The sequence below is a fragment of the Loxodonta africana genome, chromosome 7 (genome assembly GCF_030014295.1).
Source record: "Loxodonta africana isolate mLoxAfr1 chromosome 7, mLoxAfr1.hap2, whole genome shotgun sequence".
Classification (NCBI taxonomy): Eukaryota; Metazoa; Chordata; class Mammalia; order Proboscidea; family Elephantidae; genus Loxodonta; species Loxodonta africana.
Genome location: NC_087348.1, coordinates 74,807,055 through 74,951,233, shown reverse-complemented (window position 1 = coordinate 74,951,233; position 144,179 = coordinate 74,807,055). Strand labels below are relative to the sequence as shown.

General features: G+C 40.6%; 1 protein-coding gene across 1 annotated transcript; it reads right to left on the bottom strand.

Moving 5' to 3' along the window:
- Positions 1 to 44,070: 44,070 nt before the first annotated feature.
- STK33 (serine/threonine kinase 33) lies at positions 44,071 to 119,696 on the bottom strand. Its single transcript, XM_023550872.2, has 12 exons — positions 119,262 to 119,696; positions 118,018 to 118,131; positions 114,287 to 114,400; positions 111,927 to 112,031; positions 104,032 to 104,170; positions 102,240 to 102,328; positions 100,312 to 100,396; positions 93,983 to 94,058; positions 88,850 to 88,962; positions 88,324 to 88,409; positions 77,260 to 77,460; positions 44,071 to 45,091 (listed from the first exon to the last, which is right to left on the bottom strand). The coding sequence occupies exons 1-12, from the start codon at positions 119,487 to 119,489 to the stop codon at positions 44,879 to 44,881; spliced, it is 1,563 nt and encodes a 520-aa protein (XP_023406640.1). The 5' UTR covers positions 119,490 to 119,696; the 3' UTR covers positions 44,071 to 44,878.
- Between the last annotated feature and the right edge of the window lie 24,483 nt (positions 119,697 to 144,179).

Below are 144,179 nucleotides of genomic sequence, written 5' to 3'. Positions count from 1 at the left end.
AAATTGATCAAACATGCAATCAAGATGCAGCGATAATTATTGGTGATTGGAATGTGAAGGCTGGAAACAAAGAAGAAGGCTTGGTAAATAGAAACGACACTGAAGATTGCATGATAGGATTTTGCAAGACCAACGACTTATTCATTGGATATACCTTTTTTCAACAACATAAATGGTGACTATACACATGGACCTTGTTGGATGGAATACACAGGAATCAAATCGACTACAGCTGTGGAAAGAGACGATGGAGAAGCTCAATGTCATCAATCAGTGGCCAACTGCAGAACAGACCATCAAGTGCTCATAGCCCAGATTAAGTTGAAGCTGAGGAAAACTAAAACAAGTCTATGACTGTCAAAATATGAACTTGAGTATATCCCACCTGAATTTTGAGGCCACCTCAAGAATAGATTTGATGCATTGAACACAAATGACCAAAGACAAGACGAGTTATAGAATGACATCAAACATGAAGAAAGCAAAAGATCATTAAAAGACAGGAAAGAAAGAAAAGACCAAAATGGATGTCAGAAGGGACTCCGAAACTTGCTCTTGAACATAGAGCAGCTAAAGTGAATGGAAGAAATGATAAAGTAACAGCTGACCAGAAGATTTCAAAGGGCAGCTCAAGAAGACAAAGTATTATAACGAAAAGTACAAAGACCTGGACTTTGAAAACCAAAAGGGAAGAACACGCTTGGCATTTCTTAAGCTGAAGGAACTGAAGAAAAAATTCAAGCCTCGAGTTGCAATATTGAAGGATTTTATAGGCAAAATATTGAATGACACAAGAAGCATCAAAAGAAGACGGAAGGAATACACAGAGTCACTGTTCCAAAAAGATCTGGTTGACATTCAATCCTTCAGGAGGTAGTATATGATCAAGAACTGATGGTATTGAAGGAAGAAGTCCAAGCTGCACTGAAGGCATAGTTGAAAAACAAGTCTCCAGGAATTGATGGAATATCAGTTTAGATGTTTCAACAAACAGATTTAGCACTCCCTCAACCACGCCAAGAAAATTTGGAAGACAGTTACCTGGCCAATCAACGCGAAGAGATCCTTATTTGTGCCTAAGAAAGGTGATTCAAAAGAATGCAGAAATTATCAAACAATATCATTAAAATCACATGCAAGTAAAATTTGCTGAAGATCATTCAAAAGTGGTTGTGGCAGTAGATCAATAGGGAATTGCCAGAAATTTAAGCTGGATTCAGAAGAGGACATGGATTAAGGGATATCATTGCTGGTGTCAGATGGATCTTGGCTGAAAGCAGAGAATACCAGAAAGATGTTTGTGTTTTATGGACCATGCAAAGGCATTCAACTGTGTGGACCATAACAAAGTATGGATAACATTGCGAAGAATGGGAATTCCAGAACTCTTGTGTTCATGAGGAACCTGTATATTCAGCAAGAGGCAGTTGCTCAAACAGGATAAAGGGATACTGAGTGGTTTAAGGAAACCCTGGTGGTGTAGTGGTTAAGTGCTACGGCTGCTAACCAAAAGGTCGGCAGTTCAAATCCACCAGGTGCTCCTTGGAAACTCTATGCGGCAGTTCTATTCTGTCCTATAGGGTTTCTATGAGTCGGAACTGATTCGACAGCAATGGGTTTGGGTTTTTTGTGTGTGTGTGGTTTAAAATCAGGAAAGGTAGGCATCAGGGTTGTATCCTTTCACTGTACTTATTCAATCTGTATGCTGAGCAAATAATCCAAGAAACCAGACTATATGAAGAAGAACGTGGCTTCAGTACTGGAGGAAGATTCACTAACAACCTATGATATGCAGATGACACAACTTTGCTTGCTGAAAGTGAAGAAGACTTGAAGCACTTACTGATGAAGATCAAAGGCTACAGCCTTCAGTATGAATTATACCTCAACATAAGGAAAACAGAAATTCTCACAACTGGACCAATAAGCAACATCATGAAAAATGGAGAAAATATTAAAGTTGTCAAGGATTTCATTTTACTTGGATCCACAATCAATGCCCACGGAAGCAGCAGTCAAGAAATCAAACATCATTGGGCAATTGCATTGGGCAAATCTGCTGCAAAAGAAATCTTTAAAGTGTTAAAGAACAAAGATGTCACTTTGAGGATTAAGATGCACCTGATCCAAGGCATGGTATTTTCAATTGTTTCATATGTATGCAAAATCTGGACAATGAATAAGGAAGACCAAAGAATTGATGGCTTTAAATTATGGCATTGGCAAAGAATATTGATTGTACCATGCATTGCCAGAAGAAGGAACACACCTGTCTTGGAAGAAGCACAGCCAGAATGCTCCTTGGAAGCAAGGATGGTGAGACTTCATCTTACATACTTTAGACATGCTGCCATGCTTGGTAAAATTGAGCATCAGTAAAAGAGAGGAAGACCCTCAACCAGATGGACTGACACAGTGACTGCAAAAATGGCCTCAAGCATGGCAATGATTGTGAGGATCCGGCAGTGTTTTGTTCTGTTGTACACAGGGTCACTATGAATCAGAACCGACTCGATAGCACCTAACAACAACAAGGCCAAGACCATGGCCCAGTCAGTGTCTTGGGTTATCACCAAGTAGGTTAGCAAAGGCCCCCTTAGGAAGGAGCTTGGACAACTGTGCTCAGGGGAAGGTCTGGCACGGGAGAGGGGAGCAAAGAATCTCCCTCTCTACAATTACCCAGTTTTTTTTCTCTCCTGACTTTCTGGTAGGTCTCACAGGGGCGGGCTGTCTCCTTTGAGGGACAATCAGTGGTACAGCAATGCAGTTCTGTTGCTAGATACGTAAGACCTCACCATTAATACCTACTGCTGTTCTTCTGGAACCAGTGACATGAGCAGAGCAGCTGCTATCCCAGAAGGGTTAGAATAGGACATTCACTAAGTCCAAGACCATCCTATGCACTTAGGCCAAAAATTCACATCACTCCTCTACACCCCCAAAGTCTCTGGGTGGCATAGTTTATCCTCAGCTAAAGGTTGTTGGTTCAAACACACCCAGCGGCACTGAGGAAGAAAGGCCTGGTAATCTGTTTCTGTAAAGATTACAGTCAAGAAAACACTACGGAGCAGTTGTACTCTGTAAACATGGGATCTCCGTGAGCTGGAATCGTCTTGATTGCAATAGATTTGGTTTTCTTGGTTTGGTCTACTTCTCCACCTTAAATTATGACCAGCCACAGTTCACCCAGTTCAGAGGAGTGCACAGTGAACACCCCAGACAACATACACCAGAGAAGACAAAGGAGCAACAGAAAAAATTCACCAAATTTGAACTCACATCCTTCTCCCACCATTGAACTCCTATGGAGAAATTAAAGCCCCAAGTGAAATCCCCTTCCACAGTTAATCCCTGTCCACAATTCTGCCCTCCCTGATCATGTTCTGACTGTCTCAGATACAGGGGGTCTTCCCTGGGGGCCTGAAAGGAGTCTAGGATGCCTCTTAGCCCTGCTGTTGTTGTTGCCGTCAAGTTGATTCCGACTCCTGGCGACCCCAGTGTGTGCAGAATAGAACTGCTCCATAGGGGTTTCAAGGCTGTGACCTTTCAGAAGCAGGCCTTGCTTCTGAGGCTCCTCCGGGTAGGTTCGAACTGTCGAACTTTCAGCTAACAGTCGAGCGCTTAACCATTTGCACCTGGACCAAATTCTTCAGGAGTAGTTTTCAAAGTTGCATTGAACTAACTTGAACTCTCTCATCTGAGTCATTTTTCCAAAAATCACAAATAAAACATCAGCCACAGCCCCAAATCAGATCATCTGGAACCAAATGTGACCATTACAGCAATCAAATTCTTCATTCTCCTTTGCTCCAGGTGGGTTGAGACCATTTCTGTTGTTGGTCATGGGCCACAGCCTTGTGATCAAGCCCTGGGCTGAAAAGCAGGAGGACAAGGGTTGGGTTCCAACTCCACCTCTGACCCTGTGTGCCTTGGGCAAATCAGTCTCCACTGTGGGCCTCAGTTTCCCCTTCTGCAGAATGGGAATTACAGTCCTGCCCTGCTCACCTCACAAAACTGTGGAGAGGAAGCACTTTGCAAACCATAGAGGTGCCACATCATTGCGTCCTATAACTGTGTCCCTTCCTTGCCTGTCCTCCATTATGGATCAGCTCCCTAGGACAAGGTGGCAATTGGGAGGAAACACCCCTGCCAGGCCTCTTGGAATCCTCTCACCCCTGCCTCCATCTCTACTGTCACCCTTAGGGCTCATCTCCCCTCTTCGCTCCCCTCATTCTTGCTTCCCCAGCAAAAATACCCTAAAGCACGGGCCTAATACGTGTCCAGGTATGAACTCATGTGCTCACGCCCAGAGCTTGAATTCTAATTTCTTAGCTGACCAACACCCCAAAACATGAGTCTGCAGACCCTTGTGCATGAACACAACCCCTCAGAACCCTGCACCCCACTCACAGCCCCACCCAGGCTCAGGCATGTGTCTGAGCCTTTGGGATCCCTTTCCCAGTGGCCAGAGGGAGAATCAGAGGGAGCACTGAGGAAGTGTTTTGAGTCTTCTCTTTCAGCATTCTGCTCAGGGGCATGGAGAAAGTCCAGAATGCTGTGAACAGAGGGCTGCCACCTTCTGTCCAGATGGTTGCAAACTTGCTGGGACAAAGGCTGAGTCCCTCCCACAGAGCAGCAGCTGGGGCCCACAGAAGCAAGGGGACCACTGCTGAGCGAGCCACAGCATCAATTAGGCCCTGATTAGCGGGGAGGGGGCCAGGTGGGCTGCTGGCTGGGCACCGGCCCCTCTGTGGCTGAGGCATTGCTTTCCTAATTGGAAGCTGAGCCTGGCAGGGCCTGGCATAGACTTTGCACCAAAAGAGGAGAGCGCCAGGAGCAGCCTGAATGCATCTACTTCTGATCTCTTCTTGCAGGAAAAGGAGTAAAGCTGCTTCCAGCTGCCTGGCCTCCAGAAGGAGGGGGAAGGCTGCCAGCCAATTAATTGCAGCTTCTGATGCTTGAATGAGGGACACCGAGGCAGATGTGAGGATGGGGCTCTCCCTAGCTTTCCCACTTAGCCCTGAAGGGGGCAGGGGAGATGATTCCAATGTTTTTGACTCCAAGTTCTACCTGGGCTGGGAATGCCACTGGTGTTCAGCATGGAGTGTTGTCAATGGCAGAAGTTAATGCCCCACATGTGACTGTGGATTATGGAAATGCAACTGGGGTGACCTAGAAACCGAATTTGTAATCTTAACTCATTTTAATTGATTTAAATAGCCACATGTGGCCAGTGCCTGGGGTAGTGGACGGCATAGACCTAGACAGAAGGTGAGAAAAATGCTGCCTGGATTTCCCCCTGGGGCTTGAGGAATGCTCTGACTGTCCTCTGGCCCCATCCTCCCTCCACCAAAATAGAGCTTTTCTTCCTCTCCATGTCTCGTCTGGGTCTCTGCCCCAGGATCCCCAAGCCCTGCTTGCCTGGCCTTTCAGGAGCAGCCAAGGATTGATATTAGCAGCAAAGCCTCTGGAGCCAGAAGGACTTGAGTTCAAATCTCTGCTCTGCCAGTTACCAACAAACTACCAAGATTTCCTGAACCTCCATTTCCCCATCTGTAAAATGGGAATAATAATAATGTCCAGGATGCACTCTGCTCTCGGAGCTGCTTTCTTGATGCTATGAGGTCCCCATGTCTCTCTCTGCTCACTTCTCTCTTTTATATCTCAAAAGAGATTGGCTTAAGACACTATCTAATCTTGCAGATCTCATCAGTATGACTGCCACTAATCCATCTCATTACATCATAGTGATAGGATTTACGACACATAGGAGAATCACATCAGATGACAAAATGGTAGACAGTCATACAACACTGGGAATCATGACCTAGCCAAGTTGACAGATATTTTGGGGGGGTACACAATTCACTCCATGACAATGTCCTTCTCCAGGGACTGGTCCCTCCTGATAACATGTCCAAAGTGTATGCAATGAAGTCTCGCCACCCTCGCTTCCAAGGAGCATTCTGCCTGTACTTCTTCCAAGACAGACATGTTCCTTCTTCTGGCAGTGCATGGTACATTCAATATTCTTCGCTAATACCATAATTCAAAGGCATCAATTCTTCTTTGGTTTTCCTTATTCATTGTCCAGCTTTCACATGCATATAAGGCAACTGAAAATACTACGGCTTGGGTCAGGTGCACCTTAGTCCTCAGAGTGACATCTTTGTTTTTTTTTTTTTAACACTTTAAATGGGTCTCTTGCAGTAGATTTACCCCAAGCAATATGTTGTTTGATTTCTTGACTCTGCTTCCATGGGTGTTGACTGAATTCAAGTAAAATGAAATCCTTGACAACTTTAATCTTTTCTCCGTTTATCATGATGTTGCTTATTGGTCCAGTTGTGAGGATTTCTATTTTCTTTATGTTGAGGTCCAATCCACACGGAAGGCTGTAGTCTTTGATCTTCATCAGTAAGTACTTCAAGTCCTCTTCGCTTTCAGCAAGCAAGGTTGTGTCATCTGCATACCGCAGGTTGGTAGTGAATCCTCCTCCAATCCTGATGCCGAGTTCTTCATGTAGTCCAGCTTCTTGGATTATTTGCTCGGCATACAGATTGAATAAGTACAATGAAGGGATACAACCCTGATGCACACTTTTCCTGATTTTAAACCATACAGTATCCCCTTGTTCTCTTTGAATGACTGCCTCTTGGTCTATGTACAGGTTCCTCATGAGCACAATTAAGTGTTCTGAAATTCCCATTCTTCAAAACGTCATTCCTCCTTTGTTATGATTCACACAGTCAAATGCCTTTGCATAGTCAATAAAACACAAATAAATATCTTTCTGGTATTCTCTGCTTTCAGCCAAGATCCATCTGATGTCAGCAATGATATCTCTCATTCCACGTCCTCTTCTGAATCTGGCTTGAATCTGTAAAGATTACAACCAAGAAAACCCCATGGGGCAATTCTATTCTGTCACGTGGGGTCACTATAAATTGGAATAGACTGGAAAGCACACAACAACAACACCCAAGAAGGTGGGGAGAAGGCAATACACCCGGAAAACTGAGGAAATATATCCTTTCAGAGGATGGATGAGAACTGAGTGTGGAGGCAGGGGGTGGCGTGCATGTGTTTAATGGAATCTGTCCATCAGCAACAGGAAATAATTAGTTACAGACATGAAGATCACCCAGCACACTGGGAACGGAGACAAGAAAATCCACCTAGCAGCCCCCATGTCCACTGCTGATTATGAGCCTGGAGCTCTTCTTGCCCACAGCTGTCCTGAGAGATCTGGGGGGACATAAGGCCTTATGGGGTGGGGGTGGGTAAATAGAAGGGTAGCGAGTGGGAGGCCCCAAGCTGCTCCAAAATCACTGTCCTGTACCTAGGAGTCACCCCCTTTCTATAAAGACCTATGCTTTAGGGGACATGCCTGGGAGATTCTGGAGAAAGATCCCTGGGCAAGAGCTCTAAACATCCCCGTGCATATCATAATTCCCATTAGTCCCAACCCAGGAGTCTGGTGAGCCTGAAAGCCCCCATCTCTGCTGGTTCCAGGAAAGAGGGGCATCAGCTGTCACGCAGTTGGACTGTGACCCAGCATTCTGGGCAGTGGAGACTGTCAATGGAGCTGTAAGACTGTTGGTGGAGCTGGGGGCACCCAGACGTGACCTGTGATGTGAAGGGAGCACCCTGGAACTGACCACCCAAAACAGACAGGAGCCTGACCCCCAGCTTACCACTGAGGTGGAGGAAGCCATCCCTGGATTGCACTGAACAAAATAAAGGTAGGGGCACTGCCCACAGGGAATTGTGGAGGCCTGCAGTCCAGGGTATACAGGGCCCTGATGGTCACCCCCACTTTTCACTGCTGTCCCCCCAACACCCCTCCTCTAAGCAGGGCTGTCATCAGACTCATTGGCTCCCAAGTTCTGAAATGAACCCTGCTTCAAGTAATTATAGCTCTTCAAGTTTCCTGTCCTCTGTTTAAAGAATTCGTCCTCTCGCCCTCAATGCCCCATCAGCTCCCTAATTAGCAGTGCTCAGTGCGATTACACATTCTCCGCAGCTCGCTGGGTACAGCCCCCCTAATGAGTGTTTGTGGACATCTGGGAGCGGGGCGCCCGCCAGGCCTGCCCGCCCAGCACCCCACAGAGCCAGGAGTCAGGGCCCAGGAGTGTGAGCTGTCAGCTCTGTGATGGGGCTGGAGCTGGTCGCAGCCCTGTGGGCCTCTAGGAGGAAAGGCCTTGAAATATAAATGAAGATGAATATTCATATTTGGTTCAATAAGTGCCAACTATTAATACACATGTCTGTCGGGAAGAGGAGGCAGCGCGGATCCAATTGTGCCGGCCATAATTGGGCTCCTAATTCACAATTAGCCTTGAGTTGCAGGCCTCTGCGCAGCCAGAACCTGGGCTCAGGACTCACAGGAGGGGCAGGGGCCGCCCCGCAGGGAAAGCTCTGTGCACCCCAGGGTCCTTCTGCCTGAGGCCCCTCCCCACCAGGGTAAGGCTGGAGGGGAAATGGGGGCTGGTAATCCCCTTCCAGGGAGCCCTGGAGGAGCTAGGGAGAGTTGCATCCTTCAGGTGGGCCCCCAGAGCCAACTTTGAAGCATGCACACTGCTCCTGAAAGTTGGGGGGCTCTATCTGGGGATGCCAGTTCAGAGGAGTTCACCTCCAGTCTGTAACCAGAGCCTCAAACTGGGAAATGTCTGAAGGCCAGTGGGAATCAAAGCCAGAATATTCCAGATTCTCAGCCCAGCCGTAAAACTCTCCTTGGCTTCCCTCCACTCTGAAGTCCGGCTTCTCGGGGGTCCAGCCTGTGCAGCCAGAGACACTCCAGCTCCTCTCCACCCCAGCTCCTGATGTCACTTAGCCTCTCTCCTTACCTCTGGCTCAAAGCAGCCCTCTCTTGACTCCCCAGACTCTACCCAGATGTCCTCTTTTATGACAGGGATACCGCCCAGCTGTCTCCATTCCCCCTTGCTCTGCGGACCATGGGATACATCAACGGGAAAAAGGAGCCAGCTTGAAAGGGCTCCCACTGGCAAAATCTGGGACAATCTGAACATCAAAATAAATAATGATAGTAAGTTTATAACCCATTGAATAAAATAGGAAACAATGAATCCATACCAACATAAAAGAATAAATTGAAATTTTAATGAAGAATGGGATATTTTCATAGTCTTAATCTTCTCACATATTTATTAATTACAAAAGGAAAAAGAATAATTTTACAGTGGAAGAGCCTGCTCGACACCACCTTAATCAAGCGATCGAAGTGAGCATCAGTAATGAAAAAAATCAAAACTGTGTACCACCTGGTAGGATGAAAAGAGAGGCCACTGCATCACTTCTGTCATATCCCTGCCCAAAGTGCACAGCCTAAATTGAGTCTTGAAACATTAAAAACCAGTTGCTAGCGTGTCAATTCTAACTCATGACAGCCCCACATGTGTCAGAGTAGAACTGTGCTCCACAGGGTTTTCAAGGGCTGATTTTTTGGAAGTAGATAGCCAAGCCTTTCTTCCAAGGTGCCTCTGGGTGGACTTAAACCTCCACCTTTTCGGTTAGCAGTTGAAACATTAACTGTTTGCAACCCAAATTGAGAGACATTCTACAAAATACCAAACCCAAACTGAACCCACTGCAGGTGAGTTGATTCTGACTCATGGTAATCCTACAGGACAAAGTAGAACTGCCCCAGAGGGTTTTCAAGGAGCAGCTGGTGGGTTCGAACTGCCAACCTGTTGGTTAGCAGCTGAGCTCTTAACCACTGTGCCACCAGGGCTCCTCTACAAAATAACTGACCTTAATATCAAGGAGATGGACTGACACAATAGCAACAATGGACTCAAAATATACAAACGATCATGAAGGTGACGCTGGATCGGGCATAGTTTCCTTCTGTGATACATAAGGTCACTATGAGTCAGAGCCAACTTGACAGCAACTAGCAACAACATAATCCTCAAAAGTGACAAGGTCGTGAGAGACAAGGTGAGATAGAGGAACTGTTCCATATTGAAGGAACCAAACGAGACACACGATTCCAAACTGGATCCTTTTGTTATAAAGGATATTGCTGGGACAAATGGTAAAACTTGAATGGGGTGTGAAGATTACTCGGCTGTTATATTCATTTAATTTACTGACTTTGGTGCCTGAATCTTGGCTATGCAGAAAATCGTCCTTCTTTGTAGGAAATATATACTAAAGCACGGGAGATGATGATGGGACATTGAGTCAGCAGTTGATTCTCAAATGGTCGTGGCGGGGGGGGTGGGGACTTCCTTGTATACTTGCAGTTTCTTCTGTAAAGTTGAGCCTGTTTCAAATGAAAAAAAAAAATGGGGGTGGGGTGGGGGATGGGGGATAGGTCTGGATTGAGGCTCAAAGCTGGGAAAAACTGGAGTGCAGGCCTCTATCTTCTGAAAGAGCTGGATGTTCCACGCAAGGCTTGTGAAGTGGAGGCCCCAATCGGCCCCATGCCCCTTACCCAGGTAAGAGAAGCCAGATGGAAGAAAGAGATTGGGGAGCAAGGAATTCTCTGGAAAGGTCATGGAGTGCTGCTCTTCCTCCTCCCTTTGTTCAGAGGTGGAAAGGGCAGCTTCATTCCCACCTCAACCTGCCAGGGCTGCCAGGTAATCCAAGGGGTTCTTAAGAGAACGTGGCCTGTGTCCCCTTAGTTTCAGGGGCAGGAGTCTGACACCTTCCTGGGAAGTGTGAAGGCCAGAGGCCAGGTGGAGCTGTCTGTGCTGCACAGGGAAGAGAATCCACCACTCTGGAGGACTCTGTGCTGGCACAGTATGGATGGGCAAAGGTGAGCACGTCTCTAGGAGAAGGGAAAGGTCACAGGGCTCCAGCTTTCTTGGAAGGACCCCATCCAAGAAGACTGCCTGGCAGGGCACAGGGACTTCTGGAGATGACTCCAATAGAAAGGGCAAGTGGAATCCAGGTGGGTGTAAGGATACAATGAGCTGATGCCTAAAGTGCTCTAGGCCCAAAGCCAAAAAACCCAAACCCATTGGCATCAAACAGATTCCAACTCATGGCGACCCCAGGGCTGGGCAAAGTGAGCGCTCACGGAACAATCTCCCAAGACACTCCACCCACTCTGGGATACAGGCTAAGCCCTTTCCTCCATGGCCCCAGGCCCTGGAACATTCAGTCCATCACAGCACACTCCAGCATTTGCTGTCTGCACTGCCCACCCTCCCATCCTTACCCTGCCACCCAATGTACTAGGCTCATGTCAACCTCCAGGCCTTTCATCTCTCTGTTCTGTCCTCTCCTCTGAATTCCAGGGCTCTTCTTCTCTTATCCCTTTATATAAATCTGCCCAAGCCTCAAGGCCTAGTTCATCTACTCCCCTCCCAGAGTACTCTCCCTGGGCCCTGTCATATTTCTGCTCTAGGGCCAGGTGGAACTCCGTCTGGAAGGGGTCAGGTCAGGAATGAAGGGAGCCCTGGCCCACTGCAACACAGTGGTATGTAGGGGGTGTCTCATGACAGAGAGTGAGTGTCCCAAACGCCGTTGTTGCCCCAGGTGACTTCTAAATACCCTGCCCTGTATGAAGGAGGCCAGTAGGGGGAGCTGCCCCCATGCCCACACCCCAGTGGTTCCACGGCACCACCACAGTCCACAGTACCCCACGGTCCCAACAGTATTCCACAGTTTCAAAGCACCTCCACAGTCTCACAGCATCTCATGGTCTACAGCACCCCCATGTTCCCAAGGAACCTCCACAGTCCCATAGCATCTCACAATCCCACAGCACCCCCACAGTCCCCCATCCACCCCCTCACATGCCCACTCAGGCTACTTCGCTGTCTTCTTACACACTCTGGGACTCACACCACTGCCTCTGTTTCCCTTGGTGTGACCTGTGCCTTTTTGGAGCAGGCCTGTGCCTCCCTGTGCCTGGGCTTGGTTGAGCTGAGAGGGTCAGGCTTCCTGAACTCTGGCTTGAGTCATTCTGTCCAGCAGAGGCTCTGGAAGGGAGGGATGGCCAGAATGGCTGAGGAGCTTTGAGAACAAGGTCATATCTCGGCAACTGAATACCAGTAGAGCTCCTTCCATCAAGTTTTTAACTAGAAAAATAGTGTGCCCATTTCTCTGTAATACACCTCTGGGCTTTTTTATTATGACTTCATTTCCCCTTGTAATATTGGAACATCTCTATAATTGTAAAAGTGTAATAGAATCTAATAGAATTTCATTTGGCGCCCGGAATGCTCCGTGCCATGGCCGCTCATTCAGAGTGAAATAATGATGTCTAATGCCCACACATGGCTCCCTGTGACCTTATTCAATCTTGGGGCTGATCGGGAAATATATTGATTCAATTATACACTGATGACAAATGAACTCAAAGAAAGAGGAAAAAAAGGTCAGCATGTATTTGAAAATGTAAATCTTAGCAATGTCTTTGGGGTTCACCCAAAAAAAAAAAAAGTCATTTCAAAATGCCATTTGTGGCTAATAGTGTGGCAATCCAGGCTCCATCAGTAAGGCGCGTCGGAGGGCCAAGAAGAAGGCATTAATGGGGCGTCACTTCTCTTGAGCCAGGATCAGGCCCAGATCCTCCCTGAGCAGCCCCTGCCCCACACGACCTCTCTGCGAAGCTGCCTCTTGCCCACAGCCTGGCTGAGCCCATGCTTTTCCTCCTCCCCTTTCTTGTGGCCCCCAGAGGGTGGGTATTTTTTGAGGCAGAAAGTCATCTCTGTTGGGAACACAGCCTGAACTAGGACTCTGGCACTGCCACCTTCACAGTTGTGGGCGTCCATGCAGCCAAGCAGTGTGGCACCAGCTCACACTTGCTAGAAACTTCACTGCCACCGTGCACCCCTCTGCTCCAGCTACCATCCCCAGAGGAAGGACATGAGGAGGGGGCAAAGGCAATCATAGGCCAAGGGTAGACAGGATGAAGCCCAGGTAGCAGAGGCTGCTCTGCCCACGCCTAAGCCTCCCCTGAGCAGGACAGTGACTGCCGGGGGCCAAGGAGCTAGTGGGGAAAGATAACAGTAGGGACCAAGGAGATTGGCTCACAGTAGTCACTCTCGTGAATTCATTCACTCGCATTTATATCCTCACTCACTTGCTCATGCACTGAGTTCCACACCTGCCATGCAGATCAGGGCTGGGTGGGTCAGGGCCCCCACCCTGTGCCCTCACAGCCAGAGCCCAAAGCTACAGGGACATGGCTTCCTGGAGGCAGGAATTCCTCAGAGAGGTGCAAGCAGAGGGCTCTGGACGCCCAGATGAAGGAGCAAGCCTATCTGGACAAATGAGCTGGGCTGGGAAGGCAAAGAAGGGGATGGGGAGAGAAACATGCAGCACCAGGAGAGCTCAGGGCTTGTTTCTGCAATATCAGGCTGCTCAGGATGATGACTGGAGCATCATGAATGGGAGTGGAGGGGACAAGTATGGGAGGAGCGACCAAGGTCAGTTCATGAAGGACTGGAACAGAGGCCAAGAAACTGGGACTCAGTGCAGGGCCAGCAGGGAGCTAGGAAGGGCTTCAAAGTGCCAAGAGGCAAAGTCAGGTTTCTGTTCTAAGATTATTCACTGATCTATGTGTGGTGGGCAGAACAATGACTCCAAAGATGTCAGTATCCTGATCCTCAGAACCTATGAACACTCTCTATTACATGACAAGTGGGAATTAAGGGTGCAGATGGAATTAAGGTTGCTAATCCGTTGATTTTAAAATAGGAAGGTTATCCTGGATTATCCAGGCAGGCCCAATGTAATCACAAGGGTCTTTAAATGCAGAAGAGGGGGACAGAAGAGGTCAGAGCGATACGATGTGAGAAGGACCCAACTCGCTCTTGCTGGCTTTGAAGATGGAGGAAGAGGGCCATAAGCCAAGGAATGCAGATGTCTTCTAGAGGCTGGAAAAAGCAATAAAATGGATTTTCCCCTCAAGCCTCCAGAAAAGAACACAGCCCTGCCAACACCTTGACTTTAGCGCAGTGAGACCCATTTTGGACTTCCGGTATCCAGAAGTGTAAGATAATACTTTTGTGCTGCTTTTAAGCCACCAAATGCGTGGTAATGTGTTGCAGCAGCAATAGGGAACTGACACGCTATTTATTTACTTAATTTTTATTGTGCTTTAAGTGAAAGTTTTTAAATCAAGTCAGTTTTTCACACAAATTGCTCTCCCCCTAAAGAGACAGCATATTCCTTCCCTCCACTCTCTCTTTTCGTGTCCATTTCGCCAGCTTCCGACCCCCCCGCCATCTCATCTCCCCTCCAGACAGGAGCTGCCCACATAGTCTCATGTGTCTACTTGATCCAAGAAGCGCACTCTTCATCAGTATCATTTTCTATTCCATGTTGTTGTTAGGTGCCGTCGAGTTGGTTCCAACTCATAGCAACCCTATGCACAACAGAACGAAACACTGCCCGGTCCTGAGCCATCCTTACAATCGTTGTTATGCTCGAGCTCATTGTTGCAGCCACTGTGTCAATCCGCCTCAATGAGGGTCTTCCTCTTTTCTGCTGACCCTGTACTCTGCCAAGCATGATGTCCTTCTCCAGGGACTGATCCCTCCTGACAACATGTCCAAAGAATGTAAGACGCAGTCTCGCCATCCTTGCCTCTAAGGAGCATTCTGGCCGCACTTCTTCCAAGACAGATTTGTTTGTTCTTTTGGCAGTCCATGGTATATTCAATATCCTTCGCCAACACCACAACTCAAAGGCGTCAACTCTTCTTCGGTCTTCCTTATTCGTTGTCCAGCTTTCACATGCTATGATGTGATTGAAAATACCATGGCTTGGGTCAGGCGCACCTTAGTCTTCAGGGTGACATCTTTGCTCTTCAACGCTTTGAAGAGGTCTTTTGCAGGAGATTTACCCAATGCAATGTGTCTTTTGATTTCTTGACTGCTGCTTCCATGGCTGTTGATTGTGGATCCAAGTAAAATGAAATCCTTGACAACTTCAATCTTCAAATCTCCATTTATCATGATGCTGCTCATTGGTCCAGTTGTGAGGATTTTTGTTTTCTTTATGTTGAGGTGTAATCCGTACTGAAGGCTGTGGTCTTTGATCTTCATCAGTAAGTGCTTCAAGTCCTCTTCACTTTCAGCAAGCAAGGTTGTGTCATCTGCATAACACAGGTTGTTAACGAGTCTTCCTCCAATCTTGATGCCCCATTCTTCTTCATATAGTCCAGCTTCTCGGATTATTTGTTCAGCATATAGATTAAATAGGTATGGTGAAAGAATACAACTCTGATGCACACCTTTCCTGACTTTAAACCAATCAGTATCCCCTTGTTCTGTCTGAACAACTGCCTCTTGATCTATGTAAAGGTTCCTCATGAGCACAATTAAGTGTTCTGGAATTCCCATTCTTCACAGTGTTATCCATAGTTTGTTATGATCCACACAGTGGAATGCCTTTGCATAGTCAATAAAACACAGGTAAACATCGTTCTGGTATTCTCTGCTTTCAGCCAGGATCCATCTGACAACAGCAATGATATTCCTGGTTCCACGTCCTCTTCTGAAACCGGCCTGAATTTCTGGCAGTTCCCTGTCGATACACTGCTGCAGCCGTTTTTGAATGATCTTCAGCAGAATTTTGCTTGCATGCGATATTAATGATATTATTCTATAATTTCCACATTCAGTTGGATCACCTTTCTTGGGAATAGGCATAAATATGGATCTCTTCCAGTCAGTTGGCCAGGAAGCTGTCTTCCATATTTTTTGGCATAGACGAGTGAGCACCTCCAGTGCTGCATCTGTTTGTTGAAACATCTCAATTGATATTCCATCAATTCCTGGAGCCTTGTTCTTCGCCAATGCCTTCAGAGCAGCTTGGACTTCTTCCTTCAGTACCATCGGTTCCTGATCATATGCCACTTCTTGAAATGGTTGAATATTGACTAATTCTTTTTGGTATAACGACTCTGTGTATTCCTTCCATCTTCTTTTGATGCTTCCTACGTCGTTTAATATTTTCCCCATGGAATCCTTCACTATCGCAACTCGAGGCTTGAATTTTTTCTTCAGTTCTTTCAGCTTGAGAAACACTGAGCGTGTTCTTCCCTTTTGGTTTTCCATCTCCAGCTCTTTGCACATTTCATTATAATACCTTACTTTGTCTTCTCGAGAGGTCCTTTGAAATTTTCTGTTCAGTTCTTTTACTGCATCAATTCTTCCTTTTGCTTTAGCTGCTCGACGCTCAAGAGCAAGTTTCAGAGTCTCCTCTGACATCCACCTTGGTCTTTTCTTTCTTTCCTGTCTTTTTAGTGGCCTCTTGCTTTCTTCATGGATGATGTCCTTGATGTCATTCCACAACTCATCTGGTCTTCGGTCACTAGTGTTCAATGCATCAAACCTATTCTTGAGATGGTCTCTAAATTCAGGTGGGATATACTCAGGGTCATATTTTGGCTCTCGTGGACTTGCTCTGATTTTCTTCAGTTTCAGCTTGAACTTGCATATGAGCAATTGATGGTCTGTTCCATAGTCGGCCCCTGGCCTTGTTCTGACTGATGAGATTGAGCTTTTTCATTGTCTCTTTCCACAGATGTAGTCAATTTGATTTCTGTGTGTTCCATCTGGTGAGCTCCATGTGTATAGTCACCATTTATGTTGGTGAAAGAAGGTATTTGCAATGAAGAAGTCGTTGGTCTTGGACATTCTATCATTTGATCTCCGGCATTGTTTCTATCACCAAGGCCATATTTTCCAACTACCGGTCCTTCTTCTTTGTTTCCAACTTTTGCATTCCAATTGCCAGTAATTATCAATGCATCTTGATTGCATGTTCGATCAATTTCAGACTGCAGCAGCTGATAAAAATCTTCTATTTCTTCATCTTTGGCCCTAGTGGTTGGTGTGTAAATTTGAACAATAGTCGTATTAACTGGTCTTCCTCGAAGGCGTATGGATATTATCCTATCACTGACAGCGTTGTACTTCAGGATAGATCTTGAAACGTTCTTTTTGACAATGAATGCAACACCATCCCTCTTCGAGTTGTCATTCCCAGCATAGTAGACTATATGATTGTCTGATTCAAAATGGCCAGTACCAGTCCATTTCAGTTCACCAATGCCTAGGATATCGATGTTTATGCGTTCCATTTCATTTTTGATGATTTCCAATTTTCCTAGATTCATACTTCGTACATTCCAGGTTCCAATTATTAATGGATGTTTGCAGCTGTTTCTTCTCATTTTGAGTCGTGCCACATCAGCAAATGAAGGTCCCGAAAGCTTTACTTCATCCACGTCATTAAGGTTGACTCTACTTTGAGGAGGCAGCTCTTCCCCAGTGACCTTTTGATTACCTTCCAACCTGGGGGGCTCATGTTTCAGCACTATATCAGACAGTGTTCCACTGCTATTCATAAGGTTTTCACTGGCTAATGTTTTTCAGAAGTAGACTGCCGGGTCCTTCTTCCTAGTCCGTTTTAGTCTGGAAGCTCAGCTGAAACCTGTCCTCCATGGGTGACCCTGCTGGCATCTGAATACTGGTGGCATAGCTTCCAGCATCACAGCAACATACAAGCCCCCACAGTACGACAAACTGACAGACACGTGGGGGTTTCTATCCCATACAAGAGTTGACTTTGGGAATGGTTCCTGTCTTGGGCTAACAGAACGACACAACATTTATTTACACAGCAAACATTTAGACTCTTTTGTGCCAGACAGCAGCACAAAATGCCACCAGCCACACCCTCTAAGAGCTTATTATCTAGTGGTGGAAGCAAATATGGAAGAAGTACTACAAACTTATAAGCTGGTGTAATTGTACTCCTAGAAATATGCCCAGGGCCTTGAATCTGGTCTGGGAGGAGGGATAAATCAGGGAGGAGTAGGTGTATTCCATCGAGTCCATTCCAACTCATAACTGCCCTATAGGATGGAGTAGAACTGCCCCATAGAGTTTCCAAGGAGCACCTGGTGGATTTGAACTGCTGACCTTTGGGTTAGCAGCCATACCTCTTAACCACTACGCCACCAGGGAGTGCAAAAATCTTAAGCGTACAGCTTGGTGACTTTTATCAAATTTATAGACACCCATAATCACCACCCAAATCAAGATATATAATACATAATATGTTTTCAGCACCCCAGGGGGACTCCTCATGGCCCCTCCCTATCAATACCCCCATTTCCCCTCAAGGCTTCTATTCTCATAGATCAGTTTTGTCTGTTTTTGAACTTCACATAAGTAGAATCACAAAGTATGTACTTTTTGTGTCTGGCTTCTTTCCCTCAATACTGTGTCTGTGAGAGTCATCCAGGCTGTTGCACACACTGAAGGTCCTCACTTTGCACCATAGTGTGGGACCAAAACAGTGGCTGTGCAGATTGACATCATGCAAAATAATCTGAATCGGGAAAATTATGAATGTTCTGTGACCTTTAAAATTTTTTTGTCAAAACATTAAAAATTCTTATTGCTGGTTATGAATGTATCATTTATACATTTATAAACACATTTATATGTTATGGATATATAAAAAAATTATTTCTACATTTATAAATTATAAACATATAGTGAAAATTATACATTTTTAATGTATAAATGAAAAAAATACACTGACTCCTCACTTATCGACATAGTTGGGTTCTAAAGACAATACTGTTATGTGGAAATTGGCATCATGTGAAAATTAGGGTGAAAGCCACTCCCTCAAGGAAAGTACTTTTTCAACTGATTGGCTGCTCACATCAGATCACAAAATGGAGGACCACATCAGATTACAAAATGGAGGATGACTACATCATTACATGACTGCCAACTTACATCATCACATAACTGTCAAACCACCAAGAATCATGGCCCAGCCAAGGTGACACACAACCATGATAGCCAGTACTTGCTGCCTTCTTTCTTGTCATATAATTTGCAATACAGAACAAGCATCTTTTCTGTGTTGTGGTGAATTGTCATGCTGCTTTCTAAGTTTGAATCAGCTTCCAACATTTTTTCCTTTGTGTTTTCAAGGCTATGAAATATCCCTGAAAGTTCTTTTAATGTGGAGTTTTTTTGCAGGCATCACTTCCTCTGGAACATCTTCATCCTTTTCATCACAACCACCTTCCTCATTTATATCGATAAATTCACCTTCCCTCAGTTCTTCTGGTTGCATATCCAGAGCCCCTGGAACTGTGTCAGTGTCAACAATCCTGTTACTTCTGTAATTCCATTAATGTGTGATTTGAATTTCTCTTCCAGTTAGCACGTTGTTTCTTTGCTGTATTTTCATATTTGTTGATCAATTCCCTCCGTCAATGATTGATTTTTCAATGATTGATTTAATGTTTATCACTGGGAGACAAGGAGGCAACACAACTACACACTTTGCTGTCTGTGCATGAACTGAATAGCAAGTTGCCCATTGATTAGTCACACAGACTTTAAAAGAAGTGAAGTAATTAGTCACTGATCATGATGCACACCTGTTATTTGTGTAGTGATTTGTGGACTAAAGGGCTAGCAGGGATGTTTGCACTTTATGCAATTACTCACAGTTGAGGTACCATGGCAACTGAAATTTGAACACATTGTTGGGGGACTGGTATTATTTAACTAATTTGCGGTAACTGAGATTCGTGCATATCAGACCCATGTATACAGGACAACTTGTATACATAATTTGTTAGTTTTTCACTGCTGTATAGTATTATGTTGCATGAATATGTCACAATTTACTTATCCCTTCTTCTGTTGATGGACATTTGTTTCCAGCTTGGCACTACTATAAAAAAGCTGCTGTGAACATTCCTCACACCTGTCTTTGTCAACATATGCACTCATTACCACTGGGTAAATATTTCACTACTTGGGTTCACCATTCATTTCATGTGACCTCAGCCAAGCCCCTACACTCTCAGAGCTGAGGGCATCTGAGCCACATCTCTAAAGTGAGGATTCATAGGGTCACAAACAGACTGGGACAGGAGGAAGTTTCCTCCCCCTCCTCCAGGCCCATTTTACAGACAGGTAGGCAGACTCTACACCCAGAGGGCCTTGCCCAAGGTCGAACAGAGAATCAGATCCCTGAGGCCCTTCATACTGCCCTCCTGGAAGTCTGACTGCCCTGCAAGGACAGCCCTCAGGTGTAGCTCCTCCCAGCTGTGGGGCTGGAGCTGTCTTTACTCTGGGGCTCCTGGGGGTTCTTCTCTCTCTTTCCAAGGGCAAACATTCCACCCACCCCACCCAGATGAGGCTGAGGGCTACTCAGGTGGGGGGTGGGGGGGGGTGGTGGTCCACAGGCCAATAGGAGCCTTCACTCCTCCTAATACCCCAGGAGATTTTAGCAAAAGCTCAGGCTAGCCTGGCTGCCCCATTTAATTCTCGTAATTAGCTGACAGCTCATTAGCAGCTCATTATAAGCCCTGGAAATGCAGTGACAGTAACAAATTCAGTGCAGCCAGGCAGTCTGGGGGTGTCCCCAGGGCGCTGACCCAGGCTGGGCTTCCAGGGGCTGGTGGGAATGAGCTCAGTCTCTTTGCCCATGTCAGAAACCTTTGAGTCTGAATCCTATTCCTTGAATCCCATTAAAATGCCCTCTTCCCCACCACCACCTGCCTGCTGCCACCCTCTAGCCCCATCCCTAGCTCAGGGCCCTTGGCTACCCATTCTTGGGCTCCTCTTGTAAGAGGACCAGGGAGAAGGAGGTAGCCTGGCTCCAAGATAGGAGGGAGCCCCCCAAAGCCTCCTGGGGTCCCTAGAGAGCCCAGACTCTGCCAGCGCTGGGCACCAGAGCCAAGCCTGTGGGGTTGATGTCCTTGCCTCCCCTCTACCACTTGTCCTCTGAGCTCACACCCCAACACCCCGCTGTTTGTCTCTCCAGCTGTTGTGTCTGCCTGTCTGTCTTAGTCTGTCTGGGTACTACACTGGAAATCCTGGCAGTGTAGTGGTTAAGTATGACCACTGTTAACCAGAAGGTCGGCAGTTCGAATCTACCAGGCGCTCATTGGAAACTCTATGGGGCAGTTCTACTCTGTCCTGTAGGGTCGCTATGAGTTGGAATTGACTTGATGGCAGTGGGTTTTTTGAGTTGGGCACTACACTTTGCCAGTTCTGGCCCAAGTCTGAAGTAGCTGCAAAGATACAATGGGGAAGGAGATGAATAGACAATTAGAATCTGTGTGATGATGGTTAAGACAGGGTAAAAGCGAAGGGCTGCAGAAGCATCAAAAGAAGGGACCTCAGGTAGGCCTGGGGTGGAGCCTATCAAAGGAGGCTTCCAAGAGGAGGCAGTATCTTGGAGGAGGAACTGGAGGCCCTGTCTGTCTGTCTTCCCTAGGCCCACTTCTGGGCCTGGATCCTTCTCGATGCCCCCTGCTTCTGTCCTCATGGAAGGGCCCAGAGGTCGTAAGCAGAGACCTGGAACAGAACCAGCCATGGGAGACAGCTAGAGCATGGAGGGGCAGAGACAGAGCTGTTCTCTGCCAGAAGGGGATAGGAGAGGCAGAGAGGAACAGGAGACCAGGGGGAGGGGCTAGAGTCCAGCAGGCCAGGGAACCTTGGGCAAGTCATTTATCTCCCCTGATTTCCCTTTCCGTTTTCCCTCTGTGCCCTGTGGGGACTCATGCAGGGTTGGGCCTCACCATGGCCTGGGTGGAGGAATGGGGGCTCCCGGCATAGCCACCAAAGGTCAGCGCTCAGCAAGTGAGGCCTGGACCCTAGTCTCTGTGCTCCCAGCTCCACCTCGGGGTGGCCATTCGTCTGCCACAGGGATCGATGGGAAGTCATTACCATCGCCACATGTTAATGACACCAATTAATTCCCCATCTGTGGGCCCAATGAAACCTTCAGTGCTGAAGGTTAAAGGCAGGGGAACTGGCTCAGGGTGGTTTTCCCCAGGGATGACAGTTATGGGCTATTTGTGTGCCTTGTGAAAGAGTTGGCAGCCTTGCATTTGGGGTTGTATAGTGCGGGCATGTGCATGCACGTGCGTGTGCACTCCCATGCAAGCTTATGTATTCATTATCCTTGTGTTGCTTTGTATATGAAGAATACGTTCATCTTTTACTGGTATACACTGTGTGGGCATTTTATGTATGTGTGCATACCAAGTGTTTAGGTGTACAAAGTATAAGTGTTGTATATGTATGGATACACAGTATGTGTGTCCTGTCTGCATGCCTTACATACGTACAAAGTGTTTATATACATTATGCCTCTATATTATGTTTGTACACAATGTAGGGCTTACATCTGCGTGCACTGTGTGTGCACAAAGTTTTTCTGTGCGAGTCCTATGTCTATGAATGCTGAGGACACAAAGTATTTGTACCTCCTGTATCCACACAGGTTGTGAGTGGGTATGCGGGTGTATGACCTATGTCTATGCATCATTGTACAGATGTGTTCAAAACATGCCGGTGTGGATGTGTGTTCACTTGTACATTTGTGACCTGACTGTAAGGAGCCCAGACAGCTCTATGTGTGTGCATCAGGGCTGTGTGTGAGGAGTGTGCACAGGCTCTTCTCTGACTCTTTGGGGACCGGGGTTCAGCCCTCGAGTCCAGAATCCTAAGGGTAGATTTTCTTGTACTTGAATATGGACTTGCTGCTGCCTGGGTCTTGAAGGATGAGTAGGAGTTCACCAAGCAAACCGAGTAGCAGGTAAGGGAAGGGGATTCCAGGTTAAAAATGCCGCTTTAGCAAGAAAAATAATAGCAAGCACTTGTATCATACTTGTTATGGGCCAGACAATGTGCTAAGTGTATTACATATAGTCGTATAATCTTCGCAGCAACCCTGTGGAGTATGATCTTTATTCCCATTATTGCCATTTTATGGGAATGAGGAAAATGAGTCACAGAGCTGTTTAGTAGCTTGCCCAAATGCACATATCTTGAAAATGGTACAGCCAGGATTTGAACATTCGCTCACATACACACACACAATTATATACACAATGCATATGCAGACAAGGAAATGGACACACACTTATCATCATGTGCATACATTTATACACATATGTGTGTACACATGGCCAAACTCAGGTTGTCTCCAGGTGTCCCCATCTGTCCAGAGTGATCCAGGCCAGAGCTCTAGACTCATGATGTAGGGCTCAGCCCTAGCTTCTTTGGGGGAGAGGCAGTGGGCATGAGATGAAGGCAGTCCAGGGAGGGAGGTGCCGAGGGTGGTCTCCATCTTGTCACCCTACCCCACACAACCCAAGAGGCAGAGGGCAGAATCCTCCCACCCACCAGGCCCAAATACGTAGACCCACTGTGGAAACCTCATTTTCCCCATCAGCTAAAGGGGCAAAATGGTGCCTGCCCTTTTCCTGCCGACATCTAGCCTGAAGCCCCAACCAGGTGTCATGTGTCCCTGGATCCCTTGAGGGCCAGCAGCCACCTAGGTTCAAAACTAAGAAACTTAAAGGTGCTGCCTGCCCCTTGGGCAACGTTGCCTCTTGCCTAAGGAGGCTCCCTGAGGGCCAGGCTGTCCCTGGCCTGCACGCTCAAGGTCACACTGTGCCCTGGCCGCCTCCTCACACCCAGAAGGCCCACGATGGGAAGCCTGCCACACCACCAGTGCCAGAACGCTGTGCCGGTGGCCTCGGCCCTGGACTCCTTCTCTTCTTAATTAACAGAAAGCCATTGTGAATACTAAAGAAGAAATTAGCACATGTCAGTCATGTCTGGGTGTTTATAGATTTCTTAATCCATCTTTAATTAACCCCTCCAATTTCCAAGCCCTGCCTGAGTGGCTGTGTTTCTGCTCCCCGGCAAATGGGAGCCCGTTTCCTGCCCTCAAGGAACCCCAGTCTAGTTGGTCTTATTTCCCTGCTTAAAAACATGCCAGGGGCTTCACATTCATTTTAGGATATGCAAAAACTTACCACAGTCCCCAAGCTGAGTTCCAGCTACCCCGAGATACGGGGCAGTCAGATCAAGACATGAAATATATATGCCCTTTCACCTGCCATTCCACATCTAGGGATTTACAGAAAAGAGCTAATCACACAAACAGGCAACATGTAGATTAGCCATTACAGAGTTGCTTATCACAGCACAAAGTTGCAAACGTCTGTGTCCCTCCCTGTGGGACTGCTTTTGATGGGCAAACAGCACTACAAAGTTAACAGTGTTATAAATCAGTATTTATTGACATAGAAAAATATTTCTCATACACTGTTTTGGCAAAGCTGTAGGTTACTAAAGTATATTTATGACACTTACATAAAACTTACATTCATTGAGAAAGAAAGCACAAGAAACAGATGTTTTGAAGTCACCAAAATATTAGTAGTTATTAACTCTTGGTGGCGATATCTCAGGTGATTTTTTTTTTTTTACTCCCTTTTTTGTACTTCTCTGTGGTGTTTGTGTTTTTTTACAACACACACACATACACACGTGTATTTCATATAAAATCAGAAAATCCAGTTGAGGTATGCTAACTTGCTGGGGGGAACCCAGGCCGTTTCCACAGTGACCGGAGGGAGAGAGGCTGCCATCCAGGGAGCCCCGGGGCAGTGGGAGGGGCTGATCAGATCTTTTGACCTAAAGGCGGACCACAGAGGAGTTTCAGGTGAGAGAGAGAAGCTGAGGAAGTCCTGCTCATAAAACCATTTCTCATTTCTGTGGAAAGCAAGATTATTTGCAGAGAGTAGGGGGTGGATTAAGGGCTTGGGGAGGGAAAAGGGAGCTTGAGGAGAGAGACAGGGAGCTGGCAGCAGCATCTTGCCTCTCTTTTCTCTCTCTTCCTCCCCTCTGAAGGTCCTTTGGTGGTGCAAACGGTTTGACTAAACTACTAACCTAAAGGTTGGTGGTTTGAGTCCATCCAGCAGCTCTGCATAAGGAAGGCCTGGTGATCTGCTTCCATAAAGATTACAACCAAGAAAACCCTATAAAGCGGTTCTACTCTGTAACACACAGAGTTGCTATGAACACGTGAGCAACGGGTTTGTTTTTGGTTTCTTCTCCTCTCTTATTCTACTTCTGAAGAACCCTGGTGGCACAGTGGTTAAGAACTCAGTTGCTAGCCAAAGGTCAGCAGTTCGAATCCACCAGTGGCTCCTTGGAAACCCTATAGGGCAGCTCTGCTCTGTCCTATAGGGTAGCTATGAGTCAGAATTGACTGGATGGCTATGGGTTTAGTTTAGTTTTTGATTCTACTTCTGAGAAGCCCTGGTGGTGCAGGTGTTAAAAGTGCTTGGGCGCTAACCAAAAAGTCAGCAATTTGAACCCACCAGCTGCTCCACGGGAGAAAGATGTGACTGTCTGCTTCCATAAAGATTAACCAAAACCCAAACCAAACCCGTTGCTGTCGAGTCAATTCCGACTCATAGTGACCCCCTAGGACAGGGTAGAACTGCCCCACAGGGTTTCCAAGGAGCAGCTGATGGATTCCAGCTGCCAACCTTTTGGTTAGCAGCCAAGTTCTTAACCAGTGCTCCACCAGGGCCTTGGAAATCCTATGGGGCAGTTCTACTCTGTCCTATAGGGTCGCTATGAATCGAAATTGACTAGATGGCAGTGGGTTTGCTTTTTTTTTTTTTTTTGCTTATTTTACTTTTATAACCAGTGTGAGGCTACAGCTGCCTGTATGTGGAGGGAAAAGCCCCAGGCCTGGAGCTAAGCAGGCCTGGCTTACCATCCTTGTTTGCCTCTGACTCTTTCTACTCACCTCAGTTTCTTCATCTGTAAAATTCTGAACTTGGCGCATGGGGAGCTCCTTAGAAGCTGGGTCCCAGGATGGCCCCAGGGCCTGGCAAATACAAACTGCCCTCTGGACAGCTGGGGGCTCAGGGCCCTGGGGCAGGTGTTCCTGGCTTTCAGGGACTCCTCAGTTAGGGCTGAGAACCTGGGGCTTTAGCCCAAGGGCCCAGCCTGTGGAGTGCCACGGGCAGACTTGCACACCTAGTGCTCAAGTGTGTGTGCCTATTCTTCAAAAAGGACTCAGGACCCTGGACAGGGGAACCTGAATAGAGGTCAAGTGTCCACATTCTCTGAGTTTCTGACTGGGGCCCCTCAGGTTTCAAGAACAGCCTCACTCTGATGCTCCAGCTGCAGCTGCAACCAAAGAAGGCAGGAAGAAACCAGCCTGGGCCTGAGGGGCCGCCCACCTGGCAGGTGGGCCAGGTCTGGAGCTGGAGGTGACTTGGGATGACTGGAGCAGATACTGTGCTTAAAATACCGAGAGAGCAAGAAAAAGGTGATTCAGGCCCAAGGTCTCAAACACTGAGATTTTCTACAGCTCCCTGGTGCTTTCTCCAAGCGGGGTCTTAAGGGAGAAGCATCAGGTAACACTGTTGCCAAGGATTCTCAATTCCCAAGACCAGAAATACTGGGTCTAGACCACCAAGATAGGATCTCATGGGGCAAATGCAACATCCTGAATTCAGGGTCAAAAAATCACCCATCAAAGTTGAAGATGGAAGAGAAGAGGCAGCTCATGTGAAAAACAGAGGCTGGAGAAAGGCTTGTATAGGACCCTGGGCCAAGTGTGTTGTGACCACAGGAATCAAATGCCAGTGCTAGACTAGACTGCTGTTTCAGGAGTCCAGGCCACAAGAGGGGGCAAGGAAGTTTGGTTCCTTCCCACACTGCTCAGCCATGGCTGGAGTCATGGGCTCCGTTTCAAGGTTCATGTTTTATGAGGGGCACTGACAGACTGGGTGGTTCAGAGTGTGATGAACAGGAGAGTGATGTTTGGAAGCCATGAACTGGGATAAGTCATGGAAGGAATGGGGCTGTCTGTTCTGAAATAAAGCTGAGGAGCACGGTGATGTTTTCAGATCTCTGGAGGACTGCTAGGGGCAGGAGAAGCACCTTTGTTCAGTAGGGGACCCGGGGACAGAGGAGAGACAATGGGGAGTGTAGTGGACTGAATGTTGTCCCCCCAATATCCATGTCCACTCAAGACCTCAAGATGTGACCTAATTCGGAAACATTAGGTCTTTGCACATGTAATTAGTTAAGGATCTTGAGATGAAATCACACCAGATTTACGGTTGGCCCTAAACCTAATGACTGGTCACAGAGAAGAAGACCCAGGCGCAGAGAGGACATGTGCAGATGGAGGCAGAGATTGGAGTTATACAGTCACAAGCCAAGAAATACCAGAAGGTGGGAGAGGCAAAGAAAGATCTTCCCCTAGAGCCCTCGGAGGGAGAGTGGCCTGCTGAAACCTGGATTTGGACTTCTGGCTTCCTGAACTGTGACAGAATATATTTTTGTTGTTTTAAGCCACCCAGTTTTGTGGTAATTTGTTAAGGGAATCCTAGGAATCTAATATAGGAAAAAAAGACGGGAGGAAGGTTTTGGCTCAACAAGAAGACAAGTTTTCTAATAGCTGGAACCACACAGAGGAGCAGACCATTCTGTAATAAGCTCCCTGTTGCTGCAAGGGCTCAGGCCAAGCTCTGTGACCACAATTAGGCCATTGTGGGGGTGGGAAAGTCCTGCTTTGGAAAGAAGGGGACTTCAGGTGGCCCATTTGGACCTTTTAGACTAAGATCCTGTGTTTCTAACCTGGGCTAGCCCCAGGCCTGAAGAAGGAGTGGGCAGGAGAGGGGTGGGAAAACTGCTGCATACGTAGGAGCCTTACGCCACCTGGGCTCCATCTGAGCATGAGACACCCCCAGTCTGTCAAGAAAACCCTTGAGACCTCAACTTCCCGACTAGAAACTAGCAGGCACTTAGAAGAAGTGTCCGGGGCCAGCGTGCCTTTGGTGTTTGGGCTTTTGGGTGAGGGGCCTGCTCCTCACACAGCCCACCACGTACCCTGTGGCTGCTGAAGGCCTGTTTGAAGGGCTCTTGATATATCACAGCTACGCCTTCTTCCCAGAGCAGACTCAGACAGGAGCACCACCTCCCTGAGTGCCCCAGCCTGAGGGTTTGCTCATGCAGGCCACCTAGACTGCATCAAGGGCAGTGAGCTCGTTTTCACTTGTACAACTTTCCTCTGGAAAAGGAAGACAGAATGCATGTCTGGATGAGCTTGCTCTGGTAGCTGTAGACCCCATGCCTGCCTGTGAGGCTGAGTACACAGATACCCAGGGGCTCTGGGGACCTCCCACTAGCCGGGCTCTCTGGGGAGCCCTGCTCAGCCCTCAGGAAGGCAAGGCTGTCACGGGGGTAGCTAGACAGGGTTAATCAGGAACCCAAAGGTTATCTAGGAAGAATGGTCCATTGAGCAGTGGGGGAGGGTTAGCACGATAAGTGCTTTTGGCAGCCCAGGGCCCACTGACCCTATGTCCACTTACAGCGGGGTGCCAGCTCCTGCTGCACTCGTCTGGGCTCTGGCACGTCTGGGGCCTCACCTGGGATGGCTGGGCTCCATGCCACTGTTCTCTCATTCTCTGGGAGGTTAATCTGGGCTTGTTCTCATGGCAAAGGCAGAGGCTCAAGAGAGAGCAGAAGCACAGGGGGCCTCCTGAGGCTTAAACTCAGAACCAGCATTGCCTCACTGCCACTGCATTTCATTGTTCAAAGCAAGTCACAAGGCCAGCAGAGGGTGGGGAAGGAGACTCCAGGTCTTGAGGGGAGAAGCTGCAAGGTCACATCGTTCTGGGGTTGTGGAAGCCACAGGGAGAGCACAGTCACACACTTCCTAAGTGATTTCGATACAACACATCACCACCACTACCCCTACTGGGAGCTCCCGGGGTGAAGGTATGGCAGCAGGGCCTGGTCTGGTGAAGAGCAGGGCCTGTCTAGTCTCCTGGGAACCTGAGAGGAAGAAGGCAGGGTGGTTGTGTGAGGGTGGGGCTGGGGGCAGGTGGGGCCGGGAAGACCAAGATGGAAGAGACCTAAGAAATGGGCAGGAGCTGTCCCACATTGGGAGCTCAGGATGGTGTCAGGCCCAGATGGCTCTGCCAGCTCAGCGGCATCCACATTATGCTGGCTCCTCTGCCACAGGACAAACCCAGCCATAAGCAGACCTCTTCACAGATGGGCTTATCCCAGTGAGAGAGGCGGGGCAGCAGAAAAAGAGCCTGGGGCTCCTGGAAGAGTAAGCTGTCAGTGAGCTGGAAAATTCAGAGCTGGTTCCCTCCTGGGGACCCTCCCAGGAACACCTGCCTTTGAACAACAGGGTTTCAAACCTGTTTATTCTGGTTTGAAGCCCTGCTGAGAATTTGCATTTCCACCCCAGATATACTGAATCAGAATCTACATTTTATCAAAATCCCCAGGTGATTCTTATGTATAATAAATTTTGAGAACCACAGCTCTATTGGTGGTTCTCAGAATTGGTTCCTAACCAGCAGCATTAGCATTACCTGGGAACTTGTTAGAAATGCAAATTCTCAGCAGGGTTTTGAACCAGAAAGAACCAGTTCAAAGCCCTGCTTGTGGTTCCCAAAGAGGGGGCGCGGCTGCAGCTCTCAGGGGTCTGGGGGATCCTCTGCCATTGACAATGAGTCTGCGGATGTTTTCTGGGTGCTTAATCTCAAGTTTTAAAAAATAATCAAGTTAAAAAAAAATTTTTTTTTAATCTCAAGTTACATGCAATTCCCTTCATCTCAGACCTCCTTGCCGATAAGCAGCTATGTAAGCATCAAAGGTACTTAGCACTTCATACTTAAGCTGGGGCCCCTGCTTCCTCAAAGTTCAGTTACTCAGCCTGTGGGAGTCCAGCCCTCCAAAAGATGTCTGAGTTCCCGGCTAACTTTCTGATGCTTCTCTCTGTCTCTGAGCTCCCCCCAACTCTCGCAATGCCCTGGGGTCTGCCTCGGGCTACCCAAGGTTCAAGCAGAGCACAGAGTCCAGTCCCTTCCCTGGCTCCCGCCCCCAGGCCCATTGTACCAAGCACAGTGTGAGCTGCAACTTTGCTAAAGAACAGGAGGTAGGAAGGTTGGCAGGGGTAGGTGATGCTCATTAAGAAGCCATGCTGCAGATGGAGGGTCTCAGTGACCTCAAGGCTCCTCCCTCTCTTCCTCTCCCAGAGCAATGGACAGAAACATCCCGGCCTTCCACTCAACAGTTCCACCAGATTCAGGCCTGTGGGCCATCTCATCTTCTGGCCCAAAGGCCCAGCAAGGGATTTTTTGCAAAAAATATAGTTCCCTTCCCAGAAGAATTTTAACAAATACCATCTTCTCTGTCATGGAACAAACTGAATTTATGAATGGGTTTCCAAAGGTTATAGAGAATTCTGACCCACGTCCTCCTGAGAAGCCTGGCTGTCACTGATGCTGCGGAACTCCTGTGGAAATGCACGCTTGAAGCATTTGGAAGAGACGCTATCTTGAGTGGTTGTGGTTTTAATTAGCTACTATTCTTGCCTTTTAACTACAGACTACTATTAGTTGTCAAGGATTTCATTTTACTTGGATCCACAATCAACAGCCATGGAAGCAGCAGTTGAGAAATCAAACGGCGCATTGCATTGGGTAAATCTGCTGCAAAGGACCTCTTTGAAGTGTTGAAAAGCAAAGACGTCACCTTGAAGACTAAGGTGCGCCTGACCCAAGCCATGGTATTTTCACTTGCATCATATGCATGTGAAAGCTGGACAATGAATAAGGAAGACTGAAGAAGAACTGACGCCTTTGAATTGTGGTGTTGGCGATGAATATTGAATAGACCATGGACTGCCAAAAGAGCGAACAAATCTGTCTTGGAAGTACAGCCAGAATGCTCATTAGAAGCAACGATGGTGAGACCGCGTCTTACGCACTTTGGACATGTTGTCAGGAGGGATCAGTCCCTGGAGAAGGACATCATGCTTGGCAAACTACAGGGTCAGTGGAAAAGAGGAAGACCCTCAATGAGGTGGGCTGACACAGTGGCTGCAACAATGAGCTCAAGCGTAACGATTGTAAGGATGGCTCAGGACCGGGCAGTGTTTCGTTCCATTGTGCATAGGGTCGCTATGAGTCGGAACTGACTTGACAACACCTAACAACAACACTATTAATTTAGCTTCACCATTATCGATTTAGTTGATAATGTTTAACCCTACAACGTAGTGACGCATATGTGCAACAACAAGGTTTCAAGTGTATTTTCCAACAACTAGACTTTAAGGGAAGCATTCATGTTGGTTCAAATGTAAAACGTTTCTATTCTATGGCTACCTCTGAGGTATACAACAGGTGCCACCCCTTCCACTACTGCTTGTACAGAAAGTCATTATTGGTGATGTATTCTCAGAATTTTTGTTATTTAAATAACTAGCAACACATCAGCAAGGTAAAAATAATAGAGCTACTGGGTTACTTTAAAGTTCACACGGTATTGTTTTACGTGCTTAAGTTTATATTCTTTTTTAAAATAGTAAATAAGTAGTTCATGCATGTTTACAGCAGTGAGCTCTCTGCCACTTATTTCTTTGCCAATTCTTTTTCCCTAGAAAGGGGAAGCAGATTGGCCAGCTTTGGGGTTCAGGAGAGTTTGGGAAATTTGACTTTGGAGAATATAGCCTTGCCCCCAGGCACTTGGGCTACTTACAGTTTCCAGACTTCCAACAGGACAAGTGATATCACACCTCTCCCAGAATGCTTCCTCTCACCCCCTTCTTTCTTTGAGAGACAGCATTCACGGAGATTGCAATGAGGCCCCCGGGGAACCGGTGGTTCTAACCCAGGCACCACTGAGCAGCACCCAGCAGGGGCAGGCCTCTTGGAAACAGGGGTCTTGGTTGGGTGTTGTGGAACCAAGTGAATACAAATTCTGTGTGTGTCTAAGCATATCACATGGGCAAGATTAAATCTTTCCCCTGCAGTACTGAAGGTTAAAGGTGCACACATGCGTGTTCACCTGTGTTAGCGAGGGGTCCTTGTTTAGAACCTTCCGCCCAAGCCAGGAGAAGGCAGGAAGCTGGAGGCCAGGTTTGGCTCTCTAAGTGCTTCTTCCTCTCATCTCGTCTGTGCTCTTTACTCATCAGCTCTGATCTCTGGAATGGTGCCGCATTTGTAATAAAGCCTCATCCTGGCTTTATTATGTGTTCCTTTTAAATAAGTGAGATCACATCTTCTGGCTGCCACACGTTGGCTCCTGCTGTCCCTGGTGCAGCCTGAAACCAGAAGTTCCCAGCAGTCTGACATGGCAGGAAAGGCTCCTCTGAGTGGCTCCTGCCTCCACTCGGCTTCTAAGACAGAATCTTAAACTGTCTTCCTGGTATAGTTCTCTCCTCCTCAGTGTGCTATCTCCTGCTTCAACTGGTCCATTAACAAAACCAGCAACCTAACTGTGCCTCTTTGCAACTTGTAAAATCTTCCATTTTTCTTCAGCCACTTCACAACAAAAGCAAACACCAGAAGCTTTTGAAATGGTGTCCTCACAAACCAAGAATGACCAACAGACACCCCCACAGTCTGCAGGTTGTCGCTGCTGTCTTGGGTGTCTATGGGGGCACTACGGGCAGCTCAATCTTCACCTGGGTTGAAACACCCCCCAAAACTGTCCACACCACGTTTTAAATCTCTTTGCCCCCAAAGGCAGCCATGGGAACCCCTAAATGGTTGATAGAGGGTATTCCAAGAAATCCAGGCCGAGCGTTTCCTTCTCTGCCCCCTTCCACCCTTCTGCAGAAGCTAAGGGCTAGGGATCTTGTTGCTGCCCGTAGAGAATAGAGGTAGGGACAGCCGCTGGGTGAGGAAATGGGGCAAAGGACACCTGCTGGAGCTGTGGGTAATTAAGCCATAGGAGCCTCTGCCTGCCTTAGACCCCAAGGGGATCCAAAAGGTTCACCCCAGTAGAGTCATCCTAAAAGAAGAGACCCAGAGAGACTACCCAGCTCCCAGCATTCCACTGCCAGCCCAAAACCTGGCCTAACTCCAGTGGGCCACCCACAGGTCAGAACACCCCTGCACCTAGCTTGCTGTACAATGACTAGGTCCTACCCTTTGCACCTCCAAAGACCCCTTTTTATTATTTCTATTATGAGCTCTGTGTTTTGGAAAATTTTGTCTCCCAAAAACTTCAGGTTTGAAGTGTGGCCTGAGCTGTCTCATCATAGGCCGATATGCTCTTAAAATCTTAAAATAGCCTGCAAAGTCCCATTGCTTCCTTTCTCAGATAGGAAGCAAACCTGTTGTATAACATAATTACCTGGGGAGCTTCTGAGACCCAGGAGTGGGGTCAGGGAAGGCCTGGTATATCTCCAAGGCCCTCCTACCCATGTACCCCTGCACACTCCCTCCACTACACACCATGTGTCTCCCACATGACATCTCTTCCCATATATTTCAGCCCAACCCACACCCCACATCCTACATCACATACACCTTAACATTCCCGTCACCCACATCCACTGTACCCCACTACACTGGGGTCTATAGCAGAGGATGGTCCCACAGCAGAGGGTTGAGGGCCTGGGCTGCTTGTCAGGGTCTTGTCTGGGTGGGACACCTGAGAATTGGGCCTGGTTCTCAATGCTTTGGACACCTGGAATCTTTCTGGGCAATGGCTGTCACAGTCCCTGGTTTACCAGAAGGCCTAGAAATAAAAGTGAGAAGCAAGGCCACTGGAAGTCACACTTTGGTTTTGGAAGTCATGGCTGTTTCCAGGTTGAGAGCAGCAGGTGAACAAAGACTTGTGTGAACACTCCTGGGAGTTCTCAGACATACTTGGGGAAGGAATCCCTTGAAGAAGCCTTGACGTGGGGGAAGCCATTTAATTTAGACAGAGATGTTAATGTACCCTCACTCAGGCCCATTGGCAGGAGACTTGGGGGACATTCAGGTCACATAGACACAGACGACACCTCCTGTTCATCCTCACTGGAGGGTTAGGATGGGTCCAGGATGAGGTTGCCATCCTCCTCTGTTTCTTACTGAAACGGCAGCAGTAGCTAAGCCACTAATGCATTCTCTGGCAAGCAGGCCTATAATTCAGTTTGTGCCTTCTTTCCTCTCCATATATCTCAGTGGATAATTAGCAAGACAGACACTTAAGGAAAATGAGTCTGTCTTCCAGGGTAATCTCAGGGCTATGTGACTCAGACCCAACCCAGGCACGTCAACACACTCTCCGTTACTCCCGCAGGCATCGCACTGGGAAAGGGCTCTTTAGTGGTCACTGAGAGTGTGCCACAAGGACATCGATAGGAAAATAAATGTGCTTCAGGGACGCATTGTCATTAAAGCCTGTCCTATTAACTCAAATCAGATTGCTCAAGAATAGCTGCTAACGGGAACACAATGCACTGCTTGGGCAGAGACAGGGTGTCCAGACCAGTGGCATGATGGGCCATGCTTGGAGGCCTGGATTCACTTTGGAAAAGGACTGAGACAAATTAAAACGATGGGGCTGGGAACAAGTCACCTGAGACGAAGTCTGGGAGAACTGGGAGTGTTTAGATTGGAGAAGGCCCAAAGGGCTGTGGGAATTGGCTTGGAATCCTGGAGGGAACATTATGTCACAGAGGAAGATTTTAAATAGTCCCAGAGGGGCCAATGAGGAGCAAATTTCAGCTAATATGATAAACTTCCTAGCACTTCATTGTTCCTAAAAACCCTAGAATATAGTTTATCTGCCTAGGAGGTAGGGCATTCCCCTTCCCAGAGAGTGTGTCATCAGAGGCTGAGGTGGGATTTCACTGGAGGATGCTATGGGTGGGGTCTCTGCATGCGGGGAGGGTTGGGCTGAAAGGACAGTTCAAACAGTTCATGATTCTGCGAATCTGGGTTTCAGGAAAGTGTCCGGTCCACCATTTTCTGATTTACTACTGATGAGAGGCTATGGAGTTATGATTTAGCTATGGAGGGCTTGTTACCTATCACTGTCCAGTTTTGAATAATCAAGTTGTAAGGAGATATGGCCATATCTCCTAGGGCCATTCCTCTAAATAACATTTCACGTCATTCCATTCCATTCTCATTCTTGTTCTTGCCAAGGTACAATCAATCACTGCCCATCCCTTGAATGAAGAAGACAGAGATGTTGCGTGAACCAAGGTGGTACCTTGATGCCTGGGTCTTCTGAGTGTCCAGAAGCCCTTGCACAACATCACTACTAAATCTAGGTCTCTCTTTACATCCTTATCCCCACCCCAGGCTGCTTTTTTCTTGTCTCTATCCACCTTAATCCACCCAGCCTTTAAATCCATCTCAAGTAGCCAACTCCACTTTAGGTCTGACAGGTGTCTCAACTTAATAGGACCAAATGGGAACTCCTCATTCCACTGCCCAACCCCCAACTTCGTCTTCCCCAGGAAGTGAAACCATCATTAGTCTGGTTAATAAAGTTAAAAGTCATTCTTGATCCACCCCCACCACCACTTTTCTTCACTATTCACATTTAGTTTTTCATTGAGTCTTATCATTCTGTCTCTAAAATATATTTCATATCCACCCAATTTCTCTCCATCTTCTCTGCCATCATCTTATTCCAACTTCCTCTAACCAATCTTCCTGTTCCCTTCTTGCCCCACTTGGACTCATTACCTACACAAAAGACAGTGACCCTTTGAACATATAATCAGATGTCATTCTCCAGCTTAAAACCTGTCAATGACTTCCACTACATTTATAATAACATCTGAGTTCCTTCCCCTGGCTCTGAAGGACCTGTAGGTCCTGGCCCCTGCCTCTCTTCCTCTGGCATTATCCTGGCCTTTGGATCAAGTCCTGGAATCTACCAAGATCTTTTTCTGTTCCCTCTGCCTAAAACATTCTTTCCCTTGCTCTTCCCACGGCTGGCTTCACTTTGGCCTTCAAGCTTCCTCCAAAGCCTCTCCCAAGAAGGTTCTTGCACTGTTATATTCTATTGTAGAACTTTATTTCCTTCCTAGCTCTAATCATGACACATTATTTTACGTATTTGTATAGATTGTGATTGTTCCCCCCCTCATGCTACAACCAACAGTCCATTATTCTGCAGATTTAGTTTTCAGAAAATGTCTGGTCCACCATTTCTCCTTAAGGGCAATGACCTTGACTGTCTTTTACACCATTTATCCAGTGCCTAGCACTGTGCCGGATAGTCAATGGTCAATAAAATGTTTACTGAATGAACGACTGAGCCTCTCAATCCAACTCTACCTGGTGAACATTCTTTGTGCATCTGATGCTGGTGTCACAGAGCACGGTCCTGTTCACCCTGGAGGAAGGAGACTTCACCAGTGGGCAGACTTATTGTTCCCCTCTCAAGCAAGTAGAGTGTACTGCAGGAAAGACATTCCTACCAAGATTTAACATGGAGTAGGGTACTTGACAGTATTACGATCAGAGACAGGTACCAAAAAAAAAAAAAAAAATCTGTGAACAGGAAGTAAGTGGCTGAGCTATTGCTTCCTACTGATGGGATAATGGTGTCAAGCCACACCCAGGTAACTGCTTCTGGAGGAAAACGAACTCTTGTAAAAACCATCTGAATGGGCTGTAGGAATTTTCTTACCAGGAGCCTTTTCTTCCAAAGTTCCAAACCAACAATGAGGGTCGTGACTAAAAACTTCCTCTTTTCTCCTGGGACCAAGTAGCAGGCAGATTGAGATGAGGAGCCTGGAGGAGAAGGCACCACCCTGGGCTCCTGGGCTACACGCAAGAACAGTTTTCCCCAACTTGCACCACAGAATAGGTCTGAGCCTACAGAAGCTGTCTGTGCTCCTTAAAGCAGGATACTATCAGTATGATAGAGGAAAAAAAATCACTCCACTAACATTATACTAAAGCACTAAGTGATGGCAAAAGCTAAAGGTATGCAAGAGAGGCAAGGCAGCAAAATGCTCTAGCTGCTGACTTCCGAACTCCGCATCTTCAGCTGCGCAGCTACACATGCTACCCTGATGAAGAAATATGGAAAATCGAAACATTATAGTGATTCTTAACCTCCAACTGCCCTGCGATGGGAATTACAACAGTTTGCTTCTAGTAAGCATCTATCACATCTACACAGAAAGGACTGTCCCTGTGAATACCTGAGGAGGCAACGTGGCCTCTTTTCTCTCTTCAGCTAAAAACATATTCAAAGGCTTCTAAACACTGTTCCTGACAATGACTATTTAAAGCATTTAGAATTGACGTTGTCATGCAAAGTCTTTCAGAATGCAGCCTTCTCTGGTATGGTATGCTTGGATTTTACCCAAATTTGTCAACATACAAAATAATCTCACTCTTGTGAAAACTCAAACTCTGAACTTACCAAAATTACCACTCTAGGCTCTCTCTGGAAGACAGAAGGGGGGTTATGAACCACCTAGTCTTTTGGGATCCTGAGATCAAACTTTGTAGCAGTCTCTGGCCCAAACAATAGGGAAGTAAGACCATGAAAGCCTTGAGAGGCATACAATGCAACAGCGGCCCCCTTGGGCTTGGCAGGTGGGTTCAAATCCTGGTCCTGCTACTTCTTAGCAGCGTGATCTTGGACAAGTTTCTTAATCTCTCTCTGTGCCTCAATTTATTCCCCTGTGGAAATAATGATAGTACCTACTTCATAGGGCTGTTGTAAAAACTAGAGTAACTAATACATGTAAAGTACTTAGAATGGAGTCTGCCATGATGTGTTATGTAAGTGCTGCATCATGACTCCAAAGAAGGGTTTTAATTAAAACACAGTGCTCCCTTCCACTAATAAAGCTCAAAGTCCAACTTACAACAGGACCTTGATTTCTAGGTAATTCCACGTAAAACAATGATTGGACCAGGAAATAGTGGCTGGCACCTCCACACAAGGGCTTCTTCTTCGGGATCTGGGGAGGGTATTAGCTGCCCTCCATCTTCCATTCAACCTGCCTTGTCCCTTGGTCAGATTGGAATGCTGACTCCTGGGACCTTGCAATTGTCCCTGGGGACAGAGAAAACTTTCTGTCCTGATGAGGAAATTCTTCCCTAAACCATAATTTACTTTCAGGGTCTTGTCTGTAGAGCCCTATGAGGGTGAGAAGGTCAAAGATTGGGTCTGGGGTACCCCTAAGGGCAAAGAGGCTTAGGTAATCTCTATACAATACCAAGGATATGTCCTGAAGATGCTTCAGGGTCTGGTTAGGAGAAGGATACTCAGAAGTCTTTACCGGAGGAGTGGGTGCACTGCATCTGTGACCCTGTTCTCTGGCACAAGGCCAGGAACCACTTCATGTGTGGGGAAGAGGTCCCCTGAGGTCTTTACCCAGTATTCACTGGGTCCCACTGAGATTTCTGGGATAGCACAGGTAGGTCTCTGAGACAGCCAGTGGTGACCCTGCAATAGCTCAATCAATCTCCCCAACGTCCCACTGTCAACTGTGTGTTGCCGCTTGAAGTGAGGCAAATGGGGAAGTGGAAGGAACCCCCTCCACTCCTGCTAAAGGGCTGCTCCAGATAATTTAGGGAAATGTAGAGAATTGACACAGAGAGAACAGAGATGATTGTACCAGTGACCAAGGAAGGCGGCCACAAAAAAATTCAAGAACAGACACTGAATATGGCCTTCCTTTGAAGAACAATGGCAAAGAAAATTGGCTCACCAGTGAGAATTAAATGATAACAATGTACTGAGCAGAAATCAGAATCAATTTGAAGCCAGCATATGCAGAAAAATATAGGATCCTGAAGAGTAAAACTGAACTACCTGAGACCTTTTGAATAGTGAAAATTTTACTTTAAAATGCTTTTATAAGTGATTTTTAGTGCTTAGATGAAACATATGCAAAGCGCAGGAAAACATCTTGGCTTCAGGTTGTCTGTGTTTTCTGGATACAATAGGTTCCCCTGGAAGTTTCTGCCATGCCCTGAAGTCCACAACCAGGGAGACAGCAATGCAGCGGCTCCCCTTACATGCCCGTAGGTCCTCTCTGCTTTACAAGTAAGGTGTTGCTTCTTTTCAGCTCCAAAAGGCCACAGTTGGAGTTTAAGAGTTAAGTGCAAACATTCTGGGTCTAGACAATTCCAGATTTCAGTTTGAGTTTGTCAAAGCTAAATTTATATTGCTTAGTCCAGGTTCCAACTTTAGGACCGTCTTCGCTGTCATGCCCTCCTAAGCCCCCAGTGATCGCCCAGATGCATCCTTTCTTTTTTCAGGGACAGCTCATTTAGGCTCTTGGTTCTTCACTTTACTGTTATGTGGTGGGGGCTGGCAAGCAGGAACAAAACTGCCCAGGCCAAGAATGATCAGAACTGACTAGGAAAGAATCTAGATCACTTCGGGCCTCACTAGCTGAAACCCTGGTGGAATAGCGGCTAAGTGCTTGAGGTGCTAACCAAAGGCGCGGTAGTTCAAATCTGCCAGGTGCTCCTTGGAAACTCCATGGGGCAGTTCTACTCTGTCCTATAGGGTTGCTATGAGTTGGAATCAACTTGACGGCAACGGGTTTGATTATTTTTTTTTTTTTGAGGGAACAGATGGTACACTCAAACGGAGTAGTTGAGAGTTTAACGATGGGACTGTTTATAAAGGTATAGGGATGGGAAGGGGTGGATAGGATGTTATGGAAACCCACAAAAGAAGACTTAGCACCTCAGGGCAAGAGCCCTTGGTCTTGGCCTGAAGAAGAAGGGAGGGCTGCCCAGCAGGAGCTGTGGCCTAGAGACAGAGAATGTAGCTAATTCCCAGCAGCCCAGCATCTGTGCCTTGTTCTCCTGCCCTCTGATTTTCTGTTGGTACCTCACATGGACTGAATCCAAACAAATCCAGAGGCAGTCCCTAAAGGTCAGCTCTCCTGGCACAGAGGGCAAAGCAGGACAAAGAGTGGTTCTAAAGGGGCAGGTGAGAAACATCCGGCACAAGGTCATTTTCCAGTGGCCACAGCTTCCTGGACTCCAGCTGAGTGCAGCCATTACAGGGCAGGCACCACTTCCCCAGCCAATTCCAAAGCGCTGCTTACTGCCAGGAATGCTTGTTTGAACAAAGCCTTTATTCTGTATTCCAATAGAAGGGCTGGAATTTGAAAAGCTTCATTTTCAAGACTGGTTGCTTTTGATCTGTCTAACCTGGAACTTAACGTTTTCGAGTCAAATAGAATTATTTAAACAAAACATCTCAATGATAAGGACGAAATGTTTTCATTTTTTTTTTAATCCCCCTCCCTCCCAACACCACACAATATTCCTACTCAAAATGTAAGAACTATTCTGTGCCCAACTCTTAAAATAACAGCCTCTCTCAGCTTCCATTTCCCCAGGCCTTTGTTTCTTCGGCCTGTGTCTTTACTGAGGTTTACTTGTGTACAGGCCACGTGAGGAGCTAATTTTACCTCAGACTGATCTGCAGCAATGGACTATTCCATAAGTGAGGCGTCCCTCCTCTGACTCCTGCTTCCAGGTTTGGCACAACCAATGCTTTGCCATACCATCAGTTTTATTAATTATACTTTATTTTGACTTTGTTCTCCCCATCCCCAACCCGTCTGCCTTTCTCCTAGGATTTAAACCCGTGTCTGACATCATCTTCTATTCTCCTCAGCTGACATTCTGCTCAGCTTCCAACCTGCATTTATCTCTTTTTATCATATTCCTCCTGCCTTGGTTTATCTGTTAATTGAAGTCAGAATGTTGACCCGTATTTGTATTCCTTGGAAATAACACGTCCTCTGTACTCTCCTAGACAGAATGCGTCTCCCTGGATCATACCAAAACCCAGTGCTGCATGCTGTGGAGAGCAGGAAGTGTCAGGCTGATTGTAATTAATGCCTTCGAGTTAGCCTACCAGCCACTGAAAGTCAATCTGAAACTGAAGAGCTACTTTTCACAGCCATGAAAGCAAATGGAGAAAGCAAGACCATATACCCCCAGATATTAAGGAGGCACAACACTTGAAAAATAAAGCTTAGATATGGTCTGGTCCAAGTGTGTTTCATACAATGAAATAACAAATGAAAATAATATGTAAATCTTCTTTAGAAAGACTGAGCTAAATTTCTTACAAAATGATTCTATACAAATAAACAGGTCTAGATTGAGGAGCACTAGGAGAATGCATTTTATGGTAGGAAGGACAGTTGGCCTTGCCTGGTGCTGGTGTGGGAAAGGATACAGGCACACTAAAACATCATAAAATAACTTCATTTTTTAGTTCTGGACCTTTGCTTAAGCTTACTGAGCAGAATCACTAATTCAGAACCGAAGAGAAATAGGGTGTTATCCTAAGAAATTACATCACTGAAAAGTAAGAGGATCCTGAATGTAGGAAATACTCCACTTTCAGGCCCAAGGAACCGGCAGATCAATGCCACCAACTCCGCTGGCTTTTCTGCAAGGAGAGCAGCAGCCAGCTCTCTCCCATACAAGGTCCTGCTCCTCCTGGGCTTTTCCCTGCCAGAGGTGAGAGGACTGCAACTCTCACCTCTGCCTCTGGGTGGACTGTCAGGAAAGGAAGTACTATCATTGGCTTAGCTCATGAGGCCAGAGTTCTCATCAGGCAAACAGAACACACTCCTCAAAGACCAAAAAAACCCACAAGACAGGTTCATTAAATCCTGAAAGAATGCTTAAAGCTCAGGAGATGGTCTGTAGGCTGCCAAGTAACCTGATGGAGCTGGAAACAATAATCAGGAAGAGAGAAAGACTTTGAAAAATTCTTGTCAACTCCAATATTAAAATAAACAATCTAGACTAGATATGCTTTGGCTGGCAGGTTCCCAAGGGAAGCACACTGAAGGCCAAACCATTCAACCAGGGGCAACACATGGCAGTGTTATATTTGACCCATTCAGAACCACAACAGTCTCTCCTAAATTAATTGCAAGTAAAAAAAACACATCTATTACCTTTAGCCACTGAGTGTTTATATGCAACTAGCACACGTCAACTGGCCAAGTGTAGGTCATTTTGGAGGCCTAATTGACAATTCCATGGGGGTTTGGAATGAAATTAAGTTACTACTTTACAAAAGATAAAAAGCTACTGCAAATTGTTTTGTTAGAATTTGTTTGAGAGGCCAAGGGAAGTATCTATTCACCCAGTTTGACCTTGAATGCAAAACTGTTTACACAATCATAGAAGAAAAAATAGGGACAACACTAGGGGCCCTAATACATGGGATAAATACAATACAAACCATAACTAACAATGCACAAACACCAGAAGATAAACCAGATAACTAGCAGCACCAGAAATTAAATACTTATGCTCATCAAAAGACTTCACCAAAAGAATAAGAAGAGAACCTACAGACTGGGAAAAAAAATTTTTTGGCCACGACATATCCAGCAAGGGTCTCGTCTCTAAAATCTAAAAAATACTTCAACAACTCAACAACAAAAAGACAAACAATCCAATTAAAAAATGGGCAAAGGATATGAACAGACACTTCACCAAAGACGACATTCTGGCAGCTAACAGACACATGAGTAAATGTTCTCAATCATTAGCCATTAGAAAAATGTAAACCAAAACTACAATGGGATACCATCTCACCCCAACATTACTGGCACTAATAAAAAAAAAAAAAAACAGAAAATAACAAATGTGGGAGAAGTTGCAGGGAGATTGGGGCTTTTATGCACCGCTAGCAACAACTATAGGGTCGCTATGAGTCGGAATCAACTGGATGGCAGTGAGTTTGGCTTTTTGGTTTTGAGTGAGAATGTAAATGTAAAATGGTGCAATCACTATGGAAAACAATATGGCACCTCCATAAAAAGCTAGGAACAGAAATAGCATATGATCCAGGAATCCCACTCCTAGGGATATATCCTAGAGAAATAAGAGCCATCACATGAATACAGATATGCTCATTCATGTTCACTACAGCATTATTCACAATAGCAAAAAGGATGGAAACAACCTAAATGCCCACCAACAGATGAACGGATAAACTATAGTACATATACACCATGAAATACTACGCAACAATAAAGAACAAAGATGAATCTGTGAAACATCTCACAACATGGATGAATCTAGAGAGCATTATGCTGAGTGAAATAAGTCAATCACAAAAGGACAAATATTACATGAGACTGGTACTATAAAAACTCATGAAAAGATTTACACACAAAAACAATCTTTTTGAACAGGATGGAACAAAAGAAGACTAAAGGGGCATACCAGCCCTGGGGCAGGGACTGGAAGGCAGGAGGGAACAGGAAATCTTGTAATAGGGAACCCACGGTTGAGAAGGGAGAGTGACCTGTCATGGAGCTGTTAACCAATGTCATAGAACAATGTGTGTACTAACTGTTTGATGAGAAACTAGTTTGTTCTGTAAACCTTCATCTAAAATACACACAAAAAAAGAAACTCTTTGATCATTACTAGGGAGGGGAGGGGTGAGGTAGGAAAATCACTAACTAGATAGTAGACAAATGTCAACTTTGATGAAGGGAAAGGCAACACACAATATAGGGGAAGTCAGCACAACTTGACCAAGACAAAGTCATAGAAACTTCCCAGACACATTCAAATGCCTTGTACTGGGATTGAGGGCTGGGGACCATAGTCTTGGGGGACATCTAGGTCAACGGCATAACACAGTTCATAAAGAAAATGTTCTACATCCTACTTTGGTGAGTAGTATCTGGGGTCTTAAAAGCTTGTAATCAGCCACCTAAGATAAATCTATTGGTCCCATCCCATCTGGAGCAAAGGAGAATAAAAAAAATCAAAGACACAAGAAAATATTAGTCCAAAGGATTAATGGACCACATGAATCACAGCCTCCACCAGCCTGAGCCCAGAAGAACTAGATGGTGCTCTGCTACCACCACTGACCACTCTGATGGGGATCACAATAGAGGGTCCCAGATAGAGCATGAGAAAAATGTAGAACAAAATTCAAATTCACAAAAAAAGATCAGAATTATTCGTCTGACAGAGACTGGAGGAACCTCTGAGACTATGACCAACAGACACCCTGCTAACTGAGAACTGAAGCTACTCCTAAAGTCTGGCCACAGATTAGACAGGTGTATGAAACAAACAATAAAAACATGTGAGGAACGTGCTTCTTAGTTAATCAATTATGCGAGACCAAATGGGCAATATCTGCCCAAAAGCAAAGATGAGCAGGCAGGAAAGGCCAGGAAAACTGGACAAATGGACACAGGGAACCCAGGGTAGGAAGGGGGAGCGTGCTGACACATTGTGGGGATTGCAACCCGTGTCACAAAACAATTTGTGTATAAATTTTTGAATAAAACTAATTCGCGCTGTAAACTTTCACCTAAAGCACACGCGTGCTTATAAATTTTTGAATAAAACTAATTCGCACTATAAACTTTCACCTAAAGCACAGGCGTGCACACACACCCAAAAAACTATTTATCAAGATGGAAAGAAGATAACTATGATACTTGGTGTAATGGTGTATATTCCCTTGTATCTATCCTCATGACCTTCCCCAAAGATGTGTGCCTACCTCTGCAGCTGCAGACCAAGTTTATAATTTCCACAAGGCTTTAGAGAACAGTATTGTATTCACCTCTTGCTAACACAAAAATTAACTTGCATGAGCAACATCTGTCTTTTATTGATTCGATCAATACATTGGGAATTTAGCAGCAAGTTAATAGCAAGTAGTTACAAAATCTCCTATTTTTACAGGTTTAAAATAAGTCGTCTAAAGCAATCCATAGCAACCTAAAATCACAAGAACACATGTGAATGACGGAAGCACTTCTGTTACAATGCCTACGGCAAGTTTATTAGCAATTTCCTAACAAAGTCTTCTAGTGCAAAGTGCACATAATTATTTGGAACCTCCATTACCATATTTGGCCTCTCATTTTCCCCTATAAATAACTGTGACTAAACATAAGAACTTGAAGTGAAACTGAGCAAGTATGCCCCAAAGGCTTCCCAACTGGTCCAGCTGCCTTGAGGGCTATCCCATCTAAACAACCCTTGTATACATCTTGAGTTGATTTCAGCCACAGCCCACCATTGAGCCTACTGATGGCTGTCCTTTAACATCACGTGCAGTTTGTGCTGCTTTGAAATAACTAGCTTCAATTTTAAACTGATGTGAACACATGACAAAGCTCAGGGGAGCTAAAAGGCTAAGGGCTTGGCATAGTCCTATCCTTTTCCTCCTCCTATCTTCTCATTTTAGCACTAGAAAGAGCAGTCTTGTTCTTGTACTGTTCTGTGTTGGAGGAAATCTTAGAGTTTCTTTTTGGTTCTAGACAGGCCAATGGATTTAGCAGTGAATTTGCCTGCTATTGCTTGGCTTGAAGTTACAGGGGCTTTCTCTAGTTCCTCCTTGAGTCCAACTGGAAGAAGTTTGCCAGATGTGGTACCTGGAGAGAGCATGTCCAAATTGTCCATATTTGCTTTCTTACTGGTCACAGGAAGTACCTTTTCACAAGCAGTGAGCTAGAAATAAAAGAGAAGAACTGGATGAATTGTCAAACGCAAAGCAATACAGCAATTCAAAGACAAAAGAAACCACAAAGTTGCCCAGAATTTGCAAGTTGGAACCTTTTCCAGTTATAGAACATAAAGTGGTCACATTATAAAATTATTATTAGATGCCAAATAAAGTTCCTTTAGCATACTCAAGAAAATGGAATTATTTAGTGTTTGATGTAGGGCAAACTGTATAGGCTCAATTTCAAATCCTCTGCCATGTAAAAGGAAAGTAAATGCCTGGTAATGATATTTGCGTAGGAAAGTCCACTTGGACTTAATTGTACTCATCTCATTTCATCTTTACAGACTTCTAGACAAGCTCTGACATTTATACAATTACCCTGACAAGTACAGCATGATCATTCTTTCTAAGCTGCATACAAAGTTGTTGCATATGGCCTACATTCTCACTGTTTTCCTGGCATTAATTCCAGGGACTGGTTCTAATCCCAGCCACACCACTTGGGCAGGTCTGTAGACCTCTTGGAGTCTCAGATTCCTCATTGTTAAATGGGGAAAATAGTATTCGCACTGCTTACTCCATGAGCTTATTCCAAGAATGAAGGCAGCAGGCAGGAAAGTACTGCATGAGCTTTAAAGCTCAAAACAAGTTGAAGGGATTTTAATAGGAAATTGTATCTTCTCAGGTCACCTCACCCCACAGCAGAGGAAATGGGCCCTAACCCCTGATGTCATGAGGGAAGCAGAGTCCATTTTGACCTTAGACCCATTTTAAAAGTGATCACTTCTAATTAAATGAAGCTGAGCACAGGGCAGTAAAAGTGCAGAGAACATCTCAGGAGAGCTACACAAGCAGGGCAAGGGCCGGGACACGGAGGTACAGCCTCCGCAAGCCCTCATTTAGGCAGAGCTGCGAACAGCCTCACAAGTTTAATACGCTGGTTACCTAAGAGTCATGAAACATGCGGGTTAACAATTTTCAAAGGACGTGAAAGGATTACGTGTAACACAAAACAAATGCACGAAGTGCTTCTTTGATCATTCAAGCGCTTGTTGATAAAGGTGACCATATTTTATACAAAGTAGAAAGAACTTGGTATGTATTTCTTCAACGAGTAAGTGACCTGCCAGGACTGCAGCAAAACTTCAGGTAATTTAGGGTTTGTGGTACCTGTATTACAAGAGATAATTTACCTGATGTTTGTTTGCTTATTGCAGATAGCCCTTAAATATGTGCCTCTTCAGAACATCGCTTACGTTTGACTTCATAACCAAAAAAAAAAAAAAAACCCCAAGCCCATAGCCATCGAGTTGATTCCAACTCATAGCAATCCTATAGAACAAAGTGTAATTGCCCCACGTGGTTTCCAAGGAGCAGCTGGTGGATGTGAACTGCCAACCTTTTGGTTAGCAGCCATAGCTCTTAACCACTGTGCCACCAGAGATCCTTGACTTTATAAACAGTACATGCTAATTCTTGAGCTGGTAATATTTAAAAATCATTTTGTACATTGAAAACCAATTTGTGTAAAATTTTAAATGTATAAAGGTTCTTTGTAGTTTTTTTTTTTCACAATGCAACTTCTGGGCTGCTTCTCTGTACTCTTTCAAAAAGTAGGAAACATAATTATTTAGCATTTGTTGATATAGTTGTATTCTCTCATTAAAGACTCATGTTCAGCTTGTTTTTGTTAGGTGACGTCAAGTTGGTTCTGACTCATAATGACAGAACAAAACACTGCCAAGTCCTTTTCCACCCTCACAATCGTTGTTATGCTTGAGCCCATTGCTGCAGCCACTGTGTCAATACATCTCGTTGAGGATCTTCCTCTTTTTCGATGACCCTCTACTTTACCAAGCATGATGTCCTTCTCCAGGGGCTGATTCCTCTGAGAACATGTTCAAAGTATGTGAGACATACATCAAGCAAACCATCCTTGCTTCTAAGGAGCATTCTGGTTATGCTTCTTCCGAGACAGATTTGTTCATTCTTTTGTCAGTCCATGGCATATTCAATATTCTTTACCAACACCACAATTCAACTCTGCTTCGGTCGACCTTATTCGTTGTCCAGCTTTCGCATGCATCCAAGGTGACTGAAAACAGTGAGGCGCACCTTAGTCTTCAAGGTGACACCTTTATGTTTTTATACTTTAAAAGAGGTCTTTTGCAGCAGATCTGCCCAATGCAATGTGTCTTTTGATCTCTTGACTGCTGCTTCCATGGCTGTTGATTATGGATCCAAGTAAAATGAAATTCTTGACAACTTCAATCTTTTCTCCGTTTATCATCATGTTGCTTACTGGTCCAGTTATGAGGATTTTTGTTTTCTTTATGTTGAGGTATAATCCATACTGAAGGCTGCAGTCTTTGATCTTCATCAGTGCTTCAAGTCCTCTTCACTTTTAGCAAGCAAGGTTGTGCTATCTGCATAATGCCGGTTGTTAACGAGCCTTCCTCTAATCCTGATGCCGGGGTCTTCTTCATATAGTGCAGCTTCTTGGATTATTTGCTCAGCATACAGACTGAAAAAGTATGGTGAAAGGATACAACTCTAACACACACCTTTCCTGACTTTAAACCATGCAGTATCCCCTCGTTCTGTTTGAACAACTTCTTGATTTATGTACAGGTTCCTTGTGAACACAACTAAGTGTTCTGGAATTAAGTGTTTATCTAAAGGGTGACAATACAACACCCCTGGGTTCTATCTAGTATCTCACTGAGGATAAGTTGCTTTGTGTTTGGTACAGTATTGATCAACAAGATATGAAACTTACCTTTGAAATTTCAATTCACAAAAATTTAGTTCACTTTATGTATATTCAAATCCTATTAAAAGGTGGATGTAAATGTACCCCTCTCTCCTTTGACTTTTCTACCTCTTGAGTTATCATCCAAGTAGTAGGGCAAATGTTTCTCAACATGTCCAATACAACTAATATTCTATAGAATAGGAACATTTATTTTATTTTTAATGCGCTCATGTTCATATCTGGCTTAACATTTCCATTCTTCTTCACTGTTCCATTTTTTAATATACTTGAATCATTAGTAGACTTTGAAGAAAGAAATATTCAGAAGGCAGTATTAAGACTTTTTTTCCTTTTTTCCAAAAACACTAGAGGTTCTGTATTTTCTTCTTCTTGGATATCTTAAGATAGTTCTCAGAATTTTCTGGAAATGTGGAAGGAAAAAAGAAACTAAACCAAAATGGTTGTTTCAATGTAGGAACATGACGTTTCTGTTTCATTCCATAGCAAGAAAAGAAAATTATATTCTTCAACCACATACATTTATCTCTCTATATATAATTTTAGTGATTTATAAGATGTAGCAGTCATGCTTCTGCAAAGATTTAGATTCCTGGAATCCCTATGGGGACAGTCCTACTCTGTCCTATATGGTCACTATGAGTCGGAATCCACTCGGCAGCAGTAGGTTTGGGTTTAATACAGTCTTGTGATTCCTGGACAATGAATAAGGAAGACCAAGGAATTGATACCTCTGAGTTATGATGTAGGTGAAGAATACTGAATATACCATGGACTGCCAGAAGAACAAACAAATCTATCTTGGAGGAAGTACAGCCAGAATGCTCATTAGAAAGCAGGGATGGAGAGACTTCATCTCACATACTTTGGACATGTTTTCAGGAGGGACTATTCCCTGAAGAAGGACATCATGCTTGGTAAAGCAGACAGCCAGTGAAAAAGAGGAAGACCTTCAACGAGATGGACTGACACAGTGGCTGCAGCGATAGGCTCAAGCATAATGATTACGAGAAAGGCACAGGACCGGGCACTGATTCGTTTTCTTGTACATACGGTGGCTTTAAGTCAGCTAACAATGATAACCTGATTTAATATTCACAATGTACAAAATCTCATCCCTGCCCCTTAGCTAACTTAGTTCCATACCCCACAAAAAAACCCCAATATTATCAATTTAAAGTATATACTTCCAGAGATATTTTATGCATCCTTAAGAAATATTGGAGCCCTGGTGGCACAGTGGTTAAGAGCTTGACTGCTAACCAAAAGGCTGGCAGTTCAAACTCATCAGCCACTCCTTGGAAACCCCACAGAGCAGTTACATTCTGTCCTATAGGCTCGTTAATGAGTTGGAATCAACTCAGCGACAATGTGTTTGGCTTGGTTTTAAGCAAATATTAGGTTGAACCAAGTAGAACTGATTGTCATTTTTGTAGGTCAAAAATAGTCTAATGTCAATTTCATATGGTTTGATTTCATCTCTCAATGCACTTTCATCCCCTTTTTTACATAAATAGTAGCCCACCATAAGCACTCTTCACACCTCGATTTTCTTCAACTAACAATTACCTTAAAGATCATTCCATGTCAGTACATAAAAAGATACCTTGTCCTTTTTTCTGGCTGTGCAGCATTCTCATGTTTGGATGCATCGTAACTTATCTAAACAGTCAGATCCTTCACAACAGTCATTCGGGTTGTTTCCAATCCTTTACTAGTGCGCATAACGCCACCATGAATAACTTGTACTTGCATCACTTTTCACATGTATACCTACTAGATATATATTTTAGAAGTCGAACTCCTGGGTCAAAAGGTATATGGATTTATGTTTCACCACATTGCCCTTCATTACAGCTGTACCAATGTATACTTCTACCAAAACCAAAAAAACCAAACCCATTGCTGTCGAGTCGATTCCAACTCATAGCGACCCTATAGGACAGAGTAGGACTGCCCCCATAGAGCTCCAAGGAGAACCTGGTGGATTCAAATTGCCAACTTTATTGTTAGCAGCTATAGCACTTAACCACTATGCCACCAGGGTTTCCATACTTCTACCAGCAACATATAAAAATGCCTGCTTCTTATTTCTTTGTCAATTTGGTGTTTTATGTATGTTAACGCTAAATAGTAAACCATATTTTAACTGAGCCCCACAATTGGCCTAAAACTGGCTGCACTGAAATAAATCACTATATTTGTTTCCTTCATTCCCTGGTAATATCAATACAAATCTACTTACCTTTTACATGAACATTTATTGCAAATGCTTAGGACCTTCCAAGTGTATGTGTGTACCTTGTAAAATACTGTGTGTGTGTGTCTGTATACCTTGTAAAATACCATCTCTCTTTGGTAATTTCCAGTTGTATTCACTTAGTATGCCTTTGTTTGGGAATCAGAATAGTAAGAGCTTTTTAAAAAGACTCTCTGAGTCTCTTCTCACAAATGGTCCATAACTGAAACTCTTCTCTGATGTTAACAAAACAAGGATGCAGGCTGGCCACCGTGGTGCACTTCAGACTAAGACATCGCTTTCTTCACCAAGAGCCAAGTCTCTCATCTCTTTGGAACATACCTGGCCAACAAAAATTCCAGCTCCCAGACTCTTCTCTAGGAACGCGAACAAATCTTAATGTCTTCTGTAGATTGCAGATTATCTAAGTTTTGGGTTTCCCCTTTCCTTCACACATATCTGGTGGGATTCCTAAGGGATCTATGCTGTCACTGATATAATTTTATAGTTTTGTAAGTAATAAGAGGGAGAAATGAAAAGCGAAATTGCTAAGGCTATCGGAGTCACTAAGATCTTCGGGTCACGAAAGGTAAATAGAGGGTGACGAGTTCCCATAAGACTGTACAACGAGGGAGAAAGCTGGCAGAGTAGTTTTAATATTCATTTCTAGGGGGAGAATTCTAAGTTATCATTAGACTGTTGGCCACCCATTATCACCCAGAAGAGGATCTAAAAATCACAATGGGCCATCCTCTGAAGATACTGGCCTAATACACCACTGTACAAAGACCAAGAAAACCTGGGTATCATCAGAAAGCATTTTAGGAGTCAAAGAAAAAAATTATTCTATCCTTTATAAAGTATGATGAATTCATCCCTGAAACACTACAACCAACTTGAGTAGATATAAAGGGATCAGACAAGGTTTATAGACAGGCTACAAATATGATGAGGTGGTGCAGATTTTTCTATAAGAGAGCTCGTCAGTCTAAAAAGGTAAAGGATACGAGGATATATACTTAAAATCTATAAAATGAAGAAGGGGGCAGATCTCAGTGCTCTGGACCTACATGGCCTCTCTGAGTGCTGCGGTCAGAGGATGGTTATGCCAGGGTCTGCCCCAAGCAGCATCTTAATTGTTCTTCATCCTTGATAGACTCTTACTGTTTGGGATATCAAACAATGTTCGCCTGATATTCATAAGGTTTTCACTGGCTAAATCTTTTCAAAAGTAGACTGCCAGGTCCTTCTTCCTAGTCTTAGTCTGGAAGCTCAGCTGAAACCTGTCTGTCATAGTGACCCTGCTGGTAGTTCAATACTGGTGGCATAGCTTCTAACATCATAGCAACATGCAAGCCCACACAGTACAACTAACAGACAAATTAAAACTGAAAAAAATTAGAACAATTTGACAAGAGCCAAAGTATGACCTTGAGTATATCCCACCTGAATTTAAAGAACATCTCAAAAATAGATTTGACGCATTGAACACTAATGATTGAAGACCAGACTAGCTGTGGAATGACATCAAGGACATCATACGTAAAGAAACCAAGAGGTTATTAAAAAGGCAGGAAAGAAAGAAAAGACCAAAATGGATGTCAGAAGAGACTCTGAAATTTGCTCTTCAACTTAACAGTAGCTAAAGTGAAAGGAAGAAATGATGAAGTAAAAGGGTTGAACAGAAAACCTCAAAGGGTTGCTTGAGAAGACAAAGTAAAGTATTATAACAACATGTACAAAGGGCTGGAGATGGAAAAACAAAAGGGAAGAACAAGCTCTGCATTTCTCAAACTGAAAGAAATGAAAAAATATGCAAGCATCAAGTTGCAATAGTGAAGGATTCTATGGGGAAAATATTAAACAACTCAGGAAGCATCAAAACAAGATGAAAGGAATACACAGAGTCACTATGCTAAAAATAATCAGTTGACGTTCACCCATTTCAGGAGGTACTATATGAGCAGGAGCCAATGGTACTGAAGCAAGAAGTCCAAGCTGCACTAAAGGCATTTGTGAAAAACAAGGCTCCAGGAATTGACGGAATGCCAATTGAGATGTTTCAACAAACAGATGCAGCGCTGGAAGTACTCACTCATCTATGCCAAGAAATATGGAAGACAGCCACCTGGCCAACTGACTGGAAGAGATTTATATTTATGCCTATTCCCAAGAAAGATGATCCTACAGAATGCAGAAATTATCGAACAATATCATTAACGTCACATGTAAGTAAAATTTTGCTGAAGATCATTCAAAATCAGCTGCAGCAGTATATCAACAGGGAATTACCAAAAATTCAAGCCAGATTCAGAAGAGGGCGTGGAACCAGGGATATCATTGCTGATGTCAGACGGATCCTGGCTGAAGGGAGAAAATACCAGAAAGATGCTCACCTGTGTTTTACTGACTATGCAAAGGCATTTGACTGTGTGGATTATAACAAATTATGGATAACATTGCAAAGAATGGGAATTTCAGAACACTTAATTGTGCTCATGAGGGACCTTTACATAGTTCAAGAGGCAGCTGTTCAGACAGAACAAGGGGATACTGATTGGTTTAAATTCAGGAAAGGTGTGCGTCAGGGTTGTATCCTTTTACCACATCTATTCAACCTGTATGCTGAGCAAATAATCATAGAAGCTGGACTATATGAAGAAAAGCAAGACATCAGGATTGGAGGAAGACTCATTAACAACATGTTATTCAGACGACAAAACCCTGCTTGCTCAAAATGAAGAGGACTTGAAGCACTTACTAATGAAGATCAGAGATGACAGCCTTCAGTATGGATTACACCTCAACATAAAGAAAACAAAAATTCTCACAACTGGACAAATAAGCAACATCGTGATAAATGGAGAAAAGACTGAAGTTGTCAAGGATTTCATTGTACTTAGATCCACAATCAATACCCATGGAAGCAGCAGTCAAGAAATCAAAATACGTGCTGCACTGGGCAAATCTGCTGCAAAAGACCTCTTTAAAGTGTTGAAAAGCAAAGATGTCACCTTGAAGCTAAGGTGTGCCTGACCCAGGCCACGGTGTTTTCAATCACCTCATATGCATGTGAAAGCTAGATGATGAATAAAGAAGACCGAAGAAGAAATGACACCTTTGAATCGTGGTGTTGAAGAAGAATACTGAATATACCATGGACTGCCAAAAGAAAGAACAAATCTGTTGTGGAAGAAGTACAACCAGAGTGCTCCTTAGAAGCAAGGATGGCAAGACTATATCTTACCTACTTTGGACATGTTGTCAGGAAGGATCAGGCCCTGGGACATCATGCTTGGTAAAGTAGAGGGTCAGCAAAAAAGAAGACAACCCTCAGTGAGATGGACTGATACAGAGGCTGCAACAATGGGCTTAAGCATAACAACGATCGTTGAGGATGGCGCAGAACCCAGAAGTGTTTCGTTCTGTTGTATTCAGGGTCACTATGAGTCAGAACCCACGTGATGGCACCTAACAACAACAATTTGGGACAGTTCAAGAATAGTCCATTTTATGGAGACAAAATGACAGAAAAAGAAGACCTCACAATTTAGTCACATTTTTTTTGTAATTCAGTATCCTTTGCTTGATTTTTCTAGCTTAAATTATTAATCTTGAAAAGGGGCTCCATGTGTGCAAAGGGAGACATATAACAAGAAAATTGGGCTAAACATACATATTTCATTATTCACTAGCATAACTTTAACCTGATGAACTCATCTGGTGATAACAGATGCAAAACCTGTAAGCTATGGGCATATCGCTGCAAGTTAATACCAGTGAATGATTACTAGAAATTGTTAGCATTTCTCTGAATTTTAAGTAAAATACATGCTATTTAAGTAAAGTGGTTTATCACCATAGCAACCATTTCCAGAGTCACACATTCAAATTATAGGCCTGCACAAGGTCTAAGTGACAGAATATTCTGATACAAGTCTTCTGATATAGTTCTGCTTGCAACGGCCACCCACCTTCTCTCACATTCCTGTGGTTTTCAGAAGAAAAAAAAGAGGAGGAAGAAAGGCAAGAGAAAGAAGAGAAATCAACTTCTAAATACACAGATTTCTTTCATAAGGTTACCCACATGAAGAGCCGGGCCTTATATGGAGTTAAAGAAAATCTAATTTGCAAATTAGAGAAATATGTTGATATCTTTCTTCTTTGTAATTAAAATATAATTTATACACAGTAAATAAACAAACAAAAAAACCCGTTGCCGTTGAGTTGATTCTGATGCATAGCGACCCTACAGGACAGAGTAGAACTGCCCATAGAGTTTCCAAGGAGTGCCCGGTGGATTTGAGCTGCTGGCCTTTTGGTTAGCAGCTGCAGCACTTAACCACTACACCACCACGGTTTCCTTATACACAGTAGGATACACAAATATTGAGCATACAATTTGATGAGCTTTGTGAATGCACAGATCTGTAAAACCAACATCCCAATTACGAAATGGAACAACTCCTCATAAAAGTCCCTTGTGCCACATGCCAGTCAGCCCTCTCTCATCCTAGGACCAGAGCTGTTCCGATATTTTTCAACATAAGTTAGTTTTACCTCTTCTAAAACTTCATATAAATAAAATCATACAGTAGGTACTCTTATATCTTACTTCCTTTGCTTATGTTTTTTATTGAAATTTTATTGAGATAATTCTAACATGTCACATATTTTTGAGATTCATCCATGTATCAGTATTTCATTTCTTTTTTTATTGCTTAGTAGTACTCCGTTGTATATCTGTTAATGGACATTTGAGTTGTTTCAGTTTCGGACTGCTGTAAAGCTGCTACAAATATCTTCCACAAGTTTTTTTGAGAACTTACATTTCGGATTGTTGAGCAAATTGTAAGTGAATGCTTACCATTATAAATGACTGCCGCACTATTCCAAAGGGCCTGTACCATTTTGTACTGTCACCAGCAATGTAGGAAAACTCCATCGCTCCATATCTTTCCCAGTATTTGGACTTGCCAGTCTATTTTAATTATGACCATAAATTCTAGAGACTGTGTAGTGATATCTCATTGTGGTCTTAATTTGCATTTTCCTGATGACTAGTGATGTTGTGTACTTTGTCCTGTGCTTACTGACTAGTTGTGTATCTTCCTATCTTAACTGGTTGTCCAAATCTTATGCCCATTTTTAAAACTGGGTTGTTTGCCTTATTACTACTGAGTTAAAGAAACTGTTTATGTATTACAGATCCAAGACCTTTGTCAGATGTATTTATTGTGAATATTTTCTTTATTTCCTTAATATGCTTTTGGTGAGCAAATGTGTTTAATTTTATGAAGTCCATTTCATCAGGTTTTTTTTTTTTTTTTTTTTTTTTTAGTACTTTCTGTGTTCTAAGAAATCCTTGACTACCCCCCACCCCCCGGTCAGATGATATTCTATGACTTCTCCTAAGAGCTTTATAGTTTAGCTTTAATATTTAGGTTTACTACTCATCAAATTTATTGGCAGTAACTCATTCACAGTATCCTCTTATGTTTTTTAATCATTTCTTTTCTTCTGTTTTTGTTGGGGTGGTGTTAATTTTCTGTTCTTTTTCTACCTTATTGAGATGAAAGCTTGGATCACTGATTTTCATTATTATTGCTATTATTTTAAACAGTCAAGATACTTATATATTCACCCACATATTTACTCTTGCTGATGTTCTTCAGTCCTTTCTGAAGTTCAGTATATCCATCTGGGATCATTTTCTTCCACCCTGAAGAATTTACTTCAAAATTTTTGTAGTTTTGCTAGTGACAAATCCTCTAATCTCTATTTTATCTTTATTCTTTAGAGAATCTTTCACTAAGTACAGAATTTTAGGTTGGCAGGTTTTTTCTTTTTTCCCCTTGTTCAGCACTTTAAGCATGTAATTACATTCTCTTCTGGTTTCCATTATTTCTGTTGATATGTTAGATGTTGCTCCTTCTAAGGTAATGTGTCTTTCTGTTCTCTGGATGGTTTAATAACTTTGTCTTTCTAGTTGGAAGAATCAGAGGACAGAGTTCAGAGAAACCGCAGTCACCAAAAAGCAATGAGGTACTCTGAAAGGAAAAGAGCTAGAGAGGGAAAACCCAAATTCTGTTCAGCTGAAGATACAATGAACAGAATTGAGATGTGAACTGCTGCCTAGAAACAACTTCCAGTTGGAGTACAAGTAATTAATTTCCTGCTAAGACAAAAACATGAATACCTCCTGGAGGAACATAACAGAATCCAGGGTCTGCACAACACAACACTCACAATGTTCAGGATATGATCTAGAATTACTCAACAAAAATGACAATCATAGAGACAGACTCCAAGATAACCCAGACGCTGGAGTTAGCAAAGAAGGAATTTAATGCAGTTATTATAACTACTAACAAGGACATAAAGAAAAAATATTCATGTAATGAATGAAGAAGGTCTCACTACAGAAATAGAAACAATAAAAGAGAACCAAATGGAAATTACAGAACTAAAATATAGTATCTGAAATTAAAAATTCACCAGATAGGTCTAACAGGAAAATGGAGGTAACAGAGAAAAAAGTCAGCAAACCTGGAGAGAAATCAGCAGAAATTATTCAATCTAAAGAACGGATAGAAAAATACTGGAAAAAAATGAATAGACCATTGGAGACTGTTATGGATTGAACTGCATCCCCCAAATATGTGTTTCAACTTGGCTAGGACATGATTCCCAGTTTTTTTTATCGTTTAGTTTTCCTTCATTTTTTGATCTGATGTAATTTTCCCATGTGTTGTAAATCCTAATCTCTGCCTGTGGTTAATGAGGCAAGATTAGGTAATGTTAAAGAGGATTAGGGTGAGACGTAGCACCCTTACTCAGGTCACAGCCCTGATCTAAGGGGAGTTTCCCTGGGGTGTGGCCTGCATCACCTTTTATCTTACCAAAGATAAAAGGAGAGAGAAGCAAATAGAGAGAGAGGGACCTCATAATAGCAAGCAAGAGGGAATAGAGCGTGTCCTTTGGAACTGGGGTCCCTGCACTGAGACGCTCCTAGACCAGGGGAAGATTGATGACAAGAACCTTCCCCCAAGAGCCTGCAGAAAGAGAAAGCTTTCCCCTGGAGCTGGTGCCCTGAATTTGGACTTCTAGTCTCCTATCCTGTGAGAGAATAAATTTCTCTTTGTTAAGGCCATCCACTTGTGGTGTTTCTGTTATAGCAGCACAAGATAACTAAGACAGGGACCTATGGGATAATATCAAAAGGTCTAACGTGAGTAATAAGCATCTCAGAAAAAAATAACAACTGAAAATTTCCCAAATTTGGCAAAAGACATAAATTTGCAGACTCACAAAGCTCAGAAAACCCCAAGAAGGATAAATATAAAAGAGGAATATGCCTAGGAACATCACTGCCAAATGCTGAAAACCAAAGATAAAGAGAAAAATCTTGAGAACAGTCAAGACAAAAGGGAAACACTATGCACAGGGAAAGAACACTTCCAATGACTACTGACTTCTCATCAGAAAAAATTGAAGGCTAGAAGGAAGCGAAACAACATCTTTAAAACGCGAACAACAGCAACAAACCTATCAACCCAGAATTCCATAAACAGAAAGAAATCCTTCAAAAATTGAAAAAACATTTTCAGATAAAAGAAGACAGAGAATTCATCACCAGCAGACCTGTAATGCACAAAATACTAAAGGAAGCTTGTCAGGCTAAAGGGAAATATCAGGTGGAAACCTGTATTTTCAGGAAAGAAAGAAGTTCAACATAAATGGTAAATATCTGCCTAAATATAAAAAAATTACTGTTCCTCTTAATTTCTTGAAAATACACATCACTGTTTAAAGCAAAAATTACAATAATTTTTGTGCAGTTTATAATTATACAGGCAAAATACATGACAATCATAGCATAAAGGCAGGGTCAGGGATGAATGTTGTTGTTGTTGTTAGGTGCCATGGAGTCGGTTCCGACTCATAGCAGCCCTATGCACAACAGAACGAAACACTGCCTGGATCTGCGCCATCCTTAAAATCATTGTTATGCTTGAGCTCACTGTTGCAGCCACTGTCTCAATCCACCTCGTTGACGGTCTTCCTCTTTTCTGCTGACCCTGTACTTTGCCAAGCATGATGTCCTTCTCCAGGGACTGATCCCTCCTGACAACATGTCCAAAGTATGTAAGGCACGGTCTTGCCATCTTTGCTTCTAAGGAGCATTCTGGTTGTACTTCTTCTAAGACAGATTTGTTCGTTCTTTTGGCAGTCCATGGGATATCCAATATTCCTCGCCAACACCACAATTCAAAGGCATCAACTCTTCTTCGGTCTTCCTTATTCACTGTCCAGCTTTCACATGCATATGATGTGACTGAAAATACCATGGCTTGGGTCAGGTGCACCTTAGTCTTCAAGGTGACATCTTTGCTCTTCAACATTTTAAAGAGGTCCTTTGGCATCTCCTGTCTGGAGGGGGGATGGGAGGATAGAGTGAGTTGGAAGCTGGCAAAATTGTCACGAAAGGAGAGACTGGAAGGGCTGACTCATTAGGGGGAGAGCAAGTGGGAGTACGGAGTAAGGTGTATATAAACTTATATGTGACAGTCTGACCTGATTTGTAAACGTTCACTTGAAGCTCAATAAAAGTTAATTAAAAAAAAAAAAAAGAGGTCCTTTGCAGCAGATTTACCCAATTCAATGTGTCTTTTGATTTCTTGACTGCTGCTTCCATGGCTGTTGATTGTGGATCCAAGTAAAATGAAATCCTTGACAACTTCCATCTTTTCTCCGTTTATCATGATGTTGCTCATTAGTCCAGTTGTGAGGATGTTTGTTTTCTGTATGTTGAGATGCAATCCATACTGAAGGCTGTGGTCTTTGATCTTCATCAGTAAGTGCTTCAAGTCCACTTCACTTTCAGCAAGCAAGACTGTGTCATCTGCATAATGCAGGTTGTTAATGACTCTTCCTCCAATCCTGATGCCCCGTTCTTCTTCATATAGTCCAGCTTCTAGAATTATTTGCTCAGCATACAGACTGAATAGGTATGGTGACAGAATACAACCCTGATGCACACCTTTCCTGACTTTAAACCAATCAGTATCCCCTTGTTCTGTCCAAACAACTGCCTCCTGATCTATGTAAAAGTTCCTCATGAGCACAATTAAGTGTTCTCGAATTCCCATTCTTTGCAATGTTATTCATAATTTGTTATGATCTACACAGTCAAATGCCTTTGCATAGTCAATAAAACACAGGTAAACATCGTTCTGGTATTCTCTGCTTTCAACCAGGATCCATCTGACATCAGCAATGATATCCTTGGTTCCACGTCCTCTTCTGAAACCAGTCTGAATCTCTGGCAGTTCCCTGTTTTTGAATGATCTTCAGCAAAATTTTGCTTGTGTGTCATACTAATGATATTGTTCTGTAATTTCCACATTTGGTTGGATCACCTTTCTTGGGAATAGGCATAAATATGGATCTCTTCCAGTCAGTTGGCCAGGAAGCTGTCTTCCATATTTCTTGGCAGAGATCAGTGAGAGCCTCCAGCGCTGCACCTGTTTGTTGAAACATCTCAATTGATATTCCATCAATTCCTGGAGACTTGTTTTTCGCCAATGCCTTCAGAGCAGCTTGGACTTCTTCAATACCATCGGTTCCTGATCATATGCTACCTCTTGAAATGGCTGAACATCAACTAATTCTTTTTGGTATAATGACTCTGTGTATTCCTTCCATCTTCTTTTGATGCTTCCTGCGTCATTTAATATTTTCCCCATAGAATCCTTCACTATTGCAACTCGAGGTGTGAATTTTTTCTTCAGTTCTTTCAGCTTGAGAAACGCCAAGCATGTTCTTTTCTTTTGGTTTTCCATCTCCAGCTCTTTGCACTTGTCATTATAATACTTTACTTTGTCTTCTCAAGCTGCCCTTTGAAATATTCTGTTCAGTTCTCTTACTTCATCAACTCTTCCTTTTGCTTTAGCTGCTCGACACTCAAGAGCAAGTTTCAGAGTCTCCTCTGACATCCATCTTGGTCTTTTCTTTCTTTCCTGTCTTTTCAGTGACCTCTTGGTTTCTTCATGGATGATGTCCTTGATGTCATTCCACAACTTGTCTGGTCTTTGGTCACTAGTGTCCAACGCATCAAATCTGTTCTTCAGATGGTCTCTAAATTCAGCTGGGATATACTCAAGGTCATATTTTGGCTCTCGTGGACTTGCTCTGATTTTCTTCAGTTTCAGCTTGAACTTGCATATGAGCAATTGATGGTCTGTTCCACAGTCGGGCCCTGGCCTTGTTCTGACTGATGAGATTGAGCTTTTCCATCGTCTCTTTCCACAGATGTAGTCAATTTGATTTCTGTGTGTTCCATCTGGCGAGCTCCACGTGTATAGTTGCCGTTTATGTTGGTGAAAGAAGGCATTTGCAATGAAGCAGTCGTTGGTCTTGCAAAATTCTATCATTCGATCTCCGGCATTGTTTCTATCACCAAGGCCATATTTTCCAACTACTGATCCTTCTTCTTTGTTTCCAGCTTTCACATTCCAATCACCAGTAATTATCAATGCATCTTGATCGCATGTTCGATCAATTTCAGACTGTAGCAGCTGATAAAAATCTTCTTTCTTCATCTTTGGCCCTAGTGGTTAGTGCGTAAATCTGAATAACAATCGTATTAACTGGTCTTCCTTGTAGGGATGAATGGAACCAAATTAACAGATTTGGGAAAAAAGTAATATTTATTGTAATCCAACTCAATGGGTTGGCTCTCCATAAAGAAAGGATATACACAGCATACCCACACAGCCATAGTCCCTAAAAGGAGCTGAGCAAAAGCCAAGCTAGGGAGGGCAGGGAAATGATTTGAAAAAGAGCACTAATATATCCCTTCAACTATGGGAGTCTGGTTAAGTCTGTGGTGAAATGTAAGCCTCGCAGAGGAGACTCCTGTGTGGGAGTAGAAGTAGGGACAAAAGGTCTCTTTTAAAACAAAAGCCTTTTTGTTGATGTAGGCCTATGAACCCAAAACATCAACTTGCACCACAAACAGCATTAGTTCAAACAACAACAGATCAAATTCACATTAGCACATTTAATTATGTGTCTGTATTAGTTATTGCTGCAGTTACGTTACTGTGCTTGGGAGATCCTCAAGACCACCCATAGGATGACAATCTGTTACGAGCAATCACAGGATCAGCATATAGTCACACTCGTTGCTATGATCTATCACGGCAAAAGGATATAAAACACAATCAACAAAGAAAAGAGGTACATAGGGAGAAGTCTGGGGAAAATCACATGCAAACTTCCACGGGTCCTCTCCAGTAGAGTCACACAGGATGCGCTTACTGCCCCCAGCAATGAGTTGTGACAAAATATGTGAAATGTTGTCAACCAGGGAAGCTCGTTAGAGACTCAATACCCAGGGTTTTTACTGAGGGATGGTCCTATAGGCAGTCTCTGCCTGTCGTGTACCAAAATTCCAGACTCCCAGAAGGAAAGCAGGTGCTCAGCATAACCACATCGTTGGCACAAATAGTTTAGGCACAGTGAGCCACTCATATCAATTACTGGTAGGAACCCTCCTGAAAACAAAATTCCCAGATGTCAGTCAAGGCCAGCCTTGCAGGCAGGGTTTTAACTCTTTTTGTGCAACTAGGTAACAAACAACAGCAAAAATCTCAGTATCTTACAACATTAATTTTTTCAATCAGCTGCAGGGCTGGCCTATGCTGGGCTAGGTTTCAGGCTTTGGATTAGGTTCAGGTCTGCTCCACAAAGCTTCATAATTCTGGGCCCAGTGGCTCTCTAGGGTATGTTTTTCTCATGGCAGGTAACAGAAATACAAGAGAGCAACCTAAATCATGCAAACACTTTTAAGGTCTCTGCTTACAACATACCGCATAACATTCCATCAGTCAAAGCAAGTCACATGGCCAAGACCAATATTAGTGGGGTGCGGAAATATCCTTCATCTATTCTAGTAGAGAGAACTGCAAAGTCACATTTCATGGGTATGAATGTATAAATCTCTCACAAGGACGGATTAAAGAATTGGAAACAATAATCCAATCTCCCATAGTACCCTAGGGAGCTCACCAAACTCTGAGGGCAAATGAGGTTGGAAGCATCAATTTATCACGATTGAAAATGATATTTCTTGGTTTGTTTACTAGTTTTTTTGTCACATCCACACTCAAAGGAGCCTTGATGCAGCCAAGATAAAACATATGCAATTTTTGTAATATTACATGAAAATTCTTCAGCAATATAATAGTAAAAGCAATAATAGCTAACATTGAGAAATGCTTACGATATGCCAAGGGTACTATACGCAATGTCCCATTTAGTCCTCGTAACAAAATAATGAAGTTGATGCCATTATTATTCCCATTTTACAGGTAAGGAAGCTTAGGCCTAGAAACTTTCCCAAGGTCATAAAGTTTGCAAGTAGTGTAGCCAGGATTGAATCCAGGTAGCCTAGATTCAGAGACGATGCTTTTACTCATTATATTTTAAGTGCTACATGGATCCATAATGGAAACCCTGGTGGCGCAGTGGTTAAGTGCTACAGCTGCTAACCAAAGGGTCGGCAGTTCGAATCCACCAGGTGCTCCTCGGAAACTCTATGGGGCAGTTCTACTCTGTCCTATAGGGTCGCTATGAGTTGGAATCAACTCGACAGCACTGGGTCTGGTTTTTTGGTTTGGATCCATAATATCTATGTGCTTGGGTATGCATGCCATGTTGCAAGGCTTCAAAATGTTAGAGTGTGTCAAAATTGTAGAAGCACACCAAATTTGCACACTATTCAAATGGGCTCAGAGAGCTAAAATTTAATGAGTCAAGGAAAGAACATTTTTATCCTACTCAGCTAAAATCTAGCCTTTTCTGATGGAAACATATTAATGTACTTCAGTTCAACTATTTAATTTCAGTGTGTTGTTTAAATTTAAACATCATTTGTCTTTGAAGAAATGCTGCATGAATACATTTCATTATCAAAATAACTTTTTAAAGTTTCTAAGCCACTTTGCCTTTCCATATTCTAACCTAGATAAAGTGTCTGCTACACGTACTATCTCCTATGAATATCGTAAAGGTCATGTTTTCAGCAAAGAAATTATCATAAAAGCAAAAAATCACAAAAATCTTTCATTTTCATTAAGCAAGTTCATTCGAACTTTCATTAAGCAAGTTCTCCATTTTTGAAGCAAGAATTGCTTCAAACATGCTTCTGTCACATCCAGAGGTTCTAGCCCCTCTCTCCATGGTTATGGGGGATGTGTTTTTACAGATTTATTTATACCTGAACTTAACTGAATAACGAAAGTATTTTACTATTTATCAGGAATCACTAAAGACTTAATGCTAGAAGGTGTGTTACTGCAATAAGGAAAGGTCTGCCAACTGTCTCACTTGAGATGGGTAAACGCTGTTCCAGGATTTAAAGTCTTCGGTCTATCTGATTGAGGAGATTAAGAATCCATTGTAAGAAATTTAGAGGGTTACTAATAACACAAAACATTATCTAGATATACTTGGCCTATAAAAAACAGATATACTACAGGAGAGAACATTTTTATCCTCAAGAAGCACCATTACCTAAACTGGCTGAAAGGCGGAAATGAAAAATAAAAGGGGAGAGGAGCATTACCAAGTGCCAAGTATGTGAGAACAAGTCTAAAAAAATGTAGTGTGTTACCTTGATCCAAACATGAACAACATGGAGCTGCAGACTGTATTTTTCCACAATGTCCAACGCATTTGGAACTAGGTATTTTTTTTTTTTTATTATTATTCAGGGAAAGGGGAAGGTGCTTAGTTCAAGTGTTTTGTTTTTTAACAAATCTTCACTTACTCTCTCCGCTAGTTTTCCATGAGCTCTGCTACTTACCGAAAATGTGTGATTAGCTTGGCTTGTGAAAAACAAAAAACAGGAGCTCCAAATGGATTTCTTTTTCCAGAAGAAAAAACAGTAATACAATGGAAAGCAGGAACTTCTGGGAGATTTCCATTTAAGTAAAAGTCAAATTTCAAATATTTTAAGTGAAAAAAGGAATTATACGTCTCTCTTTAATTTACTGTTGTTGTTGTTAGGTGCTGTCGAGTCAGTTCTGACTCACAGCGACCCTATGTATGCCAGAATGAAACACTTCCCAATCCTGTGCCATCCTCAAAATTGTTTTATGTTTGAGTCCCCTGCTGCAGCCACTGTGTCAATCCATGTCATTGAGGGTCTTTATCTTTTTCACTGACGCTCTACTTTACCAAGCGTGATGCCCACCTCCAGGGATCTGTCCCTCCTAACATGTCCAAAGTACATGAGATGAAGTCTCGCCATTCTTTAGTAGTTTTAAAATATTTATATCATCACATCAAATTTCCCATATAATCTAGTTTTAACAAAAAAACTTTTCCCATGAAAAATATTTCAAAATTCATAGAATATTTAATTTTAATAAAAATTAATATTTCACTCTTAAGAATGTTAATTTATATATGAATCCTGTGTGGCCGCAAGAGTAAATGGCCAATCCTATTTCTAGTTATCACTTCAAAATTTTATACTCCACCATATACTGTTAAAGATTTGGAAGAACAGAAACAATTTTTTTAATTTTTTTTGTTGTTGAGAATATACACAGAATATATGCCAATTCCAGTTTCTACATGTACAATTCAGTGACACTGATCACATTCTTCAGGTTTTGCAACCATTCTCACCCTCCTTTCCCAAGTTGTTCCTCTGCATTAACATAAACTCACTGCCCCAAAGTTTCCTATCTAAACTTTTCAGTTGCTGCTGTCAATTTGATCCCATATACATAAACCATAAAAGGGCATAATGCTCAAGGCAGAGACTCTTTACTAGTGAAGTTAAACTATTGTTTGGCTTTAAGATTTCAGGGGATATTTTTGATATAAAGTTTAAGGTTTAAAGGCTATCTCAGGGCAATAGTTTATGGGTTGCTTCATCCAGCCTGCATGGCTCCATAAAACCTAGATTCCATGAGAATTTTAAATTCTGTTCTGCATTTTCTCCCTTTGGATCAGGATTCTTCTATGCAATCTTTAATCAAAATTTTCAGCAGTGGTAGCCGGCACCATCCAGTTCTTCTGATCTCATGGCAAAGAGGACAGTTTTCATGGAGGCAATTAGCCACACATTCTATCTCCTCCTCCTATCCCTGACTCTCCTTCTTCCTCTGTTGCTCCAGGTGAATACAGACCAATTGTTGGACCTTGGATGGCTACTTGGAAGCTTTTAAGACCCCAGTCATTACACAAAAAAACTGGGAGCTAGAACAGAAGCACTGAACATATTATTAGGCCAACTAACTGGGGTGTCCCATGAAACCATGGCCCTAAACCATGACCCTAAACCCTAAACCTCCAAGGAGTTTCCTCTTTGGAAACTCTACGGGGCAGTTCTACTCTGTCCTATAGGGTCGCTATGAGTCAGAATCGACTTGACAGCAATGGGGTTAAACCTCCAAAGCAAGGAAATAAATTCCTTAAGGTGTTTGGTTATGCACAAGCAGTCTCAGCAGCTACTCTTTAATTATTTTTGCCATTGTTGTCAATTCCGTATCACACAGCTTTTGCCAATTCCACTTTTTACAGGTATACAACTTACTGGCAGCAATTACATTAATTGGATGTGCAAACCTACCTTTAATCAATGTGGTTTTTCCCTCACCATAAGCTGAAACTCAGTACTCCATGAGCAATAACCCCTCTTTCCCCCTCCCTCCCACACCTGGTAACCACTAAGAAACTTTGTTCTCTATACATTTGTCTGTTCTTGTCTTTTTATATGAGAGGTCATACAGTATTTGTCCTTTATGATTGACTTATTTCACTCAGCATAATGTCTTCAAGCTCCATCCATACTGTAGCATTTATCAAGGCTTCATTTCTCTTACAGGCTAAGTAGTATTCCATTGTATGTATGTACCATGTTTCCTCTAATCTATTCATCTGTTGATGGGCATTTGTTTCCACCTTTTGGCTATTGTGATTAGTGTTGCAACGAACATTGGTGTACTAGTATTTGTTTGAGTCTCTGCTTTCAAGTCTTCTGAGTGGAATTGCTAGGTCATACAGTAGTTCTATTTTTCTTTTTTTGAGGAACTACCACATTGCTTTCCACAGTGACTATGTCGTTTTGCATTTTCACCAGGAGAGAATAAGGGTTCCAATTTCTCTACATCCACACCAACATTTGTTATTCTCTGTTTCTTTTCGTTTTTTTTTAATCTTAGCCATCTTCGTGGGAGTCAAATGTTAATCTTTTTGTGGTATTGATTTGCATCTCTGATGGCTAATGACATTGAACATCTTTTCTTGTATTTGGTGGCCATATGAAATGTCCTCTTTAGTGAAATGTCTATTCAAGTCTTTTGCCCATTTTATGATTGGGTTATTTATCTTTCTGCTGTTAAGTTGTTGAGTTTTATGTATTTTTGGTTATTAGATTCTTACCAGATATACGGTTTCCCAAAAATTCTCCCAGTTGGTATCTTTTCATTTTTCTGATAAAGTCTTTTGATGACTAAATTTTAAAAATTTTTACAAGGCCCCATTTATTCATTCTTTTGCTGTTTATGCTTTTATTATATTAGATAATCCATTTTTAAAAACCAGGCCCAACAGTGTTGCCCCTGCATTTTCTTCTAAGAATTTTACAGTTTTAGTTTTCATATTTAGGTTTGTAATCCATTTTAAATTTGTTTTTATGTAATGGTGTGAGGCATGGATCTTATTTCATTTTTCCACACGTGGAAATCCAATTTTCCCAACACCATTTATTGAAGGGACCCTTCTTTTCCCACCAAGTAGACTTTGCACCCTTGTCAAAAATCAGTTGGCCACAGATGTGTGTTTATTTCTGTACTCTCAATTCTATTCCACTGGACTATGTGTCTATTGTTATATCAGTACCAGGCAGTTTTGATTAGTGTAATATGTTTTAAAATCAGGAAGTGTGAGTTCTCCTCTTTCAACACTGCTTAAGCTATTCGGGGTCTCTATGAAGTTCAGAATTGGTTTTTCCATTTCTGTAAAGAAGGCTGTTGACATTTTGATTGGGATTGAGTTGACTCCATAGATCACTTTGAGTAGTACTGACATCTTAACAATATTAAGTGTTCCAACCCTTGAACAGGGAATATCTTTTCATTTAAGTCTTCTTTCATCTCTTTCGGGAGTGTTTTATAATATTCATTATATAAGTCCTTCACATCTCCACTTAAATTTACTCATAGGTATTTAATTCTCTTCGATGCTATTGTGAATGGAAGCATCTCCCTAATTTCCCTTTCAAAATTTCTCATTGCTTCTGTTTTTTTTTTTGGGTGTATAGAAACCCAAATTATTTTTGGTTGTTGACCTTGTACCCTACAAATTTGCTAAATTGCTCTAGAAGCTTTCTTGTGGACTCATTGGGATTTTCTATATTTATAGGACCATGACATCTGTGAAAATACACAATTTTACCTCTTTTCCAATCTTGATTCCTTTTAGCTCTTTTTCTTGTCTTACTGCTCTGGCTAGGACTTCTAATACAATATTGAATACAAGTGGTGACAGTAAGCATCCTTGTCTTGTTCCCAGTTTCAGGGGGAAAGCTTTCAGTCTTTCACCATTAAGTTTAACATTTGCTGTTGGCTTTTCATACATGCCCTGAATCATACTGAAGAATTTCTCTTCTATTCCAATCTTCTTGAGGGTTCTCATTAAGAAAGGGTGTTGGGTTTTATCAAATGCTTTTTCTGCATCCAAAGAGATGATCATGTAGTTCTTTTCCTTTCTTCTATTGATACGGTATACTATGTTGATTGATTTTTTTTTAATGTTGAACCATCCCTGCATTCCTGGAGTAAATCCCATTTGGTCATGGTGTATGACTCTTTTAACATACAGTTGGATTCCGTTCATTAGTATTTTGCTGAGGATTTCTGCATCTATATTATAAGGGATAATGGCCTGTAGTTTTCTTTTCTTATGGTGTCTGACTTGTTTTGGTATCAGGATTATGTCTGCTTCATAGAAGGAATTAGGGAGTATTCCCTCTTTCTTTACTTTTTGGAAGAATTTAAACATGATTGGTGTCAATTTTTCTCTAAGTGTATGGCAGAATTTCCCAGTGAAGCCAAGGCTTTTTTTTTTTTTTTTTCGCTGAGAGGTTTTGATCACTGGTTCCATCTCTTCACTTCTTAAGGGTTTGTTGAGACTTTCTACGTTTTCTTGAGTCAATTTGGGTATGTTGTGTGCTTCTAAGAATTTGTCCTAAAATGGTCATGAGATTCTAGGTTACCCAGTTTGTTGCTATACAATTATTCATAATATCTTATCATAACGCTCTTTATCAGGTCAGTTGTAATGTCATCTCTTTTGTTTCTTATTTTGTTTATTTGCATCTTTTCTCTTTTTTTCTTTGTCAGTCTAGCTAAAAAAAAAAAAAAGCTAAAGGTTTGTCTATTTGATTGGTCTTTTCAAATAACCAACTTCTGGTTTTGTTGATTCAATTGTTATTCTCTTTTAGACTTTGTTTATTTCTGCTCTGATCTTTGTTATTTCCTTTCTTCTGGGAGGTTTAGACTTAGTTTCTTCCTCTCTTTCTAGTTCCTACAGTTGTAGAGTTAGGCAGTTGATTTGAGCTCCTTCTTCTTTTTTCAGGTAGGCATTTATTGCTGTAAGTTTCCGTCTGAGTACTGCCTTTGCAGCATCCCATAAGCTTTGGTATGCTGTGCTTTCATGTTCATTGGACAAGAAATTTGTGGTTTATCTCTTGATTTTTTCCTTGACCCACTGGTAGTTTAGTAGTATGCTGCTTAATTTCCATGTGTTTGTGTATTTTCCACATTTTTTTTTCTGTTATTGATTTCTAGCTTCAATCTGTTGTGGTTAAAGAAAATACTTTGTACAGTTTCAGCCTTTTTAAATTTATTGAGACTTGCTTTGTGATCTAACATGTGTTCTTTCCTGGAGAATGAGCCATGTGCACTGGAGTAGAATGTACATTGTGCTGTTTTGGTGTGGAGTGTTCTATATATATCTGTTAAGTCTAGTTGGTTTATAATGTCATTCAGTTTGTCTGTTTCCTTGTTGATCTTTCTAGATGTTCTGTCCAGTACTGAAAGTGGTGAACTGAAGTTTCCAACTACTATTGTAGTGCTATGTATTTCTCCTTTCAATTCTATCAGTGTTTGCTTTATATATTTAGTTGCTCTGATGTTGGGTGAATATATACTTATTATTGTTAAATCTTCTCAATTAATTGACCCTTTTATCACTATATAATGTCCATCTTTATCTCTTCTAACAGATTTTTGTCTTAAAGTCTACTTTGTTTGATATTAAGATTACCACTCCAACTCTCTTTTGGTTATTATTTGCATGAAATATTTTTTTTCCATCCTTTCACTTTCAACCTATTTGTGTCCTTGGGTCTAAGGTATGTCTCTTGTAAACAGGATACAGTTGAATCTTTAAAAAAAAATCTATTCTGCCACCCTCTGTCTTTTTATTGGCACATTTAGTCCCTTTGCATTCACTTGTAATTACTGAGTAATTACAAGTAAGTAAGTCAACTTCCACCATTTTGTTGTTTTTTGTGTGTCTTAAGCATTCTTTGTCTCTGTCCTTTACTACTGCTTGCTTTTGTGTTTTGTTGGTTTATTGTACTGAGCTCTTTTGGTTCTCTTCTCCTTTTCTTTCGTGTATTTCTTAGATATATTATTAGTGATTACCATGAATATTAAACTTACCAGCTTGTATTTATAACATCCTAGGGTAAGCTGATACCAACTCAGCTCAGTAACGTAACGTACAAGAAATTCTATACCTATACCAACCTCCCATTTTGTTATTATCACTATTTAAGTCTTCATGTTTCATGTGCCCTGTAACATAATTTTATCTTTGCTTTTTATATATTTGTCATTTAAAAGCATGAAGGAAAAAACAACTAGAATTATCAAGCATGAATATCTTTTTTTTTTTTATTAACTTTCATTGAGCTTCAAGTGAACGTCTACAAATCAAGTCAGACTGTCACATGTAAGTTTATATACACCTTACTCCGTACTCCCACTTGCTCTCCTCCTAATGGGTCAGCCCTTCCAGTCTCTCCTTTTGTGACAATTTTGCCAGCTTCCAACTCTCTCTATCCTCCCATCCCCCCTCCAGACAGGAGATGCCAACACAGTCTCAAGTGTCCACCTGATATAATCAGCTCACTCTTCATCAGCATCTCTCTCCTACCCACTGTCCAGTCCCTTTCACGTCTGATGAGTTGTCTTCGGGAATGGTTCCTGTCCTGGGCCAAGAGAAGGTTTGGGGACCATGACCGCCGGGATTCCTCTAGTCTCAGTCAGACCATTAAGTATGGTCTTTTTGAGAGAATTTGGGGTCTGCATCCCACTGACCTCCTGCTCCCTCAGGGGTTCTCTGTTGTGCTCCCTGTCAGGGCAGTCATCGATTGTGGCCAGGCACCAACTAGTTCTTCTGGTCTCAGGATGATGTAGGTCTCTGGTTCATGTGGCTCTTTCTGTCTCTTGGGCTCTTAGTTATCGTGTGACCTTGGTGTTCTTCATTCTCCTTTGATCCAGGTGGGTTGAGACCAATTGATGCATCTTAGATGGCTGCTTGTTAGCATTTAAGACCCCAGACGCCACATTTCAAAGTGGGATGCAGAATGTTTTCATAATAGAATTATTTTGCCAATTGACTTAGAAGTCCCCTTAAACCAAGGCATGAATATCTTAATACTAGCCCTTATACTTGTCGATGCAGTTCCCTTTATTAGGGATCTTTCTTTTTATGCATGGCTGTGAATTACTTTCTAATGTCTTTTTCCTTCCATCTACAGAATTCCCATTAGTATTTTTTTGTAGGGCCAGTCTGGTGCATATGAGCTTTCTCAGCTTCTGTTTGTTTGGAAATATTATAATTTCACCCTCATTCTTGAGGGACAGTTTTGCTGGGTATAATATTTTTGGTTGATAGGTTTTTTTTTTTTTTTCTTTCTTTCAGCACTTTGTATCATTCCATTGCCTTCTGGACTCCAAAGGTTCTGGGGAGAAATTGGCATTTAATTTTATTGAGGATTCTTTGTATGTTATTGTTTTCTTCTCTCTCACTGCTTTCAGGATTCTTTCTTCATCCTTACTTTTTGAGAGCTTGATTATGATGTGTCTCGATGCAGATCTCTTTGAGTTTGTCCTGCTTGGGGTTCTTTGAACTTCTTGGATTTGTAGGTTCATATCCTTCATCAGATTGGGAAACTTTTCTGTCATTATTTCTTCCAATATTTTCTCTGTCCTTTTCTCTCATCTCCTTCTGGAATTCCCATGATGCATGTATTAGGTCTTTTGATGTTGTCCCATAGTTCCATTAAACTGTGCTCAGCCTTCTGGAGCCTCTGTTCTTGTTGCTCTTCAGACTCTATAATTTCGACTATCTTATTCTCTAACTCATTCATTCTTTCTGATTAAATCTGTTGTTAAATCCTTCCATTGCATTTCTCATTTCAGTTACTGTCCCTTTCAGCTGCAATATTTCTGTCTGGTTTCTTTTTATCTTTTTAAAGATTCTCAATTTGCTCTTACATTGTTTCCTTTATTTCCTTTAGATCTTTGTCTATGTTTTCTCTTCACTCTTTAATTATGCTTAACATTGTCACATTATACACTTCCATTCTTTTCATTATTCGGTCTTCTACAGGTGTGCTTCCACTCCCTTCATTGTGTTCATTTGGATGGGCCATCATCTTTTCTTTTGTGTGTCTTGTGATCTCTTGTTGGTGCTCTGAAATTGTCGAGGGTGTTAACTTTTTCAGTTCTCTTCTGTATTTGGTGTTTTTTGTCCACACTACTTTCTACAAAAAACTCTTAGGCAGGCAGAGCTTTCAGCTGTTGCTTACTCTTTCCTCTCCCTCTCTGGTTTAATTATAGCTTGAAAGCTCTAGATCTCGATTTTCAACTTTCAATGTCTCCCAAACACACCAGGCAACACACTGTGGTCAATCTGCTAGCACTGCCACTCAGGTGAGATATCATGCTCTAATCAATCTGTCCACTAAGGGGTGCAATCATCTCTCTCTGGATGTTACTCCCTTCCCTTCTCTGTTTCTGCAACCACATTTTCAGTTAGAAAACCCACACCTAGTGAAGCCCCTTGGAGCCCTGGTGGCAGAATGGTTAAGAGCTTGTCTGCTAACCAAAAGGATGGCAGTTCAAATCCACCAGCCACTCCTGGGAAACCCTATGAGGCAATTCTACTCTGTCCTATAGTGTCACTATGAGTTAAATCAACTTGAAGGCAATGGGTTTGGTTTTTTGGTTAGTGAGCCCCCTTGGGAGCTGAGTATTGCCCTCTGGTTTTGCTTGATGCTTCCTTCCCTTCTCTGTGTGGGCTGCTTATAACTGACCTGGCATTTAGGGGAAGCACAGGCAGGCTTACCTCCATTTCAGGAAGAGAAGGGTCTGGCATTCCCCAGAAAGACCTCGGAGAAATCTTTTTGGTTTCAGAGCCCCAGTGGCCCTGCAGTGGCTGGGAGAGCTGTCTCCACTTTGGTGACCCACCTCCTGGCTCCACTGTAGGGAATCTTCTGTAAGAGTTTGTATCAGTCCAGCAGCTAACAGCTACCAGGTTGGGGAGTGGCTGTCATGCTCCAAACAGACCCCAGGGAGGTCTACCTTGTTGCTATCAGCCTCCCCCACCCCCCGTAGTATGTTGGCTGTGGGTGTAACCTCCACTCAATATGCCCGCTTCCTAGCACAAAGCAGCCTCAGTCAGCATTCCTTAACACCAACTGGAAGCGGGAGCAGACAGACGTGAAACTGACACCTAGGGAGATCTGTCCTGTTGGTTACAGAGGGCTAAGCTATGGGGTACACAGAAAGGCAGGTAGGCTGCTTACTATGGGAGCCAATTCCACTGCAAGGTGCCTTCTGTAGCAATTTACAGCAGCCTTGCAGTTGTCCACGACCAAGTGCAAGAGGGGCTGTCACATTCCTATTGGACCCTAAGGAGGTCTGTATTGTTGTTACCAGAGTGCACCTGGTAGATTGTTGTCTGTGAGTGCAGCCTCCACTCAATATATTTGTTTCGAGGCACACCGCAGCCTCGGTCAGTAGACCTCAGCACCAATCAGTAGGGCCCAAACTAACCCTCAGGAAGGTCTGTCCTGTTTGTTTTGGAAACCTAAGCTATGGGGTGTACTGGGAGGCATGTAGAGCACTACCTATGGAAGCAGACTCCACTGCAGGGGCCTTCAGTAGCAATTTGTAGCAGCCTGGCAACCAACAGTTACCACCTGTGGGAGAGGTGTAACACTCCAATCGGATCCCCATGGAGGTCTGCCCTGTTGCTATCAGAGCTCCCTTGGTAGACTATTGGCCATGACTGCAGCCTCCAATCAAAAGATCTGATTCCTAGCACATAACAGCCTCAGTTACCAGTCCTCAGCGCTGACCAGAAGTGGGGGCAGACTAACCCAAACCGACCCTCAGGGAGATCCATCCTGTTGGTTTCAGAGACTTGAGCTATGGGTGCACAGGGAGTCAGGTAGAGTGCTGACTACCTGTGCAGAGTCCACTGCAGAATGCCTTCTGTAGCAGTTTGCAGCAACCTCACAGCTGACCATAACTAGGTTATGAAGGGGCTGTCACACTCCAAAAAGACCCCCAGAGGAAGTCTGCCTTGTTGTGATCAGAGCCCCCCCGCACCCGCCCTCCTGTAGTACATTGGCAAGAGTATAGCCTCCAATCAAGGTGCCTCCTTCCTAGCACACAGCAGCCTCAATCAACAGTCCTCAGCGCTGGCCAGAAGAGGGAGCAGAAAGACCCAAACTGACCTCCAGGGAGGTCTGTCCTGTTAGCTATGGGTGCGCAGGAAGGCAGGTAAAGTGCTGACTATGGGAGGAGACTCCATTCACTGCAGGGGTCCTCTGTAGCAATCTGCATCAGCCTTGCAATTGAAAATAACCAGGTAGGGGAGGTGCTGGCAGGCTCTTAATGGACCCCGGGGGAGGTCTGCCTTGTTGATTTTCGAACAGAAGCTTGGGGTCCTGTCTCTTTGTGTAGGCAGGTGGTGTAGTGGTTAGGGAATCAGGCTGTTTTGCTAGGGCCACTTTCTCAGTTCACAGCTGCCAGTGCCCATGTGGCTGGGGGAGGGGCCAAGATGGTGGGAGAAGCAATTTTCCTACAGCATGTGACTCGGCATGTGACTCATCGTTGATTCCTTGATTCTTGTCTGTCTGCAGTTCCCAGCTCCTGTCCTCTGTTCCCCAATTCAGAGTCCCTGAAGGCCAAGCACCGTTTACTTGTTGCACTTCTTTTTATATTTGTAGGGGAGGATTCGGATGGTGGTCTGTTTATGCTACCATCTTCCCAGAGTTCTTCCAGAAGGAACTTCTTAATATAAACTCAACTTCAGTGCAATTAATAAAATTTATTCATAAAAATTTATGAAAAAAATATGGCAAATGCATGAGAAGTAATCTGTCTGTTCCTTTTAAGAGAAAACATTTTTCAGAAAAATTTCCATATAAAGTAAGCTATTCTTCCCAAGATATCACAGCCAATACCTAAGCGTGGGAAAGTTCTTTAAAGGACATTTAGGGCAAACTCCTGGGCAGTTTTCAGGAATGCCTGCTACGGCATTTATAACAAGAAGCTTTTCAGAGTCAGCTTGAATATTTTCAATGATTGGGAGGTGGTGGGGGGCGGTTACTACCCAGAAACGTTCTTCCTGTTGGTGAGTAGAAGTCTATATTCTTAAAATTTCAACCTAGCTGTGGAGCCCTGGTGGCACAGTGTGGTTAAAAGCTTGGCTGCTAACCAAAAGGTTGGCAGTTCTGATCCAACAGCCACTCCTTGGAAACCCCGCTTGGAAACCGACTCAATGGCAACGGGTTTGGGTTTTTTTTTTTTTTTTTTCAGAGACAGGGGTTTGGTTACAGCTGTAGCATCCATGAGCAGCCCAAATTCCAATCCTCCTTTTCCCTATTAATTGAGAGTAGCATGGCAAGCTGTATGAAATTCTTAGGGCTGCCCAAACAAAATACCACAATCTGAGTGGCCTGTAAGAACAAAAATTTATTATCTCACATTTCTGGATGCTGGAATTCAAATCAGTGTGTCAGCTAGGTCATGCTGCCTCTGAAGTCTCTAGGAAAAGGTCCTTTCTTATCTCAACCTGCTTTTGATAGCCCCAAGTGTTCCTAGGCTTGTAGATGCATCTTTACATGGCCATTTTTCCTGTGTCTGTATCTCTTCTTTTATACAGACACCATTCAGACTGGATTAGGGCCCACGCTATTCCAGTATGACCTCATATTAACAAATAAAATCTTTAAAGACCTTATTGCCAAACAAGGTCACATACACACAAACCAGGGTTAGGGTTTCAACATATCTTTTTGGAGGACACAATAACTCATAGCACAAGTCCTATCACTTTGTGACTGGGTGAGAGGTGACAGAGTAATAGAAAAGAAGATGGAAGACAGAACCAATATAAGCATTTATGGTTCACAGGGTATTTTAGGTCAGGTTCAATGACAAACACAGATATAATCTGAGACTATGAAAGAAAATGTAAGTGTGTGTGCACGTGTATATACACATATGTGTATGTATACGTATGTCTATATGTATGTATAGAGGTATGTGTGTATGTATGCTTGTATATTTAAATGAGTGTGTCTGTGTATGTATGTGTGTGAATATGTTATGTATGCATGTATGTGCATATGTATGTGTGTATGTGCATAAAATGCAAAGTCAACTAACAGAAAAAAATCTTCAAACTATGTTCAATAAGGAAATGCCAACAAGGGTTTTTAGGATATTATTTTTAGAAAGAATACATATTACAGCTACTAAGCATTATAAAAATTGTTAAAAAGTAGAGAGGAAGAAGGGAGTTCAATAAAACCCAAAAAACTAGAGAGGAAGAAGGGAGTTCAATAAGGTGTGTTTATATTATGGTTAAAGTATGATTAGTTCTAAATATCTGAATCATTAAATGTTAAACTTATTATCTAGACATTTGTCATCAAGTAAATGAAGAAGTTCTTAATCAGTTAATGAAAATTAACCATAGATCACTCTACCAAGCCCCTTTCAGGAACACCACACCTTCCTGGGTTTGGCTCAGGATTTATCCTGTCAGACTCTTTCTACTCTGCCTATATCTAGGCCTAGGCTTCAGAGAATCAAAAAGCCTCAGCTCCTCACAAGAAGTGTGGGTTGCCTTAAGGTGAACACTGCCCCTGTGGCAGGATGCTCAATTATTACAGAAGAGCTAAAATAAGTTCATTAGACTTCGAGACAAGAAAAACAAATACATACAGAAAAATGTTCCACACACAGAAGCAAACAAAAAAAAAAAGTGGGTAAATTTTGCCAGGATATCCAACTAATAGACCATAATCCAGAATTAACCAAAATTCTACTAAATTCTATTCATCAAAAAAGGATAAAACTCTATTCACATCTAATAAGGTAAAAATGATAAACCTATTTAAAGAGTTTTGGTCATAATAAACATGGAAACAAGTAACTAGATAATATAATAAGTCTTTTTCTAGATAATACATAAAACCATTCCAAGTTGTATGGCCTGTTAAAATACAGTAATTTCAACCACAAGCCAATAACACTGAATAAGAATTAAATTACCTTAAATCTAGGCAAATCACTAGATAAACACTACATCAGGAGTTGGCAAACTACGGCCCACAAGTCAAACCTGGCATGCTACCTGTTTTTGTAAATAGTTTATTGTTTTTGTAAAACACAGCCACGCTCATGATTTATTACCTATCACTGTTTTCACACTGTAACTTCAGAGTTGAGTGGTTATGACAGAGACTATACGGCCCACAAAGCCTAAAATATTTACTATCTGTTCCTTCATGCAAAGAGTTTGCAGACCCCTATTCTACAAAATCACTGATCTTAAAATAAACATGTAGGCCATAGCTGAATCATAATAGCCTACACAGCAGGAAAGAACCTTACTTGATCTATAATTCAGGCTCTTTGTTACAAACTAACAACAAAAAAGTCAAAGTTATAAAAAATGTTCTAAATGTTGTCGGGTATTTTACAGTTTGGAAAAGTGCAACAACTGTTCTTCCTGCTTGTTTTGCTGGTTCTTCCTACCTGTTTTTCCTCCTCTTCCAACGAAGTGTTATTGATACCATGGACACTTACACTGCGTGGGCAATCTTCCAACTTTCCTTGAATGGACCAACTGCTCTTCTTTTGATCCACTGTGTTTTCCTCATCACTTCCTGGGTTATTTTTCCATTCCTTCATCATTTCTAATACGTTAATTGGTCTTGCTGAAGAAAGTGTATTGCCCTGTTGTTAACAAATGAATTTTTGGTGTTAAAACAGTTTGGATAATGGAACAGATTCTTAAACCTTTAGTAATATATTGCCCCAGATTCAGTAATAGTCATATGGAAAAATTGCAATGCTGAACAAATAGTAAAACTTCTGATGCCCTTTGGACATACTCATGGCTCACAACTCTTGAATACTATTACCACAATATGCCAAAGTTTGAGATGAATGGAAATATTCAGGCTTGAAGAACAATGCAGCATGTTTGCGAAATGGACAAATACAGGGCAATTCCCTAGAACCCAAGAGCATAACCTCTTTAAGAGCTGTTCTGACAAAGGTGATACAGAGGCTGAAAGGATGAAAGGAGTTGCCCAACGTCAAGTGGGTTCAACACTAGGGGGAGGTCTATATGACATCAAAGTGTCTAGGTAAAAATTCGAATTCAGTCAATGAGTCAAGCACTGTGTCCAAGAATATAGATGCTTGACTTGCTGACTGGAAGATTCAGATACAATGTGGTGATTTAACCTTAGCTCATTCAGAGAACTGTTCTTATTCCAGATATGACTGAACCATGCCAAAATTGACTATTTTAACTACATTTTTCCCAGGTATGATGCTCCATTTAATGTGATAAGAAATACATTAACGCAGGCTCAAATGGCTCCTGCTAGGCTTGTTGTTGTGGTTGACGTGTGCCATTGGGTCAATTCTGACTCACAGCAACCTCTCGTGACAGAGTACAACTGCCCCAAAGGGTTTCTTAAAACCGTAATCTTTACAGGAGCAGATCTCCGGGACTTTCTCCCTTGGAGCCCTGGGGTAGGTTCAAACCTTTCAGTTAGCAGCTAAGCACTTAACCATTGTGCCACCTGGGCTCCTTCCTGTCTTAAATATTTGTGCTCCTAACTCAGACTGTTAGAAAAAGTTTGGACGAGAAGTTTGGATCACTTTTAGATTCAAATGGGAATTCAGGTGTGAGCAGTTATAGAGTGGTTATAAATTAACCTGGTATGTAGGTGGACTGAAGTGGCAGTCATCAGTGACAGAAAACTATGAGATGTGGCACTTTAAGGGCGGCCAACTGAGTACGCTATTGAGGATTTTTTGAGTTTGATATATTTGTGGTTAAGGACATTGACAAACTAAATATGGAATGGTTATAACTAACTGAGGATCATTATGCAATTAATTCCCTGTAGTTCTATTTCTCCTCGTTTTAAGAGGGTCAAATGCCTTAACACCTCTCATAGCATCCTACCTGCAGCTTACTGTGGTTGCACCCATCCATCCTCTACATACTTACACTCCTAGAATGCCCTTGCCATGATTTTCTGCCAACCCATAGACTGCCTTTCCTTCAAGGCTCAATTTGAGTCATCTCTGCCAGGTATCCCAGCATTCCCCAAGATGCTGCAAACAAAACAAAAGCAAAGCACAAGGTGGAGGCTCAGAGACAGCAACCACCAAGTCCTCTAAAAATCTATGAAATCATCTGGGCCTGGTTATTTTCCTTGAGGAAGATTTTTAACTACTGCTTCAATTTCTTTAATAATTACAGGACAATTCAAGATTTCTATTTATTCTTGAGAGACAGTTTTGTGAAATTATATTTTTTCTACGAAAAGAAATTTTGACTAAGTTTTCAAATGTGTTAGTATACAGTCACTGGTAGTATTCTCTTCTCTTTTTAATCTCATACCTTTGTAATCATTGTCTTATCTGTGCCTGTATTCCCTTTTTTGTACTTAATGTTTATTTGCTTTTCTCTGTTTCTTGATTAATTTTGCTAAATATTTACCTATTTTGTTGGTCTTTTCAAAGAGCCAAATGTTGACTTTGTTGAGTGTCTCTATTCTATTTCATTTATTTTCATTCTTAGTTTTATCTTTCCTACTACTTTAAATGGGTTTATTCTGTTGTGTTTTCTTTTCTTTTCCTGAAATTTTAAGTTGGATATTACACTCACTGATTTTCAGACTACTAACCAAAATGTTAGCAGTTCAAATCCACCAGACGCTCCTTGGAAACCCTATGGGGCAGTTCTACTCTGTCCTATAGAGTCACTATGAGTCAGAATCTACTTGATTGCAACAGGTTTTTTTTTTTTCTAATACAAGTATTTCAGACTATAAATTTCCGTAAAAGCATCACTTTTGCTATATTTCATAAGCTCTGAAATGTTGTATTTTCATTATCATTCAGTGCTAGGGATTTTGAAAAAAAAAATCTAATTAGGATTTATTCTTTAGCCAATGAGTTATTTAGAGCATGCAACTTAATTTCCAGAGATATGCAGATTTTTCACCTTATTGACATTTAACTTAATTGTGTATTGTTAGAGAACATGATCTGTGTGAAATCTGTTGAGGCTTGCTTCATAGCTTACCTAGTACAGTATTAATTTTGGTAAATGTTCTATATGTGCTTGAGAAAAGTGTGTATTCTCTACTTGTTGGATTCAGAATTGTACGTGTATCCACAAGGTTAAGCTTGTTAACTGTGTTATTCAAATCTTCTAATATCCTTGTTCTAAATACCAATAAAACAACCTCAAAATATGTAAAAAATTATTATATCATCTTTTTTAGCTGACTCTTTTATCATTATAAAGTGACCTTCTTTATCCCTAATGATGACTTGTTTATCTTAAGGTATGTTTAAATGATAGTAATATCAATTCCTTTGGTTAATGTTTGTCTAACATTTTCTTTTCCATTCTTTTTCTTTCAATATTTACATATCCTTATGCTTCAAGAGTGCTTCTTGTAAACAACATATAGGTAGGTAGATTCTTAAGAATTTAGTCTGACAATCTTTCTCTTAATAGAAAATTTTAATCCATTTAGTTTTATTGTATTCTTTCCATATTTGGACTTTTTTCTACCATCTAGGCTTATTATTTCAATTTGTCCCAAACTTTGTATGTTTCTTTTTCTTTCCTACTTCAAAAAATTGAATATCTCTATCTTCTCCTTTAGTACACTCTCATCTTGATGTTATCTAAAATTTTAATTCTGGGTTATTATGAATGTACTTTATCTTCTTTGGTCTTTTTTTTTTTTTTTTTTAAAGATACCAACAAACTTTACCAAGGTATTTAAAGACCTTCACTTCACCTATCTCTTGCAACATCTACTGGATTTGTATTTCCTCTTACTTAAGTAATCTAATCTACCAAGTGTTTTAAGAGTAGGACTCTGTGTAGCAAATTCCGAGGCCTTGTATTTTTCAAAATATCTTATCACGTCCTTACGTTTGATTTGACAATTTGGATGTATATAAAATTCTAGTTTTAAAGTTCCTTTTCCTTTAATACATTTAAAATATTGTTCCTTTTATGCTTGCATCCAATGTTGCCGACAAAAAGTAGGATACCAATGTGATTCTTGTTTTGTTTTACATAATTTGCTCTCTTTGGGAACTTTTAGACTTTTCTCTGCTTTTTATGTTCTTAAATTTCGTTAAGTCTACTTGTGAGTTTTTACTTCTCTCTCCTATTGGGGAGACTACTGTCTGTATAAAGCTGAGGTCTTCTTTAATTCTGATAATTTATCCCCATTATTTCTTAAAAGATTTTCTCCACTCCTTTTATTATTTTTCTCTCCTTCTGAGACTCCTATTATATGAATTTTAGCACTTCTTACTTTTAACTCTATATACCTTAACTCTCCCTTTATATTTCCAATTTGTTTATCCTCTCCTACTTCCTTCTGTAAAGTTCCACAGTCTGATCATCTAGCTTTTTTATTCATTTCTCAGCTGCACCCATTTTATTATTTATTCTATATAATTGCATCCTATACTTCAACTATTATATTTTTCATACCTAAATGGTTCTGTTTTATCATTTCATAACCTTGTTTAATATTGTTAACATCTTATTTCATTTAGTATGTTCACGTAGTTGACTTTAAATTCTTGAACTGCCTCTTGAAAACTCCCTTCTTCTAACGGTGTTTGAAATGTGGCCTGTGAGCTCATATTACTCCAGGAGGACAGGACACAGTTGTGAGGCCAGAAGTAGGCCCTCAGCCCCAGGAGACCAAGAAAGAGTAGGGGAAAGAACACCAGGTACCCAAAAACTGACTCACCAAGAAAACTCCTCTGTTCAGGCCTCAACCCTTACCAGCACTCCCCCACCCCCCCACCCCCCACTGCCGCAGAAGGTGCTCCTAAAGGTATAACCTCCCAGTCCTAGAGTTTGGAGGCCAAGAGGTAAGAAGCCAATGCCTAAAACCAGTCACTTTTACCCACTTTCCTTAGCTTCTCATTTAAGGAGGGCTTCAGTGCTGGTCTGATTTTATTATTTCGGTGCCTGCGAAGGGAAAGGCATCTATGTCCCAAGGCAAAGGAAGAGAAGCAAAAGGGGAACTTAGGCTGTTTCTGTCTCCCTGTTTTAACCTCCCATTTAGGCTGCAGCCTCACCTATCATACACACCATTTCAAAATATCTATCTTCCCAGGGGTTTCTCACATTGCTCTCAGAATCCTGGTATCATGAAGTTTCTCTCTAAAGTTACTCAAGGTTTAGTCTTCAGAGAAGATGCAGCAGTCCACGCTAATTCAGTATGTTGGCAGGAGCCAGAGCCTCCTCCAGCTGGCCCTGCACTACCTGGCTTTTGACATATAACTCAAAAGGATTTGAAGAACTGAGTGGCACTGCCATCACAATATTCCTTCCATTCTATCTACTTCTTTATGTAAGGTCTTAAGTACCTGTAGCTGTAACAACTAAAAACTACAACAAAATTGATGCTCATTCTAATAGTAAGTCATATTCAGTCAGGAGTGGATGAACTAACTGGGGAGAAAAGCTGCCCTACCCATCCAGTGAAATTTTACTTGCTATGTTTAATCATTACTTTAAAATTATAATTATATTGTTTTAATCAATCATGTACTAATAATCACGATACATCAATCTTGAATAATTTTTTAACACTTAGAGACTTACGGCCACAGAAAATAAAACCAAATTTTAAATATAATTTGAACTTTCTGCAAAATGAGACATATGATAGGGTGATTAATAAAAGTCTTTCAAGCAAAAATATATATTGCTTCAGGATAAAATTCTGTGGAAGGAATGGAGTACAAATGCAAGTCAAAGAGAAAAAGGAATAATCTGTTTCTGTTTAAGAACTTGTTCACGAATTTTAAAAGTGAATGTGCTCAATATCATATAAATGTAAACTAACAATATAACTGTATTTTTAATTACTAATATTTATGATATGTATAAAATTTTATCCTTTACAACTAATTAAATTTATGATGAAAAACTTTAGAGTTCAAACTAAAAATATCAGAGAGGATTCACCATTTTTCAAAATTCTTTTAGGAATTACTCAAGCAAAAAAAGTTTACGTATACTGTTCAACAAAACCACCTCACTCTTTTTCCCATCTGCTAAACCAGGAATTCTTCTAGACTTTGTCTCAACTTATACCATCTTCCTAGTCACCTGAAAAACAGCTTTGACTCCTCTCACTCTCACCTAAAACTTTTACTTAGTTGTAAAATTCTGTTGTTTCTCTGTTGGCTTATTTCTCCCCTCCTCTCTGTTCTCATTATCATTGCCCTAGTTACATCTTCATTATCTCATCCCAGGCCTATTTCAGTTCTCCAGTTTCTGCTAGCCCATGCAAACCACCCCATACACTATTACCAGATTAAACTTCCTAAAGGTCAGTTTGTCCTGGCCAGCAGTATGTTCATCAGCACACTAACTGGTACAGCTGACCTGTGAAGAGTCTCGGACACTCGTTACTTGTTCCCAACCTGCTCCAATGCTCATCCTGTTTTCATTTAACTCTTGACTTCTGGTTCTATCTCCCTATTAGGCCCTGCTATGAGTCAGAATTGACTCGATAGCAACAAGTATGGTTTTTTTTTCCCTGCCCCTTGGCCTCCCTTAAAACCTTGAGTCAAATTTATTTCTAGGGTTCTTCCTGCAGCAATCTATCTCAGGTAGGAGACTGTTAGAATTGGGGTTCTCCCTCAAACCCAGCCCCTACCTCTAGCCCACAGACTTCATCCAAGTCCCCCCAGATGCCTACAGAGTAGGAGGGAGGAAGGAAAAAAACTCACACTAGTACAGCTATGACCTTGGTACTTCTGTGCCTTTCAGTGGCAACTCATTGCCAAATGATTTAAGTATACAGTCCTTTCTGTGTTAGTCAAGGTATAGAACAAAATAACTCTAACCTGCCTTTTAAACCTGCCTTTTAGCTTCCCCCAAGACCCCATAATTTCCCACTATTCCCCTATATGACTTCTATGGTTCTAGAAAAACAGAAGCACTAACTATTCTGTGAATATATTTCATACTTATTCTGTCTCTATGCCTTTGTAAAGGCAAAACTGTAATTTCTTTTTTTTTTTTTTTCCCATTTCCAGGAGCATACGATTGTTCTTCACTATCTATGGAATGAAGTTAAAATTCCTTAGTCTGGGATTCATGTCCCCTCTCAATTTTCTTTTCTTTTTTAGTGTCACAGTTTTCTTTCCTTTTCTAGTCTCATGTCCCACTTCTTTCTTTCAAGCATCTTACATGTCAGTCGAATTGAACTTCCCTGATTTCACACTCACTTACCTTTATACCTCTGGTCATTTAGCAATTTCTTACATCATTTATCATTTTCTTACTTGCATTGTATCTTCTATATAGCTTGTTTCCCTTACTAGACTGTAAGTGCCTTATGTTAGAGACTATATCTTTTATACCTTTATTTTTATTACTTAGCACAGGGCCTGGCAATTGGCACACACACAAAAAAATCTGTTGAAGGAATTACTGGATGTATGAACAATGCCAATACAGGTCAAATATGGAAACTATCTTTTGGCAAGCCACTGAAGAAAAATGATTTCCTTCATCTATAGCAGTGGGCATAAGAAATACCTGGGAGATAGGTGGGCATAGGAAATACCCAGGAAATGTGTTAAAAAACGCAGATTCCCGGTGTTAGTTGCCATCAGGAGACTTGAAGGGATCCAAAAAGCAACTGTAATTATCTAATAAGAAGCGATAATCTCCTAGACCATGGCTGACAGCAAAGAGAATCCAAAGGAAGAAAAGCGATGGAAGAGAGTAACAGGCATGTTCCTGGCAATGGGTGGCATCATCAAGCTCTTCCTTTGTAGGAAAGTCATTTCTTGGCTATTTTTCCTTGCATCTAACATCTAACTTTTGAAATCAGAATGACAATATGTGTTTTACTTTAAATCCCATTCACTTAAATGTACAGCGAGAAGCAATTAATATTTTTCTCAGAATACTTTTCAGATATGAACCATGTTTCCAAATGTACGATACACAGGCTAAACAACAGTAACCTTTTGTCCGATAAAGCTCTTTGGGGAAAAAAAAAATGCTACTATGTATTAGGTATTGCAAAAGATAAGCTCTGGTTACAAAGCAGCAAGGTATTGAGAGAACTGCCATGTTTTCTTTAGATTATTTCAAACAGAGGCTCTGAGTTACAGGAAATAAGACTTCAAGTAGTCAAGAAGAAAAGAATTTTGCCTCTTAGAAGTTTGTAAAATGACAGTACTCTCCGAACTCCACACACTAAACTCCTTAGGTTCGATGTAGTACATACTACGTATCGCTTCTCTATCCATTTAGCAAAGACTTTATAGAGAAATGTTACATACGCTCAAAAATGGAGACTTCTGGAAAAATGACCAAAGCCAGAAATAAAGTTTTGCTAATTAGAAAACAATTAAATGGCCAAACCCAAATGTCATGTGATGCTGAAAAGAGACACATTTCTAAGGCAGACCATCTGTTTTACAGCTTTTATTTTACTGTACTACAAATCTACTCAGTATAATCTTACAATGATCTAGCTGCTAGTTCATCTGCACAATTACTTCAGGCCAGAAATACTAATTGCACAGAATCCTTTGAGAGATTGACACATTCAAAGAAGAGGGCAAACATAACCCATTCTTGAGAGAAGGCTCTTTTTTTAGCCCTTAAAGAAAAAATATTATTATTCAAAGAAATAATTAGAAAATGCCACAGGAAGTTGGAGAATGTAAAAGAAGAGTGATACCACTATAAATTCATGGTATCTAACTTATCTGAGCCTTCAAAGGTCACTATCAACCTCTTTGTTGGCCAGTCTAGTAGAAACTTCTCATTTTCCACCTTGACCTCTCAGCGGCATGCACCTCGGTGTTGATTGCTCTTACTTTATCAAACATTTTTCTCACTTAACTTCCCTGGCACCACTCTCCTAATTTTCCTACTTCCTCATCAGCTATACTCTCAGCCTTCATTACTAGCTCCTCCTCCTCTAAATGTTATAGTGCCTGGTCCTGGGACCTCTTCTCTCTGTATGTACTTTCTTCCTAATTTATCTCTTCAGCCAATTAGCTTTATATGGCATCTATATGTAAATGATCCCCAAATTTATATCTCCAGCTCAGACTTCTCCTTTATTCCAAGCTCATGTATTCAATTACCTATTTGATATCTTCACTTGGAAATCTAATAGGTATCTCAAACTTAGCATACCTAATATGGAAGTCTTGATTCACACCCCTCCCCAGGGGAAAAAATTGATTTCTCTCAGTCCTTCACACCTCAGTAAGTGGCACCACCAACAAACCAGCTGTTAAGGCAAAATCAAAAAGTCATCTTTAATTCTTCTGTTGTCCCCATCCTCCATCTAATCCACCACCAAGCCCTGTCAATAATACCTCTAAAATATACCTCATATTTATTTCTCTTTATTTCTACTGCTACCACACTATGCAAGCAAGTCATCCTTCTCTCTCAACAATACAACAAACAGTTATCTAATTCCCTATCTATAAGCCATTCCCCACCAAAACAGTCAGAGTGATCTTTTAAGAATGTAACCATATGCTAATTGACATTTAGGATGTAATCATACCATGTAGATACATTAGTAATTAGCAACAGTTCATAGATGAATACTGATTAGAAATATTTCCATGTATCTCTAGAAATCTCCACTCTGAGTCCTCAGACATTTTCTGAGATACTTATAGACCTATTAATTCACTAATCATTCATTCATTCAGTAACTGTTTATTGAGTATTGTATTAATTGGGATTAGGTTTAGCTGCATATTTTGCAGTGTCTTAAACATGACATAAAAAGTCTAGAGGTGGAAGAAGTTTCCTGAATAAACTGAATGCTTCGAAGGACAGCGTAGCAGGGGCGGTGGTTTGGGGACCATGGTTTCAGGGGACATCTAAGTCAATTGGCATAATAAAATCTATTAAGGAAACATTCTGTATCCCACTTTCGAGAGTGGTGTCTGGTGTCTTAAACGCCAGCAAGCGGCCACCTAAGATGCATCAATTGGTTCAACTCACCTGGAGCAAAGGAGAACAAAGAACACCAAAGACACAAGGTAATTGAGTCCAAGAAGTAGAAACGGCCACATAAGCCAGAGACTACATCAGCCTGAGACCAGAAGAACTAGATGGTGCCCGGCTACAACCGATGACTGTCCTGACAGGGAACACAACAGAGAACCCCTGAGGGAGCAGGAGAGCAGTGGAATGCACACCCCAAATTCTCGTAAGAAGACCAGACTTAATGGTCTGACTGGGATTAGAATGATCCCGGAGGTCATGGTCCCCAGACCTTCTGTTAGCCCAAGACAGGAACCATTCCAGAAGCCAACTCTTTGGACAGGGATTCGACTAGACTATGGGATAGACAATCATACGGGTGAAGAATGAGCTTTGTGGATCAAGTAGACACATGAGACTATGTTGGCATCTCCTGTCTGAAGGGGAGATGGGAGGGTAGAGGGGGTCAGAAGCTGGCCGAACTGACATGAAAAGAGAGCGTAGAGGGAAGAAGTGTGCTGTCTTATTAGGGGAGAGCAATTAGCAGTATATAGCAAGGTGTTTATAAATTTTTGTATGACAATCTGACTTGATTTGTAAACTTTCACTTAAGGCACAATAAAAGTTAAAAAAAAAAATTTAGGGGTGGGCAATCCGAGGCTGGCATGGCCACTCTGTGAGCTAATAGCCCTGGTCCCTTGCATCTTAATTCTCTGCCACCTTCAGCATACAGATTCCACTTTATGCTCTAACATGGCTTCTCAAACTCCAGCTACCACATCTGCATCCCAGTCACCAACAAAGGGGAAGGTCATGAGGAATACATCCCTCCTCCATTTAAGGACACTTCCCAGAAATTGCACACACTTCCATTTAGCTGTTATTGACCATAATAACTAGCTGAAAGGAAGGCTGGGCAACAAGGTCTTTTAAGTGGACAGCAATGTTTCTAGCTAAAAGTCGGGATCCTTGTAAACACAGAAGATAGAGAATACTGGGAGGAAAGTAGTAACCTCTTCCAAAGTTGCTAGTGTGGCCAGGTAACATTCTGGGTGCAGAGATACAAAGATCAGCGAGACACAGGGTCTATGCTTGAGGCATTTAGTCTAATAGGGGAAAGCAATATGCAAATGGTAATCACTCAAGATTTCAAATAACAACCACTGTTTGAAGACCTTGCTTTAAGTCCTCAAAAATACCTTGCATCACTGACCAATACAGATTATTTCAATATTCCACAGCTTTAATAATGGGCATTTCTTAGCTCTATTCTACTGTACATGACAATTCATGACACTGAGCAAAGCAAACATCATTTAAATACATAAACATGCATAAATAATTGTGCTAATAGTAACAGTTTGAAAACGCCCGTTTCAGAAATGTGCCAAGACTTATTTTTTTAACTTGTCAGATGATAAGACACCTGACTGATTTAGAAAGAATCTATATAAAACTACAAGGCCAGATAAAAAGAAATAGGCAATAGTAGCACGTCAGACAGAAAAGAAAGCAGCAATGCTGTAACTTACTGTTATCCACTGGGTATCTAGCAGTTCCTTAGCTGTGATTCTGTGGGCAGGATCAACTTTCAGAAGCTGTTTCAGAGCACTTTTAGCTGCAAACAAGGGAAAATCCTGAAAATCTTATTCATCTTAATTACAGTTAATATCAATACATTTTTTCAATTTTATTAGGATTAGGTTTGTATGACACAAGAAAAGACGCCATCAGTATAGATAGCTAATAAATAAAGTTGAAGGCCTACAATGAGGTGTTATTGCCCGGGTTATCTAATAATGGTCTAGAGTAAAAATTAGTTAGGTGATCAGCAAATTTCCTCTTCAATTTTTAATACCTACTTTCGGTTTTTGTTGAAAGTTCCGACTAAAAACGATCAGTGAAGATAACAGTATTTGCACAAGTAAATAGTGTTTGCTTTATTTCCGCAAGTAAATTTAATGACTAAAAAGAGATTTAAAATATTTGAATTACTGACTGAGTTTCTTATATTACTTATATTTGCTCTAGCAAACAGAAACAGAAATCTATACTTACCACAGTCACTTATGGAATCCCAGACTGGATCTCTAAAACGTAGTTCTCCCTTTCTTATTAATTCAAAAAGTTTATCTTCTGAGTTTGCCCAAAAAGGTGGTCCTCCACATAATCTACAATAAAGGGAACAATTTTTTTTTTAATTAAAAATATATAATAATCTAAATAGGGCTATCAAAAATCAAGTTTCAGGCATATGTGTATGCTATGTATATATCTACACATATAACAACTCACATAGGGGCATAGTTACAGAGGCTTCCTAGACACATCCAAACAACTCGTAGAATTGGTTTACTGGGTTAGAAGGCTTGAGACCATAGTCTTGGGGGATAACTTAGTCAATTGGCATAACATAGTTCGCAAAGATAATGTTCTACATCCTAGATTGGTGAGTAGAGTCTGGGGTCTTAAAAGTTTGAAAGCAGCCACTTAAGATATAACTATTGGTCTCTACTTGTATGGAGCAAAAGACAATGAAGGAAATCAAAGGCTCAAGAAGAAACTAGTTCACAGGGCTAAGAGCCCACACAAACCACAGCCTCCTCTAACCTAAGACCAGAAGAACTAGATGGTGCCCAGCTACCACAACTGACCGTTCTGACCAGGGACACAATAGAAGGTCCCAGATAGAATGGGAGAAAAATGTAGAACAAAATTCAAATTCCTAAAAATGGCCAGACCTACTGGACCGAAAGAGACTAGAGGAACCCCTGAGGCTATTGCCCTAAGATAACCTTTGAACTTTGATTTGAAGCTATTTCTGTAGGTCTCCTTTCAGCCAAATAACAGATTGGCTTATAAAATAAATAATATCACCTGTCAACCAAACTCAACCAACGAGCCCAAACTGTCAACATTTACCCAAAAGCAAAGATGAGAAGACAAGGAGGGGAAGGGAGGCTAGATCAGTGGAAACAGAATAAACAGAGTGGAAACAATGAGAATGCTGACACATTGTAAAAACTGTAACCAATGGCATGGAACAATTTGCATGAAAATTGTTAAAGGGGAACCTAATTTCCTTTGTAAACTTCCACCTAAAACACAACAAAATATTATTTTTAAAAAATTAAGTTTCTACAGGACTTGGAAGTAGAGGTGCTTCATAGTTAATAAAGGATAGGAAGACATGGGTACTTCTTGGATGTAGAAATGTAAGCAGTACGGTTTTCCAAAATCAATGCTAGGCTCATGTCTCAACATTGGGAGAGATGACTGAAACACTGAAACCTCCAGATTTTTAAAAGACCCCAAATCTTCCAGGTGGGAAACACGAAGTTTATATGGGGTTAAAATAAGGAAGGTATGTGAATTTAAGTGCACAGTAACAAGGGCAGATAATAGAAGAGATATACTTCAGAGTGAGCAAAGGTAAGGAAATGCCTTAAAGTGCATAATTCAAACTGGATTGATAATAAAATACACTGAGTTACCAGAGTCTAATGAAATCATGACCACACAGGAGTTTTATCAACTGTAATATACTGCACAAGTGTTAGTAATAACAGGAATAAACCAAGAATAACCCTTGGAAAGTCTATAGGCTCTGAGTCATAGCCAAAAAGCCATTAAAATTCCTTAAATGTAATATATAAAATAAAGATCTAGATGAGGAAAATCAGTTGAAGGATTTGACTCTTCAGTCTAGAAGACTAAAATCTAAGTGTACATAATGGCCAACACAGGTAAAACCATTAGTGTGTATAAAGTAGCCATGGACTTGTTTATATAATCTATAATGCAGGAATTCCATGCTTTAGAATCTTTTCAAAGGAAGTACTGTACTGTAGTTCACGAAGAGCACAGCAAGCCTGCGAAACTACTGCTTCAACAGGTGATCCATGCCGCACTACAAGGATGTACGTAAAAGCTTAGTTCACTTCTTCATAATACATCCAATTAATGTTAGCCATCACCATTATTACCAACTCCAACATCTGAGGGCAACCCTGTACACAACAACATTTTTCCAATGACCACCAGGCAGAAGTTGGACTTGGACTCACCACAGAGGCAACTCTGCATATCTGTTCTTCAACTCTCAGGATTATATTTTTCCATTTTATTATTGAAAGAATAAAATGGCATTATTCAGCATAAGATCTCTAAGTTTTTTAAAAGTTAATTTTTTACTGATTTTCTTTGGTTATATTTTTCCCCAAGTTCTCTAAAAATGTGTCCCATGAACATTTTCTGAGTAAGTCTAAATTTGATAAATATTTTTCATGATAATGATGATGGTGATGACCTTCCTTAGGGAAAAAGGTTGCTTTCATCCCAGTAGCTTCTCAAATGAGGCTGGACAATAAGAGCTTCTCAATTACCAATAGGTTCTTGTCAAGACAGCAGTATTTATCAATCTGCCCTGCAAACTCATATTCTAATACTTTTTTATTTCTCCAGCTCATTCTGACCCTCTTCTCATCTTACTCGCCTCACTATTGTTTAGTTTTAAAATGCAGTAAAAGAGCCACAGAAAACAAAAAAGCCAGAAAAATGACCTTATGGACAATTACTATCTATTCTAACAAGTCCAGGCCAGCAAAAGCCCAGCTCATTGAGCCTGTTATCAACCAAGGGTATGCACCAATTTCTTAGCTGCTCCTGCACTGCCTGACTAGCACGCAACTATAGCTTAAGGGCTACGCTTTTAAAATTCCATTTTTTTTCTTTCCTTTGCAATTTTACATACGAATAAATGTATCTAATGGTTGGTCAATCAGATTATGAAATTTTATGACAACAATTTTCTGCACATCCAGAAAAGAGGACCAAGACATGAAAAATGCCTCTTAAAGCCTTCCTATTATTTTCCGTTGCATCCATACGTATCAGAACAGCAGAGGACAATAACCATAAAGAGTAGTTATTTATGTTAATTTCACCTCAAGAAAGTATGTTATCATTGTCCGATTAAGTAGAAATGAATCACAGGTAACTGGTAAACAAGAAAAGAACCCCCTTGCCCCCCAAGATGGTAATATGTTTGTGCTCTTGGTGAAGGAAATTATGTGCAAGACCACTGGGCTCAAACAGATTAACGAATACACGCTGATTAGCTAGGTAAGGGTCTACTGGAAAGAGAAGAAGATGTCGTTGTGATACTCTGAAGCAGAAAAATTAAAATTACATCCTTAGAAAGAGAAAGATTTTTAAATTATGTAATACACTATCAGATTCAAACCAAGCAGAAGGCAGCAAACATCACATAAATGTGTCATATTAGACTACGCATAATATGTTTGACTTGTGTTGACTGGAATGCCTTGAGATTATAAAATACTAATTTAAAATAGCTATATTTTAGTTAAAAACTAAGGCTCAGACTTGTGCTATAATTCTAATCAGCACAAAACAATGATCAAAAATTTGGGGAGCACGTTTATACTTTATGCAATCTAAGCAGTGATGTGTGTGGACCAGCTGAGGCAGAGCTAGTCACATCATCCAATTTCCACTGCCTGTGTATTCCATTTCACAGAACTGTGAAAATGTAACTACCGTGATGTCAATATTTAGAAATGATCTGGAAAAGGTAGTGCATAGTGAAATCTTCAATGTGGCCATAAAACTAATGTTGCATCAACATAAAAGCGTTCATATTCACCAAGAGGCAGAACAATGGTCAGTAACTTTTCAGAACACCTCTTATTCACTTTAATTCAATTTAACAAACATATACTGAGCACTGACTACATGCCCACCAGATAGTAGGGAACAAGGATGAATAATGTAAGCTCTCTGCCGTTCAGGAAATTTAGAGCAAGGAAAACAGACACAATACACATAATTACATTACGAAATTATAATCCAGCTAAAACAAGTGCTATGAGAACACAGAAAAGCAGAAAATTAATTCTATCAAATTTACGTGTGTGTAAATCTTCCTGCTTAACTATCCTATCTCATCTTGTTTATTATTTTGTTTTTCTTTCAATGTTACAATTTTATATTTATTTTTGTATGCTTCCTTAAATGCTCTATGGAGTGTGGAAAAGGACATACATAACATAGTAATTCTGCTGGCATAGGGTAGGAGTTAGGGAAATAGAAACGGTTAGTGCATGAGCTGGGCCCATCTAGGACAGAGGTCTGTAGAAAAGAAAAAGAACAGTCTAGGTAAAAGGTATTGCATGAGCAAAGACCCAGAGGCATGTAATGCAGGGTGTGTTTGAATAATGAAGGCAGCCTAGAGTGGCCACAGCACAGGGCTAGTACATGAGAACACATGCCCAGCCAGAAGACTGGAAAAGCATGCTGGAGCCAGGTCACCAAAGACTTGGTATGCTATGCCATGCCAGGATACTCTGACTTTTTTTTGTAGCAACGGGGAATTATCAGGAAAGTCGAATATATACATTTGTGATTAAGGAAAGTAGTATAAATAACCGTGGTTAAGAAAGATGGCTCTGACAGCAGTGTGAAGGATGGACTGGGGAAACCAGAGGCAAGGAGAATAGTAAGAAAGGCACTGAAATATTCCAGAAAAAGGGACCATAAGGAGAAATGATAAGGGTGAAGAGAAATGAAAGAACAGGTGTGGACACTTCAAAGGAAAAATGAACAGGACATGATGTTTAACTGTATCTTCAGCCTGAGGGAGAAGGAAGAGCAAGGATGACTGGAGTTTTCAGTAGCATTAAGAAGATTAGGAACTCTAAATATTCCCTAGATCCTGGATTCCACATCTATCTAGTTGGTACCCACTCCCCACATATGCCCTATCCACAGCGGTGGGCCTAGTGCCAGGTCCCAGTCCCTCCCTCTACCTCATAGGCTATGAATGAATCTCTCAAGAAAATACAAAGAAGGTTTTGAGTTGTAACAAGAGATGAGGAAGGTGTTAGGGAAAGGTTTTCCCTTTGCTCGTATCATACAGTGCATTTTTGCATTTATAGATCAATAGACGAGTAAAGCTACAAGTCATAAATGTACAGTATTTAAAAAAAAAAAAAACCCTAATAGATGTATCTGACAACTAATAAGAGCTTTTAGAATGGCTTCCCAATTGGTTTTTAAATCAATTTTTTAAAAACGTATCTTTTTATCATTGAGTTTTAATTTAACATCTATGTAATTCTACTGTTAGACTATCCATTCGTTTTTAACTATATTTCGCAGGCTACTTACAACATGTACATTATGACACCTATGCTCCAAATGTCACACTGCTGGCTATAGTCGTGGGCATTGATAACTTCAGGGGCTGCCAAACAAGCAGAAATAAAATAATATTAATAATACAATAAATGACTTTTAAATGCTTAAACACAAAGCCTGAAAAATGTGCTGAAGTGTTCTAATTTATTCCCCCACAGGGGAAAAAAACAACCAACAGCAGATGTTAAATGAATAATGTACAGGCCTTAACAACTGATGTCGCTGTGTCCTCACTCCCATCATTTAGTTTCCAATGGAACAATGGCACAAACTGTATAACTAAATGTGCTACTCTTATTCCTTTGAAATTGTTAAATGATTTTGCAAAGATTGTACATTTATAGTAGAAGAAAACAATATTTCAGTTCTTTTCCAAAAACAGAACTGAATGTGTGCCATAAGTGGATATAATTTAAAGCAAGCCCAGTATGTAGAAATCTGAATTCACAGAAAAACTAAGATAAATATTTCTAAGTCACTTTAGCAAAAGAATAACAATAATAACATCCCAGTACTCCTATGACAGAATATGGATTATTTTCCATATTTTCTAAATGAGAAAACCAAGACAAAGAGGGAGCTCCTAAGACATGAATGGGTCAAAACACCAGTTAGTCACAGGATAAGGACTAGGGTCCAGGTACGCCTGACTCCCCTGCTCTGTGCTCCTTGCTTACAAAGGTGTTCACGATGGGATTCCTTTAAACAGCCTTCTCAAGCAGCACAAACTACGCTGAGAAACAGTATACAAACTTCTCAAGGTATCTCATTTTTTAATGACTAGCTTTTTTTTTTTTTCCATAACGGCTATATTCTTAAAAAATCACATGTGATATTTCAGGAATGTGTCTCTTGTTCCTCTACAACTAGGGATAAGATCTTCATTAAAGAAAAAGAAGAGTAAAACATATATAAACATAAAAATAAAATGTGTGTATATAGGACATATACATATCAAAAGAACTTCAAAATTTCCAGAGAATTTTTGTATAAATTACGTTATTTGGTCTGCTGAAGAATTTTGTGAAATTGAGTATGCAGGCATTTGACTCACCTTTCCAATGAGGAAACTAAGGTTCAGATACATTAAATGCTTTGCCTAAAGTTACCCAGCTGCAGAATGCCTCCCACACAAAAGGTATGTTTTTATTTTAGAAAACACTTTCACTCTCCCCTACCTACACACACACACACATCTTTTACAATAACTACTAAAAGCAAAATGAGCCAGATGGAATTTCATTTACTCTCCTTCCCTCTACCTGTTGTTTAAAAAAAACTAAAAAGGAGTCAAAAGGTACACAGAGGAATAAGGCTAAACTATAACTAACAAACTCGGTAATCAGTCTCCAAATCATTAAAAATTAACTAATATTTTCCTTTAAGCAACTACTTATATTTTGGAACTCTACTTAAAATCTTTAAATATTGACTCATTAATGTTGAAGTTGCTCCATGGCTGCATCTAGGACCAGGGAAAATTCTAAGATTGAGTCAATGACACATCTCTATTAGGTGCACCACACAGAGGGGCTCGGAATTACTGGTCCTCACTCTTTCAGAATCATCTTAATTACCAGGACTATATCTCCACTTGCACTGTCATCACAGCCCTTATAGGGAAGCAAGGGCCAGATAACACTTTAGACCTGTGCCAACAAGCCATTTAGGAAGTCAGCAAGGCTCCGCAAACCATCTGTGTTCTCTCTTTTTCTCTCACTTGTTATCAGGGTAGACAACTAATAAGCAGGCATAAAGCTCAGTGTGCTTGGATATATTTTCCCCACGTAACTACCGACCAGATGTCTTTTGCCAACAGAGGGATATGAACTGAATCTAAAGTAGCTTTTTCCCAAATAGGATAAAACAATGACAAAACTTTATGTATCAAGTAGACAAAACAGCAATGAACTAGGTATCCTCCTCAGCAATAAAGTGAACAAATGACTGATAGGACAACAAGGATAACTCTCAAATCATTATGTGAAGCAGAAGAAGACAGACACAAAAGAGAATATACTGTATAATTTAATTTATATAAAGTTCTAGACAAACAAAACTAAGTTATGATGATAGAAATCAGAATGGTGGTTGCTGGGATTGAGGGCAAAGACTAAGGGGTTTGACTGAAAGGGATACAAAAGAACTTTCTGCAGTGATAGAAATGTTCTGTATTTTCACCAGGGTCATAATTACATAAATATATGCACTTGTCAAAACTCAGCAAACTATACATTTAATATTTGTGCATGTCACTATATGTAAATTATATTTCAATAAAGTAGATTTTTTAAAAACTACTAAAAATACAAAAAGAATCTGCCAAGGCCATGCCTTAGTGGGTGACTTTAATAACTCTCTCTTAGAAAACAAAAGAAGAAAACAAAAAAATCAATAACAATAGGGAAAATTTGAATCATAAAAGTATCAGATTAGATTTAATAGATACATGTACACTGAAATTTTTATGGTCAATAACCCAAGAATATACATACTTTTTGAATACCCAATGGAAAATTTATAAAAACTGATCAATAACAGAGAAAATTTCAATCAGCTCCTTAAAGTTGAAAACCTATAAGCCACAGTTACCTACTACAATGAAGATGGCCAGACAGAAAAACAAAAGGTTAGGGAAAACTAGCACACATTCAGGAGAGCACATACTCAAACACAGCCCAACCACCTGCAAAAATCTAAAAGCACTTCTAAATAATCTTTGGGTTAAAGAAGAAGACTAAAACTAAAATTATAATCTATTAAGAAATTAAAGTCAATTAGAGCATTGTGTAGCAAAAGAAATGGTCAAAGAAGGAAAATATACAGCCTTCAATGCATTTATTGAGAAACAAGAAAGCTAAAAATAAATAAACATTCAACTTGGGAAGTTAAAAAATAAACCAAAAGAAAAGAGAGAGAGGGAATTTAGAAAGATCAAAGTAGAAATTAATGAAAAAGCAAAGCAAATAACATTATACTTGAGTTGGTTGAGCCCAGTAAACTATACTAACCACTAACAAATCTGGTAAGAAAAAATTACTATTGCTACAAGAGCTAAAATTGAGCACCAAGTGCCAAGCACCGTGCTAAACGCTTTACATATATTTTCCCATTTAATTCTCACATCAGCCTAACAACAGCTGATAGGATCATCGTCAATACTTCCTATCCCCCTCCCTGTTCATTTTTCTTCCTTAACACCTATCTCCAACATATCAGAGATTTTATTTTTTTATCTTGTTTTGTCACTGTTGTACCCCCAATACCTAGGATAATATCTGACACAAAGTAGGCCCTCAAAAAAACACTTGATAGATGAATGACATAATCCCTGTTACACAGATGGAGAAACTGCCACAAAAGCAGTTAAGCCGTTTGCCCAGGGATACCTAGCTAGTAAGCGGGGGAGTTGGATTCCTGAGTTAGCAGGTGACTCCAGAGGCCATACTGCTAACACCACATCGTACTGCCTTCTAAAATTTAGGAATAGAGGAATATAACCACAGATATAGAGGAGAATCTGAACATTATAACTTGAATACAATATGCATATACACACCAACAAAATTTAAAATCTCAATGTAAAGAACAATTTTCTAGGAATATATAAATTATCAAAATGATTCATGAAAATGTAGAAAACTTGAATTGTTGTCATTGCTATTAGGTGCCGTCGAGTTGGTTCCGACTCATAGCGACCCTATGCACAACAGAACGAAACACTGCCCGGTCCTGCACCATCCTTACCTAGTATAAATTGAAAACATAATAAAAACTCTATCTTCCAAAGGGCACCACAACCTCCCCCCCAACCCCGCCTGCAAAAAAAAAAAACTTAAGGGGAAATTTCATCAAACCACTAAGGAACAGATAATTTCTATTATTTAAGTGGTGGTTCAGTGGTTTTTTTGTTTGTTTGTTTGTTTTCAGTGGTAGATTTCTCCCCTTCCATGCAGGAGACCCAGGTTCAATTCCTGGCCAGTGTGCCTCATGCACAGCCACTACCCATCTGTCAGTGGAGGCTTGGGTGTTGCTATAATGCTAAAGAGGTCTCAATGGAGCTTCCAGACTAAGCGGGACTAGGAAAGAAGGCCTGGCCATCTACTTTCAAAATTCAGCCAATGAAAACTCTCTGGCTCACAATGGTCCAATTTGCAAAAAACCATGGGAATGGCACAGGGCCAGACAGTGTTTCATTCTGTTGTGCATCAGGTCACCATGAGTTAGGGGCTGATTCAATGGCAGATAACAACAGCAACATTATTTAAACAGTTCATGGGCACAGAAAAAGTGGAAACTTTAAAATTTCTTTTAATGGGGCTAGCATAACCCTGGATCCCTGGGTGGTGCAAATGGTTAACTGTTTGACTACCAGCCAAAAGGTTGGTGGCTCAAACCCACCCAGAGGCACCTCAAAAGACAGGTCTGGCAATCTGCTTCCAAAAGATCACAGACTTAAAAACCCTATGGAGAGTTCTCCTCTGCACACATAGGGTCACCCCAGGTCAGAATTGACTCGATGGCCACTAACAACAACAGTATATCCTTAACATTAAAACAGACAAGTGTAGCACAAAAGAAAGAAAGTTACAGTCAAAGATACCAAAGAAAGTGGTGAAAAACTAAATACGGCAGTGTAATACATCAAAGGAGGCTTAATCCAAAAGTGCAGGAATGGTTCAACATTAAAATCTCTATTAATATAATTACTTCATTAATAAATTTAAAGAGAAAAAAAATACGATCATCTCAGTGAGTACAGATTTGAATAGACATTTTACCAAAAAAGATATACAAGTTAATAAACATATGAAAAGATAATTAGTATCGTTAGCCATTAAGAACGTTAAAATTAAAAACCAAAATGAGATGCCATTTCATACCCACTAGAATGACTATAATAAAAAAGATACGTAATATCAAGTGTTGATAAGGATGTAAAGAAATTGGAACCCTCATACATGCTGGTGGGAAGGTAAAATGTTATAGTCGCTTTGGAAAATAGTTTGACGGTTTCTTAAAAAGCTAAACATAAACTTACCATAAAAAAAAAAAACTTACCACATGACCCAGCAATTCCACTCCTAGGTAGCTACCCAAGAAAAGTGAAAACGTGTCCATTCAAAGACTTGTACATGAATGGCCATGGCAGCTTTATTTATAATAGCCCCAAACTGAAAACAGTTCACGTGTCCATCAGTTGATGAATAGATAAACAAAATGTGGCATATCCTTACAATAAAAACTATCCAACAATAAAGACAGAACAGACTCCTGATACATGCTACAACAGGGATGCACCTCAAAAACATCATGCTGAGTGAAAGAAAACAGATGCAAAGGACTACACATTATGTGATTCCATTTATAAAAAATGTCCAGAAAAGGTAAATCTAGAGAGACAAAAAGCAGATCGCTAGTTCTCTGGGTCTGGGATGGGAATAGGATTGAGTGCCAATGGGTTTAAGGAAACTTTTTAAAGCAGAAAAGTTTTAAAACTGGACTGTGTTAATGGCTATACAACTTTGGAAATGTACTAAAAAATCATCTAATTACACCCTTTTTTCGTTTAAATTATGCCTCAATAAAGCTGCTAAAAACACATTTAGAAATTGCTGCTTTACAAAATATATTTAATCAGTACTCTTTATGAAATATTGTTTGATGACAAAGAAACAAAATGCACATATAATTTTAGCATAAATTAACAAAAACAAGTTTGTGGTATGACTAAGATATATAAACAACTTTAGGAAGAACTCAGAGAAACAATAAAAATTACAAAAATCTTTGAATACGGAAGCTCTGAGAAAAACACCAAAACAACTGAAATTGTTTGAACTAAGAAAAGATAAAGTAGCTCAATCAGGGCCATTAAGTCATGACACCAAAATAAAATTGCTCAAGTTTTAATCCATATTAGTTGCTCTGCTTTTATACATAAGGAGCCCTGGTGGTACAATGGTTAAACACTCCGCTGTCAACCAAAAGGCTGGAGGTTTGAACCCACCCAGCAGCTCCACATAAAGATTAAACCCATTGCTGTCGAGTCAATTCTGACTCATAGCAACCCCGTTAGTATTTCCAAGCAGCAGAAGGGTGGATTTGAACTGCTGACCTTTTTGTTAGCAGCCGGGCTCTTAACCACTGTACCACCAGGGGTCCAACAGCCTAGAAAACCCATGGGCCAGTTTCACTCTGTCACATGGAGTCACTATGAGTCAAAAATCGACTCGATGGCACCCAACAATCACAACTTTTATACATATAAAAAAATCATTGTAAGTCTACTAACTTACCCATATAGATAGGAGTCCCACATGTGGTCTGCAGCATGGCTTCACTCCTACCTTGCTTCTTCACTGCTAAGCCAAAATCAGTCACCTAGAAGAAGAAGAAATTCAGGCACAGTCATCTGTTTTTATATCCCAGAACTCACTGATTCTCATGACAGGATTTCCACCACATCATAACTGTATTTAATGCAGGGATTCTTGAGGGTGGGAGAATGTCCTCACTTGTATTACTAGTAAGGATCTGGCTTTTCCCTCTCCACCCACCCCTCTGTGTGGAAAAGAAACCTGGTAAAGGGAAGTTTGGTTCCTCAGATCCTCAAAAAACACCCATGACATTGATTGCTCATGCCCTCTAATTAAATGCATCAGTTCAACATAGAAAGTAGCATCTTGAAAGAAGGCATTAACTTTTTTCAGATAAAGTTTGGGTTTTTCAAGTTCTTTCACTGTAAAATACATTCTGGCCTTAGTATGTTTATTATCTGTTATTCTCATATTCAAGCTATGTCCCAGTTTAAGCCGCCTTAAAATGCAAATCATTATCTTTGTCAGCATTTGCTGAAACTCCGTTATTTTTTATAGTTATTTAAGGTTGGTAAATACTATCTTTCCTTTACTATTATTTGCTTTGTGTTTCCAGAGTATACTAATTACAATAATTGCTACACTATAATAAAACTATTCGAGAGACTACTAAAAACTACGAGAAGCAAATTAACATGAAAAAAAACACCCAGCTACAAATACACTGGAGGCCTACTGCTGCAACGGCAGTCTTCTGCTCAGTTCTAAATCTTGGTCATTAAACATGTGGTCATTAAACATTCAGTATGTGCCCTTGGTCTTGTTTCCCAAGTTGAAACAGCCTTGGGCTGAAAGCAGAAAAATCGGTACATTTATTGAGCAAACAACCAAAGACAGGCTCTTGGTGCACAGCCACTGAATGCAAAGTTTCCAGTGCTTTATGGAGTAAGAAAAGGTGACTATTAACACGTGATGTCACAATTTTTCTAAATAGATGAAACAATTTCTCCAGGAGTTTGCACAGATATCCCACTTAGAGCATGATGATACATCTTTCTCCACTGAAAATTTATACAGATATCAATGATACAAAAAGTTTCACAATTTAATAAAATTGTCGAGCCTTTATTCCTTCATTCACCAATGTTAATTAAGCCCATATTATGTTTCAGGCACTACTCCAGTTCAACAGTAAATAAAAAAAAAAATAGGATACGCACAATTCCTGCCCGCATGGAGTTTACAATAAAACTATTCGAGAGCACTTACTCTGGTAAAACAACACTATTAAACCTATTTATATTACGTAGGGATTTAGCTTCTGCAACAGAGCGAGTTACCCACAGACAACATTTTATTCCTAAATTAACACATTCATGTACCTTGAACCAGCCACTACTAAAGTGCTAAGTAATAAATAATGTATCCTATCATTTATTTGACATTAAGGAACATTTAATTTGAATAACATCTTCAAGAATAAATACTTGGCAGATTAATTGTGTTTAGCACATAAATATTAATACCTACGCAATTTCTCAATGAGGAATACAGACTTTAGTACAGTCAAAGGCACAGTGTAGGTGTGCTTTTCCCTAAATCTGGAACGTATTTACATCAAATTACCAAGCATAATTTTGAAATTAATTGGAATTCACAGCATCTGTTTGCTTGATTTAGAACTATCCAAATGAATGTGTACTTTAAAAAAGCACTCAGTAGCACCATTTAACTTGTAAAGTTACTCGCCAGTTACAACCTCTTTTGTGAAATTTTTTTTAGCATAAACCATTTATATTCTGGCTGCTCAAAAACTACCAACATGTATCTAAAAAGAAGAGGTACCTTCCCACTTTGTCATCAAACTGTGTACAGGCAAATATTTACCACCATCTCTCAGATCTTACCTTTATGTTTAAATTCATCTCATTGTTAGCATCAATAAAGCTGCTTTTAACCATTATGTTTTCCAGTTTTAGATCTCTATGTACTATATCTACCAAGAAAATAAACAACAAATCACATGAAATCAATAATGGGAAAATAATTAAAGGGAACACAAATAGAAGAAGAAAGTATATTTGACAAATTAATGTCCACTGTTGGAAAATTTCAGGAGAGCCAAGTATAATTCTGCCCTAACCTTAAAGAGTCGTTTTTCTTGGATTGCCCCCATCTACCCATTCCCCCGCTGCCCCACTGGCTGCTCTCCCTGAAGAACGGCCTGGTGAGTGTGGAGGAGGATCCTGCCCAAGGTTAGATATTCCCAGGATGAGGGAGACAATCTTAGTCACAAGCCTAGAAATGTTTTCCATATCCCTAGGTCTTCAAATAGAGAATTACTTCTTTACCTCTATGCTTATGTTTGCTGCCAATATGGACATTTAACATTCCGCAACTTAATTACACATACACAAACCATGGTACTTATTTCGGTATATTTTTCTACAACAACAAACATTTTCCTACTCTTTATATGTTAAAAATAAAAACAATCCAACAAAAACCCTTGAGACACAAATCTCCAGTTGAACATGTCAGAGCTCAGGTAGGATTTTTATGTACATGGTCACTGTGGCCCTGCTCTGGCTGGTGACCTCCTATTCACCCTTCGAGGCCCACCTCCAATGCCCCTCCTCTCTGAATAATCATGTACCAAACTTCTTTGGCAAATAGCTAATTCAGTTCATATCCATATGGATCATTTCCATAGGCTTAAAACGTTATTTGTCTAATTGTTGGGGAAATGTAGTTGAATGAGCCCTGGGATGGCCATTATACCTAACCATTTGTAGTTCCCAGCCTTTGTTTTTGTAATCTTTATTGTTTCTATTGCTCCGCTTTTCTCTTCTTACATAAATGTAACTTTGTATTTTGATCCTTGATAGGGCAAGCCCCAGCCTCCACTGTTCTTTTTCATTGTTTTCTTGGCTATTCTCCCCCATTTCAAAATAATTTTATCAAGTTCCATGAAAAATTCTGTTAATTTTTGGAATTGTACTACATTTACAGCTTAATGTGGGAAAAATGACATTAGTATAATATTCGGCTTTCAGTTCCCTATTCTTCCAAAAATTTTTCACCTCTTCCCGGAAAGCTCTCCCCCTTTTTTCTGAGTTTGTATTCCTCAGCTCAGGCGTTGCTTCCTGTGTGAAGCCTTCTCTGACTTTCCAAAACAAATGAGGCATTTATGCTCCTTAGACCTTATATGTTTCTCTGTTAGAAAAATTATCATGTGGAATTATGATGTTTTCCATGCTCAACCTACCACCAGTCTAAATTCCTTGAGGGTAGGGGCCTTGTCTTTTAATTTTGATAGCTCTAGGGCCAGCCACAATGCAGCAGGTGCTCAGTAAGTATACGCTAAATGAACCACTGGATCCCAGTGTCACTTCCGCCACACTTAACCACGTCACATCACCTGTCCAGAACAAAGTTTTTTCTCATTAGGTAAAATGAGAAAATTGTAAAGTCACATGTAGGTCAAACTAATCTTGAATGAAAGAAAGCAGGAGAGGAAAAGCACTAACATCCAAGAATAATAAAGCAATTAGAATAATGTTTAAATTTGGTTTTTAAAGATAACATCTGTGTTAGCAGGTGTTACTTATGTGACTACGAATCTTGAATACAACTCCTCTTAAACAGAAGTGTTCTCTGCACTCATGGGGTCAATGAGTTGGATGATCCTCTTCTTACCCTTATCGTGAAGATATGCTATCGCTGATGCAAGGCTTTGAATGATCCACCTTGTCTCCGTCTCAGAGAAACGCCCTTTCCTATCCAGAATTCTTTTCAGTTCTCCATCCTCACAAAGCTCCATCACAAGGTACATTCTCTGGCATTATATAGATATAAAAAAAGGCAAATTATATAGCTGAGAATCTTTAAAAATGTTATGTATTACATATACATACACATAGTGGAAATCTTATCACAATCTTAATCATTCATTTATTCACTGAAATTTTGTACAAGATACTGTGTTGGATACTAGAGGAACAGATAAGCCTAGGACATAGACTCTGCCTTCCAGGAACTCACAGTGTGGTATAACATCATGTGATAAGTGATAATAGAAGAGGATTGCCCAAAATGCCGTGGGGCTACAGAGGAGAGTAGCCTCTGCCTGAAGAACACTCCCTGAGGAGGTGACACTGAAGCCAGGTCTAGATGTCTAAACGGGGATTTACAGGTAGAGGATGTGAGGAAGAGCAGGCAGAACACACAGTGCTTGCAAAGACTCCAAGGCCTGAAACAGTACTGGCTGTTAAAGTAACAACAAATGCCTTGGTGTTAATAGCACCGGGAACTTGGTAGAGAGTTGATGAGTGGAGCGTTAAGGTGTGAGGCTAGAAAGAATAGGTTGGGGCCAGGATGGAAAGAGTCTTGGATATCATGCTAAGGAGTTTGGATTTTTTTTTCCCACATGCAACGAGGAGCCACTGAAGATTTTAAAGCTGGTGTCGGGATAGGGGAGAGGTGTGTGATATCATCAATTTTGCATTTCTAAATGAATACTCTTAACAGTAGAATAGAGTAGTGGTCTGTAAACTTTTTCTGTAAAGGGCCAGATAGTAAATCCTTTCAGCTTTGCTGGCCACTCTATCTCTGTCACAACTACTCAGCTCTGCTGTTGTAGTGCACACGCAGTCATAATAAACAAATGAACATAGCTGTGTTCTAAAAAAACTTTATTTATGGACTTTGAAACTTGAGTTCCACATATAATTTTCACGTCATGAAATAGTTTTTAAAAATTTTTTTCAACCATTTAAAATATAAAAAAACAGTTCATGGGCCACACAAAAACAGGCAGTAGGCCAGATCTGGCTAGTAGGCTATACTGTGCTGACCCCTAGTTACACAGGGAAAAGGAATCTGGGTGGTGCAAATGGTTTGTGATCAACTGCTGACCTAAGAGGTTAGTGGTTTAAAACCACCCAGCAGTCCATGGAAGAAAGTTCTGGGGAACTACTTCCATAAACAGTACAGCCAAGAAAAACCCTAAGGAGTAGTTCTACTCTGTAACACATGGGGTCGCCCTGAATCAGGGGCCAACTCGACAGGTAACAACATCAACAAGTTACAGAGGGCAGATGTGAGGCAAAGAACAGAGACAGAATGGAGGAGAAGAAAAGATGTGAAAAATACCTAGAAGGAAGAAACGGTGGGCTTTAGTAACTAATTGGATGTGAGTGGTAAGAAGTCATGGATGAAACGTCTCTTCTGTATTTGCTGTTTCTATTGAAGCATGTTAAGATCACTTTAGATATTCCAACAGTCATCTACTGAGTCAAACAGAACTCACGATCAACTAAAATGCTGTCTTTTTCATACCTATTACTGTCCAGACTATCTGCCACATCTCCATTCTATCTTGTGCTGCTAGACTTCCGTTGTTGTTTTTAAGATTTGAATCTGATTTTGTTTTTACAACCACTGATAATGCAATGTCTGAGTTCAATCAGCAAGCGTGAAAACAGAAATAGATGGTTCTTACCCTTCTTCTGTAGCCACAACTTTGATTCTCTGAATCTTGGGATGCTTTTGAATTTCACAAGTAACTTTAGAAATCTGCAAAGTCTACCATGCAAATAAGCTCTTGAACTGAGCCATGTTTTTCCCATTAACAGCACTGTGGGGATCACTGATACATGAAATGGTAAAAGGAAGATTTGGAAGGAAAGGCTGCGTTAGCAGTACTTATGATATAAACTGATGTTACTTTTAAGTATGTAAGTTGATAAACTCCCACGAGTCTGCCAGTTTGTCGTACTGTGGGGGCTTCCATGTTGCTGTGATGCTGGAAGCTATGCCACTGGTATTCAAATACCAGCAGGGTGACCCATGGTGGACAGGTTTCAGCTGAGCTTCCAGACTAACACAGGCTAGGAAGAAGGACCTGGCAGTCTACTTCTGAAAATATTTAGCCAGTGAAAACATTACGAATGGCAGCGGAACATTGTTTGATATAGTGCCAGAAGATGAGCCCCTCAGGTTGGAAGATACTCAAAATACGACTGGGGAAGAGCTGCCTCCTCAAAGTAGAGTCAACTTTAATGACATGGATGGAGTCAAGCTTTGAGGACCTTCATCTGCTGATGTGGCATGACTCAGAATAAGAAGGAACAGCTACAAACATCCATTAATAATCAGAAGATGGAATGTACAAAGTATGAATCTAGGAAAATTGGAAGTTTTCAAAAAGGAAATGGAATGCATAAACATTTATATTGGTCGACATTCAACCATTTCAGGAGGTAACATATGATCAGAAACCGATGATACTGAAGGAAGGGGTCCACGCTGCACTGAAGGCATTTGTGAAAAACAAGCCTCCAGGAATCGACGGTGTATCAATCAAGATGTTTCAACAAACGGATGCAGCACTGGAAGTGCTCACTGGTCTATGCCAAGAAATTTGGAAGACAGCTACCTGGCCAACCAAACGGAAGAGATCCAAATTTATGTCTATTCCAAAGAAAGGTAATCCAACTGAACGCAAAAAGTACCGAACAGTATCATTAATATCACATGCAAGTAAAATTTTGCTGAAGATCATTCAAAAGTGGCTGCACCAGTACATCCACAGGGAACTGCCAGAAATTTGAGAAGGATTCAGAAGAGGATGTGGAATGAGGGATATTGCTGCTGATGTCAGATGTATCCTGGCTGAAAGCAGAGAATACCAGAAAGATGTTCACCTGTGTTTTATTGACTATGCAAAGACATTTGACTGTGTGGAACATAACAAATTTACAGATAACATTGCAAAGAATGGGAGTTTCACAACACTTAATTGTGCTCATGAAGAACCTGTATATAGATCAAGAGGTAGTCATTCCAAAAGAACAAAAGGATACCGTGTGGTTTAAAGTCCGGAAAGGTATGTGTCAAGGTTGTATTCTTTCACCATACTTATTCAATCTGTATGCTGAACAGATAATCCGAGAAGCTGAACTGTATGAGGAATGGGGCATCACGGCTGGAGGAAGACTCACTAACAACCTTAGTTATGCAGATGACGCAACTTTGCTTGCTGAAAGTGAAGAGGACTTGAAGCATTTACCTACGAAGATCAAAGACCACAGCATTCAATATGGATTACACCTCAACATAAAGAAAACAAAAATCCTCACAACTGGATCAATAAGCAAAATCATGATAAATGGAGAAAACATTGAAGTTGTCAAGGATTTCATTTTACTTGGATTCACATCAATACCCATAGAACCAACAGTCAAGAAATCAAATGACATGTTGCACTGGGCAAATCTGCTGCAAAAAGACCTCTTTAAAGTGTTGAAAAGCAAAGATGTCACCTTGAAGACTAAGGTGCACCTGACCTAAGCCATGGTGTTTTCAATTGCCTCATATGCATGTGAAAGCTGGATAATGAATAAGGAAGATGGAAGATGAATTGATGCCTTTGAATCGTGGTGTTGGCAAAGAATACTGACTACACCATAGACTGCCAAAAGAACGAACAAATCTGTCTTGGAATGCTCCTTAGAAGCAAGGATGACAAGATTGTCTCACATACTCTGGACATGTTGTCAGGAGGGATCAGTCCCTGGAGAAGGACATCATACTGGGTAAAGTAGATGGTCAGTGAAAAAGAGGAAGACCCTCAACAAGACGGATTGACACAGTGGCTGCAACAATGGGCTCAAGCACAGCAACAATTGTGAGGATGCCGCAGGACCAGGCAGTGTTTCATTCTGTTGTACATATAGTGGCTATGATTTGAAACCAATTCGGCAGCACCTAATAGCACAACAAGTTGATAAAAGCTGTATCACTAAAAGTTACAAAATAAGTCTTTTGGTAATTATTAGAAAAAATTGTGTAGAGCTGGAGAACATTTGGATTCACAACAAATAAGCGCTGTGAGACTAAATGATCAGCACCAGCCACCATGGCCTAACCAATCAGGCAGCAGTTTCCATTAATCCTTAAAATGGGAGGTCTAGGCATCTGTGAGGGAGGGCAGATCTGGTCTATGTGAAATTAACTGCAGACAATACATGAAAAGGACAATCACAGATGGAGGTTTCCTTTGTCTTCAAAACATTCTAGATTTGGACTCTGGCTTGTGACCAAGATGTAATAACAGAGGCCAGACTTACCCACCCACCTGAAACAACTCGAGAATGGACAAAATATATGAAACAACAATTTTCAGACACTGGATATCAGACAGCAGCCGAAGTGATCCCCGAGAGAGGAGAGATACATGAAGTGAGCTTACTGATTATCCTAGCTTAGTGCCTAGAGAATTTCCAGGCCACAGAGCAGGGAACGGGTATCCAAGCAGAGTCCAGCAATACCCCTTGAATTGAGGATGGAGCTGGGAATCCAGGAAGGCCAAGACAACTAAAGTTCACAGTGCAGAGAACCAAGGAGGAGAAAGACAGAGAGAGAAAGCTTCAGAGATTTGCAGAGGGTCCCCCTTTCAAGTTTTTAACAGAGTACTAATCAGCACATGTGTATGAGAAAACCATCTGAAGCTGGGAAAAGAGTCATGCAAAAGGAGGACAGGAAACAATCCCTGGGGCTTACACATGGCCAGGAATAGTCTGTGTTCCCACCACAGTGGAAAATCTCGTAACTCATGGGACATTGGCTAGTTAGAAGGGTCTTGTCTCAGTAGTAGGGGAAAATTATCCCTAGCCCAAAGGCTGCTCTAGTTACACCCAACAAAGCTTAAAGCAAGCTTTGAAAGTATCAAACTGTTTCCAAGTAACTTAACTGTATCCTAGAACAAAGTATAGTTACAAGAATATAAAATTATCTAGCATCCAGTAAGAAAAAATTCACAACATCAAGTATCCAGTAAAAATATCAACAAGTTGCAGTGCAGTGAATTACTTAATATGGCCCTTCTAGCCATGGTCTTTGTGACTCCCACAAAATGATTGTCTGGGACTATGCAAATAACGTACCTGTGGCCAACAGAGAGGAATGGACAGATTGCTAATAATGCAAATGAGGTGTATGGAACCCTTGTGGGGGTGAGACCATGTAAGTAGGGTGTATTGAACCCTAACAAGGGGACTGGTCAGTTTTCCTATCCACTAGGCTTAAAGGGAGCCAATCCCAGAGGCAGAAAAGAGGGGGCCTCACTACCGTCAAGAAGAAGTACAGGAACGGAGCACATCCTTTGGACTCAAGGTCCCTAAGCTTGAAGAGGAGACAAAGAGCTATAACACCAGAAATGGCATGAGACAGCGAGAAGCGGCGGCAAGCACAGCAGAGTCTAGCAGAAGAGAAACAGCAGGCATGCCAACCCACAGCTACAATGGGTACGCTGACCCACAGAGCAAGAGAGTTAAGTGCCTTCAGGCTGAGGCTTACTGGTGGATTGGGGTGCCTCCAGGCACTTACTGGTGGATTGGGGTGCCTCCAGACACTTACTGGTAGATTTAAAGAGCTTTCTAACACTTGGCTGAGCAGGACAGAGACAAGGCGGAGAGCCGAGGGGCCAAGGGGCCAAAGGGCTGAGGCATAGCTGAGAAGAAGCTGCTCTGATTGAAGAACTGTATCCTGAATTCTACCTCTTACTTTCCAATATACCCTGTAACTGTGAGTGTGGTCTGTGAGTTCTGTGTGGCCACTGCAATGAATTATCGAATCCAGCAGAGAAGAAGAGAATGCTGTGGGAGGAAAGGGTGGTAAAAAGGTTGGAGGGCAGAGGTATATCTGACTTCCACCTCACAGGAATTAGCCCTGGGCTAATGATTTTGGTTCTTTCTCTTCCCTCCTGTGAAGTTAGAACAGGTCTGATGCTGCCATGCCATTTTACACAAGCACACAAAGAAGCAGGAAAATACAATCCACAGGGAAAAGAAAAAAAATCAATCCATCAAAATCAACCTAGAAATGACACACATGATAGAATTAGTAGAAACAAACACTAAAACAGTTATTATAACCACATTCAAGAAGATTGAGCATATTAAGTAGAGACATGGAAGATATTTGAAATAGGTCCAAATCAAATTTCTAGAGAAGAAAAATACAATGCCTACAATTTTATAAAAAATTACACTGGAAGGGATTAAGAGCAAATTAGATGCTGCAGAAAAAACAATTACTGAATCTGAAGACACAGTAATAGAAACTATACAAATAAAACAGAGAGAAAAACATTGAAAAAGCAAACGGAGCATCAGTAAGTTATAGATAATATCAAGCAATCTAACATGTGAATTTGGAGTCCCCAAAGACGGGAAGACAAAAAAAATTTGAAGAAATAATAGCCAAAATTTTCTTAAATTTGATGAAAATCATAAACTCACAGATCCAAGAAGCTCCATAAACCCCAAGTACAAGAACATGAAGAAAACTACACCAAGTCATGTACTAATCAAATTGTTTAAAACTGGTGATAAAGAGAAAATTATTCTAGATTTGGGATAAAAGAAATTACAACTCGAAGGTTGAAAAACACTCTAAGGTTGAAAAAGGTAGAGAAGACTTTTGGCATCATTGCCGTATACCAATCCCATGAAGGATATAACCGTGGTCTTTAACACTTATCAAGCATAATTAAAAAAAAAAAAAAAAAACAAAGAAAAAATCAAACCCACTGCCATTGAGTTGATTCCGACTCATAGCTACCCTATAGGACAGAGCAGAACTGCCCATATAGTTTCAAGGAGCGCCTGGTGGATGTGAACTGCTGACCTTTTGGTTAGCAGCCACTTAACTGCTACGCCACCAGGGTTTTCATCAAGCATAATACCCAACCCAAATTGACTATTACCCTCTTAGTGACTGGCAAAGGAAACAGAGAACAACAGTTAACATCTAATTAGACAGGTGTTTTATACCCACTGTCCCATTTAACTCTTTAACAACCAAATGAGATAGATACTATTATTAAACCCATTTTATAGATGAAAAAACTGAAGTATAGAGAGATCAAGTAGCTTGTCCAGGGTATCACAGCTAATAAGTGGTGGAGCCTGGATTCAATCCCACAGGCAATCTGAACCCAGAGTCCACACACCTAACCACTACATTATACAGTCTCCAAGCAGAGAAACACTCATGCCCACAGGCACTAAGCAATCTGGAGGCACAATGGTAAACAATCCAGGATTCGGAACAATTTTAAATGAAAATTACAGAGAAATAGAGGAATTATAACATCTAGAGAGGAAAGAAGATAGAACACGTTTTCAAAACATAAATAAAATACCTTCTCACAGTGCCTAATATGCCCATTCTAATTTGATTATGAAGCTAATCTTGCAAAATTATGCCATTCCAGGAGACTCTAATGAAGAAACTAAGGAGCAAAGCAAATGAAAGCTACCTCTAAGGAAGCTCTAATTGCTACTAGGTTGTGTATGAAATTGTTTCAACTTTAAACATTTTTTCCCACATGTCAACCCAGAAATATCACTAAAGACACCTAATTATACAATCAATAATAAAAGTCCTCCAGAATGCTTTCATCAATCTCCAGTGTCAGACTCATGCCAATATACGAGCAACTGTGCCCCAAAGGGATTACTTCAGAATGGAACGGTGTTCATTTTGTAATAATAACTTTCAAAATGCAGCACCTGATAGAGCTGTACCTTAGGCGTCTCAAACACTTGTTCCAGGTGTATAATGTGTTCATGTTTCACACTTTTTAGGATGTTCACCTCCCGTTCAAGTAACTTCACAGCAGAGCTTCCAGCCTTAATTAATGAGGAAACATAGATTTCACATATGAATGTCATTCCTACCTGCCTTAATATAAAAGTTATCTTATATCTTTTTACTTTCTTTAAGTTCTTTTTTCAAGTAATAACAAGCAATTTATTCCTATCATCAGATTAAATTATGCCTTTTCTTTCCTTTGTCCATTTCTAAGTTATATACAATTTGGCCTCAAACCACATCTGTTTCTTGGACTATTTCTAGAATTAGCTACAACACAGTGTCTGTCCCCCAACAAAATTATTTTAATTTTTAATATACTTTTTAATATTTCCTCCAAAATCATGTTGATCGTTTGATGCCAGCACAGTACCGGCAAAAATCTATTTGCGACGGCCATCAATTGGAAAAGATAAAAGCAAAATACTTTTCTTTTGCTTTGCTTTGATACATACAAAAAGGCAAAAGAATCCACGGGCAATGAGATCCTACACTTGACCCTGCATTATGTCAGTTCCTGGTCCACTTGACCTCAAAAATTAACCTCAAAAGAGAGAGAGCTCTTGCTTCAGACTAACCTAACACCAACTTTATCTCCTACCATCTAAGTCTTAACTGTATCTGACAGCAAAAGGTAAAGGCAGGAATACCACAAGGAGTACATGGCCTCCACTCAGGATATAGGTAATTGATTGTCTACAATGTCATCCAAGAAATTTTCTCCACCCTCACCACCACTTCCGACATCCCAAATCATCACCTCTATTGATACTTAAACTGCCTTTATTTCAGAACGAGCACTGTCCTCACTTATGGGTCTTATTTCCACATAAAAATAACCCTGAAAGGAATATAAAGATCCTAGTTCCCCCACTGTGGTTAAGTTTGGGAGAGTACGTACCGGTTCTTAAAGGAGCGGAAATGGATTGATCATAAGGCAAACTCTACCTCGTTAAAATTTTACCCCTGTTTCCAATTACCTTTACCCTTCAACCACTACCATTTCAGGAATAAAGAGTATACTGTCCATCCCACTATGCCCCACTTATACAGGGTAAAAGTCACACCTAAGGTTATCCTAAAGGGTCAAAAGAATGAGTGACTGTGAGAAATGGATTTCTATATAGTCTAGATATGGAAAAGTCCCCACAATTTCTCTTCATTTCCGCCTCAATTCTCTCTGTTCCTCCCTCCTCCCAAATGGCTTGACCTGCACATAATGTAGTTATATGCTGTCCAACTCACATATTGACTATGTAAATTTATTCCACTATCTTACTGTCCTATAAATCCTCAGCATCAATACGGCTGTGGAAGATTACAAATTCCTAAAAGGTATAAATCCTCTCTGTAAAACCCTAAAATTTAATCCCTAACTCCACTTGATATCAAAGAGGCAAAGGAAATAACATCCCAGGTAACACCATGCTTCTAGGATTCTAAAGAATCCTAGAGAGGCTTCTGGATCTCCCTTTATTAAGATTTATATATTGCTTTATTAAACTTTAGGGAGAGATGATATGTACTATAATTTGGAGGGTTTGTTTTAAAGAATACAATAAAATCTATTTTATTTTATAAATGTAATATTTATTATCAAAAATCCAAGGAAAGAACACCTGAATGTTGCCATTTTGTTTATTCCCAGGCACGGAAATTTTAAAAAGAGTTGATGAAATGATCAGGTGTAAAGCCTGAGGTGAGTAATCTTAGACCCCACCTTAAAGAGAAGCCCAGTCATTTTTCACTCCAAGAAGAAATCCAGTGAGGAACACAGTGGATACAAGTAAACAGGACAGGAGATAGTTGGAAAAAAGTGGTTCAAACTGCAAGAGCAGGTAGGATGAATAAAAAGAGAATTAGCAAACAGTGAGGAAACAGGAAATCAAATAAAAGGAGAGGGTGCTGTCGAGTCAATTCTGACTCATGGCTACCTCATGTATATCAGAACAACATCAGGAGAGAGTACCAGGGCTTATAAATAGCTAAGACATTTTTAGCACACAACCCTACATTTACACATACTTAGGAACAGCCCTTACCTTCAACTCACTCTGGTAAATTTTACCTATATTTGGTTATATTGGTTATGTATTAGCTAATCCTTCCATTTGGGTTTTCCAGATAATATTTGTCTACTTGAGTTCAACAACTGGTCCCTTCTCAGAAGGCTCCAAGGGAATGACCCAGGCCTGGCCCTCAGGGTCAGAGGTAGTTCATGTTAGAGTGGAAAGCTGTACTGCCTATATCCACACTGCACTGCCTTCAGTACGATGCTGCTAATAAGCCTTACCTTTTCTTTATTCACTTTTTTAATTGCCCACTTAGTTTCTGTTTCCTTGTTTATAGCTTCAATAACCATTCCAAAGCTCCCCTGTCCCAATATTCTTCCAAAGGCATAGAATTCCTGGAGAAAAGTAAAAATCCCTTTGTCATTCATAAGATATTAAAAAGGAACACATAATACTGACAGGTATCAGCTCCAGGGAACAGAGATTCTGCTCCAGGGTAAAGCCAAATAGAAGACACTACATGTTTGTGTCAATATTAATAAGCACATCTTAATTTACCAGAAATAAGTTTTGATGAATTGCATTAAATGTCCTTTAGAAGAAAATCATAAAGATTCTAATGGAGAAATGTACAAAAGTTCAAAAGTGTAATAATTAAACCTCTTTCAAAATACATTAATGGAATATCTTTATAAAAAAGAAAAAAAAAAAAGAAGGGATGGAATATTTACACACACATAGACAATGCATTCACCCAAAAAATTATTCCAAGAACTAAGACAAAAACAAAAAAACCAAACCCACTGCCATCTAGAACTGAGAGCTATACTATAAAATCAACACCTATTCACCATTGATCAAGTACTTCCCTGCTTATCGAGTAACACTATTTCTTTATCTTCATTGTTGCTATTAAAAATCACTTATTCCTTTTGTTTTAGAAAAAGCAATATATGAAAAAATTATAATATCAGATCATTACTGAGAAGAAAGTAAAAATCACCCATAATACTACAATCCAGACCAAGAATCATTCTGCTTATAATTCAACTTCTGCTTACAAAGAGAAAGCACTGATCTTGTCAATGCTATCATTATAGTTCATATTGTAAAACAATGAACAGGTGACTCACTTATACTTTCATTTTGTGTGAATTTGGTTAGGGAGAGTCAGCCTCTCTGATCCAAATCAACTCCAGAACATGAAGAAGAGATGAGTTTCTAGATACATTGAGCATGGAGACCAGAACACAGGAAATAAGCTGAGGCAATGCCACTCGCTGGGTGAAGCCTCTGTTCAGTCAGCCAGCCAAAGTCCTCCACAGAGATGCTACCCTGTCTCTGTGTGACCACTTTCACATTCACCATGCAACAGGTAATTTAGCTATTAATGCTCCCATTTTCTACCGTCCACATTCTTATTTTCTTAAGAGAAGATTCAGTGACCAACTAATCACTCACCTCCTTCATAAAGAGCTTCCATCCAATCACCATGGAGACTGTTCTTTTTTTTTTTTTTTTTACTTCCTTCAACATGTATGCTTTGTTCCTCAAACACTACTATTACTTGCTTGCTTACAAACATTTTGGCTTGTTTTTTCTCTTGAGATGGTCTACAAGCTCCTTTAGGAGCTGATTCTTTTATATCTTTTAAAGGGGCTACCTCTTAGACTTTATAGGCAAAATACACTGAGTGTCTTAGTCATCTAGTGCTGCTGTATCAGAAATAACACAAGTTGATGGCTTTAACGAACAGAAATTTATTCTCTCACAGTCTAAGAAGCTAGAAGTTCAAATTTACGGTGCCAGCTCCAGGGGAAGGCTTTCTCTCCCTGTTGGCTCCGGAGGAAGGTCCTTGTAATCAATCTTCCTCTGGACTGGGAGCTTCTCAGCAAAGGGACCTAGGGTCCAAAGGTCGTGCTATTCTTCTAACTCTTGTTTCTTGGTGGTACGAGGTCTTCCTGTCTCTCTGCCTGCTTCACTCTTTTATATCTCGAAAGAGACTGACTTAAAAGACAACCTAATCTTGTAGATTGAGTCCTGCCTCATTAACATAACTGCCGCTAATCCCACCTCATTAATACCATAAAAAAAAAAAAATACCATAGAGATAGGATTTATAACACAGGAAAATCAAATTAGATAACAAAATGGTGGACAATCACACAATACTGGGAATCATGGCCTAGCCAAATTGACAGATATTTTGGGGGGACACAATTCAATCCATGCTACTGGGTGAATGGGGGAAAAAAGAAAGAGGGAAATGTTTGCCTTAAATATGCTAGACCTTCCTTAGATATTACCTTGTGCTATATACTTTGGTGGTTATAAAGCTGAATAAAACATAATTTCTGTTTTCTCAGCATTTATAATCTACTAAAGAGATAAATTATTATATGTCATAAAGTCATAAATTCCAGAAAAAAATATATATAATATGCCATTGTCGCTGGAGACCAGAGCTAAAATACTTGAAGAATAAGGGAAAAAGTCCGGTTGAAAGTGACGGCTTCTAAAATCAGCATGGGGAGAAAACAAATGCAAAATCCATTTAAGTTGAATTTAAAAAATGAAGAAAAGGTGAAGTAATAGCCCAATTGCCCAACTAATCTTTTTACTCTTCAACTAATTGCTTTGATATCATATAGTGGTAAAAAAATAAGAGTAAAACAACTTCTTGTTTGTAATAATTTTAAGAGGATGGTATAAAGTGATAACGTAGATCTATTTTATTGGCACAGAAGTCCATGCCATTGGGTAGATTATGAAAAGCACACAATATGATCCCGTTACAAAAATGCGTTTATGTGGGGGCACTTACACTGATGTCTGGAAAGATATTCATCTAAATATTACAAGCAGTTATCTTTGGATAGTAGAATTTTGGATGATTGTTAACATCATTCCTTTATATTCTTCTGAACTGTTAAAAAAATTTTTTAACAAGCCTGTTCATTTTATGGGGAGAAATAAGCTTTAACTTAAACTATAACTGCTAAGGTTATTTCTTTAAAATATGTATATATTTTAAATATTTCATAATTTAAAACAGGAAAAATTGAGAAGAAAAAATAGGATAAAACTTGTACGTGCAGAGAAAAAATAAAGGAAAGGTAAAAAAAAAAAAAAAACAAACCAAACCCAGTGCCATCGAGTCGATTCCGACTCATAGCAACCCTACAGGCCAGAGTAGAACTGCCCTATAGAGTTTCCAAGGAGTGCCTGGTGGATTTGAACTGCCAACCCTTTGGTTAGCAGCCGTAGCGCTTAACCACTATGCCACCAGGGTTTCCAAAGGAAAGGTAATAAATGTTAAAATTGGTTATATCTGACTGATTATTTTTATTTTCTTCTTTACTTTTCTATCTATATGTTCCTAACTTTTCACACTGAATACATTTTGCTTTCTGTATAAAAGCTCTTACGGATAAACTTGAAACTTAGTAAATTCGTGGACTTTTTTTTTTTAATGCAAGCCATTTATTTAAAGAGAGGATTTAAACTTTCCAAGCCAGAATTTCTCATGCAGTTTTTCTAATCACTCCAAATTTCTCTTAAAACAAATTTTAAAAGTGATTTAACATTAATGAAATTGAAAAGCAAACAGACAGTATCTTCTTTTTGTTGCAGTTGAACTTGATGTTAAGGGAACACATTTTAAATTAAAGAATGGTTCTGATCTGGTCTCTGCATCTTCAAGAGGTCCACACAATGACTCCACAATTGCTCTTAGTGACAGCCAAGACCTGAAGAGCAAAATGTTCTACATTTCATTTAATAAAAATGCCTTTTTTTTTTTTTTTAAGTCCATTTGGTCCTCTATGAACACAGAAAATTCCTTAGTCTTTAGTAAAAACTTTGACATATTAACAAATTATAAATTCCCTCTTAATTTTCTTTCCTTCCTTTCCTTAGAGACTTATTTTTCAACAATTTTTTCCACTAACCATTTAGTTAGAAGAAACTTGAACGTGGCTGAAAAAACAACTTTAGTTTGCTTTCTATATACCTGAATAGCAGCTCCATCATCCATCCTTATGTGAGGAACTTTTCCTTCTGTAAAGTTACCCCGACCCCATTGTTGCTGAGATGTTTTTCTCTCTACATTTGAGGTTCTTGAGAACTTGGACCAAAAAGGAATAAAAAGATTAACTTGCAAATACAACATTCTTGTTGCCAAAATAAAATCCCTAACTTAGACAATCCAATAAATCTTTAATATATACCACGATATTTACTGCATACAAGATAGTTTGCTATCTTTTTTCAAATTCTAAACCCTACACAATACGTTAGATCATTAGGCTAAGAGAGACCTTAAGAAGTCATCCACTCCAGTCATCTGAATCCAGGCAAGTTTACATGATAAACTGCACAGCAGATATATCAGAACTTACCCAATTCTTTAAAGTCATCAGAGAAGAAAACGTCATAGTTTTCTCAATCACCCTTGTTCCAAAATGGAACAATCATCTTAAATAGGTTATACATAAAAAAAAAAAAAAATTATTGGGCAGGCATTCACAAAATATGCTTCTAATCAAGATAACTTAATATACTAACAACTTAGAGACATGCACAGGGCAATGACTATACCATAAGCAATAAAAATGAGAAATAATTGCAGAGGATAATATGTGAAAAAGATACAACTTTGAGAGCAGAGAACCCTGACTTTTTTTGAACTTACCGCTCTCTCCCTCCAAAGCTATACTCTATTGACTACAGAATTCTACACAGCCTCTTCTCTGTAAAGGTGGGTACATCCAAACAGGTCTAAATGAGTGGTAATAGGGTGGATGCAACTAATGAAAATTAATTTTGTGAAGTATACTTGATATTCTATCTAGATAACCAGGAATTGTCTTAAATAATAAAACTATAACCACTCTATATTTAACTCAACCATAAATTTCATTCTGTATCAGCTGAAGAAAATGCTCAAAAATTCAAATTTAATTAAACTTGAAAAACAATTCATATCTGTATAAGCCATAAAAAAAGAAGCCGAATAACATTTCTAATTATACAGGACCCTCAGAAATAATTAATTTGGGAAATAGTTGAAAATATTCATAAAAGAAGTTACTGCCCAGCTTTGCTCACCTCATCTGTGAGAAAGAAATGTTCCTTTAATAGTTAAGAAGGCAATGAGTTAGCTGACAAGGGCCCACAGGATAGGGATAAAGCTAGGGATGGGGTTAGGGAATGGGATGGCAATCTGTGTTGAAATGCAGAATCTTTGATATTTACCAAATCTTTCCCAGGGGCAGTGTCTCTGCTGGTAATTTTTTCTTTTTTCCTTTCTGATGAAGCTAGTCGTTCTAAACTACCAACACTTGATACCGGTGACACGTGCTCCAAAGAAGTTGAGGAAACTCTTATTTTACAGGAACATACACAAAGTGTATCTTCCTGAGTATCAGATGAACATTTGGGGCATTCTGTGGATTTTTTACCCAAACCACTACTATCAGCCATTTGCTTAATTCTGCAACACAACTTGAGAAGAAAGGTGTTCCCACTGTTTGAGGAAGAGAGTCAGACCAAAAAGGTAAGTTGATGGCAAAAACAGTTACTTCCAACCGGTGAGGTCCTTAGGTTAATGATGTACAAGATTCATCATCACGCATGAGAGCTGCAGAAAGAAAAGCAATCACCATTTAGAATATGATCTTTCTTATCTTACTACCCTCCTAGAAATCAGAGAAAAACTAACAACTAGCAGCACTAAAACCATTCTGCCTAGGCATGAAAGGTTAATATTTACAACAAAATTGGGAAATACCATTTCTAAAAACCAGTGGGTTCTCATTTTTCAAAACTGAATTCCTGCAAGTCAGACATTTTATTTACTTTACAATTAAATGAACCACCCTCTGTTCAGGACCATAAAATGGCAGAAAAGCATGGTGTTTTGTTTGGGTTATGAAATCAATTTAATAGGTTGATATCAACTTTTTAAAACAAAGTAGAATTGGTAACAGTATTTTACAAAGATCCTTGGTAAATTTTGTGAAACTTTTACTTTAATTATATAGATATGTATATATACAATGTGTGTGTAGGCATGTGTGTAATTGGTAACAACATACGATGTATTTCTTAATGTAGGTTGTGGTCAAAAAAAGATTTAAAAGTACTGGTCTAAAACATACATTACTGTGGTTTTAAAATTTAAACTTTATCCTACTTATTATTAGTATAATTTCCCATTACACATTTCACAAAGCAGTGGATAATTTGATTTTATAAAACTACTTAATGTTAAAAGTTCAAAGACAATATTAGAAGTATCCTCATTTTTATACTCATATAGCAAAAATAGGAACTAACGGGTGTTTTTTTCCTAGAGTCTAGAACAAGTATGCCCAGCAGTCTATCTAACTAGGGTCATCAGCAGTTGTATGGTGGCAAGCTGGAAGAACCTGAGCTGAGAAAATGGAGAATGTGATCTGCAACACATATAGACAGTACCTTGAGAAACTCCAGAAGTAACTGGGAGTACAACTGTTACAGGCTTGTGCTATAGTGTTTCAAATATGTTTTAATAAAGTATACTTTGTAGTCTCAGGTTCATAAGGCTGAAGATATATGGAATATACTTTGCCCTTTGAACCCAAATAAACTTGATTAGAATAGGAAGTTAGTTATCTTTATTTCATTAAAAAAAATCTTTGTAGTCTTAGTTGTCTAAGACTGGCTTTTTAACCAGAAATGGGTGCTAACGTTTATCAGATCCTTATCTATTGATATTATCAGATTTTTTCTTATTTGATATTTTGATATGTTGTATTTAAATTTTTCTTAATATTATTCTTGCATTTATAGAATGAATCCTACTTGATCACAATCTATGGTTCTTTTAATACACTGAAAAATTGCCATATTTGTATTTTACTTAATTTTCACAGTTATAATCATAATAAACTATTTTATAATTTTCCTTTTCTAGCCATCTTTGTCAGATTTTAATACAGAATTCTGGCTAGTTTCATAAAATACAGTATCTTTTCATTTTGCATTACTTGGTAACAATCTGTAGAGAATGGGAATCTACAGGAAAACCTTCCAGGCCAGGAGGGTTTTATGAACGATACTGCTTGTAGCTTTTCCAATATTCATTCTCCCATTCTTCCCTACTAACAGAATCCTGACTTTGTTCAGGGCAGAAATGTGCTCATTAAAAACCTACATTCCCTGAGCCCAGAAGAACTAGATGGTACCCAGCTACTACCACTGACCACTCTGACAGGGATCACAATAAAGGGTCCTGGACAAAGCAGGAGAAAAAATGTAGAACAAAATTCAAATTCACACACAAAAAAAGAGACCAAACGTATTGGCCTGACAGAGACTGGAGGAACCCCTGAGATTATGGCCCCCAAACACCCTGCTAACTCAGAACTGAAGCCACCTTTCAGCCAAAGATTAAACAGACCTATAAAACAAACAATAACACATTCAAGGAACCTGGTTCTTAGTTCAATCAAGTGTACAAGACCAAATGGGAAACACCTGTCCAAAGCAAAGATGAGAATGCAGGAAGGGACAAGAAAACTGGATGAATACACACAGAGAACCCAGGGTGGAAAGGGAAAGGGGGAGAGTGCTGACACATTGGAGGGACTGCAACTAATGTTACAAAACAATGTGTGTACAAAATTTTTTAATGAAAAACTAATATGCACTGTTAACTTTCACCTAAAGCATACACATACAAAGATGGGAAAAAAAAACACAAAACTATATTCCTGGCCTCCCTTGCAGATAGGCGCAGCCATGTGACTGATGGCCATGAAGCACAGAAAGCAAGCAATGCTTGAAAACGGAAAATTATAAACCAGTTTAATTTATTATTATAACCTTTATTAAAAGCCGAAAAACAAAGGATAAAAATATTCTAAGCAAGCAGTAAAATAAAAAAAAAATGTTAAAAGTTTGATTAAGGGGCAAAATTTAAAACACATGAACAGAAATGACAGAGAAATGCATGCTTTGCTGAATTTTGCCTGTAAGGCCCCAAACAGACTGATCCCTCCCTACCTCTCAATTTTCATTGCTCTAGATAACACCAAGCTCCTTGCTGTTCCTTGAATATGCCAAGCACTCCTCCATCCCAAGGCTTTTGCCCTGCCTGCCTCCTCTGCCTATGGTGCTCTTCACTCACATATTTACATGGCTTGCTCTCCCTTCACTGTAGTTTCTGCTCCTTTGAGAGATCTTTCCTAACCACCTCATTCAAAATGGCAGACCTGTTCACTCTGACCTTTTACCCTGCTTTATTTTTCTTCCTTGCACTTACCATTTTCATTCAGGAGATTTTATAGTAGACTTCTTTCCTACTCTTAGGGAACAGATGATTCCCATATAAACTGTTTCATAGCAATGAAAAGTCATTCAGCTAATTGTATCATTTTATTAAGTTAAAATAACCAAACTCTGGCCACGGTGGAGCTCCAAAAAAGGAAGGGGAGGGGGTGGTTCTACAGGCCAATATCATTTGTGAATAGATGCAAAAATCCTAAGTGCTATACACGTATTTATACCAGGTAATGTGTACACTGTATTCTAAAGATTTTTAGATAGAAATATTAAACAAGTCATCCCAATAAGTGTGACCTTTCCTCAAAGCTGTAGGAAAAGATAGACATTAATCCTTCTGCTGTGATTAAAACATTATGGTGAGCGCAAAGAAACGTATACAAAAAGTACCCTCCAGACAGGCAGAGTGAAAAGAAAAAGCAATGGATGTCCAGGGACAGACTACCCAATTAGCAAGCTAAGCACATGCTTAGGGCATCAACAAAACAGGGGCACCAGCTGTCCAAAGCAAAACTCATGGATGCCAAGCAGACAGGACACCAGGAAAAGCCAGCCACAGTGGAAGGGAGCTGGCACTAAATGAAACTGATACCAGCTCCTGCGTGAGAATGTGTTGGCCGGAAATAAAGTTCACATGGGTTCACAAGGGTGCGCGTGTGCAAAGGTGTTTAAGCTATGAGGCTCCTACCACTTCAACACCTTCACTGACATCTGTCTCCTATGGTCCTTTCCCATGTAACTGAAACTCCTTATCTTGGTAGGTCTCTTGGGAGCATACTATTTCTTTCTAATAAACAAGAGGTAGGGATGGGCTGTTGAGTCTAACTCTTGCTACATTCACAGAATAGGCAACTGAACCCAACATGAGTGGTTACTGGGCAAGGACAGATTATATTAGTAGATAACAGGCCTCTGATCCATTTTGAGAGAACCGTTTTGTACGTCCACATCTGCTGATCTGGCAACTCCAGCCAGGATACACGTATATATACAACTCACATATCCCGAAATTTTTTTTTTTTTTTTTACGCATGAGTAAGCAGAGGGGGGCACCACAGATTATCAGTGTTTAGGGTCCTCACTGCCTTAATCTGGCCCTGTTGATGCCCCTAAATGCACACACACACACACACACACACACATACACACTACAAATGCTTGACTTTGTTTATCAAGTACATGTAGCGAGACAAAGAAAACTCAGAATGTATACATACACACTTCGCAAAATGATTGAACTACAGGGCTTCGAAGAAAATGCTTTACGCTTCAGGTTAAATATAAAGCCTATAACCATCAATGACTCAGAGCAGTGAAGTAGATCTGAAAATAACAACCATTCTGTTGAGGAAAAATAGCGCTTTTCTCTTTGCAGGTGTAGAAAAGTCCCATGTTTTTCATGTGTGTAAGGTATCATTTTACATGTGCATTAAGAATACTGATTTTTATGGTACTTTTTATAAGAAACTGAAAGAAGAGTTCATAATGTAAAGGTTTACTTAAGCTGTAGCTGAGTTCCTTCATTATAAACAATACTCCTAAAAGCATGCTTACTATATCCTTCAAGTTTTACAAAATATGTATTCCTACACATTTTCAACAGAATCTTTAAATATTAAATTCCCATTTTAGATTTTTTTGTGTGTGTATCTAGAAAGTTATTCTTTTCTTAGCTTTATGCAGAAAGCATTTTCTTTAATTTCTCATCGATTTCCCAATAAACCATATAATAATATCACTGACGCTGACATAGAATTCTTGCTCCAGTTTGATTTATCAATTGCCATACAAGTATTTAGTACCTGTACTCAGAAAGCATAGGAGTTCCTATTACTCACGGAGGATTTTCATTCCTGCTCTCCAACCATCCAACCACTACATTTGCCAAAGTAATGTTCTACTTTCTTACTGCAGCAATTCTAAAACAATAGGTTGAACAGTTGCATGCAAAATTTCTTGACAAGAATTAGATTTCAAATTTAATTTCTTTTTGGCTCGCTGAATTCTAATTATTTTAGCTTAAACAAAAACCAAAGTAAAACAAACATTTACTCACATTTATTTCTTTTCCATTTATGGATTGATCTGAAAGATTTGTTACTAAAATAAATCTACTATCTAACAGGCCAAATGATGTCATTCACATTTTAGGGGCATAAAATCAATTATGTATTGCAAACCTAACATATCTTTATGTAAACACAAAGATTAATAGCTCTTCTTCTACAGAATCATGAAATTATGTTTAAATGTGGTTTTAGATATAAAAAGACATTAGAAAATCAAATAAACTTTCTAATGTAATACTGTTTCTTTGTGTTCCCAAAGACTGGGCATTCATAGGTATTAGACATAATGTAAACAAATAAACTAAGTTCAAATATGTTAGTATTTAACTAGTGTATGAGATTTCCTTTGGCTACAAATTTTCATTTTATTTTCAGAATTAAGACAAGTCAATGGAACAACTCTAATACTGCAAATCTTTGAGCTTTTATTTAAGCACAAAAAGGTCTCTTACATATTAGCCCAAGAAGATATATTTACAGCAATTTTCTCAAGAAAATGAACACAAAAATGGTTTTATGAGATATAACTAGCTAAAATTTTCTTCCCCAAAAGCAATTTTTTAGGTTCCTTTGCTAAGACTGTGTCTACAAGGAATCTAAACAGTCAATTCAGTCAAAATTGTGTTCAATTCAAGTGAAGAAGAAAAAAATTTATGGATTGTCTGATATTATGCAGACCAAGCTGAATGGTGGAATATTCACTTTTCAACTACTTATTTTCATAATATTCTTATAGAGCCTAAAGAGGGACCAAATGAGCTTTCAAGATCACAGCATTATATTTTAAAGGAAACTAGTACTTGGTCACTACTTCCATTAAGGACAAGATTATGGAAATGAATCTGAGTCTATGTTGTCTTATAAGGAATATAGTATATTGAAAACTTATACTATTTCTGAGATAATTTTAAATGTCTAATGATTAATGCATGCTATTAGGGTTTTTTTTCTATTTTAATTTACATAATTTTCCTCACTGATTGAGCTGTACTCCAGAAGGACAGTTTTAAATGTGGACCCCACACTACAGTTTAAGGTAAGAAAAGACATTTTACTAAGATGGTTTGGCTCAAAAAGCCTGGGTAAAACCAGGACAGCCTCTCTCGCTCTCTCTGAATCTTTCCTGTTGTTATCCACTGTCTTTTCTCCCTGTATAATACAAGCAACCAGACTCCAGGGGTCTTTATACCAGCACAGGCTCTTCTTTGTATATGACAGGCCTTCAGTGAAAATTTCTGAGTATTGATTTTGTGAGAAAGACCTAGAATCACAGATGACTTGGGCAGAAAAATAGGCAGTTGTATAGGAAAAATCATCAAAGAAAGGAGGCATTCAAATAGAGGAAGGATATCTCAAAAAGAATATGAGGGCTCTCTTCATAGATCTAAGGAGGATTAAACCTAAGGGATTAGATGTCTATCTGATTCGAAGAGAGCGTTCACACCAATTTCAATCTGATATAAAGGATTTCCTAACATTTACAGCTATTAAAGATAAAAGGAAAGGGTATCTCAGTTGCTAGAAGTGTTTGGGTAGAGGTTGGAAGGTCAGCTGGCAGGGGAGCCAAAGAGAGCATTTAAACATAGACTAGGATATCTTGAGGTTCTGTCTAGCCCTAAAAGTCTACAAAGATCAATCAGTCCTTCCAACAATCATCTAAGACCTACTAGACACTTAAAGGTAGTTGAACTCACCTCCATTGTAGAGGTTTCAACATTATAATGGGAGCCCTGCTTTCCTACCTCAAACCAGAAAAAAAAACATTTACAGCCTCAAAATTCACCTGAACCAATCTGTAACGGAGTAGCACTGTTAGAAATTTCCACGGGTGAGAGTGACAGTGAGAAGGAGGAAGGGGATAACTTGGAGGGCTGGCTGAAAAAGGTTTTGAGGATGTGCTGAGGGGTACTGGCCTTGACTAGAAAAGAAAAAGCTCAAAGGTAAAAGAAAATATAAGAAAAAGGAAATAAGACCTCCTTATCCCCCTTTAGGAAATACGAGAACATTCAAAAAAGAAAAAAAACCAAACCCGCTGCTGTCGAGTCAATTCTGACTGACAGCAACCCTATAGGACAGAGAAGAACTGCTCCATAGAGTTTCCAATGAGTGCCTGGTGGATTCAAACTGCCAACCCTTTGGTTAGCAGCTGTAGCACTTAACCAGTATGCCACCAGTGTTTCCACGAAAACATTAGGTGAAGAGTTAATAGGCAAGCGGGATATAGCAGTAAGTACAATGCTGTCAATAGACCCTAGAAGAGAAGTAGTAGAATCATTCCGAGGATCATGGCATGAATATTCACTGTGCTCCATTCAGTAAGCCTCAAAGAAAAGAGTCTCCAGGTACTGAGCAATCCTAATCCAACAAGCAACACACCAATAAGATCAGGAATTTGATGGCAAGTTTGAGAGGTTTGCTATTTTCATATACTAAGCACTGGTTAACTAATTTGCATAAGTTAATATATTAATATAAAATCCTATGGTCAGAATGCCTGTCCTGTACTCCAAATATTCCCAGGAGTACTGAAAGAAAGGAATATAGTAAGACAGCAACTTTCCATGAAACTAGTTTGCTAAGAAAATGTGTATATAATACTCCAATCCAGATGTCTCATGCCATATGAGAAAAGGCATTCTGACCCTCAAGATAATGTTCCAATCCTGGGAACACAGCCTTGGAAATTCTACGGGGTAGTTCTACCCTGTCCCATAGGGTCACTACGAGTCAGAATCGATGCCATGGCAAGTTTTTTTTTTTTTTAAGACAACTTACACCTTGTGCCAGACCTCTGTAAACTGAACAACTCCAGTCTACAGACAACACCAACGACAGCATCCATAGTCCCTGATTTCACGTTTCAGTAGAAATGTTAAAGTTAAGAAAACAGAAAATAACAACAAAAACTACTTCTTTGAACTGTGAGTCCCTCCAAGGCAGGAACCATGTCCTATTCACATTGTTATCTTGTATCCAGCAAAAGGCATCAATTAAATAAGGATTATTGATGGAAAGTGACTCACTGATTGACAAAAACAGTGTTTTTAGAGCCTCCAAATGTAATATATAATGCATATGCTTAGTGTAAAGAGCCAGTGGCCTATCATGTAAACAAGGCCCGAATGTCCTTACGAAAGTTCCCTCATCAAAAAACTGCACCACAACCCAACCCTCACTTCATCTCATAGCTCTCACTTTAGAACAAAATACTAAAACTCTTACACCAAGCCCTGAGCTCATTCCTCTAAATCTCCACCTGCTTCTGAAAGGTTCCCTGTCAGACAAGATGTTAAAAATGCTCCCCCATCTACATGTTCTAGTTAAGACTTTTGGTTTTCAGGAGTCTAGAAGGATACGAACACCTAAATACTTACTTAGGTGACTGTCTTAGTTATCCAGTGCTGCTGTAATAGAAATACCACAAGTGTGTGACTTTAACCAACAGAAATTTATTTTCTCACAGTTTAGGAGGCTAGAAGTCTGAATTTGGGGCGCAGGCTCTAGGGGAAGGTTTTCTCTCTCCGTTGGCTCTAGAGGGAGTTACTTGTCACTTTTCAGCTTCTGTTTCTTGACTCCTTGGAGACTCTTGTGGTGTGGTATCTCTCTTCCCTCATCTGTGCTTCCTTACTGCTTAAGCTGCTCTTTTGTATACCAAAAGAAAACTATTTAAGACACTGCCTATACTAATATTGCCATGTTAACATAACAAACCCCGTTCCCAAATGAGATTACAAGCACAGGGATAGTGGTTAGGATGTACAACACATATTTTGAGGGGACACAATTCAATATAACAGTGATGAACCAGATTGTTAAACCCAAAGAGTTTCTGCTGGCCTCATTAAGTCCTAAACAACCATGGGCCTTGGTCATAATACACCTTATTACTAAGATCCCCATATTTAAATATAGCTCATTATTTTGGGCAGATAATGTAACTAGCAATAACTGTTAATTTTCCTTCATGATAAAATATGTATATGGTTGCCAAGGCCAAAAAAAAAAAACTCATAGGAGACGTTTATTAACCTTCCTACGTTCGCTAGCCAAATCAACTTGAGTAAGGATGCCTATTTTCTATACAAGCCTATTTTCTTCACTCCTAGTAATGAACCCTTTATCCACAGAACACAAACCCCAAACTTCTAGCCAGAACAAAAGCATTTAGAATCTCATATCTCAGGAATCAAAGTGGCATGGCTGTTACTTTCAGTAAGATAGGAAAGATAAGAGAAAAGTCAGTGTCTGGCACCAGGGCCAACCAATAAGACTTAAAATGCCACTTAATGGCAGGGGTTCTGTAAGTCCGGCCAGAAGAGTACTCAGAGGTCAATTATGAGTCAAGCGAAAAGCACCAGAGGTCCAAGTAGTTCTAACAGATAAGAACAGGTCAACTCAGATCTAGTTGTCTGATAGTTTATGCATGTAGCCATTAAACATTTGCTAAATACCTGTTATGTACCAAGAATTATATTGGGTGCTGCGGATAAAGACATAATCAAGACATAAACTAATGAAACCAAACCAAACCCACTGCCGTCGAGTCGATTCCAACTCATAGCGGAATCAAGACATAGAACTTGCTAATAAAGACAATGATCCAAAAAAACAAACCCATTGCCATCTAGCTGATTCTGACTCATAGTGACCCTACAGGACAGAGTAGAACTGCCTCACAGGGTTTCCAAGAAGCAGTTGGTGGATTCGAACTGCCAACCTTTTGATTAGCAACTGAGCTCTTAACCACTGTGTCACCAGGGCTCCGAAGATAATGGTAAGTACATACTAAGTACAAAGAAAGGTGACACAAAAGAGGGGAGGGGCCAGGGAGGTAACATGACCTAGTGAGAAACATAATTTTTAGACTCAAACAGACCAAGATTCAAATTCTGCCTCTACTACTTATTAGCTCAGTTCCCTTATATGTAAAGATAGTAACTATCTTTTAAGATTGTTGAGGGGACTAACTAGGTAACAACTATAAAGTGCTTAGTATTTTGCCTGGCACTTATTATTGGTTTAAAAACCATTATCACTTGCTGTGGGAAAGGTCAGAGAAGGTTCATGGGGCAGGTGATACTCACACTAAGTCTTAAATAATGAGTTGGAATTCACCTGGTGAACAAGTCAATTTACTGCTCTTCAGACAGAGACACCAACCAGCACATGGAAGAGCCCAGAGCTGAGAACATTTCTGACTCTCAAGTCAGAAATGTTGCCCCAGGGAGGCGGAGCCAACATGGCGCTATAGACCAAAGCATCATGCTGTCCCTGTGCACAAAGACCCAAAAAACTAAGTAAAACAGATGTAAATGTCAATCCTGGAACCCTAAGCATCAAATGAAGAGCTAATCAGATCAAGCGCTGAGTGAAAGAAGAAATTGACAGCAAGGAGAGCTATGAAGTGGAGGTCCTCTGTCCACTAATGCGGCACAGCTTCACCATCTTGGAGCATAGCAAGCAATGACCTTGAGCAAGGAGTATGGGAAGGCAACTTCACAGAGCTCCCAACAAGAGACAGTGTACCTAGTAACTAGAGATACACTTTCCCACCCCTCACCCTTCTGTCCTGTACTCAGCTTCTACTGCTTTCCAATGAACCACAGTCGCTCCACCGGAGAGACACTGGCTCACTGCTGCCTCAGGTCCACCCTGTACCCCCTGGCCATCTCCTTCAGTGCCGTATTTTTTTCTTTTTCTTTCTCTCTTTTCCTCCTCCCTCTCACTTAGACCTCTGTGTTGCCTACGACCCTTCCTGACAGGTTGTGCTGCACCACCCAGTGAGAGAGGCACCAGCTCGCCACCACCTTGGTTCTGCCCTATCCCTCCCAACAGCCAGTTCCCTCAGCGTTGTTTTGTTTTTGTTTCTTCTCTCTTTTCCCTTCCTGCCTTTTCTTCCTCCCATCCACCTAGCCCTGTGTGCCACCTCTGCCCCTTCTCGATAGGCCGTGCCACACCACTTGCTAGAGAGGCACCAGCACATGGCCTCCCTGGGTCTGTTCTGCTGACTCCCACCATGCCGCCATTTTCTTTTGCTTTTGTTTCTCTTCTTTCTCTTCCTTCTCTCTCCCATCTAGCTCCACATATCACATCCTCTCCCTTCCCTCCTGTCTCTCTGCACTGCCCACTGAGCACTGCACCCTCGAGTTTCACCTATGCGGACCCCCACATCCTCAGATCCAGCCCCATGCTGCTCACCAGCCCCATCCTGTTGAGTGCCACAATCCTGAGCAGCACTGGCGTGGACCTCTGGACTCTGCCCTGCTGAGTACCACACCCCCAACTGGCACCAGTGTGGACCTTCAGACACCCAGACCCCAACCCATATCACCCCCCGGCCCCAATCCACCAAGTGCCACATCCCCAAGAGGCACCGACACAGATCCCTGGACCTCTGGCCCACATCACCCCTGATGCCATCCTACCAAGCACAGCAACCCCAAGCAGCACTAGCATGGACCCTCAGACCACCAGACCCCATCCTGTACCACCCCCTGGAGCTGCCCCACAGACTGCCACACCCCTGAATGGGACCTGCACAGACCTCAGGACTCCCAGAGCCTGCTCTGCTGCACTGCACCCATACCCACCCCACTGGCCCCAGTTTGTGCTGCAGACAAAAGATCCATCCCCACCCCTCCACCCCTGCTAGACCTGCTTTATTATGCCCACAGACAAGCAAGCAACAAAACAGCCAGCCCGCCCACGGAAACATAACCAAATAAAACAAAAAAGCAGGACAAAACAAACAAACCTATAATCAATAAACAAAAATAATTCCTAAATGGGAGACAGAAGAAAATATCATAACACATTAAAAAAAACAGAACAGGATGATTCCAGTAAGCGACCAAAATAAAACACAAGATTACCTTCTGGTAGAAGAAAAGGCACTAGAACTACCTGATAGGGAATTCAAAAGTCTAGTATTCAGGGCTCTCCAAGAGATTACAAAAGAGATGAAGGAAAACACAGACAAAACTAAGGGGACAAAAAAAAAAAAAAAAAGACAGAATCATGGAAAATACAGACAAAATCAGAGAAAACACAGAAAAAGCAATGGAAGAATAAAAAAAAAATACAACAACAAAATGTCAAAATAAACAATCAGAAATCATACGAAAACAGCAATTAGAAATTCAAAAGATAAACAACAAGATTTCAGAAATGGGACAATGCAATAAATGTTTCAGGAGCAAATTTGAAACAATGGAAGACAGGATCAGCAAAATTGAAGACAAATATACAGATACCACTTCGTTTCAGGAAAAAAAACAAAGAAAACTTAAGAACTATGTGTGATATAATCAAGAGCAAAAATTTACGTATGATCAGAGTTCCAGAACAGGGGAGAAAATGGAAAACACGGAGAGGCTCACTAAAGATCTGAGGACAGAAAACTTCCCTAATATCATGAAAGATGAAAAGCTGACCATCCAAGAAGCTCAACAACCCCCATAAAGGATAGACTCCTAAAGAAAGTCACCAAAATATATCATAATCACACAAAAACCAAAGACAAAGAAAGAATACTGAGAGCTGCTTCAGAAAAATGAAAAGTCACATACAAAAGGGAAACAATAAGACTAGGCTCTGATTACTCAGCAGAAGCCATGCAGGCAAAAAGGCAACTGCATGACATATATAAAACCTTGAAAGAAAAAAATTGCCAGCCAAGCATAATATATCCTGCAAAATTCTTACCCAAATATGATGGTGAAACTAGGAGATTTCCAGATAAACAGAAACTAAGGGACTATATAAAAACCAAAAAAATTTGCAAGAGTTTTTAAAGGGAGTCCTTCAGTTAGAGAACCAACAACATCAGAGAGCAACCAAAATCTAGGATGCAAGATAGCATCAGCCAGATACCAACCTAGGTAAATAACTCTCAAGGATAAAGCAAAACTAAAAAATTTACAATAAGGAACCAGAAACATCAATCTGTAAATGACAACAATGTCAGAACAGTAAAAGGGGGAATAAACAGTGTAGGTATAGAATTTTCAAATGGAGAGGAAGTCAAGGCAATATCAAATAATGAAAGAATGGTTCCAACTTAGAAAGACTGGTAAATTTCAAGGTAACCACAAAGAAAGTTAACAAACCCACTCATCAAAATAAAAAGGAAAAATATAAAGTCTCACTAAACAAAAAATCTACAAAAACAAAAGAAATGAAAGGGTTTTCACAAACAAAAGGAACTCAGCACAGGAGGGTAAAGAGAACAAAGAAAACATCTGCACCACAAAAAAAAGGCACTGCAAGATGACAGCAATAAACTCACACATACGGATAATTATACCGAACATAAATGGCTTGAATACACATGTAAAGAGACAGAGAGTAACAGAATAGATTAAAAAACATACCCCATTATTGTGCCGTCTACAAGAGACACACCTTAGAAACAAAGACAGAAATATATTAAAAACCAAACGATGGAAAAAATATAACCACCAAATAGCTACCAAAAAAAGCAGGAGTGGCAATGCTAATACCATGTAAAATAGACTTTAAAGCAAAATCCACCATAAAAGACAAGGAAGGACATTATATAATGATTAAAGGGACAAGCCACCATGGTGAAATAACCATAATAAATATCTACACACCCAATGACAGGGCTTCAAAATACATAAAACAAACTCTAACAGCACTGCAAAGAGAAACTGAGAGTTTCACGATGATAGTGGGAAGCTTCAACACACTGCTCTCAGTAAAAGAGAACATCTAGAAAGAAACTCAACAAAGATACAGAAAATCTAAAGGTCGCAATCAGCCAACCTGACCTCAAGGACATACACAGAACACTCCACCCACCAGCAGCAAAGTACACACTCTTCCAACACACATGGAACGTTCTCCAGAACAGACCACATCTTAGGCCACAAAGCAACCCTGAATAAAATCCGAAACACTGAGATAATACAAAGCATCTTCTCTGATCATAACACCATAAAAGCAGAAACCAATAACAGGAAGAGCAAAGCAAAAATTTAAAAACATGGAAACTGAATAACACCTTGCTTAAAAACCACTGGGTGACAGAAGGAATCAAAGATGGAATCAAAAATATTTCTAGAATCAATTGAGAATGAAAACACATCATACCAAAACCTTTGGGATACAGCAAAGGCAATGCTCAGAGGTTAATTTATAATAGTAGATGCACACATCAAAAAAGAAGGGATAAAATCAAAACATTAGCTTTACAACTTGAACAAACAGAAAACAGCAAAAGAAGCCCACAGACACTAGAAGAAAGGAAACAAAGATCAGAGCATAAATAAACAAAACAGAGAACAAAAAAACAACAGAAAGAATCAACAAAAACTGACAAAAGAAAAACAGGAAAGGGCACAAATAAATGAAATGGGGGACATTACAACAGACCCAATTGAAACAAAAAGGATCATAACAGGGTACTATGAAAAACTGTACTCCAACAATTCTGAAAACCTAGAGAAAATGGGCAAATTTATACAAACACACTACCTATCTAAACTAACAAACTGAGGTAGAAAATCTGAACAGACCCATAAGAAGGAATTGAAAAATAAAAAAAAAAAACTTTCAACAACAAAAAAATCCTCACCCAGATGGCTTCACTGGAATATTCTACCAAATATTCAGAGAAGATCTCACACCAATACTACTAAAACTATTTTAGAACATAGAAAAGGAAGGGATACTTCTAAATTCATTCTATGAAGCCAGAGTAACCTTGGCAAAGGCACCACGAAAAAAAAAAAAAAGGAAAATTGCAGACCAGTATCTCCAAGGAACACAGATGTAAAAATTCTCAACAAAATTCTACTCAATAGAATTCAGTATCATATCAAAAAAATAATACACCACGACCAAGTGGGATTCATACCAGATATAGAAAAAAAAAATAGAAGGATGGTTCAAAATTAGACAATCAACGTAATCCACCACGTAAATAAAACAAAAGAACCACATAATCATCTCAACTGACACAGAAAAGGCATTCCACAAAGTCTAATACCCATTCCAGATAAAGGCTCTCAATAAAAGAGGAATAGAAGGGAAATTTCATCAACATAATAAAGAGCATCTATAACAAAGCCAACAGCCAATATCAATCTCAACAGAGAAAGGCTGAAAGCACTCCCCCTGAGAACAGGAACAAGACAAGGATGCCCTTTATCACCACTCCTATTAAACACTGTGCTGGAAGTCCTAGCTAGAGCTCTAAGACAAGAAAAAGAACTAAAGGGCACCCAAATTGGTAAGGAAGAAGTAAAATTATCCACATTCACAGATGATATGATACTATACATAGAGAACCCGAAAGATTCCATGAGAAAACTACTGGAACTCATAGAAAGATTCAGCAGATTAGCAGGATACAAGATAAACATACGAAAATCAATTGGATTGCTATGCACCAATAAAGAGAACTATGAAACGGAAATTGGAAAAGCAATATCATTCATAATAGCCCCTAAAAAATAAAATACTTAGGAATAAATCTAACTACAGACGTAAAACTTATACAAAGAAAACTACAAAATGGCAAAAGAGACTTACATAAATGGAAAACCATATGATGCTTGTGGATAGGTAGATTCAACATTGTGAAAATGTCAATTTTACCCAAAGCAATCTACAAATACAATGTAATCCCGATCCAAATACCAACAGCATTCTTTAACAAGATGGAAAAACTTATCATTAGATGGAAAGGAGAGAGGCCCTGTATAAGTAAAGCATTACTAAAGAACAACAACAAAGTAGGAGGCCTCCCACTACCTGAACCCAGAAGCTACTATACAGCTATGGTAATCAAAATAGCCTGGTACTAAATATTGTATAAGACCACTATTACAAGAACCTGAGAAATAGTTTAAACTGAGAAGAAAACATTCTTTTGTGGTTATGAGGTGAGAGGGTGGGAGAGGGGTAGTCACTAATTAGTTGGTAGATAAGAACTACTTTAGGTGAAGGGAAAGACAACACTCAGTATAGGGGAGGTCAGCACAGCTGGACTAAACCAAAAGAAAAGAAGTTTCCTAAATAAACTGAATGCTTCGAAGGGGAGTGTAGCAGGGGAAGGGGTTTGGGGACCATGATTTCAGGGGACATCTAAGTCAATTGGCAGAATAAAATCTATTAAGAAAACATTCAGCATTCCCACTTTGAAGAGGGGTGTCTGGGGTCTTAAATGCTAGCAAGCAGCCATATAGGATGCATCAATTGGTCTCAATCCACCTGGATCAAAGGAGAATGAAGAGCACCAAGGACACAAGGTCATTACAAGTCCAAGAGACAGAAAGGGACACATAAACCAGAGACTACATCATCCTGAGACCAGAAGAATGGTGCCTGGCTACAACCGATGGCTGCCCTGACAGGGAACACAACAGAGAACCCCTGAGGGAGCAGGAGAGCAGGGGGATGCAGACCCCAAATTCTCATAAAAAGACCAGACTTAATGGTCTGCCTGAGACTGGAAGGACCCTGGTGGTCATGGCCCCCAGACCTTCTGTTGGCCCAGGACAGGAGCCATTCCCAAAGCCAACTCTTCGGGCAGGGATTGGACTGGACAATGGGTTGCAGAGGGATGCTGGTGAGCAGTGAGCTTCTTGATCAGGTGGATACTTGAGACTATGTTGGCATCTCCTGCCTGGAGGGGAGATGAGAGGGTAGAAGGGGGTTAGAAGCTGGTGAAATGGACACGAAAAGAGAGAGTAGAGGGAGATAGCGGGCTGTCTCATTAGAGGGAGAGTAATTGGGAGTATGTAGCAAGGTGTATATAAGTTTTTATGTGAGAGACTGACTTGATTTGTAAACTTTCACTTAAAGCACAATAAAAATTACTGAAAAAAAAAAAAAAACAGCCTGGTACTAACGCAAGGTCATGGAAGCTCCACAGACACATCCCAACTCCCTGAGGGCCCGAATTACTGGGATGAGGGCTGTGGGGACCATGGTCTTGGGGGATATCTAGCTCAATTGGCATAACATAGTTTATAAAGAAAATGTTCTACATTCCACTTTGGTGAGTAGCGTCTGGGGTCTTAAAAGCCTGTGAGCAGCCATCTAAGATACTCCACTGGTCTCATCCCTTCAGGAGCAAGGGAGAATGAAGAAAACTAAAGATACAAGGGAAAGATTAGCTCAAAGGACTAATGGACCACATCTACCACAGCCTCCACCAGACTGAGTCCAGTATAGCTAGATGGTGCCCGGCTACCACCACTGACTGCTCTCACAGGGATCACAATAGAGGGTCCTAGACAGAGCTGGAGAAAAATGTAGAACAAAATTCTAACTCACAAGAAAAGACCAGACCTACTGGCCTGACAGAGATTGGAGAAACCCTGAGAGTATGGCCCCTGGATACCCTTTTAGCTCAGTAATGAAATCACTTCTGATGTCCACCCTTCAGCCAAAGATTAGACAGGCCCATAAAATAAAATGAGACTAAAGGGGCAAACTAGCCCAGGGGCAAGGACTAGAAAGCAGGAGGGGACAGGAAAGCCGGAAATAGGGAACCCAAGGTCGAGAAGGGAGAGTGTTGACATGTCGTGGGGTTGTTAACCAATGTCATAAAACAGTATTGTGCTGTTTAATGAGAAGCTAGGTTGTTCTGTAAACCTTCAGCTAAAGTACAATTTTTAAAAATAACCTGGTACTGGTACAACAACAGACACATTAACCAATGGAACAGAACCGAGAATGCAGATGTAAATCCATCCACCTGTGGTCTCCTGATCTTTGACAAAGGCTCGAACTCCATTAAATGGGGAAAAGGCAGTCCTTTTAAAAATGGTGCTGGTAAAACTAGATGTCCTTCTGTAAAAAAAAAAAAAAATGAAACGGGACCCACACTTCACGCCATACACAAAAACTAATTCAAAAGGGACCAAAGGCCTAATCGAAACCTATGAAGATATGTGTCAACTTGGCTAGGCCACAATTTCCAGTATTGTGTGATTGTCCTCCATTATGTCATCTGATATGATTTTCCTATGTGTTGTAAATTCTACCTCTATCATGTTAATGAGGTAGGATTAGAGGCAGTTATGTTAAAGAGGCAGGACTCAATATACAGGTTTAGGTTGTGTCTTAAGCCAATCTTTTGCGAGATATAAAAGAAAGAAGTCAGCAGAGAGACATGGGGACCTCATATCACCAAGAAGGCAAAGCTGGGAGCAGAGCATGTCCTTTGGACTCGAGGTTCCTACACTAAGTAGCTCCTAGACCAGGAGAAGGCTAATGACAAAGGCCTTCCTCCGGAGCCTACAAAGAGAGAAAGCCTTCCCCTGGAGTGGACCTCTTTACAGATCATGGAAGAAAAAATACAACAACGCTAGGGACCCTAATATGTGGCATAAATAGGATACAAACCATAACTAACAATACACAAACACCAGAAGATAAGCTAGATAATTGGGGTCTTCTAAAATTAAACACTTATGCTCACCAAAAAAAAAAAAGACTTCACCAAAAGAGTAAAAGAGAACCTACAGACTGGGAAAAATTTTTGGCTATGACACATCTGACAAAGGTCTAATCCAAAGGAAAATCCAAAACCTCTACTACAAAAAGACAAATAATCCAATTAAAAAATGGGCAAAGGATATGAACAGGCACTTCACTAAAGAAGACATTTAAGTGGCTAATAGACATACGAGAAAATGCTCGAGATCACTAGCCATTAGAGAAATGCTAATCAAAACTACAATGAGATACCATCTCACCCCAACATTATTGGCGCAAATCAAAAAAAACAGAAAATAACAAATGTTGGAGAGGCTGCAGGGAGATTGGAACTCTCATGCACTGCTGGTGGGAACGCAAAATGGTATAACCATTTTAGAAAATGACGTGGCACTTACTTAAAAAGCTGGAAATAGAAATATATGATCCAGCAATCCCACTCCTAGAAATATATCCAAGAGAAATAAAAGCCATCACATGAACAGACATATGCATACCCATGTTCACTGCAGAATTATTCACAATAGCAAAAAGATGAAAACAACCTAAGTGCCTATCAACAGATGAATGGATAAACAAACTATGGTACATACACACAATACTATCCAACAATGAAGAACAATGATGAATTTTGGAAACGTCTCACAACGTGGATGAATCTGGAGGGCATTATGCTGAGTGAAATAAGTCAATCACAAAAGGAAAAATACTGTATGAGACCACTACTATAAAAGCTCAAGAAAAGGTTTACACACAGCAAAAAACAATCTTTGATGGTTACAAGGGGGGAGGTGTAGTGAGGGAAAACACTAGCAAGACAATAGATGAGCAGTAACTTTGGTGAAGGGTGACAGTACACAATACTGGGGAAGTCAGCACAACTTAAGACTAAGTCATAGAAGCTTCACAGACACATCAAAACTTCCTGAGGGACTGAGTTACTGGGCTGAAGGCTAGTAATGTCTGGGGTCTTAAAAGCTTGTGAGCAGCCATCTAAGATATATCTACTGGCCCGACCCCATCTGGAGCAAAGGATAATGAAGAAAACCAAAGACACAAGGAAAAGATTAGTCCAAAGGACTAATGGACCACAGCTACCACAGCCTCCACCAGACTGAGTCCAGCACAACTAGATCGTGCCTGACTAGCACTACTTATGGCTCTGATCACAATAGAAAGTCCTGGACAGAGCAGGAGAAAAATGTAGAACAAAACTCAAATACACAAAAGAATGAGACTTAATGGTTTGACAGAGGCTGAAGAAACCCCAAGAGTATGGCCCCGGACACCCTTTTAACTCAGTACTAAAGTTACTCCTGAAGTTCACCTTCAGCCAAAAATTAGATAAGCCTATAAAACAAACAATAACACACATAGTTCAACCATGTATACAAGACCAAATGGGCACACCAGCCCAAAAGCAAAAATGAGAAGGTAGGGACGGAGAGGAAAACTGGGCGAATGGAAATGGGGAACCCAAGGTTGAGAAGGGGAGAGTACTGACACATTACAGGGTTGGCAACCTATGTCATAAAACAATACCTGTACCCGTTCCTGTCAATTCCAACTCATAGTGACTCTATAGGACAGAGTAGAACTGCCTCATAGGGTTTCCAAGGAGCACCTGGTGGATTCGAACTGCTCACCAAAAACAATGCGTGTATTGTTGAATGAGAAACTAATTTCCTCCGTAAACTTTCACCTAAGGCACAATTAAAAAAAAAATGTTGCCCTAATTTTCAAATCGTATATTAAATAAACTTTGATCAATTTCTAAAAAAGAGCCCAGAGCCTGTGATTTCAGAGGAGTAGACGTGGTTTCCACTTGAAGGTGAAAATAATGGATGAGAGAAAGCCAGGTGTCAGTTAAGATGACAAGAGGGAAGAAGAACTTCCAGAAACGGTTACAGTTAGAGAAGAACGTCTTCTGAGGATACAGGGTTCCACAAGGCACAAAAGATGGAGAGGGTGGTGTGGGACATGAAGCTCCAGTTTGGAAAGAGCTACCAAAAAGAAAAGACTGCTGCAATGGAATTGTCTTGTGTGGGCACTCCCAACCCTGACAGTTAATCAAACAAAGAATTGGAGATGAACAGAGTAGTGACCAAACTGCCGACACTAATTCTTTAAGCATGCATCTGTAGCTCAGCAGAGGCAGTGGCACAGGGCATCAATATCTACTGCTGGTCCTCTACCTATTAAGTCATTTTGAAAATACAAACATTAAAGTTCAAATGTATGAAGAACAGGTTCCAGCCAGTGCAATCAACCCAAATCTACTGTTATATGAACAAATTAGAACTTAGTGACAAATTCACTGAGTCAATGCTTCAATGTGATAGAACATCTGGATTATTTCTAATTAGTGCCAAAATAACAAAAAAAAAAAAAAAAAGGAAGATTCTCATTGCAACTTCCACATTAAAATATTATGTTATTTTATACATATACACACACACTCCTACTCCAAATTCAGCACTACAGCCAACAGAGCTACATCAGCTTCAAGAAATAGAACACTGATTCTCTACCCCGTGAGAATATAAAAAATCCAAATTCCTAAACAATATATGAGCATTAAATTTCAAAATTACTCTGAGACAATGGTCCCATTTCACATGTACATAAAACTGAAAAAATGAAATGTATATACCTTTTTTGGTAAAGCAGAAAAAAACCCAAGCTTTAAGTTAGACAGATCAAGGTTCAAACTCCTTACTAGTGACTTAACCAACCTGGTCTCAGCTTCCTCAAATGCAAACTATATAAATGGTGTCTATATCTACGGTAGAATTGTTGTAAGGATATGATATAATGTAAGTAGAGTCCTGATAAGCTCCTAATAAATGGAGGTTTTTGTTATTATTATCCCACTCTGTCAAAACCCAATGGATGATAGCATCAGAAAACTATTTTATCAGGCATAATTTCTCAATTCAGTGCTCTAAATATTGTTCCACATGGATTCCAAGATATAAATTGCTATCTAATTAGCTCACAGATAGCTTAGAATATAACCTTATGGGTGCTTGCTCTAAATGTATGCAGCTGAGGTGTGGAGGGAACAACTTGCTGGATCACCTTCACAAGCTAAATTCTGAATGTATGCTAAATTCGGAATGCTACAAGGTACCCAAATATCACATTTAAAAGGATTTTATTTTTTAATATGTAAATTGAGTATAAAGAACATTTTCATCTAACCAAGACCACACTCTCTCAAATACAACATATTACTAGTCTATATTATACTTCAACAACTGATTGAGAGGAATGATAAGTAAATGATTAGGATTTCAGAGAAAGGAGGTGTCTGTATCCACAGGTTTATTTATTTGGTGAGTTTCTGAAACCCTTGCAATGGAACTGTAAAAACAATGTGATTAAAATCGATACAGCACATCATTTGCTGATACCATTGCCAAGAGAAGGCAATAAGCCTTAGGCATGTTATTACTAGATTACACAATTTCACTGACAGGCTCGAGATTTTTTAAGGCAACTGAGAATAGAGAGGATTTCTTTTTTTGGAGCCAAGGGATTTTTCTCTTCAGTTAAAAGGAAACCATCATGTCTTTTTTTTTTCCATGATGAAGATTAAAAACGTCTTCGCTAACATTTGAAAAATAATAGTAATATTCCCTTTATATTCTAAAATAAAAATAGATTAATGGTCTAATTAAAATTAAACTGACAGCTACTTTTGTTTAACAGTACTGTATCCAACCACATATACATTTAACAAACAACAGTTCAGACAGCCGTGGCTGTGATTTATTATTTCTGCAAAGGAATATGAAAGTCCAAAAATATGAGATTTCAAGACTTGTGCAAAAATGATCAATGACTCTCTTTTCATGTCTTACTAATGAAATGGTGAACTTTAAAACAGGTCTTCAAATTTAAAGAAGGTTGTATTTCAGAAGTTTGCCTTTTTAACCAGAGAGCAAAAGTCAGTCACGCAGACATAGATTAGTCTGATAAATACTGTCCAAATTAAACTGGACCTAAAGTCATCAAGATACCACCCTAGTCAGATCATCCACTACATTACAGACCCCGAACTGCAAAAGTTGTGAATTGGTTCCTTTATAATGAAAGTTCCAAAGTAGAAACAACTTTGTGTAGCCTGGGAAAACTAATGGAATCGGCCCGGTGTAGTTTTATGCTAATTATGGAAAAAACATTGACTAGAAAAGATGAAAAGCCCTGGTGGCACCATGGTTAACAGTTCAGCTGCTAACCAAAAAAACTGGCAGTTCAAATCCACCAGCTGCTCCTTGGAAACCCTATGGGGCAGTTCCACTCTGTCGTATAGGATCACTATGAGTTGCAACTGACTCAACGGCAGGGAAATCATCACTGAATCCTGATAGGAAATACAAAACTAAACTCATGGAAATAAATAAACTGCATTTAAAATCTTTTACCAAGTGAACAATCAGGTCTATTTAGGGGAGTTTAGGTCTTCAGACTTACATCAGGCATAGATAATTTAAAAAGAAAACCTATAAAACACCATGTACTTTCTTGTCATTAACATACATGCATGCTAACACACATATATAACAGTTTCATTATATATATAATAGTTTTATGTTCTAAATAGATAGCTAATGAATACATAGCTTTATTAACTAATAAAAGCAACTGTCTTTAACTCCTCCCTCTCCCTCAGTCCTCACATTGAATACTGGCAAGTCCATTCTACTTCCAAAACACTTCTCAAATCCATTCAGTTTTTTCCATCCCCAGTGCCATACCAAAAGGTAGAAACAACCCAAAAGGCCATCAATTGATGAATGGATGAATAAAATGTGGTATATCCAGACAATGGAATAGTATTTACCCATAAAAAGCAAAGAAATACTGCTAAATGCTACAACATGGGTGAACCATGAAAATATTTTGTGAAGTGAAGATACAAAAGGTCAGAAGGAACTACACAGATTTGCCAAATTGTGCGACTTGCCTATCTCTGAACCAATTACATGGCTAGAGGAATTTCAGACTCTAATTCATAGATATTTTATGATTCCATTTATGCGAATGTCCAGCATAGGCAAATCCAAAGTCACTGTAAATGTATGCAATGTATTTACAATGAGAAACTGTTCAAGTATTTGTTATCTTTGTTGGGTGCCATCAAGTTGGTTCCAACTCATAGCAACCCCATGTGACAAAGCAGGATTGCCTCATATAGGGTTTCCTATGTTGTAATCTTTGAAGAAGCAGATTGCCAGGTCTTTCTCCTGCAGGGCCACGAGGTGGGTTCAAACTAACAATCTTTTGGTTACCAGCCCAGCACTTAACAGTTGTGCTACCAGGGCCCCATTCATGTAGTACTTATGTTCAAAAAGGTAAAAATAAAGAGGGTCAATTTAATTCACTATCCATGTGTTACTGTGCACTGTGTATCAGCCTCTGCACTAGGTGCTCAAGTTATAGTTATTAAGAAGGCATGGTCCCCATTTTGAATCTATTATCCCTAAATTCTTTCCCAGCTCAAAGCATCTATGTCTTTTTTTCATGGTTTTAAGTGTTTTATTAAAGTATTTTTTTGGCAATGGATATTGGTGATGACTACAAAGCATGACTGATGTAACTGCTGTCAATAAATTGCACATGTGAAAAACACTGAATTGGCAAATGTGTTATATATATATTTTAGAACAATAAAAATACATATTAAATAAAGTATATTTCATGGCCCTTTGCTCTGATTTCTTCTTTAGAATTCCTGCTATCGTTGTCTCTGACCAGCCGTTTGGTCAGTTCCACTTTCAACTTACTGCTCATTTCTCCTAAAGTGGAAAAACTCTTCTTAATTTCTCCAAGTCTAGGTCTTCCAACCTCTAACCCTGATGATTCAGCCCATGAGGCCTCATCCTTTTATATCTAACTTGTCAGTAATCTCCTTTTCCACAGAATACAGGAAATCCAAGGGGCTTCCTTTAATTTCTAGCATTGTTACTGAACTTGGACTAAACTAGACTTGTGTCTTAAATGGGATGAACCTTCTTCTCTTCTTCAACAATTAAAAAATATCAAATGAAACACAATAGCTTTAAAAAAAATTACATAGAAATTTTCTCACAAGAAGCTACAAAATTATATTCCTCGGTTCCCAGTGACTAAAAATATTCATTAGTCAGCTCTGCCAAGAACTCATATATATGAAATAGGAAAACTTTTTGCACTCACATGTGTCATCTCCTCTACACAATAACAAAGTAAGTGTACCTGCTATTTTAGTCAGATATAAGCCCAGCAGAGCTGAAACACGGGGGTCAGAGGGAAGATG

What these genes read in the sequence shown, in the direction of transcription:
- STK33 (XM_023550872.2), bottom strand. Translation starts at nt 119,489, where the DNA reads ATGGCTGATAGTAGTGGTTTGGGTAAAAAATCCACAGAATGCCCCAAA. An exon ending in AAAAAGTGAATAAAGAAAAG is followed by an intron (nt 112,032 to 114,286) that starts GTAAGGCTTATT and finishes TCATTAATTAAG; the next exon opens with GCTGGAAGCTCTGCTGTGAA. An exon ending in GGATTCCATAAGTGACTGTG is followed by an intron (nt 88,410 to 88,849) that starts GTAAGTATAGAT and finishes CCTTGTTTGCAG; the next exon opens with CTAAAAGTGCTCTGAAACAG.